The sequence below is a fragment of the Tripterygium wilfordii genome, chromosome 12 (assembly GCF_013401445.1).
Source record: "Tripterygium wilfordii isolate XIE 37 chromosome 12, ASM1340144v1, whole genome shotgun sequence".
In the NCBI taxonomy this organism is placed as follows: Eukaryota; Viridiplantae; Streptophyta; class Magnoliopsida; order Celastrales; family Celastraceae; genus Tripterygium; species Tripterygium wilfordii.
In genome coordinates this window covers 5,525,200-5,635,870 of record NC_052243.1, presented here as the reverse complement: position 1 = coordinate 5,635,870, position 110,671 = coordinate 5,525,200, and the positions used below count along the sequence as shown (strand labels likewise).

Sequence of the window (110,671 nt, the reverse complement as noted above, 5' to 3'; positions counted from 1 at the left end):
GCCTAGATGGGTGGCCCAACCTAGGTGGCCGAATGGGCAACCATGTAGCAATATGCAAGAAAAATGTGCAAGTACTAAAAAATAAAATAGTCTTCATTAATTAAATAAATAAAGTGCAAAAGTTGGCTCAAGCGCCCGCTTGGTTGTAACAATGAACTACTTGTTTTTGCAGTATTCTCAGGCCTTGTACGAGCTTTATAATAGGGTTAGGGAGGAACAAGACCGACATATGCACGTTCTTAAGGTAAATTACAAGCTTAAACCCAACCATGTTGCTACCAAGGTTGAACTTTCTAACATTGAGACAAAGTCTTTTCTTAAGAGCGCTGAGCTATAGGATTTGAAGGCCCAGAAAATTGAGCAAAGAAAAAAATGTAAGGCCTCGGAAGCTCAGATGATTCAAACTTTGGCAAGCATTATTTCTTGTGAAAAGAAAGTTGTTGAGAGGGCTTTTAACGAGACTTATGATGAGTACTCTCAAATCCTCAAAGTCCAAGGGAACATAGTTTATCTTATACGTCTGGGGACGGCTTGATAGAGATGAACATCCCAAGAGATTATCCTTATTGAAGCTAAGACATCACCAAGTTTTCCTCTTCAGAAGGAGCTAATGCTAGCATATTAAATTATTTTCCTCTTGAGGTCGATCTTACTCCTATCGTTAAGACCTCCCAAGTTGTTGTTGGTATTGTCTCTTCTAGGACAAATCATATTGAAATTTAAGATAACTCAGCAACTGGGGAAAAGAACGGTCTGGATGGTTGATTGATGGTGGCTAATAGCAAAATTCTATTCTTGACCCTTTGACCGTTCAACCTCTAACTGCAGCCGATCATGTTTTTAAAGAGGCCGCTAACCCCATTGTTTAGGATTTCTGTTATTTGTTTTCATTTGAAGAGACTGGACGACCGCTCAATCGACTATCCTGAGAAAGGTGTTGGACAACCCAAGTCAATAGTCCAATGAATGACTAAGAGATTGGACGACCCAGATCAGAAAGGTCGAACGGCCAATCATGAAGCAATGCATGAAAAAGTTCACAAATAAATGCAACTACAAAAAAAAACGGAGATGAGATAGTCCTTATTTATTGACAAAACAATTACAAGAGTTGACACAAAGGCCCCAAACTGACATAAAAACGTGAAAGGAAAAAAAGCGATTGAAAATCCAAGACTACGGGATTGGTGGTTTCATCAGGAGTCTTGATCCACTAAAATTGGAGGCTGAACTGCCAAAGGACGAAGCGGTTGCTAAATGGCACATGAGCAAATGCAAAAGGCAATCCTAGCAAGCCGAATAGAAGACTTCTTTTGCACAGCCCAATTTGGCCAAGGTTGGTCAGATAGACCTTTGAAGGGAAAATGTGGGGTAATAATCCAAGATGGACACGTGACATAAGCTTATTGGGCATGTCAAAAATTGACTAAGTCATATTTAATGGCGCCATGATTTATGTCCATGATAGGCTATCAAATCAAGTAAATGATTAAGTACACCAAACTGGATGGGCAGAGACTCAAGTCATCAACTATATAAAGAAAAGAGGCACTCAAGATAAGGGATAAGCAATATTTTGTGAATAATTTGGTTGGAGACAATCTTGAAGACTTATTTGAGCGTCAAAGTGCCCGCGACCATAATTTTTAAACGAATCGGTTCGACCGTCAAACTCCTGAACTGACGGCCTGCATGGTTTGTTTCTTGTATTTAATCATTTAAGTATTGAACCGAGGCAAACTGTGAATTAAACTGTAAAAATAGCTGAATCATGAATCGCTCAGTTTGATAAAAAAAAACCCCTGGTTTTTGAAAACCCAACCCTTCTCCAGTCTCTCCTCATTCCTCATCTTCTCCTCCATAGTCGCACATGACACTAATGGCTAACCTAAATGAAATCCATGGCGGAAATGGTGGTGATATGATCAGTGACTACCAAGGCACCGATGCTAACAGCCCAAGAGAGAAAGAGACAAGCATTGAAGATGAGAGAGAGTAGACCTATAATAGAAGCGATAATAAAGCACAACAATGTCTATATTTGTCACAATTGATTCTACATTTGACTGTAACAAAAATCGGTGGAAATCAACACTTACAGAACAAAACTTTTGTTGATCCAATGTTAGAGATGGGCTCAATAGGTTGTTCTTCTTCCATTGCTAAGGGAACAAAATTTGCAGCTTTCTTGATGGAATTGATGGAAGCAATAACGAAGCTTGAATCAAGGCAAGACAAAGGGGAGAGAGAAAAACAAAGATGGGAGATCCAAGGAGATTAGATCCCAATTGAATAGAAGGGAAGAGGGAGAGGGAAGAGTGAAGAGAGAGCCAAGGAGATTAGATCCCAGTCAAATAGAAGTGAAGAGGGGAGAGCTAAGGTGTTTATCCTTGTTTGTTAATCGTTGGACGAAATGTACAATTTATATTAAAATAATTTTAGGTGCTGCTGCAATCTACATTGCAGCCCCTCCCCCCAATCCCCTTCAATTGGGCTTCCTTTGTTGGCTTATATTGGGTTCTTACCAGTGGAAGGAGTTCTCATTTTGGTCCTATTTCATTTTTCAACAACAGCCCGCATATATACATATTATTCTAATTGTGTATTGGTAGTATATATATTATATAGTATATACTAATTACTATATAACTAAATATTTATTATTTCAGTAAAAACTTGAGGTTCAATCTTCATTGTAACAATTAAATCTCGAAAACCTTGAACCTTCAGCATTGATGGTTCAATGCACGGTTTGGTTTTAAAAAGTATGATTGCAACCGTCCCACGGCCATCAGGTTCACTGGCCGTCTTTGTTTTCAAAGTTAGGGCAACCAAATCACGGAGAAGCTTTAGGCCTATCTGACCCTTATTGTCTACTAGAGAGTTCGGCCAAGTAGTGTAAAATTTTCGTTCATTATAGGAATTTATTTATCAGAGAGTTGCAAGATTATAATTATCACATCCCCAAGGGTTTTTTGGAAAAGTAACCCCCAACAAAAATAAATTTGGAAATCTAATCCACTTTTTTAAAAACATGAAATCTAACACTTTTTACAAAGGAATTGACACAAATACCCTGAATACATTGAAACGACATCGTTTTATTTCAAAGGCTGGCTTTCCCGTCCCGTGACATATCCTTCACCTTCTTGTTTGTTCTTTCACCTTCTTTTTCGACGATTTCTGATAGTTTCTATTCTCTCAAAGGCTGTTATATATGATTTCTACCTCATTCAACCTGGTACATCATGGGTATGTATTATTTAATGTTGTATTTGTGGTTCGTTTGAGTAAGCAGTACTTAAGGTTATTTTTTCATTTTAGCAGTGTTGGGTGCTTAGGGTTTGAGTTTTTCAGGTTTTAGGGTTTCCATTTTTCATTAGCGTTTAGGGTTTCATTTGGGATGGTTAATTGTTGATTCGTAGGTAATTTATGGGTTTAGGGTTTGAGTAGGTTATTTGTTGATTCAAAGGTTGTTAATGTATTTGGGTATTCTTCGTTGGTGTTCGAGTTTTATTGGTTGGTGTTCAAGTTTTATGGTTTGGTGTTCGAGTAAATAGGTTTGCCTGTTCGAGTATTTGAGTTTGAGTGTTCGAGTATTTGAGTTTGAGTGTTCGAGTAAATATGTTTGCTTGTTCGAGTATTTGATTTTGATTGTTCGAGTAAATATGTTTGATTGTTCAAGAAAATAAGTTTGTCCGTTTGAGTATTATTAATTTCATTGTTCGAGTATTCAATACATTTGCTTCTTAAGTAATTTTGTGTCTCATTTAATTGTCTCATGAAGACTATCTGATAAGTGAGGAGCAACATTTCCCCACCAGGGTAACCACATTTTCAAACATATCAGTTGTTACTACTTCAATTAAATTGAAGTTGAATGAGGAGTAACTGGAGGTTTTTAGGCAATCATGCTTTGGGGTGATGTTGGATGTACATGATATTAGTTATTCTTCACAACCGATACACCAGCTGCTACTATGTCAATTTGTCTCTCCAGATGGTGACTTTGGGAAAATATTGCACTTCAATATTAACAACAAGAACTGCACATTTGGCATTAAAGATTTCGCCATTATAACCAGACTATTATGTACAAAATTTGTTCCCCCTATGTCAAGTCTAGTTGATACCTCTGTTAATAGGCTAAAATCCCTGTGTTTTGAAGGAAAAGATGGAAAGGGCAAGGGTAAGGAGAAGACAACCAATGTAAGCAGAGTTGAGCTAGAGGAGGCATTCGATAAATGTGATAATGCTGAGGATGCTTTGAAGTTAGCATTGGTGTATTTTGTTGAGTTTGTATTGATGCTTAGAGAGAGAAGAAATGCCATTAATCTTCAATGGCTCCAACTTGTGGATGATTTGGATGCCTTCAACAAATATCCATGGGATAGCGTCTGCCATCAATGCACTGCTAGCTCTCTTGCAGCTGCCATCGTTGGACGAGCTGAAAAATACTTGAATAAGGGTAAGGCAAAGGAGACCTATAGCCTCTATGGAATGCCAATAGTACTCTACGTAAAAAAAAACTATCATTCTATTTGTGTTCCCCTTATTATTTATTGTAATAATAGTTGAGCATTCTATTTGATTATTTGCAGATTTGAGCTTATGAAATTGTACCCATTATAGGCTAGAGGTATGCCACCAAATGCGGTGAAACGCAGCCCAGAATACTCAATTACTCAGGGAATCAAACCTTTAATTCAGATGACATTGTGTCAGACGTATTTGAGCTGGTAAAGGTTGGTGAACTGTGGTATGTGAGGGGTATTTCTCTGTGTACTGTGGTATGTGAGGGGTATTTTTGTGTATTGTGATATGTGATAAGGGTATTTGAGTCAAAAAAATATAAAAAAGTGTTACATGTTTTGACAAAAGTAGGCTAGTTTTCAAAAATAGGTTTTCAAAAATGCTACTTTTCCAGAGAAACCCTATCCCCAAGGGTTTCTCAAGGTCCCGTATTTTATATGATTCAATACTATAACCTCTCTGTATTTGGGCTTGAATGCTTGATGTTATTTTTGAACAAATCTAAAAGCACAACTGAATTTGGGGAGTGGTGATGATTTAATGAAGGGAAACGGTATTCTCACCTCTACAAATTAGCAATCTCACCCCCAATAATTGAGTTTTATTTTTTAATATTAATTTATATATGGTTTGATATATTATTATTTGATTTACGTGTGATTTTTCATTAGATTCATATTCTAAAAATTAGTTTTCCCACCCCTAACAATTAATTAAAGTAAACCTATTACATTATATCAATGCAGATTGACAGATACATTTAATGTATGTTGTAAGTTGTTCTCTGTACGAAGTGACCTACTTGTTTGTAGAATCATACATGCATCTCAACATGTGAGGCCAATCCAAAGTTTTATGAGAAATTTGTCAGTTTTATTGTAGTCGGAATCTATTTATATTTCTCCTTTTTTCTTGCTTTGATAAAATATTATATATACACGGAATTAGACCATCGCCACTTGAGAACTGAATGTCAATGCCAGGTATGGGTCACTTGATTGCTTCTAAGTATAATGTGGTGTTACAAATTCTTAGTTATGAATAGTGCGTGACATTTTTGCCTCTGCGCTCTACAACTCCAACTTGACATGAACGTATTATTATCACAATTGGATTTGTGAATGGTAATCACTTCGTTCAATTGGCATTGACAGATGGTTACCCAATACCTCCTATTATGATTCAATAGTTTAGATACAAATGTGATTCTACAAACGAATGGGTCACTCCGTATAGAGAACAACTTGCAGCATACATTAAATGTATCTGTCAATCTACGTTGATATGATATAATAAGTTTGCTTTAATTAATTATTGAGGATGGAAAAACCAATTATGTAGGTGGAAAAACTAATTTTTTGAAATGTGATATATAAATTAATATTAAAATAATATAAATCAATGATTGGGGGATTACTAATTTAGGAAGGTGAGAATACCATTTCTCTTTAATGAACAGTCACAAACGCTAGGGAGAGAGATGTCACTTCTGACTGATTGGAAAGTTTTTTAGGTGTTCTTGTTTTTTCTAATAATAATAAAGTGAAGATAATGATTCAAGTGTTGGCATAACAATAAAGTGAAGATTTTTGTACGCCTCGATAGATATATTCCTTTCTACTATCTCCATTTGTATATATATTTTTCAAAAGGCCAAAAGAAAAGTGGGCATGTATTCAACCTCAAAAAAGCATGACAAGAAAGACTTCCACTTAAAATAGAACACTCGTGCATGGCATCACCTTCTTTTCTAGCTCCACTCATGCCTTTCATCATTATAAAGTATATCCAGAAAAAAGGGATTGAGATGAAAGTTTTGAGACTCAAAACATAATAACAATTTTCCTATTTAAGCTGGTAATTTTCATAACCACTTAGTTGATATTAGAGTTGGTGGTGAATCTCTATGAAATCAAATTGTATGGACTCAAAAGGTAGGGGTCGCCATTTGACCCGCGAGCCTAGGCCCGATCCAAGCCCGCTGGCCAAAACCCGATCCGGCCTTAAATTACATCGATCCTGGGTAGCCCAGCCCGATGCCTTGGGCGAGTCTGGGCTCCATTTCTTGGGCCAAGCCCGGCCCAAAGCCCAACACCTCGGGCCGGCCCAAGGCCCTATCAATGCTCTACATGTATATGTATATATATAATATATGTGTGTGTTTGTGTATATATATATGTTCTACATGTATCTATATATATATATATATATATATGTTCCGCATGTATATATATTATCTGTGTGTGTCTATATGTTCTGTGTGTATATATATATGTTATGCATGTGTATTTATGTTCTCTGTGTGTGTATATATGTTCTATGTGTGTGTATATGTTGTGCATGTATATAGTAACCGCTTTCTGTCCGGTCGAAGAATAATTAATAAAAACAAAAATATACAAAAATACAAAAAATTCAAAATTCAAGAGCCTGTGTCATAGGCCCATATGCTTACACAAAAATTCAAAACCTATTTCATGGACCCACAAACATACACAAATCCTAAGACCCATTTCTTGAACCATAAGCCCATAAAATTAAAACTCAAGCCCAATACAACAAAACCCTAGAAAATATCTAGAGAATAAAAATAAATAAATTAAATGGAAAATTAAAAAGTGGAAAAGATTAAAAAGAATAGCCACCTTGGTTAAAAGGAAAGAAAAAGTAAGGGTAAAAAGGATAAATTGAAAGAATTAGGGTTTTAGGAGAAAAAAAAAAAAAGAAAGAAGAGAGAGCAAAGCCGCACAAGGGAAGGAAGAAAAAAACAAAAAGAGAGAAAGGGGGAGCCACACAACATAGAAGAAGAAGGAGAGTAGCCGAAGAGAAGGGAGGACGTTGGATTCACGTTCGATTTTGGGGTTGATTTTCAAGTTCGTCCATTCACAAGCAAGGTCTTCAACATCTTATTTCCTTAACAAGGTAACTCTGATTGATGAATTTTCTTTGTGAAAAATAACATTCAAGTCATCAAAACTAGTTTGTGTTTGGGTTCAAAGTATATCTTGATATTGCCATTTGAGTTCCTCTGTTAGTTGTTGTTGTTAATGAAGCTGGTTGCTAGCCTGTGTTGTTGATGAAACTAGCTAATTTTTGCAAAAACAAAACAAAGAACTAATATATGGGTTTGCTGAGCCTTCATACATTGAGTTTGTTAATCTGTTTGAGTTTACCTTATAATCGGTTTTCAAGTAACAAATAATCTGGTTTTGATTGGAGCAAGAAAGTGGAGGAACATTATTTTAATAGGCTAAGCTTCTATTTGAAAGATAATGGGAAAATTGGCGAGTCCGACTTGTTACATAATATGAGAAATTGATGAGTCAGATTTGTTACATAATGTGGAAAATCGATGTGTTAGATTTGTTACATAATGTGAAACATTGACTTACATGTGTAAATCTCCTAATGTGAATTTGATTTTAATTTGAATTTGGATTACATTTGAGTATCCATTTTGACCCATTTTTGTGTTTGATGTTGGGTTCGGATCGGGTTTGACCCTACTTTGGCCGAGGGGCAACTTAGAGGACTTGGGCCTAAAGACATACTTAGAAGATTTGGGCCGGATTTGAGCAATGGGTCCCAAGGGCAATATTGGGTTTTTGTACATTTGTATAAATTTCATTTTTTAATTTTATTATTTGTCATGTATTCTTGTAAAATGTAAGTCTCGTAATAGTGTAGCAAAAATAGTGAATGTAAAATAGAAAATGCATACATGATATTCTAGGATGCTAGAAGCATATAGAAATTAGGAATTGATTTTGTGAATGATGATTGCATTAGAATGCATGCTTAGGACTTTGATTTTTCATATTATGCCATGATGCTTAGATGTATGCTAGGATTGGTTGAATGCAATGAAAATAAATGCAACGCATTAGTCATTAGAATTAACCAAGCCGTCTCACCTTAATAAACACACCAAGATTAATTTATGGAACCTTTATGTTTTGTTTAAATACCAAGGAGTCTTCAAGATATTGGGGTTCCATTGGTATTCATCCAAAACATTTGGATTTCGTGGACCCGGAAAGCGAATATGTTTTTAGGGATTAGGAGAATTTATTTAAGGATCCCAAGGGGGGTTTAAAGATATTTGGTCTGTCCGATGGGCCTTAAATGGATTCTTTCTTTTCTCATGAAGAGCATAATTGTGAGTAAGGCTTGAATTGAACATTTCTACTTGATTGTGGGCCCTTTTGGTACATCAACCAAGTCCCCAAAAAGTCCATTTTCCAAAAATATTGAAACCCACTCAAAGTGGATTTTTTCATCCAGACTAAGCAAAACAAATCATCTTTGGCCAAGCTGGGAATGACCCCAATGATCCCGTGCACACTTTTTTCAAATCATACAAATCCACTCCAAGTGGAATTTTTATTCATCTTTGGCCAAGCGGGGAATGACCCCAACGATCTCGTGCACACCTCTTTTCAAATCATCCAAATCCACTCCAAGTGGAATTTTTATTCATCTTTGGCCAAGCCGGGAATGGCCCCAATGATCCCGTGCACCCTCTTTTCAAATCATCCAAATCCACTCCAAGTGGAATTTTTATTCATTTTTAGCCAAGCAGGGAATGGCCGCAGTGATCCCATGCACCTTTTTCTTTAAACCACTCCAAGCGGATTTTTCATTACATTCTAATGGGTTTTTTTAAAAACAAATAGGAAAACCTCCAAAGGTAACCGTTTTCGGGAGTTGTGGGGTGCCTAACACCTTCCCCATGCTCAATAGACCCCCTTGCCCATTTTTCTCGTAGACCAAAATGGATGTCCAATTACATCCTAAAAATCAATTGGTGGCGACTTCATTGTTTTTCATGCCGGTTGCTTCAATGTATATATATGTTCTCCGTGTGTATACATATCTAAAAAAAATTTAAAAAAATGGCCAAGCCCGGTATTGATCATCGGGCTTCGGGCCGGGCTTATTGGGAAAATACAGCCCAGACCAGGCCCAAGCCCATAAAGCTCGGGCCTTCGGGCCGGGCTCGGGCTTGGGCCTTAACTATTTTTTTAAAATGCCAAGGTCGGGCCTGGGCCTGAAAAAGTCGGGCCGGGTCGGCCCGATGTCGAGCCCTATCGGAAGGTGTTGATTTAGTTATTGTTTGGAGCAAGACCTTTGTGGCAATACGTTTAGTTTTGATTCAACTTACCTTATCGTCAGGTGTAAACTTCTGCGCACATAGACCTAACGACTGGAGTTTAGTTCCATGTTAGTTGTACACATGACAACCTTGTCTAGTATCGTTTTGGTTAAAAAATATATATTTTTTCATGTTTGTTAGTTCTTCCTAAAGATGCCCGACCATTTTTATTTTAACAATTTGTCTACCCTGTCTACATCCACTGATCCACATGAACACATCTCCCACAAACAAAATGTTGAACAATAAATCATCCAAGAGAAGAGGGAAAGGTTAGGCATAAGCCCATAATTGGAGATACTAGATAGTCACAAAGGAATATATATATATATATATATATATATATATATATATATATATATATATAGACACACACACACGATGTCCACTCCTTATCACTACTGATGGCAAATAGAAATTGATAGCTTTGTATGTATTGATTGCAGATATTCAAGAAAGGAGATGAGGAGAAGAAGGTAGAAGAAGAAGCAGCAGCATGAAGGAGAAAATGAGCAGGGAGATGAGTAGCGGAAGCTGCTATTGTATTCAAAAGAAGATAACGTGACAATGGCTATCAGCTACTATATATCAGATGTAAAATACAACCAACGGTAATCGGATGTGACAAGCAAATATAATAAACAAAGGAAGTACTTTAAGTCAAAAAAAACTAGTGATACGTGGGCTTAAGAGAGAGATCCAGCCCAAAACTATAAAGACTAACAAGGCCAAACGAAAAGAGCCATGATATTATTAGACCAGCCCTATCACAGGCCCAAAGCCTAGTCTTGTCTTCAAGGTGCAGACACAAACTAGCTAGGGCACAAGAAACTTCAGAAATGTCAAGAGCTGTTGATGAAGACGTAGGTTGTGAACTCAAGATTGCATACAACCGGGTTCGTAATTGTAAGATGAAGATGGGCGAAGGTGACTTCGAGCTTTAGCTTTATTTAAAACTTGAAATCTGGAAAATTCTTGACAAACTCTGCATAATTCTCCCACGTTGCTTCCTCCATGTTGTGATACTTCCATTTAACCAAAATCTGAGTGCCAACTAAAGAGGCAGCCATGTATACCAGGCCCAAGTCCACTCAAGACAACACTAAGGCCCATCACTCAAAGCTCACCTTGAAGCTCAGCAATTCAAACTAGCATTAGTTTATCTTCAATGGTTCTATATTCTGACACTGAAGTGTTAGACTAGGTGTGCTTCTCATAGTTGTTTACGTTAGGCACAATGCTTCTTGTTTACGTTAGACTCAAGCAGGTGTATATATATCCCTATATCAATCTGTCAAAATTAATGAAAATAATATCTTAAATCTCTTTATGCTGTCTCCTCTGGTTGGAAACTGCAGCATCTAGATGTTAATAACGCTTTTCTCAATGGCACTCTCACTGAAACTGCGTATATGAAACAACCCAAATGGTTTGAAGATCCCACACGTCTATCTCATATCTGTAAATTACAAAAGTCTATTTACGGCCTCAAACATGTCCCTAGAATGTGGTATACTGCCTTGAGTAACAGTTTGCTCAAACTTGGCTTTATACACTCTTTGGCTGATCCGAGTCTTTTTATTCTTCAAGAAGGAGTGCACCTCATGTATATTTTCGTGTATGTTGATGATCTCATTTTAACAAGTTCTAATTCTGATCTTATGTGCAGGGTAACAGCCTCCTTAGCTGCTCAATTCAGTCTCAAGGACTTAGGTGATCTCTCTTATTTCCTTGGCATTGAAGTTCTTCCAGCTCCTGGTGGTCTGTTTCTTTCTCAGCAAAAATATCTCAGAGACTTACTTGATAAGGCGGATATGAGTGGTGCAAAGTCCGTACATACTCCCTTGCCTTCGCACTTCTCTGTAGCTTCCAACACCGGGGTCCTCCTCTCTGATCCCTATCCCTATCGTCAATTGATTGGTAGTTTACAATATCTTAGTCTTACAAGGCCAAACATAAGTTTCACAGTAAACAAGCTAGCTCAGTTCATCCGTGCTCCCACTGATGATCACTTGTCTTTACTTAAAAGACTCCTCAGGTACCTTAGAGGCACTTATAACTTCGGTATCACTATCTCACGATCTTCTTCTCTGCATCTTCAAGCCTACTCCGATTCTGATTGGGCCTGAAACAACGATGACAGCTCTTCCACTTCGGCCTATATTCTTTTTCTGGGTAACCGCCCAATTTCTTGGAAGTCTCAAAAGCAACATGTCGTTGCTCGTTCTTCAACTGAGGCTGAGTACCGCTCTCTTGCCTCAACTGCAGCTGAAGTTATTTGGTTGCAGCACCTTCTTCGTGATCTCTGAAAACCTCTCACTCACAAACCTGTTATATATTGCGACAATCAAGGCGCTATTGCCTTAAGTCTTAATCCCATTCGTCACACTCGCATGAAGCATATTTTGGTCAATCTTCATTTTGTCCGCTCTCTAGTTCGTCAAGGCATTCTCAGTATTCAGAAGATCTCTACAACCGATCAAGTTCCTGGCTTGTTAACTAAATCCTTACTGTGCCCCAAATTTGTTCTTCTACGTACCAAGATTGGCATGTCCTCTGGGCCATCCATCTTGAGGGGGTGTAAAGAGTCAGCCATGTATACCAGGCCCAAGTCCACTCAAGACAACACTAAGGCCCATCACTCAAAGCTCACCTTGAAGCTCAGCAATTCAAACTAGTATTAGTTTATCTTCAATGGTACTATATTCTGACACTGAAGTGTCAGACTAGGTCTGCTTCTCATAGTTGTTTACATTAGGCACAATGCTTCTTGTTTACGTTAGACTCAAGCAAGTGTATATATATCCCTGTATCAATCTATCAAAATTAATGAAAATAATATCTTAATCTCTTTACCAACAACCTCCCCTTTGTTATAAATTCTCCTACTTAAACCAGCTTGAGGTACTGGAGCTTGAACTAAGCCATCATCTGTAGTGATTGGTAAACTGACACAAGAAGTCACATCATTGCCAATATGCTTCTTGAGACAACTAACATGAAATATTGGATGTACTTTAGATTCTGGTGGAAGTTGCAGTCGATAAGCCACAGAACCAATTCTCTCCAATACTAGAAAAGGTCCATAAAACCTTGGATGCAACTTATGATAAGAATGAGCTATCAAGGATGGTAACTGATAAGGGGGATGGGGGACAGGAATCCCCTTTACCGAGAATTCCTTAAATTTGATTAATCTAAATCGTTTACTTGATCTAATGGTCACATTAATTGACACTTCATCATATCTGACAGCTATGTGCCACAATCAACTTTTTTGATCTCTTTCTATTTCTCCATACAACAAAAACCCAGGGCAAACATGATTCTCTAGTATAGTTTGACACTCATTTCCACTAAAGATTTCAAATTCATCATTGGATACCTCCATGAACTATTCAGCCATAAAACCCGGAAAGCTTTCACGATTTACGTTCTTGTTCGATTACATTGGGTTTCTTATTTTTCATATAAGCAAGGTAAACAAGTTTTTTTTCACGATTTCTTGGAATTGGGTCCTTGATTAGGAAAACTATTTTTCATAAAACCCAGAAAGTGTTCACGAATTAGAAATTCTATGTTCTCCAGTGTGGTTTGAGAACAAGAGCACGGTTAAATCATTGCGGCAGAGAGATTAATGAAAGAGAGATTAAAAAAGTTACTCCGCTTCTTCGAAGTTTTATGCTATCTGTTTCTCAAGTGTTTGTGCTTTTCAGTGTATGAAGAGAGAAAGAGAGATATCAAAAATCATAATGGTGTTGTGCTATTGGCTTCCAGACTCTCGTGAAACTTGCCTCCTGCTCCTCTTTTGGCTTCATAGAATGGAAGGAAGTTTCAAGCATAACAGGAGAGAAGCAATGGAGAGAGACCAAATAAAATGAAGAAAAAAAGGAAGGATGAGAAGAAGAAATGGATGGTTTTTTCTGCGTAACAATTGAGGAAGAGAGAGAAAAAAAATGAAGGAATGATGTGAACCATTAGATGAAATAAGGGCTGAGATTAATTAAATTTAAGGAATTCCCAGTAAAAGAGGATTCCAGCCCCCTGCCCCCAATCCCCTGATAAAGAGTTAACTTGAGATAAATTAAGTTCCTAATATTAAAATTCCTCTCTGATCTATGCTTGTTGACTTGGTTCCCCATCCTCTCCTAAGCAATCTGTAGATTATGTTTAAGCATAACAAGCATCTTATCTCTGTCAAGTAAAGCTTTCTCAACCATGTCTAGCTTATCAGTATCAGGTTCATAAGAACTGACAGAAAAAGGCACATAACTATAAATCAATTTAGAAGGTGTCATTCTGGCATATGTATGATAAGAAGTATTATAACTCCATTCTGCCCAAGGTAACCACTGCAACCATTGCCTTGGATGATGACTTGCATCACATCTCAGATATGTTTCCACACTCTTGTTGACAATTTTTGTCTGACCATCGCTCTGAGGATGGTATCCAGAAGACATACAGAACTCACAAACACCGGATCCCTGTCACAATGGAAGAGGGTATTCCATGCAGTTTAAATATGTTTTCCATGAACAGCTGAGCAACTCCTACTACAGTAGAAGGATGTGACATAGCAACAAAGTGTCCATACTTGGTTAATCGATCCACGATAACCATGATCACATATTTCCCTTTACATTGAGATAGAGATACCATAAAATCCATACTGATATCTTGCCAAACTCCTTGTGAAATAGGTAGTGGTTGTAACATTCCTGGAGGTGCAATAGTTTCATATTTGTTTTGTTGGTATGTTGAGCATTCTGCCACCACCAATTTGATGTCCCTCTTCATTCCTTGCCAGTACAATCCCTTCCTCAACCTGTGATAAGTTCTTAAAACCCTAGGGTGACCAGCAGAAGGTGATGCATGGAATTCTTCAAATAATTTGGCCTTCCATTTAGACATAGGACTCAAAACTATTCTTGCTTTATACTTGAGGAACCCATTATCCCAAACCCAATCTAGAAACGTATCTCCCTTTTCTTTAATCTCTTGAGACTTTGCAATTATCCAATCATCCTTCTCTGAATTTCTTCTCAATTCATCTATCCCCTAAGTATGGATATGAAATGGCAGCACATTCCTTCTCTTGCATGATTGATAAACCTAGCACTCTGAAGAGAGCATCCGCCACAACATTATCCTTCCCAAATTTATACTAGATTTCATAGTCAAATCCCAGTAATTTGGATACCCACTTCTGTTGAAAAGGTGAATTGGCCCTCTGACTTACAAAATACTTGAGGCTTTGATGGTCTGTCTTTATGATAAAACAATTGCCTTGAATATACTTCTGCCATTTTTCACAGCATGCACTATTGCAATGAGCTCCTTTTTATAAGTTGATAGAGCTAAATTTCTTGGTCCAAAGGCTTGGCTAGTAAAAACCACTAGTCTTCCTTTCTGCTAAAGCACTGCACCTATTCCATTACCTGAAGCGTCACATTCAATCTCAAATGATTATTGGAAATCAGGCAAAGCAAGAACTTGGGGAGAAACCATAGTACTCTTAATTTGATCAAAAGCTGTTGTAGATTTTGCATTCCACAGAAAGGCATCCTTTTTTGTCAACTAGTATAAAGCATGACATATCTTGCCATATTTAGGAACAAATTTTCTGTAATAACCAATAAGTCTCAAGAATCCCCTCAATTCTTTTACATTAGTAGCTAAGGGTCATTCAATAATAGCCTGAATTTTTGTAGGATCTACAGTAACTCCTTCCCTTGATACTATGTGTCCCAAGTATTCAATTTTCTGCTGTCAAAAAGCACATTTTGCCTTTTAACCCAAAGTTAATGTTGTTTCAATATACTGAAAGCCCTTTTCAAATTCAACAAATGACTTTCCCAACTTGGACTATAAACAAGTTTGTCATCAAAGAAAACCAAAATAGACTTCCTAAGAAATTCTTTAAAAATTGCATTCATAAGTCCTTGGAATGTTGTAGGAGCATTTGTTAACCCAAAGGACATGACCAAGAACTCATAATGGCCTTCATGTGTTCTAAAGGCTGTCTTTCCAATATCATCTTCACTAATCCTTATTTGATGGTAACCAGACCTCAAATCTAGTTTAGAGAAACACATTGCTCTATACAATTCATCCAACAGATCATCTATCAAAGGTATGGGATACTTATCCTTAATTGTCAATTGATTCAGCTCTCTATAATCCATACACATCCTCCATGTCCCTTATTTCTTTTTAACTAACAATACAGGAGAGGAAAATGGACTATGGCTGGCTCTAATGAAACCAGCTTGTAACAGCTCACTCACAACTTTCTCTATTTTAGACTTTTGTAAAGGTCCATAGTGGTATGGTCTTTTATTGGTAGGTTTAGCTCCCTCTATTAAAGGTATTCTATGATCATGTTCCCTTTGTGGAGGCAATGCAGTAGGAACTTGAAAAATTGATTCAAACTCATCCAACAAAAGTTGTAACTCCTTAGTCTGATGAATAGTAATAATACTCTCCTTTCCAATAGCCACCATTTCTTAGGAATAAAAAAATAATCCCAAACCAGTACCTTGTAACTGCTTCTCCATATGATGTAATGAATATGCTTGAATTAATGGAAGATTGTTTAATTCTCCCTTTTAACATATGTTTCTTCTCACCAGTAGTGAACTACATCGTTAAATTCTGAAAATCCCACGACACATGACTCACCATTGAGAACCACTGAATACCTAAGAGCAAGTCCAACCCAGTTACTCATTTTGAGTAACACAGTTTCCCCTATTTTAAGTAAAATGCATTTTAGGTTACCAGTTTTCTAACATCCTTCCAACCACATACCCAATTTTAACATCACATCAAATATTTTAATATTTTCTAACATAATACTTTTAACTACCTTCAACTTTAACTTATCATAACAAATGCAACTAAAAATAACTTAATATCCATTCTCTAATGAAACCCACTGTTCATATATATTAATTTAGAACTTAAATAGTTAAACAGAGAACTAAAAATAACTATGTTCAGCGTTCAATCAAGGCCTTGTCTAGCTAATATTTCTTCCTTGCGACGCTCGTAATATGTTGTTAAACCTGGAGGCATGCTAGTGGTGTCCATAAGCATGATTCTTTCCTCTTCCATTGCTTCTTTGAGACGATATTTTTTCTCCTCAATATCTATCAATTCTTATTGTTGTGAGAATGCTCGATCATATCGGGTTTCTCTTTTTGTACATTCTTCATCAAATTTTAGTAGCATTGTTGCTAAAGAAGTTGTAGAACCAAAAGTTGGTTCCCCATTGACCCCTCCTACCATTGGAAGGGGTATTGGTGCTTCGAGGGATAGTGGGGCTATCCTCATTAGGTTCACCATACTTATCCTCCAAAAATGTTTCATCGATGCTTGATCCTCCACTTAAAAGACTTGTGTAATAAGAATTATTTTGTGAATCCATCTACAAAGAATAATCCAAGACAAAGAAAGATGAATCAAAGGGAAAAAAATCCAAAGATGGTTAGAACATTGTTCAGGTTATCAAGAGTCAAAATAAGTTGGTATCATAAGAATAAAGCTACAAATTCATTGTCCATTGTAATATAGAGTCGGGAAGAATTGTTCACTTTAAAGTGTACAATTTTTGAAAGTGAATTTTCCCTAACTAATTTACCATTTAAAGAAGAAAAGCCCTCAAATTCACAATTCCCATTAATTACTTGCATATCTAAGAATGAACAAAGCAATAATCAGTAAGAAAGTCAGTGGCGTCCCCATTTCAATTTCTTTGAAATTGAAGTACAATTCTCTGAAGACCTAACAATCTCTCACCCAATAATCCAATAAAGCAGGAGATAATGAAGAGAAAATAGGGTGAACTCAAATAAAAACATCAAACAAAACATGGGTATATGACTTTACAGATTCAAAGCGATTGTTGGAAGACTCACAAACAATACCCACACAAAAGTGAAATACCCAAAACAACGACTTCTATAAATATCATGAGGAGAGGTAAAAGACAGACTTGTAAGAAAGATCATCGACAGAGTTGTAGATCGTACCTATGAAAGAGAGATCAGCGAGTTGTTTCGTCTTTGGAGAATGTCTTCGGCGATGGATCTTCCTCCACCGAAGCAGATCCGGCGCTAGTCTCCCTCGCGAACGTTGATCTTCGGTTGGTCGCTAGAGCTACAATGGAAATAGATAAGTCTGTCTTCCTTTTGCAGGAGCTGCAACGGAGGGAGGGAGTGAAGAGAGAAAAACAATTGTTAAAAAATTATTTAGGTAAGAAGAGAGGTACCAGAGATTTGGGTTAGCAAAAGTTGAAAATCAGAAATAGTTCCGTTTATTGGTTATCCGTTGGAAGCAACAAAATAAGAAAAGTCTTACTTAAAACTATATTTTAGTTATAATAGGTAGTACGTTGGACTTGCTTTAATACCACATCACAACCACCTATAGGTAATAAAAACTAACTAGTTTTTCCCTCATAAGTATCTATTTGCAATTGGATATCCCTACAGCAACCCATACTTTTAATTTTATCCCCATCAGCAATCATCACTTTAAACTCCCTAGTTTTTTCACACTGCCACCCTAAATGTTTCAATAGTTTAGCATCAACAAAATTGTTAGTACTCCCTGAATCAATCAATATTATAACTGGATGATTCTTACACAGACCTTTGACTTTCATAGTCTTCATGGAATTAGTAGCTGAAATTCCATAGAAAACACAACTACTCATATCTAACAGTTAAATTCTATCTCAGTAGCCTCCCCAAGACATTCATTCTTCTGGTCATCTATATCATCTTCAAAATCAAATTTTACTTCAAGTAATACCAATTGCTTCTTATCACACTTATGGCCCCTTATATATTTGTCATCACAATAGAAGCATAATCCTTTTTGTTTCCTTTCTTGTTCCTCTTCTGGAGTAATACGTTTGGTAGGGATTTCTGGGGGTATAAACTTTTTAGAAGGAAGGTTAATGGATTATTAGCTTGAAATGCAGAAACTGGATTTAAAGGTTTAGTCTGCAATGGTTTGACAACGCTAGGCTTCAAATGGTTTAGCTTAGCATCAAGTTGCATAGCAATAGCAATGGCTTCTTGAGTAGTATTTGGTTTCAACAATTTCACATCATATCTTAACTCGGGTTTTACACCACCAAGAAAGCAACTCTTCAGTAAATCTGGACTCATACCTGTTGTCCTATTAGCCAACCTCCTAAATTCACTAACATAATCAGCCAAGCTTCTTGTTTGTTTCAACTTAAAGAGAGCCTCAGCACTATCTTCAAACTTCGATGGACCAAACTCTTTACACAAAGCAATCATAAAATCCTCCCATTTTGGAGTAGTTTGTAAACAGTCTAGCCATCTAAACCACTATAAAGCCCCCCATTACAAATTAAAAGAGGCTACCACTACTTTTTGGTGTTCAAGAGTATTGTAAAAAGAAAAATATTGTTTAGCCTTGTGAATCCAAGCTAAAGGATCATCACCATTAACATACCTTGGAAAATCTATCTTCTGTCATAGAGCTCGCTAAAAAGATCCTCTGAAATCTTGTCCTTCATTTCTCATTTGGACTCGATGAAGACCTAATTCAGATCGATCATCATCATCCAATGATCCCTGCTCTAGATCTTTTTGCTTCAACAATTATTTATGCAATGTCTCGACTCCAGATGCCAACTTCGTATCAAAATTATTGTCATTAACCATTGATTGAAGCTTCTGAAAAGCTATAGACAATTGCTCCAAATTTGCTTCGATCATCGACATGTGATTACCCATAGTTGCTAGTCTCGTCTGTCTAGACATGCACAAAAAGGAAGAATTATTAACCAGGTAATTGCTTCGATACCAAATTGTTAACCACCTTCTACCTTGACCTAGCAATGATAGAGAGAAAGAAGAACCATGAATCTCACACAAGAAATACAGAGGGAAGTACAGAACAGCAAAGGGAATTCGTTCATTAATTTCGTAACTAACTTCCAAATACAACTAACAAGAGTACTTATGTCAGCTAAACACTGACTTAACTAACAGAGTTAGAACTTTTGTTAGCCAACTCAGCCAAACTTCTAACATCCATTAACATTTGTAATAGACTTAACAACCAACTAATAAAATTATATGAAAATGGGAATATTCAATACTAAGGATCATAACACATCGTTGTAAGATGAAGATGGCCCCAGCCCAGTTGTGTCATGTAGGACAAGTTTCAGAGTCTGTGAAAGTCAACGCCAAAAGTCTAGGAGATTAATGTTTCTTAGAATTAGGACAGCAGTTACTTGTTAGACTTGCAATTAATTGCTTAGTAGGAGTATGTTTAGTTTTCCTATTTCATTAGTAGTCACCGTAGTATTGGGCTAAATTATAGGACTAGTATTCACTATAATTATAGGAGTAGGTTTTGTAGTGTTTGACTATATATAGCCAATTTAGTTGTTTAATATTTTTAATCAATCAATCAAATTAAACAAAAAAGCAAGTTTTGTTCTCAAACCGAGAGTTTTCTCTCAATCCAACCGTATTCTTTATTCTGCTAAGATCAAGATTTTTATCATCTAAGAACAATCTTCAATCAATAATCTTAACAACTACTTGTTCCTTGGGAAACTCCTAACATGTGTAAAAAAGTAATATGATATAACATCAATTCAACCACAAGTAGAGATTTGACCATTTACAATTATTGCGGTTCTAGCTTTTTATAATCATAGGAAACATATTTGTGAAAATTGTAATCGTCTTATGATTTTTATTTTTTCTTCTATTAGCAGTTTAATAATTAAACTAAGAGAAATTAAGACTCTGACAATCAAATACATAAAGTACTCTAAATTGAAACTAAAACTCTGACAATCAATGCAAATTAGTAAAACTAGAAATAGAAAATATTCAACAGTTGCACTCTTATGGTGCGTTTGGTAGAGGGGTAATAGGGTGTAATGGTTACAAGAGTAATTAAATTTTAAGTTTACTTGTGTTTGTTATGTTAGTATAATCTTTACTCCTGTAATAAATTTTAGTAATTGAGCTTATTTTTTATACATAAAGTTTACTGGTGGGGGGACCTGGGTAATAAAAAGTAATAGACAGTTTTACTCTAACCTATTACCCCCTTAATTAAATCCCTAAAAAACTTCTCACACATGGTAATTGAAAATAAGCTCCAACGAGAAGAATTTCACACTAGAAACTTTTATATATATATGTGTGTGTGTGTGTGTCTGCCTCTGTGTGTGTATATATATATGCATATGTATCTATATTTTTTAAATTTTGATACATGATAGTCGTAACAATAAAAAAAAAAAACATGATCTTACTTTTTTCTAGTTTGGTTCATTACAATAATAACAAACAAGGGTAATGGTATTACACTAGTAACGTATAGCCGTAACAAACAAGGGTAATGAATGCTTGGGTAAATTTTACACTTCTTTACCAAACAATGGTAACAATTATTCTCCATAATTATTATTACCCTTATAACATTTACATGGATAACAAATTATACCCCTAAATTCTTACCCCCATACCAAACGCACCCTTAATCTTAAAATCATATGCATATAATGACTCCGTTTAGTGCAACGGAACGGTTCCACTAGCAATGCCGCTGCACCAAACGGTGCACTCCTGCTAGCAAATCCACTGGCAAAATGCCAGTGAATCCGCTCCCACAAAAAAACTTTTTCTAAGCTTTTGAAGCGGTTTTGACATTTTTAAAAAAAAAATTAATTAGACATGGGGACACGAATGATTAAACTCTACAACATGGCCCCACTTTTATCTGCTACTATTCTCTTAATACTTTTCATTTGACATATATAAAATATTTCTATTTTAGTATTTTTAATACTTCTAATTTTATACGTAATGTTTACTTGTGATATGATAAATTAAAAATATACAATAAATGTAATAAGTTTACATTTAACATTTTATATTATTACTAATTCAGTAATAATATGTAAATAATATTTCTAACATTATAAGTTTACAACATATTTTTATTAATTTTTAAGATAATCATTTTAATTTTGAAACAAAAATATTTATAATTTATACTTGAAATTAATTTTAATAATAAATTATGTTTATTAAATAAAATTTAAGATTAAAAATCATATTATAATAGCAAAGTTTATTATAAGAAATCATATAATATAATATTATAAAGTTTAAGATAATATTTTAATTCAACAAATTTTTCACTAGTGTTGGTTTTTAGTTTACCAAACACCTCACAGCATATTATATAGCTTCAAACTCAGTTTTTTTTCATAACTTTTACACTAACATTGAAAATCAATTCAACCGCTCTAACAAATGCACCCAATATGCTACTTCAACAAAAACACATTGTGCATATATTGTGTTTGCAATAACAGAAGTCTGGCCTTTTAGAATCCTAGAATATTAAGTTCAATAGCAAGATGACATTACTAAAGAAGGTTCGTATACAGTGGCGGAGCCAAGAATTCATGGAAGGGAGGTGAAAGTTGAAAGGGGGTTCGGGCAATTTACTAAAAGATGACCAATGACAAGCAAATATCTATGTAGTCATTAAAACATCAAAGATTAAAACATAAAGTATCCAAGACAACAAAAAACAATCACTAAAGTTGTGCTCGACGATCTTTCATTCAATATAAATCATCTATTATCAAGTCCAAACCAAAAGTCTCAGCAATCTCCCTTTCAATAAACCATGCAATTTGCAAGGAAATGAATGCATTGTGTAAGATGATGACTTTTTTAAAAGGTAAATTTTTATTAGTATAGAAAAAGGTTGTTCATGCACTATGGTGGCTTAAAGCTCAATTTTCAAATAGAAAGGATGATGATACTGAAGTCACCAGCCATTCGAAAACTGCCACATGACACCCTCAAACCAAACACTCAAAGATGCACCTCGACAAACCACATTTCGGCATAGCTTTGATGATACATAAAAGATCCCCACAATCAAGTGTATCGCAGTTCCAAGATACATATCTCAATACCAAGGAGCACATTTCGGTAAGCATGGAACATATCAATCTCCGAAAGACAATATGAATTCCTAAGAAGTTGACTTCTAGATCAACTAGAACTTCAAAGGAATAGGTTTTCTAATTCAAACAGAAGATATCGCCGATTCAAAATAGAAGTAGAACTATTTCAGGTCATGTAAAAGATTCAATAACAACTTTCGTGCATTTCTTAAAAGTTTTGATCTGGAGTTCTTACTTTTTCCTCTTCCTACTTTACTAACTTAAGTATTGAAGCGTCATCCCCAACAAAACCACTTTAGGGAGACTCTGTAACTTACGTTTGTTTATCTTTCAATCCAGAATCTTCATCAACAACAATAAAATCCACCTAATTTGGGATCAACTTGAGACGTTTGCCACACAAGCAAGATTTACACGTCATCAAAGGAGATTAGATTTCCTATTGGATTGTAGACTGTCCATTAAGCATGTCGCATTTGCGACCTATTTAGGTACTGTGTGTGCTAAGGAATTGGCATATATGTCCACCTCTTGGGCTGATGACCTACTAACACCTCCCAAGCCATCTTCGATACTTTGCATAATAGCATTGATATATCAACTATATACTAGCTTAGGGTTGTTGATGGCATTAATGGTGATGAGGGAATCCCCTTCCAAGATGATATGAGGAATTCCTTGTAGCATTGCTTTGGTCACCGCTAGTTGAGCGGCAAAGGCCTCTCCAAGTAGAGGATCTAGATTCAAAATACTAGGCTTCGTTTGGTATAGCAGTTAAAGTGATTTTCAATGCTAGTTTAAAAACTGTGGATAAAAACTGTAATAAAAGTTGTGTAATAAGCTATGAGGTTTTTGGTGAACTAAACACTATTACGAGCTTATAAGTTGTTTAATAAATTGTGCAGCGTTTGGTAAATTGTGTAATTTATGTTTGAATAATGCTTGAGACCCTCAAAAGTAACCTCCAAAATACCCTAATTTAATGTGGAGTTTGGATGTGAAATGGACCCTACGGCTCCGTTTGGTAAATTTTTTTGAAAGTAGGAGATATGCTAGTAGAAATGGTGGTAGCAGAAATGCTGGAGCATTTTAGTAGCAGATATGTTGCATGAATGGTTTGTAGTGTTTGGTTGGAGTTTTGCTAGTAACATTTATGTTGTGTGGCATTTTGAGACAAATTACGTGCAGGGGCATACACTGTATATATTAAAACAGAGGCATATAACTGTATATTATAAATTAATTTATGAAATAAATATATTAATTAATAAAGATATTTATTAATAATGGAAATACTTCACTTACTAAAAACTTCACTCGCGATCTGTGTAATAAGGCAAAAGGCTTACTTGAAGGGTAAAAATTGATTAACAATAAATTATTGAGGATAAAATAGGAATGTGCACGAAAATGCTAGTGAAATTGTCCTCATGAGTAGCATTTGAGAAAGGGTCATTTATGCTACAAAAAATATATCGGAATTGCCGTCAGAAAATGGTCGTTTGGCAAGGTTGAAGCATTTATGCTTCTGACAAGCATAAATGCTTCTCAAAAACCTTTACCAAATGGGCCCTACACGTATATTTTTAATCAATTGTAATTTTAATGCACATAGGTTTGTGGTCTTTTGAGAGTCATAAAATGGAGATGTAGCATTGTTCTATTATGTTTTTAGGGTTGTCAAGATTTTTATAATAAATTTTGTTACTAAAATTAATTTTAAGTATAAATTATAAATATTTTTATATTAAAACTAAAATTAAAAGAATTTTCTGAATAGTTAATGATATTATCTTTCATAAATTCTCCTATGTGAATCAAAAATATGAACCAACTTTTTTGTGAACTTACTTTTTAACCATAGATGTGAGGGGTTCCAAAGAAAATTTGTGGTCTCCACTCCTTTTTTGTTTTATTACAACCATTGGATTTGAAATTCACAAACTTGGTTCACATAGAAGAATTTCTAATTATCTTTTATGTTTTTTTTTATTTTACTTATTTTATCATCAATTTTTTATTATATTATCGTGAAAACGTATAGAAACTATAATAAATGTGAGGCCACATTACTTTTTTTTTAAAGAAAGAATTTCACACTTATTGTGGGCTCCACATTAAAAAAATTTTAAAAAAAATTAAGACGATCCCCTTCATAAGCTTCAAGATGCCACCGGAACCGCTGGTATATAGTCAATGGTTCCGCTAGCATACGTGAATCCCGCCAAACACACACTAGATTTATCTTAAGCGAATATTAGTGTATCATCTTCTTTACCTACTACTATCGTTGCTGTGGATGAATGAATGGGTTCTAACAGAAACATCGAAATTGATTTTCACCACAACTCTTGGACCCTCAACCTCTCAACTCCCACGATTTTCTCCCTTAGAGAGCATCAAGACTACTGGGACATTTATTGTGGGCCCCATGTTAATTTTTCTTTAAAAAATAAGGCGGCTAAGCTCCATTTCAGAGCTTATGAAATGTCAATGGTTACGTTGCCATAAATTTTACCATCCATGACCTAACAAGATCCATGGCCCAACAAATTTCTAAATTTTATCATCCATGATTCCATGGACCAACAAATTCCTACCATTGTAAATGCTCTAAGTGGATGGTTTGGTAGAGCCGCACCCAAGCAAGACCGTTCCGCCAAACACGCACTGCATATGTAATATAATAAGTTAATAACAATCTAAATAAGTAAATTATGGTTGTTATGGTAACGGTAAATTATTCATTGGTATACCGCTACCGATAAATTGGTTACCGAAAATGACAGAATAGTGGTATACTGTTACCAATATGTCGGTATTGTAAATTTACCGTTGAATTCGGTATCGGTAACGGTAATCAAAGTTCAAAATTGGTAAATTTACCGATTACTGACTTATATATTAAATATATATAAATATTATTTTTAATTTTTGTTTCATTTAATTATGACCATTAGATTGATCAACTCTAATCTGTACCGTTGATGATTTTTAGGGTTTCATGTTCAGGTATTCTCAACTCTCATCTGCGTAGCTCCCCTCTGGTCTCTCGACTCTGCCTAGCTACACCAAATCATTGTCGTTGCGGCGCTTGTCGTCTCAGAAACTCCGTTAATAATAGCTCACAAGAAGGTTAGTCTTCCCAGCCTCAAATCTGGATCAGAACGTGTTTTTGAATTTTGACTTGTATATGGATTCTGTGTTGAACTTTGAGATCTATGTTATAGACATTGCGTGTCGATTGATAGGATTTGGTGAAGATTTCATGGGGATTGGGTATCCAGGTTAGGCTTCGATTGTTTCTCTGTTTTCTCAGAGATCAATTCAGAAAGGCAAGGATATTTCTTCTATATGGCTGGACCTTCTCTCATCATATTTGGGCTTATTTGTTTGGGCTTCTAATGGATCTTGTTTCTCATATTAGTTTTACTTAGGCCCAGAAGCCCACAAGTCATATTAAAATATATTGTTTTATTGAAACTTATTTTACATTTATGATTGGTAAATTTATCAATTATCGGTTTACCATTATCGATCCATTGGTATACCGACCATCGTTTTACCGATTCTTTCGGTAACGGTAGCATTTTTTGAGTTACAGAAAGTATCGGTATGGTAACGGTATTAAGGGTTTGATAACTGTAACCGTATCAATAATAGTCTTAAAGTAAATAGCCAGAAATCAGACAAAAAAAGAGAGTAAATAGCCAGAAATAATTTAAATGATATAATATAAGGGCCTTAACCCAGTTAAAATCCCTAAAGAGAGCCCAGCCCATCTGTGAGAAGCGAAACCCTAATGCTATATAGAACCAAATGTGATTACTTCTTTCACCCTTCCGAAGAGAGCTGCTGCCGCTGTGCTGTATTCTTGCTTGTGCTCTATTGTAGGGTTTTGGCAGATTCTCTATCAACCATGGCGGACAAGGCAGTCACTCTTCGTACCAGGAAGTTCATGACCAACCGCCTTCTTTCCAGGAAGCAATTCGTAAGCTCTCTCCTTTTCTTCTCTCCATTTCTTTGCTGTTTCTTTCTGCTCTGTCTCGGCGGTTCTATAGTTAATACTGGTTGTATGTTTAGTTTTTCTTACTGGATCACAGATACTGCGTCAGAGCAGATTATGAGGATATTTATAGATTATTGCTTAGGATTACTGGTTAAATAGTGTTTGATCCTTCAATGTAATCAGAAAATAAGGTGTGTTTACGGGACCAATCTTAGATTAACTACTGTTACAGTTTGAGGGATCGTGTAATATAACGGATATCCACAGATGGGAGCTTGATTTCTCCTCCATTTTATTATTTGACAGAACTGGCTCTGATATTTTGAACTGTAATTTGTCTGCCGGTATGCTTGTTGCTTGGGTTTATGTTATCTCCATTTTTATATGATAATAATGAAATCTGTTTGAGTGAAATTTGTTGTTAATGACAAAGGTCTCCTCTTTGACACAGGTCATTGATGTTCTTCATCCAGGCAGACCCAATGTTTCTAAGGTAAAAATTTGTTGACACTGTTCTATTTTTTCACAGTTATTTCTTTATCCTTTATTATTATAAAATCTAGGGTAAGGAAAGGAAAATATTAGAGGCTGTTTGGTTTGAGCATTTTCCAGTATTTTCTATTTTCCTTTTCTGAAAATATAGAAATGATGTTTGGTTTACCATTTTCATTTTCATTTTTTAGAAAATGAGGGTTCATTTTCTAAAAATATAGAAAACGTCATTTAGACACGGAGTGAAAGTCCCCTCTCCGTCTTCGTATCATCTCCGACTCCCCCTTCTCCCAAAAGTTCAAACCAAACATGTTATCTATTCCCTATAAAATGAAAAATGGAAAATGAAAAATAAAAAATAGAAAATGGAAAATAGAAAATAGAAAACAAACCAAATGGATTACTTTACTTGATTATTATGTTTTCAGTTTTGAACAACGTTAGCTATGCCTGAGTTGATCAGCTTGCATGATGAGGTTTTGACCTTATTAGGCCTTGAATATCACTCAAGGAAATGCAATTTCAAAGTTTTTGTTTCCATATGTCGTGAATGAGCGAGTTTTTATCTACATGTTACTAATTAGTTGACTTTTTATAACTGTGCAGGCAGAGCTTAAGGAGAAGCTGGCACAAATGTATGAAGTGAAGAACTCCAATTCAATCTTTGTTTTTAAGTTCCGTACTCATTTTGGAGGTGGGAAGTCCACTGGTTATGGATTAATTTATGATTCTGTGGAGAACGCCAAGAAGTATGAGCCCAAGTACAGGCTGATCAGGGTAAATAAATGATTTATGGTTTCAGCAAATGAGTGTGGTTGAATTGATGCCTGCATACATGCATGGACATGTATTTTATTTGTTTGATTATTGTATTTTTAGGTTGTCTGTCATTCTCATCATGGCTTATTTCAGTAAGATTTAAGGAGGTGTATTATTTAAAATTTTCGAGAGTTACTGAGTTCAGTGAGTTGCAATTGGTCACAATGCTGTGAATATGACAGGGACTATGCCTATTTATTGCTTACCCTATTTCTATGTATGGATTTGCTTGTAAAATGATTCCCTTTTTGTTACACTCCTGAGCTATTCTAAGGCATTAATCACATTGGTTTTCTTCCACAGAATTCTTTTTTTTTTGTTCACATGTTGGTATGTGGTACTTTGTTACACTCTATCTGTATTGTGGTTGAGCTTCCTTTTTATGCTTTGTGTTCCCAATTGGGTATACCAATTAGGTATGTAGGTGGAATGCTGTCGATGCCACTAGAGAAAAAGTTAGAAAAAGGTTCTGTAATATTTTTCTTAATGTCATCAAGCTTCATTTGATTTGGATGAATTGGTATTTTCATTATTTTAGAAGCTTGATCTTTGTCGGTGTAGGCATTGCAAGTTTGCAACGTGACTACCAAAATGATTTTATGAACTCTAGTGAAAGTGTTTGATCTATTTCACTGTGCCTCTGTAATAATTATAACTTTGAGGCTTTGGTAGGTGAAAATGTTTTAAGACGGCCCAGTTTCTGCTTGATACTTGAAAATTTAACTTAGATTTAGCAATTTATGGTTGAAGAAGTCACATTACATTGAGTTGTTAATGCATCTGCTTAATGTGAACTTGTGAAGTTGCCCAGACGAATTATATACAGGGATGATAAAAAGTTTTTGTTTGGGGTTAGGTGCGGAAAGTGCATAACTTGATTTGGTGATAAGTAGTGAAAGTTATGTGTGACATGAACCATGCGCTTTGAACAATTCTTTTCGGCTATGTTGAACCTTGAAAGGAAACCATGATTATGATGTGCTTATTATTTTTCTTTGGCCATTGCAGAACGGTCTTGACACCAAGGTAGAAAAGTCAAGGAAGCAGATGAAAGAGAGGAAGAACAGGGCCAAGAAGATTCGTGGAGTTAAGAAGGTACAGCACTTGATTTTAAGTGATTGCATTTGTCAACTTTCTATTTCTATCTATGCTCATACTAAAACAATGATTTATTATTTTTCTTTTAATGCAGACCAAGGCCAGTGAAGCTGCTAAGGGTGGAAAGAAGAAATGAGCATTTGCACCAAATCTTAAAACCCATATGCTTCATTGCAACCTTTTTAATTTTGATGTGTTGTTTCAGCTAGGTAATTTTGAATTAGAAGATTTTGTTCTGCGTGGATTTGATGTTTACATTTACTTTCTCATTTAACTATTTTGTCAGGTAAGACAAATTTGAAACATTGAGTAGCAAGTGATACATGGTCTTAATATTCCCATTCTGCCGCTGTATTTGTCGTTCTAGTGCTCTGGTTTACTGACCATGGATGTTATTACCTTATTGCTGGCTTTCTATCTGATTGTGATATAGGTCATTTTTCTCCTATGATATTGGGATTACTTAGTTTTAATTGCAGAATGAGAGATGATTAATTATCGATATGTTGCGTATTGGAGTGTAGGAATGTGTAATTTATATGTACTGCATTATTTTGAGGAGGAAGGCCTAACCATCATACTCTGGGAACTTGATGTTTGTACACCCTTTCATGATGCTTTGACTTATGTAAACTAGCTCAACTGATTGTGTTATTACGGGCTTTCTGCGATCTGTTGAACACATTGGCTTTTAGGGATGTACCAATGCAATTTTGAGATGTAGGGGTCAAAACTTGAGTTAACAGCAGCTTCAGTTATGTTTTGAAGTCTTGAGGAATGCAGCTAAAGGTCTAATTTCAGGTAGGTCTTTTGTAATGTAGCTCTCCCCAAATTCGTACAATTTATTTCACTCGATGCTATTAGGAGTGGTATCATCTTTGTGCATTTTTTGCAATGACGACTACTAATAGTTTCATTGTTTTTCATTTGGAATGGCATAATGACGCTACAACTAGTAGCTTCATTGTAAATCGGACCAGTAGTGCTATTGTAAATCGAAAGGAGTATTGCGTAATGACGAATGATGTTACTATTAATAGCGTCATTGTAAATCGAAGAAGGTATTCCTTAATGACCGACGAAGTTATTGCTAATTGCGTCATTGTAAATCGAAAAGGGTATTATTTAAAGATGCTGGTAGAGACCGTAATTAATGATGTTCGTAACATCGTAGTCATTAATAAGATTGTCAAAATCAGGATCTTCATCTTCATAAGATTTATAGAAGGCATACAAGATAGAAGATAGAATTGTAAAATAGTAAGATTTTATAAAATTTTAAAAAATAAATATAAAATAATACAATAAATTATTTCTATACAAATAAGTAACATAATAGAATATTCTACACATAATAAAAAATTAAAATATAATTGTTTATTTATAGACATGTTAATATGGTACCAAATTATAATTTTCTAAGACCTCCTAAAATTTATGAAGACCAAGGTACAAAATCTAAACTACAATAGTTATGTAGCAAGTTGAAATTTATATTTTCTACTTTCAATTATATAGGTTATCAAAAGTCCAAAATAAATGGAAGATAAAAAATCATTTGCATATGTTCCCCACATCCACCTCAATGACACCTTTCACATCAAGAATGTCTTCATTTTGAGCATTATCTTTTCCATTATTTTCATTAGTGTCTTTATTAACATAGTGATTAAAATCAATATCATCAAAAAAATAGTCACTAAAATCCAAATTTTCGAGCTGTAGGATGCTCTCCAATCTCCACCACTACTATCCTTAACACTACCTTTAGTAATTTTATTGTCTTCTCCTCCATATCTCAAAATCACCACCACCAAAATTGAAAATTATATAAAAAAAACATATATCGTAAAATCGATAATGCCGTAAAATCGAATCATATATTCGGATGATAAATCAATACAATCTTATCAAAATGTGAATTTTGAAACGATTCAGATTGTTTTGCATATCTAGGATCGTAAGATCGTATCGATCTAGATAAGGATTTTGACAACCTTGATCATTAGTTCGAGTATCTAATGACGCGTGATATCTGGCATCTTAATTAGCTTAAATACATTTTAAAAAATAGAGCCTCGCCGCCACTCCTCTTCTCCATATATACCAACATAGTGAGGGAGATTTTGTAAGTTCTGGTTTTTGTCATTTGTTATTTTTATTAATTATTTGTGTTTTCATTTTGCTTATAATACTCAAAAAATCGGAAATTAAAGTTTGATTAATATAATTGTTAGAATTATTTATTTCGTTTGATTAATAGTGTGGATTACTTAGGTTATTACTTAAAATTGTTAGAATTATTTAATCATTTGATTAACGTCAGAATTGCTCAATCTTTTGATTAGTTAAAATACTTTGATTATTTTAATAACTATAAAAACAAATGTTAGGACCACATTTTTGTCTTATAACACAAGATGTTGTGTTATGTAGAAGTGGGCAGAGTTAAGGTGATTAGGTAACACTCAAGAAGGTAATGTCAATCTATATTAACATACTATACTACACCATTCGTACACGATACCACAAATTCCAAAAATTGGAAATGTTACTTTAGGAGATGATGCAATAAATCAAGTGTTTGAGAATAAAAAAGAACTACTTCATGTTGTAAAGACGCGGCATATTCAAAACAATCACTAATACAAGCACAACGTTCGAGGATCGACATAGTTTAATTAAATTGTGTGAACGAGTCAAATTACAGAAGTTATCTTTGGGCATTGCAATGAAAAAAGAGAAATTGAATGTGTTTATGATAATTGTCATGAAATATCCGTATATACGCACAAATGCATCATTAAATTAAGGTCACCAACAATTAGATTTATAGTACATTGTAGAATTAAGTGTTATCTATTGTCATAACTGATTTGAAGATTAACATTGAAACTATCAAGTCTTTGCAAGCTCACACTCTATATATTTGTTTTGCCTTCCATGCCTGTTGGACCAATATCCTTGAGTGCACATATCTGCTCCTCCCCCATTGCAGACATGACGGACACAACCAGGTCCTTCCCATCAGCAAAGCCATCCTTAATCTGCAAACCCAAGATATTTGCAAGACAAAATAAGTCAGAATTATTATGAACAGTAGCAATCCCCTTCCTTCCCACCAACAAAGCAGTCACTATTATTTACTCTCACGTAAAACATACAAATATATAGAGTGTGAGGTATAGATCACACCAACAGGCATGGAAGGCAAAACAAAAAGTTATAGAAAATTAACTTATAGAATGGCATGGAAGGCAAAACAAAAAGTTATAGAAAATTACTTGAGACATTTAAAGAATCCTACAACGTACTCCCTTGATATTTTCATGCTTTAATTTGCATGTTTCTAACAATGTCATGAAAGGTGATCGATTTTTGACTGCAACTGCCCTTGTACAATTTTCTACCAAAAAATAACTATTTTGTCAGTCGGAAGATCAAAGTAGAACAATTCAAGCTGCAAGAAAAATAATGGTCACCACAAGTTGTTAGAAATATCTATAGAGAGATCGGGAAGTCAAAGACCCATGATCACCAAAGAAGACTATGATGTGGTATGCCACGAGTTTCCATCTAACAAATTGTTTTAAATCAGAATAAAACAATTATGACCATAGATCCCTTGATTGCAGCCTTTCAGACATCTATGATTTTCATCAACTAACTCCTGGATTCCAGCTTATTTAACACCTGTTTGTAGTGGGATTCGAGTGTTACGAACAATTGAGATTAGACGATGTGTGCAGGAACAAACCTCTTGGAACAAAGTCCCAAAAAGGGGTGCAAACGCGAGAAAGAAATTGGCCTCCAAGGGGTGCAAGTACACGAAGAAGAAACTGTAAAAAAAAAGGCGAATGACTTGAAATGTCACGAAAAGGAAATTACATGCTCTTTTTGAGTCTTTGATTGATCTGTCTTTGTAAAATCTAAAATCTAGGCTTATATACATGTTCTACAAAACTGTTAACAATGATATTTACCATTGGATCCGTTACATTGTTGTTAAGTGTCCCATGTTCTTTCAACTGCGCAGTAGTGCAGAATAACTGATTCTTCCTAGGTTGACACATGTCCCCCATGTCGTGGTGTTGTCACGTCTCTTATGAGCTATATAACTCCCACGTTGTCCACTTTCTCCACACGTTGGGATATTTGGATAAATACCATGTTTAATCTATTTACTTCGTTCAGGCTCCCAACTCGTCCAATTTCTGTTTATCTTGGTCGCTCACTCAGTCAACTAAATGACCTCATTATACCACGTAACATATAGACATTTTTTTTTATATCTAACAACACAAGATTTCCTGCAAAATGAACGTGTTAATTTAAAATTCCTTTACCCTTACCATGTGTCCACTGGTGATTGATTGTTCATTACCAATGGCAGGCCCTACACTGTCACATGTCAGTAGATTACTAGACATCACTTTTGATACAAACAGTATCTCAAAAGTAAATTTTTTTTGTTCAAATATTACACTATTAATGATGTGTTTCACGTTTGTTTTTATATGTTAAAGTTATTCAATATTTGATACAAAAATTATGAGAGCAAAAGGACGGATACTCCTAAGTTTTATCGGTCTTGTCAACTTACCACTCAGTGTTTAAATTTAGTAGTGAAGATCCCCCAACAAGTGAAAATTTCTCTTAAGTCTTATTTGTTGGTTGACTAATGGATTAACAAGTGAGATCACGTTTTCACATTCATTTAGGGGATCTAAGTGTCAAATTAGAAAAACTAAAGTAGTGTCAAAACTTGAACACGTGCATCTCACATGCCTATTTTGTCAGTCAAATGAATGAAGAGACTTGAGAGAAATCTTGATTTGTTTAGCAGATTTGACTGTCAAAGTTCAAAATTAGATAGGTCAATTAGTAATACAGATTATACTCCGGGGTAAAACTAAGCTAAAGTAAGAAATTTAAAAATTCATATATATATATATATTTTAACAGGGACTTGAGGAGAGTGTAAGATTCGAACCCACGACATAATGGATGAATAAACTCATACATGCAATGTGATTATCGTTCAATCAACGACTCATTCGCTAACAAATCATATATATAAAAACATTGGAGACATGTTATGGAAAAATATAAAATTCACTCCGTCTGAAATTAAAAAAAGAAAGAAATTAAAAAAAAATAGATATAGAAAAACGATATTGGATGCATCTCTGTTTGAAAATAAACCAAAAAGAAAAAGAAATTAAAAACAGTTGCATTGCATGCGTAATGATATATAGACTCAAGCTTTTAATAACTATGATTTGAAAGTCCACAACTCTAGTAAGTAGTAGCCCAGGATCAATATACTAGTATTCAATGGGAGAAGATACGAAAGACTTCGGGCACCGTCACATCGATTCATCATCGGGGGTTATGTTTGTAAGTGATATATATATATATATATATATATACTCAAAAAAATTTCGGGGGTGTTGCTCTCGTACTTTTACACCGTCGCATCGATTCATCATCGGAGATTACGTTTGTAAGTAATATATATATATAAACTCAAAAAAATTCAGAGGTGTTGCCCTCGGACTTCTACACTGAGTTCTGCCCCCCTCCCCATGTCAAAGGCTGGTTTAGCCCCTACCACATGATACTAGATACCTCTCCGTCTAAAATTAAGCCAAAAAAAATAGCTATAGAAAAATAGTTGGAGACTTGTTACGACAAAAAAAATGACGGTTTCACATGATACTGAATACCTCTCAGTCTGAAATTAGCCCAAGAAAAGAAAGAAATTAAAAAAATCACATTAAGAGACTTAAAGAAAAATAAAAAATTAATAGTTTCACACGATACTGGATAGCTCTCTGTTTGAAATTAAGCCAAAAAAAGGAAAGAAATTAAAAAATCAAATCTGGAAAAACAGTTGGAGAAATCAGATCTAGAAAAATAGTTGAAGACTTGTGATGCAAAATAACAAAAATAAAGAAATTAAAAAATCAAATCTGGAAAAACAGTTGGAGAAATCAGATCTAGAAAAATAGTTGAAGACTTGTGATGCAAAATAACAAAAATTGACAGTTTCATACGATACTGTATACCTCCTAATTTGAAATTAAGTCAAATAAAGAAAGCAATTTAAAAAATTAGATATAGAAACACAGTCGGAGGCTTTAGGGATGGCAATGGGGCGGGGCGGGGGCGGTTATGCCATCCCCGTCCCCGAACTCAATCCCTGCCCCCATCCCCGGCTCCTTGAGGTTCGGGGATCCCCGAACCCGAACCCGACGGGGATGGGGAACCCTTAAACCCGAATGCTACCTGAATACTATTGTTTCATATGATAGATATGACAACTATTTATGGAATATATTTGTTCATAATGTTACTTGTAAAGACTACTGACATAACATCAAACCAAGATAAAAGACTAAAGACATAACATCAAACCAAGATAAAAAATAAAAGGAGCCAGGAGCCTAATTGCCTAAATCCAAGATATCTTTATCATCAGTTCATAAAAAATAAAATAAAGACATAACATCAAACCAAGATAAAAAACAAAAGGAGCCAGGAGCCTAATTGCCTAAATCACAATTCACACACCAAGAGGTCCAAGATACCTCCATCACCAGTTCATAAAAAATAAAATAAAGACATAACATCAAACCAAGATAAAAAATCAAAAGGAGCCAGGAGCCTAATTGCCTAAATCACAATTCACACACCAAGAGGTCCAAGATACCTCCATCACCAGTTCATAAAAAATAAAAGAAAAACATAACATGAAACCAAGATAAAAAATAAAAGGAGTGAGGAGCCTAATTGCCTAAATCACAATTCACACACCAAGAGGTCCAAGATACCTCCATCACCAGTTCACCACCATTATTGTCTACTGATATTTATAATTACTTAATAAATAATAAACCATCAGTGGTCCATCATCGCTCCTCGCCTCCTCTTGCCCAAGTTGTCTCTTTGTAGGCTTCGTTAGCAACAACACATAGGCTATAGCATGTTGGTCTTTTGATAGTTCCTGCATTGGCAAGATCCTGAAAAAAAAGATAGATAAATAGCCGTTAGCCAATTACACAAATTTGTAAAAAGTATACTACGTGTTCATCAAAAAAGTCTACAAATGGCAAACTACCAGCTAAGTGCAAACTACACACTTCAATTAGCATTCTTCACAATCCACATTTATGTTTGTGGTATCACAAGGCTCCTGCAATATGAATATAATGCAGTAAATAAGAGGTCAATACAATAAGCACCAATAAAAATAAAAAAAATAATATTACCTCCGTGTCAGAATCATCATCAAAATTTTGGGGCTTTGAAGTTGTAGACTCTGGTAAGAAACAAAATAACAAATATTAATAACTAAAAAAACAATCATTATCAAGAATTGAAGACCTAGAAAAGTTTCATTTGAAGAAAAGTTTAATACCTTGACTCCATAACCAATCTCGGACACACATCAAAGCCTCCACAGTTTTTTGATGAAGCCTACTACGGTGAGGACTTAAAATCCTCCCACTAGCACTGAACGTTGATTCTGAAGCAACGGTCGTCACAGGAATGGACAACACATCCTTAGCAATATCATGCAAAGTAGGATACTTGATGCCATGTGTCTTCCACCAACCCAAAATATCAAAGTCATGTGTATTTCTTGGCAAGAGAGATTCTTCTAAATAGTGATCCAACTCCGACTTCACATGTTCATTGGTAGGAGTAGAATCCATGAACATTTCAAATCTTGTAGCATAAGCTCGACGCTTGGGAAGTGGAGGCCTTGAACTTGAAGAAGAAGTATGCAAATCTTGTCCTTGATTAACTCTCTTGGATAGTTTATCTCTCTTTTGGTACTCTTTAACCATGTCATACAACATTTGCCTTATTTTTTCAATCTCCGAAGAAGATGTGTGACCATAAACAAGAGGATAATAAAATTCAATCATCTTCATCTTGTACCTCGGATCTAGAATGCTTCCAATTGCCAACAAATAGTTCATGATATCCCAATATTTATCAAACTTCACCTTCATTTTTTATGCCATAATTTTGACATCAATGTCATCAACTCCAATCCATTCATCAATTGCCAACTTTATTTGGCAAATATGTGAGAAGAAAATATTGATAATAGGATATAAAGTTCCTGAAAACAACTCCGTAGCATCAAAAAAATCACTAATTTTGAACAAATATCCCTAACTTTAGACCACTCTTCTTCGGTGGGGACTCTTTTATACAAAGTCTCGCGTTGTTTCATACGAAGAAACACATCTTCATAAATCAATGCAGTGTTAAGCATTAAGTAGGTAGAGTTCCACCGAGTTTTACAATCAAGTTTCAATTTTTTAGTGCTTGGAACTTTCAATTGACGTGCGGCTTCAACAAACTTTTCATCTCTTTTTGGGGTTGCTGTCCAAAATGACACACTATATCGAATTTTTTCAATGCTATCATTGATCAAATCCAACCCATTCCTCACAACCAAGTTCAAAATATGTGCACAACACCGCATGTGAAATAATTTTCCTTCTAAGATAAGTGAACTAGGAGGAATCTTGTCTAGGATGACTTCAATCATAGCATCATTAGTAGTGCAATTGTCAACAGTCAAAGTAGACAACTTACAGTCCAAATTCCAATCCAACAAGCAATCAACAAAAGCATTTGCAAGCACCTCAGCAGTATGTGGACAAGGAACATATATAAATATACAAAAGAACAATAATAATAATAGTTAATAATAGTATTGGTTTACCAATAATAAATATATGTATAATGATAGTTACCTCACAAGACGACTTTGCAATTTCCATGAAGCATCAATGAAGTGTGAAGTGATGGCCATGAATCCTCTTCTTTGATTACTTGATGTCCACATATCGGTTGTCAATGCAATTCGGCTTCCATTTGATTCCATTAATTTCATTGTCTTATCCCTTTCATACTCAAAAATCATAATGATATCACTCTTGACTGTATTTCGTGGAACCACTCTAAATAATGGTTGTAAAGCATGAGAGTATCTTTTAAAGCCCACATGTTGAACCATAGATAGTGGGTAGTCATGCAAAACAATCATTTTTGCAAGCTCTTCCCTCGCTTGATTTTGGTCGAAAGTGTAAGTACCAAGCTTCATCGACCCATCATTAGATTTTGTAGGATTCAATATAGATTGGTTTATGGTCTTTTGTTTCTTATACAAACATGACTTCATATGGTCAAGCAAATACTTCAATATTTTCCTCAACAGAAGTACTGTTTGAGTTCGATATTACCTCATTTTCAGCTCCTACATTGGGACTTGTTTGGATAGGAGGAGCACTTGCACTTTCACCTACTGTTGGAGCACTTTGGGTTGTTGGAGTAGACCCCACTACTGGACTCTCCTTCTCCATCACAATTCTGCAACATAAATCATGTGAAATAATTAAATGAAAAGCAAAATCAAATAACACCACACAATCTCCATCACAATTCTGGAACATAAATCACGTGAAATAATTAAATGAAAAGCAAGAGCAAATAACACCATCCTGCAAACAGACAATCAAGAAAGAAAGTCTATAAGCTCATTGACACAATAAATATCTCATTATCAGATTCACAGCAATTGTCAATTGAGACTATATTTCAATTTAACACCTTAAGCATTAATTCCAAAAGTCTCTAATTGGTTTATTTGTTCGGTTAATGGATCCACGCTACACATACATGATACATACTGAATTACTTACTCTGTGTAAGATACTAAGAATCTAAGATGTCTAGTTGTCTACATTAAATATCCAATACAGATCAAAAAAACCTCCTAACATGTCAACTTTGACAGCTCCTAATCTATAAGATATTATTATAGCAATACAACAGACTAGCAGAGGAGAGACTAGCAGAGCAGACAGAGTACATAACACGAGATTACGAGAGGGTACACGAATAGCAGATAAAATATCGAACCTGAGTCGACCAGAACTCTAGAACAAGCAACGAACAGGGACACCAATGAAGAGAATACAGAATAGCTCCAGCAGAGACTAGAATAGGAGGCAGCAGAGTGCCAGAGAATAGCAAAGAACGGAGCTGAAATCACCAGCACCTCAGTCGATTTGTCCTCCCCGTCATCCCCGAAGCATTCGGTTGCAGCAACAAGCGAAGAACATACATATGTGAATTTTAGGGTTTCAAGCAATTGAAAGAACGGACGAACGGTGAAGTTGTGTTACTCGTCAGACTGTAGAAGAGGGATGTTTTCAGTTCTAGGCTGTTATGACTTGGACTTGATTACTTGAATGAAAAACTGGGCCAGAAGAAGAAAAATGGGGAAAAAAAGGCCCAGTCGAAATTTGACCTTTTAAGAAGAAAATTAATATACTTGAATATTTATTTTTTCATAAACTTAAAAAGAAATTATACTAATAATCTAATATGGGTTCGGAGAGGTAGAGTCATAGTCGTAGAGAATAGATATGTGGTTACTGGTGTCATAAACCTTAAAAAGAAATTATACTAATAGTCTAATATATACATCGTATTATAAAGTATTGAACTATTTATGCTATATAATGTATAGGGTATTAGGGTTTACTTAGGGTTTATGACTACATAGGGTTTAGAATTTACGGTTTACATATATGATTATAATGTTATAATGATACAAATTGCAACAAAAAAGATATTTTGGTTTTGTTATTTAGTTAGGGTTTAGGGTTTAAGAAGTAGGGTTTAGGGTTTAGGTCCTTAAGAAGTAGGGTTTAGGGTTTAGGATGTAACGTATGATCCGAAATTTCGTATATTTCATTATGAAAAATATAAGAAGATAAGTATACTAAATACAAATTAATATTCCTATATAGTATATATATGTACAATATAGATATATAATATATATGATATATCTATATAAATATATATTTATTTATTGAAATATTAAGGTTTAGGGTTTAGGGTCTTAAACCCTAAACCCTAAATATATTATATAATATATATGATATATCTATATAAATATATGTTTATTTATTAAAGTATTAAGGTTTAGGGTTTAAAGACCCTAAACCTAAACATATTATATGATATATATATATATATATAAAAATATTTATTTATTTATTAAAGTATTAAGTTCGGGTCGGGTTCGGGGTCGGGTTCGGCATTACCATACCCTACCCGTCCCCACAACACTGTTTTCGGGTGAGACCCGAACCCGAAATTTCGGGTCCCTAGACCCGCGGGGAAAATTGGCATCCCTAGGAGGCTTGTTATGAAAAAATAATTAAAAAATGACAATTTCACATGATACTAGATACTTCCCCTACTGAAATTAAGCCAAAAAAAAAAAAATTAAACAAATTAGATATAGAAAAATAGTCAAAGACTTGTTATGGAAAAAAAATGACGGTTTCACACGATACTGAATACCTCCCTGTTTTGAAATTAGTTCAAAAAAGAAAGTTATTTAAAAATAAGGATAAGTATGGAGTTGGCCCGTGGCTTATCAAAAAAAAGAAAAGAGTATGGAATTAACCAATGTACTTTGTTTTTTGATTCAAAAAAGCCTTTGAACTTACAAGAATTGTATACATTAGCTCTTCTGTCAAATATCCGTTAAAAATTGTTGATTTGGAAATTAAGTGATTTTTTTTTATTTTTCATGAATGACGTGGCATACTTAAGTGCATAAATGGCTTAATTAAGCCCATGTACTCTTGGAAAAGAGACATTGAAGACCCTTTACTTCCCAATTTAATTAGTAGTTCTAAAATGAATTAGTAGATGGTTCTATTTGTGTTTAAGTGATGTTGAATTAGACATTGTTCAATCTGTTTATGTTGTACTAGACCTATTTGTCTTTGTGTTGGATTTGTTTATGTTGAATTAGACCTATTTGCTTCATTTGAAATAAGTTTAGATATTAGATTGTATGTTACAGTAGTTGTTGAGGCATTTGTCTATGTTTTAGCAGTGTTATACTTAAAAAGTGCTAAATTGAGCTATTTAAGGGAAGTAAAGGGACTTTGCCATGTCATTCATGAAAAAAAAATTTCACTTAACTGTCAAATTAGCAATTTTTAACGGATATTTAATAGAAATGCTAATGTATACTGTTTTTGTAAGTTCAAGTGTTTTTTTTGATCCAAAATAAAGTTTATGGGGTTTTTTTGAACCAAAAAACAAGTAAAGGGTAAATTCCATATTCATCCCCTTGAAAATCACATATAGAAAAACAGTCGGAGACTTATGGAAAAATAAAAAATTGAAAGTTACACAGAATATTGGATAGCTCTTTGTTTGAAATTAAGCCAAAAAAAGAAAGAAATTAAAAAAATCAGATATATAAAACAGTAGGATACTTGTCATGGAAAAAAAAGAAAAAAAAATGGACAGTTTGTCAGTTTCACACGATACCTTCTCTGTCTGTCACCCTCTCTATTCTATTCTTTTTTTCTTTTTGCCTTTTTGGTTGCGTCACCACAGGCTCTGGATCTCTCTCTCTCTTTTTTTTTTTTTTTTTTTCTTTTTAATAATAAAAATATATGGTGAATGAAAGTCGCGGAGTAGAATTTTATATCAACCACTCTCTCACGTCCCTTCTCTCTCTCCTTCTCTATCTAGTCGTTGCACAACTGCAGTTCATCTCTCTGTGAATCCCATTCTCGTCTAAGTATCTTCGATCGCTTCTCTGAGTCATCGTCATGGAGGAAGCTAAGGGTAATTCATTCACACTATGAATTGCATTTATGGATTTTATATTCTCTCTGTTTTTTTTTCCTCGTGTTTGTAATTTTTTATGTTCGGTGTTTTTTGGAAATTTTCATTCATTGAAACTCAGTTCTTTGATTCTGATTCCTTGGACGGCATGATTGTAGTTACCATGCGTGAAATCAGATCTGTAGGCCTATTTGTTCTGTCTCTGAAATTGGTTTCTGATTTTCTTCTCTTTCAATCAGAATAGGTAAATGAAATGAGGCACAAACCATGTTGGGAATATGAATTCTTGTATTTCTTTTAAAGTGTTGGTATATTTTGATGCACATTTGGGTGTAGTATTTTGTAGACAATTAGATCAATGGGGCATATGAGGGTTTTGAGACATCTTAATTTTTGTTATTAAGGAATAGGTCAATGTTATCTTGTGTTCGACTTGCTCAATTATTTATATAATAGTTCAATATCATTTTTTTTTTGATAATTTGGGATCTTCAATCATCAATTAACTGTTCAATATAACGTGTTTAAGGACATTGGACCTAGATGTTGTTTAAGGATAAGAGTCGCAATCTTCTTTACTGATTTTTATGAAGCTTCTAAATCATATTACTCATGCTGTTTATTTCTTTTATGCCTTTCCTTATTCAATAGCGGTGGAAGCGAAAGATGGAACTATTTCAGTAGCTTCTGCTTTTGCTGGTCATCAAGAAGGTAATACTGAGCTGCAACTTTATCTCGTATTTTAATCTTCTTCTGACTAAGTAGCTTAGTTGCTTAATATATTAAAACTCAAGCTCATGTAAGCATTCTTGTCTTGGAAAGCAACATCGGGGTCTCATTTTGACATCTTCAGCGCCAAAAAGTAACATTAAATGAAATTATTACTGCCCATGTGTGCAAATCAATTTGGTCATCAGAGACATGTTTGTTCAAATGGTGATTTTCTTTCTTATTAACTTGGAGATGCTTCTAATTGACTCGCATTAACATCTGCTTGATACATAGGTTTTGTTCTTTTATGTAAAAAAAATGTTTGTTTTTCCACCCTTTTGTGTGAAGGTGGCACCTTTTGTTCAAGGGAAAAAAATTACAATTTCCGAAATCTCATGCTTGTATGCGACAAATTTCCATTTGGTTGTTCTTGAACCAGCGGTACAGAATAGAGACCACAAGTTCTTGTCAAAAGCAGTAGAAGAAGCATATCAAGGGGTTGAAAATGGGGATGGCGGTCCATTTGGTGCAGTTGTTGTTTGTAATGATGAGGTAGTTGCGAGCTGTCACAACATGGTTCTGAAACACACAGACCCAACTGCACATGCGGAGGTTACAGCCATCAGAGAGGTTAGACTTACAAATCAGCATCACTATGTTCTCTGGTTTGTTGATAGCTAACAATATGGAAGAGCCAACTGCTCAAACCGTCTTTACTGCCAAAGGATTTTAGTGTATAGAGAAGATCCTTTTGATAAAATAACATTAAAGTCTTGGAATAACAATGCTACTATTTCAAAATATTAATGGTCATAAGAGAAATCTTTTAATATGCATAAGACTGATTCATAGAATACAATTCAAAGAACAAGAACCACATTACTGGTAAAGATTTTATAGTTGACACTCAGAACCTGTTTTGAAATACATATAGTCCATGAGATGAGAGGGAAGGGATATATTCATTGGAAAAATTACAGTGAATTGCTGCTCAAAAATGTTTGAAGTTTACTAATGGATGTTGAAATTGTCGTGATTTTAGATTATATTGAGCGAATAGTCTCCAATTAGTTTTTTCATTCATAGAAATTCCCCCTTTATGGTCCTCTATATTAAATGGCTACAGTGAGAACAAGAAGAATGATACTTGAGTTCGAGTGGTTTATTTATCATGAGAACTGTTACTATGATTCATCTTGGAAGTTCTGATATGTGATCCTCTGAACATCCATCAGATATGAAGCTTTACTTGCAACCTTACCCACTCTCTAGTGAGACATTTTTGAAATACTTGAAGCTGAAGCTTCTGTAATTACTTGTGGTGTCTTCTTGAATCAATCACCCTTTTTTCCCTGGTCACATACTTTTTTTGTAAAACAATGGTCTTTAGATTTCAAGTATCAAAAGACAAGTCTGAGTTCTTTTTTTACTTAATTTAGACAAGTCTGGCATCTGGTCTGTCATAGTTAATGCTGTATTGTTTTGACTGGTTTATTTCAGGGTCTTAAAGATCCTTGAGAATCAGATTATTCTGTCTCCAGTAGGTAGTTTCATATTTTTTAGCTGTCCAAATTTAAGGTGACTATGTAGCAGTGCCCGGATTGCATGAAATTATTTTTTGTTCAAAATGTTGAGAAGATTTTATGCTGTTATGTATAAAACAGTAAGTTACTATTTGCAATACGCTGTTCTAAGCACACGACCTCCTCTTCCATAAGCTTGTGAAAGGGCATTTGACATATCCTTTAAAGGGAAAGAATATGTTGATATACCTTTGTAACAAGGTCATTATATTGTTGCAATGACGTCATGGCCTAACTCTGTTTAGTATCTTGAGTTTAGTCCTTAATGGTTGACTGTCAATTATTAGATTCCAATTTCAATCTTAAACCTTTGATGCCATAAATAATTTATTTTGAATTGAAAAATGTGTTGTTAGCCATTAGAAGTCTCAATTTCAATAGCATCGCTGATGGTTAGAACCTGACAATGGCAATGGAGTCAATGTCATAATCTACCAGGGAGAGGAAAACAGTAGCTGACTAGCTGTGATTGAATATTGTTATTATGGAATTCAATGTATGACCCCTAATAGATATGTGTTTTCGTGATTTCATCCAAGTAAAAGCAGTGCAGTTTGTAATGTTTCTGGAACATTTTTTTGATAAGTTGTGCTCTTTTATTATTATTGTTATTGGTGTGAGAGGGGACTCAAACTTGAGGCCTTATCATGGTTCAAGTCATAAGGAGTAGACTACTGCTGGGCCAAAAGCTCATTTGTTTGTTTCTGCATAAATATGGACTCATCTCTGCATAATCTGCAAGTATCAGAGTCGTGTTTGTCACAATTCACAATGTTTTTTTTTTTTTTTGGTTATTTTGGACTTGTATTTCATCAAATATTCACTGTTCAATATGTATGCCTATGCCTGTACCTTTAGCTCTAATGCTGATAATGTCTTTTTATAGGCATGTAAGAAGCTCAATCAGATTGAGCTATCCGACTGTGAAATATATGCCTCCTGTGAGCCTTGTCCGATGTGTTTTGGTGCCATCCATCTTTCAAGAATCAAGGTATAATTCCATACCTACATTATGGAATTCTTTTATGTCTGAGTTTCATTTTACCCCGTGCATTACTGATTTCTCGTCTTTGCTATTCCCCAACAGAGGTTGGTCTATGGAGCAAAAGCTGAAGCTGCTATAGCTATTGGGTTCGATGATTTTATTGCGGACGCATTAAGAGGTACCGGGTTTTATCAGAAGTCTCACTTGGAGATCAAAAAAGCTGATGGAACTGGTGCTATTATTGCCGAACAAGTATTTGAGAAAACAAGGGAAAAATTTACCATGTATTAAGTTATTTGTCAAGTTTATTGGATATTAATAATTTTCCATGCCCTTGAATGGATTAACAATACAGGGGAAAAGGGCTTGCAATTTATATATGTTGCACTCTTCTTCATAATTTTCTATTAAAGTCTATTTGAGGCCCTTCACAAAAGGATGGAGAGCTGACATAGGCAATGTGGGGTACTATGCCAACTTATTATTATTTTTATATATGAAATACTTTTTAATATTTTTTTTTATATCATGCATGAATCATTCATTGATATATCACCATCATATTGTATTCAAATAGCGATGGTTGGTTAAGTTAGTTTTCACTGGGATATTACAATACATATGGGATGAATAGGAGTGAAGACAAAAATGAAAAAATAAATAAATGAATACAGAGTTGCAATAGAGGAACAGATGCAAGCTTTTATGACCACTACTAGAATTAACCATTAGGCTGACACTCAAATGATTTAAAAAGAAGAAGAAAAAGGACATGAAATGCATTAGCTTTTTGCAATCCTTGCAGATTGTACCATGCTAATCTGGTAATGTAACAAAAACACAAGATTTCTTTAGATAATAACACAGAGCAATACCAATACCACCAGCTGTTTCTGCACAGAAAACCGATTCAAACTTCAGGAAATAAACTAACATATTTTCAACATTAAAAGAGGTGTATAATCAATGAAAGGATCCAATATTGAGTTGTCATTAACACCAGCGAAATCCTACCCGATTGTGCTGACAATGCATCATCCAGGATCAGGAAGAATAACACTTCATATATAGGAGAAGCATCTCAAATCACAAGTTCATATCTTTCCTCCTTGTATAAAATGCCTCTCTTTCAAGACTCCAGCCTATCTCTGTTCACATCTGCCGTGTTGTATTCATTGATAAACCCCACTGAAAGTACACTAAAAAACATGGCATTTTCATAACGTCAGGGAAAATTGTGACATCTGAACTTGTACGATGTGTAGTAACAAATGCTACATTATTCAGAATGAATCCGACCATAGAAGTTCTAATAGTATATTTCTCATTGCCAACTCTGTAAGAGTAATTATAGAATCCAACAACTGATCCAAAATTTTCATAACTGCATCTGTAATTGAGGTCGTTAACGATGCAAGTGCCAGAACTCTTAACGATGCAAGTGCCAGAACTCTTAACTACAACTAACTACCTTAGAGCAACTACTCGTCTATTGAACTCATACTGTGTATATCTTAAAATCAAGTGACATCCTCCTTGCTTGGAGGTTCACAAGTCACTGTTCTAAGAAAAATGGTACTAAGCTGCTAACAATCAAATGAGAATAAAAAAATGCTACCTTGTGAATGCAATAATCTATAATTTTGGCACATTACCCACAGAAAAACCTCATTAGCTTGCAAACTCTAATGCAGTAGTTACATGCACAAGCTAGAAAAAAGCCACAAGAACTTCTAGTGAAACTGTCAGAATCAATATTCCAGCAGTCCTTTGATTAAAACCATCCCTTTTATCTTACCACAAAAATCCAACTAAGGCAGCAGCAGCCCATGACCTTTATGGCTTTATCCCCAAACATTGCCATTAAAAGCTTAACTTTACCAGACTTTGGTATAAATTCAAAGTCCCATTACAATTTACATTACATATGAATTGATGATATGCAAAAAATTGATGGTTGGCTGAGCAAAGTAGAAAAGGAAGCAAAACAAAGTAAAGCCTTGATAACAAGTGATGTAAAAGTCTCACAGGATTTACAAAGTTAACTTTTCCAATAATATATCATGATATCAACAAAATATTGATACAATATCAAAAGGATATCAGTCACAGCAAAAAAGGTCAGCAAAGAAACTTCTCCTTGGATTGTGGATACCTAGAAAATTTCATTTCCAATTGCCACAAAGCCCTCCAAGATGATTGGGCTCGGATATAATGCAATAAATAGGAGTACAATGTTTACTATATCAGAATTTAACTTAATTCTCTATTTTCATTTGCTTCATTCTATTAAACTTTTGGGCCCAAAACTAAAATTTACAGAGGTCAATTTTTCTATTGAGAAATGGCATTTCTAAATATCAACCTGTCAATAAACAGACTGAAACCCAAACCACACCTTTATGCCCCAAACCCACCATCCCACCTACACACATATTTCACAAACATATGCCAGTAATTAAGATGTCAATTAGAAAGAATAGAAAAATGAAAATTGTCTCTTCAAACAATGCAGAAAAGGCATCTCTCACAATAATGTATCAGATGAGTATCGAAAGTAACTACTACAAAAATTAATAAAAGAATAAAGCTTGTAAAAATTAAGAAGGAAGTAAAAGCGTGTATTTATCTGTCAGCTGCGTCTTTATTAAACAGTCATTTCCTTTATGTATATCAAGCAGTATCTTCACATATCATGAAACCTGAAAAAACTACCAGAGACTAAACAATTCACGTCATTATTCAACGACTGTAAACTCCGATAAATAGGAACCCCAAATAACAAGAATAAACCCAAAATGCAAATACTGCCTCTACCCTATCGTCAACCATAAATTAACTACCAAGTACAAAAAGAAAGGAAAACCTTTATGACTTACAAAATCCCATTGAAATCATCCTCCTGCAGATCTCAACTCGTCAAGAGCTGCCCTAACCTGGTCTTGAACCAACTCCAAGCGCTTTGAATAAACCTCCAACTCCAGCATCTGCTGCTTCCTCCACCTCTCATCAATCACTTCACCTCCAAAACTCACATGCCCACAAAAACTCAATGGCATTGCATTCATAGCCAAAGCCCCGAAACTCCTCCCTGCAGCTACACATGGTCCTCCCGATGGTGACAAACAGCTCTTGACTGGAGTTGGTGACAAGCAGCTCTTGACTGTCTCCTCTGTCAAACTTGATACGTTAGCATTGCTATTATCATTAGTATTGTTCGTATTGTTGCTATTGACATTATTTGACACAAGCTCGTCATTAACACCCCGCCTATCATCAACTTTTGCGCCACCGCTTGATTTTGGCCGTGAGCGCTTTCTCGACTTGGGCGTTGCCTTCCGGTCACCAAAATCCTCGGTTTCCACCTCGACATCAATCGGATTTGCGTTAGGGTTCCCCTCATCGTCATCCAATGCAGTATTATCTTTGCTCCAGATCTTACGCGATATCTCAAAGGTTGCCTGATCGTGAGGACTCTTGAAGGAGAATTCTTTCCCTGAATTGATCTTGTTAAGCACGTTGCGGTACTTCTTCTTCAGACGTCGCAGTTTCTCCACCAGCTGGTTCTTGTTGAAATCAAGCTGGAGCTTCGACTTTATCTGGTCATACAATATCGTCGTATCAGGATGATGCGCGTTCCCTCCACGTTGTACGGCGTACTCCAAGAACCCTTGAAGGAGCTCGATCTCGTCCTCGTCCGTCCACAGCCGTTGAAAAAGGCGTCTGGAATCATCCATTTGCGGCAGCGGCTGCGCTTTCTTGATATCACTCTGGACAATTAACGTTTCACCGACGCGTTGTCACTTTGGATCGGGCTCAGATTGGTTGACCGATGGCGGTCGGGAAATCGTCTCCATCAACAGCAGAACAGGGCATTACGGAGGAGATGGGAACAGCAACGGTCACGGCAAGGTGGAGGAGTTGATCGTTGCGGTCGGAATACTGGAAGCGGCAGCGGCGACGTTGGCGGTGGCTGTGCCGGTGGGGAATGAAGTGGATTGGAAGGAAAGTTAAGGTCGTCGTCTTCTTCTTCTACAACTAAAACGTCGTCGTTGTCGAGGTTCTCGAGATCGTCCTCATCTTGAGACTGGGATCGTCGTCGAGGTCCTCTTCGGGGGAACGGTGTCGTGTTGCTCTGATGCCATGAGAGAGAAGTCACGAGAATATGAGGACTATTTACACTCCTTATCTTCTTATTTACATCCTAAAACTAAAACACCCCATTAAATATATGATCTAGTCTGAATACACCCTATTTTGATGTTTTTTCAAAAAAAATCAAACACTCCTCAAAATGTCAGAAAACTAAGAAATAGAGCATGATAGCCTATGTATTAACCTGACTTAACCAACCAAAATCCAAGAATGAGTAACCAACATACATAAAAGTGAGTTTCATAACTTAGAACTAAGATATACATCTCATAATCAATCTATGAACTCAACAGTAGTCATATTACACATGTTGGTAGAATTGAGCTTCTTGAACCTGTCTATTCTTGAAGAAACCAAGTCCACCCATCTTGCTGCACTGAAATCGTGATGATCAGACCACATTTTGGACATTGGAGGTATTGGACAATTTGGCAGAAGCTCTATCCTTACAAAATGCGATATGTTGATGTAGCCTAATACCAACATACTCTACTTGTCATCCAATGGTGCATATCTCCCCTTAGAGGAAAAAAATGATAGACATTGTTCCTTTGAAATCAATAAAACTACAACATTGTAACATGATGATATAACGTTCCCTATATATGGCATGATCATCCAGTGCTTACTATCCACAAACTCATCATAGTAATCCAAACTCAAAAGCAATTCAGTTGTACTGGAAAATGGTGACAACACTTCATTATAAAGTTCTTCATACTTGTGTAACTCGGATGCAAGATCTTTTCTCACAATCTTCCAACCATCTTTGTCCCAACCATAGAAAGATGCCCACAACTCTGAATCCACAGTGTCCATCCCCCGGTACATCTATAATGTTAGATATGTAAGGATGGAAAAAATCAGAAAATTGTGTAACCCAATTAGCAGTATTTGCCCCCTTGTCCTAGATACTCTTAACTTGGAACTAACTTCTGTTTTTTTCTTTGTTGTGGGGCCAATGGGGTTGATTTTGCATCTCCTACCAATGGAGATGATTTTGCTTCTGCAGCTAGATGAGCTGATTTAGTCTATGTTTCTTGGTCCTGCTTCTCCTTCTGCACACTTTTAGTTGAACATTGTGATGGCTGATTTGGTTGAACATCTTCAAAAACATGTCCATCTAATGTATGCTCAAATGCATAAGGTTCGCTCCTGGTTGATTTATCATCTGCCATGCTACCTTTAAAACTCTTCTGCCCTTTCTTTCTACCTCTCACATTCACCTTCTGTTTTGGCTCCAACATTGATGTGCTACTAGCCTGACCTATGCACTGAAGTTGCCTCTTTATCTCCATTTTCTGAGGTACTGTGGCAGCTACAAATGTGGACCAAACCATGTCCATCTCCATATTAATTGTAACCTCATCTTTCCCACCGTCAGTAAATGGTGTTATGCATAATTTTTTCCAAAAATTGTGCACATCCTTCAATGGAATGTTGCGGCCTTCTTGGTGATATTGTGTGAGCAAGTGAGCACATGGCAACCCAAGACACATTGATGATCTATGTGTACATACATCATGCCAAATACCTAAGCTACCAATAGAAGCAAATTCAGACTCAATCTTCTCTGGAGTAGCAGTAGACACAACATTCACTAAGTCCTTATACATCCATGTCCTAAACCTAAATGGCACCCTAGTGAGACTGTCTTCAAAAGAGGCCTTGATGTCAATAACTTGACCTTGAAGCAACAAATGTATGTGTGTGAAGCTTTGCACAAATCCCCCCACTAATATTAACAAGTACTTCTTCAATTTTGAATGACTACCCTCCACTCTGTTGGTGGTTGTGTTGTCTATGTAGAAAAATTTATCGATATAAGCAGAAACAAAATATGTTTTGTACTTGTTCAGCCATGATTCATTAACATAGCTCAATGCTTTAGGATACCCTTTGAACCTTTCATGCATCTTGGCAACATTCTGCTCATACTCAGCAACTGTATAAGAGTGTATAACACTTACAAATGCAGCTATGAAGTCATCAAAGTCAGATTTCAGACTGAACAAGCCAATGCAGTTCGTGAGCACATTCCTGGAAATGTGAACCCTACATAGAAGGTTCTTTGCAGCTGGGAAGACAGTCTTCAAAGCATTCATTAAAGCAACTTCTTGATCACTAATGAACGCACTTGCCAGCACAGTATCAAACAAGTCCCTGAAGCAACATAAAGCCCACTCATATGTCTCTTCCTTCTCTAAACTCATATAGCAAAATGCAACACAAAAAGTTTTTTGTTGAAGTCACACCAACCACTTCAAGTAAAGGCAGTCTGTACTTGTTTGTCGTGTACGTACAATCAAGCATGAAGACAAATGGAAATGCTCTTGCAAGTTCGATCGACGTTGAGCAACTGAAAAATAAATCCTTAACTACTTCAACGTTTGCCTCAGATCGATGCCTAACCACATACCCTTTCTGAAGAAGCAAGTTGAACAATTGCTGCATGTGACTTGCCAGCAGTCTCCTTGATCCGCATTGCAGTCCTCATATTACATATGGTCTTCATAGTAGTAGCATTTGTTGGATCTTTCAACTTCAGGTTATTCAAAATGTCCCTCGACCTCACTCCTGTCTTACATAATCTTTCAATAGTATCCCTCTGTTCCTTTGTAAGTCTACCCACAAATGAATGCCCTTCAAAGCATTTAACCATAGCATGGTTGTGTTTCCCATTCACCACAGTCAAATGCCATCTTTGAGGAACTGAATTCGACACATTGCCTTTCTTCTTTGTTGAGGACCTCCTCTTCAAAACATTGCCTTTCCCCCTATAACTACCACTTCTCTCACAAGCAAGTATAATCCTAGGTGTTCTCCTTGTAGCATTAGCATCTGATCTCTTAATCACGACAACTACCACATATTTACGTCCACACTTCCTGACATAGTCTATAGCAGTCTCCCTACTCTCAAATTCCTACAAAATCCATACAAGTAATAAACAATCTACCAATGCATGCTAACAAGACAAAACCATACCAAATTTTTCGTTCGAACACATACCATATCAGTTTCGAAATGATGTGTTGTGTCCACTTCAATGTTCACAGGGGTGTGCATCTTAGCCATTTTCTCCAAATCCTACATAATGACAACATGCAGTGGGAATTTCAACTAAACCATCAAGAAACCAGTCGGATCAACAAGAAATCAAAGACAATATGGTATTCAGTGGGTGAGACAGGCTTACCAGTTCTTCTAGGTCTTCTCAGTATTGTACATAGTCGTCGTCGACGATGACCTCATCGTCGGAGATATTCTAGTCGGTGAAGTCATCGAAGTCAGGATCAACGCTGAACTCATCATCGCCCATGGGTTTCTGATGAAACAGAGAGGGTAGGTAAGAGACGAAACAGAGAACGAGAGAGAAGAAAGGAGAGGGAGGGAATGAGTGAGAAGTTCCCGCGCTGGGGTGTTATACAGAATATAATTTTTTGTTTGTTATGGGGTGTGAATGGGAAAATGGGGAGTGCAAATAGTCCCCACCCACGAGAATTGGTTGCGATTGGCTTGTGCGTGTTGGAGTTGGTATTGGTCAAGTTGAAGCTCTTACGCAAGCGCCTTTTAGTACGATTTTCACTTGCAAATTGTCGCGATAACATGCTCCATAATAGACACTCCTAACAAAAATTTCAAATATTCAATTCAATCTATGTTTAGAAATTAATTTTTTTTGGTTTCTAAAAAGGATGGAAACAAAAGGGGCCCATTTTGTTGTGTCCAAGCCCATTGTTGTTGATCAAGCTCATTCTAAAGAGCTCGTTGTTATTGACCAATCTCATTGTAAAAGACCTAGGGCTGGGGACTGGGTCAGTTTTACTGGCCATTATCGACCAACCGACCCATTATCGGTCAGTCGATAATCAACCATCAACCGACCCATATCGAGCTGGTAATATCACCCGACCCATGTATAGATGGGTCGATTGATGGTTTTTAAAATACCTTAAAGTCAGTTGGCCGATAATATCGGCCAATCGACTATTTAAAAGAAAAAAAAAATTTGTACTAAATATTAGTAGTTAATTATTATTATTGAGATAAACTTGTTAGTTTTTATTCTTGTTAATAGTTAAATCTATTAATCTAATATAGTAATACATAATAGTTATTACTTATTTTAGTTATTTACATAAAAGTTGACTTATGGTACTGGACCTACTGGTACACGAGGCTTTCCTTGCCTGGTCTAATCCGTGATTGTATTATCTCCTCTTGTTCTTCCTCCTCGCCTCTTTCAATCTCCAGCAGAAATGATTTTTTTGTCCTCCAGACGACAAACCTTGGCACAGACTACTCCCACCTCCCAGACCCAAGCCCTAAATCGAGTAAGGAAGTCCCTGTTCCACTGTCCAACTTCCACAAACCCAAACGACCACACCCATTTCCATAGTTCGTCCCGCCTCCCAGACCCTAGCCCTAAATCAAGTAAGGAAGACCCTATTCCGCTGTCCAACTTCCACAAGCCCAGACGGCCACACCCCGTTCTGCTGTTCGTCGTGTTTGAAGCGTAAGCAGGATACACGATTCGCATAGGATACACCATACTCGAGGTTGAGAGGCTGAAATAAATTGGGAATTTTTGTTTTAACTCTGATTTGGTACTTGGCGTATATGAAGGTTTGTACAAAGAATTCTTTCTCTATTACTTTGTACAAAAATTTGGTATATTATATGTGAAGATGTGGGAAGGATTATTAGATAATTTAGATCTAAGTGAAAAGTCAGGTATACTTTTTATCGACCCAAAAAGGTCGGTTGCCAACCGACACCCGATCTGTAAAGGTTGGGCCGATAATAGTTTTGACATTTGGGCAACTTCGGTTGGTCGAGTCGGTTGCATTATCAGTCGATAATCAATTGACCCGACCTAGTCCCAGCCCTAAAAAGACTCATTCAAATACATAAATCTAGGTTAAAATGACCCAATTTGGATGGAAGCCGGATCTCTTGCCTCCGAATGGCCATTCTAAACGGTCAAAGCATGGAATGTGTAGTGTTCTAACCGAGCAACCTTTTATGGTGTGGTGGCGATCGCTGATGACTCATTTAGCCAGATTGGGCGTTTGAAGATTCGGTGGTCATGGCCTTGCGAAAGAATTTTTCGGCGACTATAGTCGCTTTTGACGGTTGGGCTTGGTCGAAAATGGATGGTGGAAGTCCAAAACTTCATTTTAGTGGTTCGGTGCCCCATATCAGTGGTCGGACGTTGATGTGGCGTGGGAGAGGTGGTGCTGCACGGGGGAGAGAGAGAGTTGAGGGAGAGATAACAAAGTTCATTTTATTTACAATAATACCACCAATCTTTGACCCAAAATTTTACAAAACTTCATTTTATTGTTTTGGTTTTTTGTTTTTTAAAAACAACAAGTAGTTTTCATCATTTTCAAAACACGTTACTAGAAACATGTGCCAAACAAGTTTTCTCATCATTTTTGTTTTCAATAACAAAAATTATTTTCAAAACTGCAATCAAACACAATCGTTTTTTGCACACTTTCCATAAATTTCCAATTTCTCAAAAATACATCCATACATCACACACTCTAACATAAAATAAAATATTAAATACATTTTATTAATTTAAAGTTAATAATTTTACAACTATTATAACATAAAATATTATTTAATGTTAATACATTTTTCAACAATCATTTTTCTACAATCATTTTTATTAATTTAAAGTTAATACATTTTACGACTATTATAACATAAAATATTACCATATTAAATAATAATCAATTGACATCAATATTAGTAATCATAATAATGTGATAGTTGAATTGTGTGGCTACGAATGTGGTTGTTAAGATACCTGGCCATGAATTGGTTGTTGAGTTGTGTGTATAACATTGTAGTAGAAATTATCTATATAAGCAATGAATTTTTGATCTTTTTAAATTTTCTCAAATCAAATCATCATTTCTCTAGTATACTCTCATATGAATGAATTTCTTTTAAAGGCATAGAAAGAAAAATATCGCAACAAACCCCCTACAGATGACGATGCAGTGGAAACACTAACTATTAAGTTAGGTATGGAGTTTGAAGGATTGTCTTTTAATCGTGATTTTCAACAAAGGCTATGATATATTGATCGCAATACTTTGTCAGACTATGATAGTTTGTTCCACTATTACTTCTCAGAGCATCCAATATACTCTCTTGAAATATTTCAAATGACATTTCATATGAGTTGCACTCTAGTCTTTCGAGTCCAAACTGCAATTGAAGCACATTCGTCATATTTTTAACAAAAGCGTAATGCAATTGGAAAGTTGGGCTTGTTATCTCTTCAGAAGATAACAACGGCACTTCGGATGCTTGCGTATGGAGTATCAGCTTATTTGATCGATGAATGTATAAGAATCGGAGAGACAACAACACTTGAAAGTCTAAAAGGATTTGTCAAGTGTGTAATTTTTGTGTTTGGTAAGGAGTACTTATCATCACTAACTACCGATGATCTCACCAGACTACTTGTAATTGGTGAAGCCCGTGGCTTTCCTGGAATGTTAGGGATCATAGATTGTATGCATTGAAAATGGAAGAACTGTCCAAGCACTTGGAAAGGTATGTACTCTAGACATGTACATGAACCAACTACCATTTTGGAAACGGTTGCATCCTATGACCTTTGGATTTGGCATGCGTTCTTTAGCGTGCCGGGGTCTTATAATGATATTAATGTCTTGGAGCAATCTACTGTGTTTCAAGACCTAGTCATGGGGCATGCTCCAGTAGTCAATTATTTAGTTAATGGGCACAACTACACAATGAAATATTACTTAGTAGGTGAAATCTATCCTACTTGGGCTACGTTCGTGAAAACAATTCTTGCACCACCAACACGCAAATTTAAGCATTTCGTAACATGTCAGGAATCTACAAGAAAGGATGTTGAACATTCATATGGAGTCCTTCAAGCACGATTTGTAATTGTGAGTACTCTTACACGATTTCTTTAGACTTATACACTAGACGACATTATGATGGCATGTATCATATTACATAATATGATTGTCGAAGATGAGAGAGATTCATATCAGCATGTTGATATCTTTACTTACAAACAAGTCAATGGAAGTCCTCATTTTGTAAAAACATCAAAATACACGACTGAATTCATGAACTTCATTGATCGTTACTATCTTATAAGAGAGAGAGAAGTTCACTCTCAACTCCAATGTGAATTTATCGATCATCTTTGGAATCTTCACAATGATGAATGAAACATTTTTATATCAACTAGTCTTTTTCAATAACTATTAGTGTACTTGCTTATTTTATCTATTAAATAATAAAAAAGACATTAAGTTACTGAATTCCAGCATTGAACTTATCGAAACCACAAACTTAAGAAATAAGGTATAGCACTTCATAAGTTATACAATTCATGAACTTGAGAAATAAACAAAAAAAGTAACCCAATCAGTTTTGACATAGAGAAGAGAATGTCGAATTGCAATGATTTCACGTATTCACATTGCATCTCAATCAATGTATTTAAATCAGTCATCATTATCTGGAATTCCTTCTATCTCTTTTACTGCTCCACCTTCTCCAGCTTTGTAAAGGCCCTCTGCCTCTCAGCTTATGCTCTTTGCGCTCAGCTGCTGCTCTATGCATATCTGCCTCAGCTTTGACTTTCTCAACTTGAAGTTTCTCATTTTCAATGGATAAACGGTCTTGCCACTCTATCTCAGCTCTCACCCTTTCAACTTCAGCCAATAGCATTCTCTCTTCGTGCTCCTGCTTCTTATCAATCATCAATTGCCCTATGATCTTCGTAAGGTCTCTATGATCGGCCTTCCCTTTCGTTTGTTGCACTTTTTCAGCTTTTCGACCAATTGGTTTCTCTATGTCAACAAAAAATAATCCTAAAATTTTATCGTCATCCAAGTTTATTGCATCTTGGGTTTTGTTTGAGTTGCAACCAGTTTGTTTTCTTTTTGATGAAGCTTGTCCCATATGCAAGTTCCACTTTAGTTGGTTCCTCAACAAATTCCAGCAATGATCAAATAAGAAATGTCTTTTTCATCTCATGGTACATTTCTTTAGCCATTTGTATCTATAAAGACCACAAAAAATTCAAGATTACTCGACGGCAGACGAAAGTATCTTAAAAAAGTTTCACTTAACATGACAAGCATTGAAACAAATAAAACTATATGCCTTATAAGCATAATAACAATGATCTACGTAGTTCTTTACCTTGTCAATCTTAGTGGTACTGGATGGTCAAGAATCCTCTACTTGTGTTAGGAATCCACAAAACTTGTTAACAACAAGTTGAATGGTTGTCCATCGGCTACTTATGGATCGCTCTATAAGCTCGTTTTGATTAATGCCTTTTGTCGCATTATATGTTGCTGAAATTCTTTGTCAAAATGACTTGACCTTTAGATTTGTACCTTGCACTACGCCTATGCGTATATTTAGCCAAGCTGAGACTACATTTTTATCCTCCTCAATTGAGAAGTTACCACCACGATTCGTGGCAGCTAGCCTCGATTTTGAACATTACTGTAACAGCCCGCGCTTTCAAGTCCAGTAACAATTTGTCTGCTTTGGGCCCAATTGGCCCTCACGGCTTTGTCTTCCCAGGAGGTCACTCATCCTAATATTGCTCTCGTAGAAGCACGTTTAACTACGGAATTTTTATGAGATTTGGTGTCACCACTCCAAAGAAAATCGGTTGTTACTAGTTTGAGAGTTTGACCTATTATATTTTGCACTTCCCCTCAAGCATTGTCCGATGTGGGATAGTAGACATGCCTCTTGTGCCACATGCTATACTCCCCCTCAGGAGCCGTACACATGTGTCGACACACAAAGTCCATAGTGGTACTCATGGTCCTGCGTGGGTGCACTCACGGGGATGTAAGACTCTTAAGAGGGGTCGAATGTGGGCTCTGTGTGTTGGCATATGTGTACAGCTCGTGAGGGGGGTACAACGTGTGGCACAGGAGGCATGTCCACTATCACATATCAAACAATGCTTGAGAGGAAGTGCAGAATATAATAGGTCAAACTCTCAAACTAGCAATAACTGATTTTCCTTGGAGTGGTGACACCGAATCCTATAAAAACTCCATAGTTAAAAATGCTTCTACGTGAGCAATATTGGGATGAGTGACCTCCTCAGAAGACAAAGCCGTGAGGGCCTGTTGGGCCCAAAGCGGACAAAGTGTTACTGGACTTAAGGAGGCGAGCTGTTATAGTTGGTATCGGAGCCGATGGGTTGGGTTGGTGTGGTTGCTCTCGTAGAAGCACATTTAACTACGGAGTTTTTATAGGATTTAGTGTAACCACTCCAAGGAAAACTGGTTGTTACTAGTTTAAGAGTTTGACCTATTATATTCTGCACTTCCTTTCAAGCATTGTCTAATGCATAGTGAACATGGCTCCTGTGCCACACGTTGTACCCCCCTCAAGAGTCGTACATACGTGCTGACACACAGAGCCCACTAGTTCCGCAACCTTAGAATAACCACTGATGTAGAGAGTTGTTATAGAAATAAAGATATGGAACAACTTAAAGATTAATTGACTAATATGAAGACCGAGTTCAATGAGCATATTTTAGGTTTTCAAGCTCAAATCCAAGCATTGATGGTGCAGCTGTAGACATCTAGAAACAATGAGGTAATATGAACAAGACTCGTCATTATCTCCTATTGATAATTAAGCTCTAGTGATAGATATGCATAATTTAAGCTCTGTGTTTACTCATCGATGTATTTGCAAATAGTTGGCTGAATTTGAAGGTATTTATCATGTTTCTTTTGGTTTAAAGCAACATCATTCATATGCCTATAATTTTGACGTTATTGGGATTGTACTTGGAAAAATACTTTTATCAGAAAAACATTGTAACTCTCTCAGATTATTTTTTTCAATATGGTATTGATTATTTTGATCTACTTGAGAGAGCAATAACCCGCAGCGAAGGGCGGGTTGCTTGCTAGTTTAATATGTATTTTGAGAGAGAAAATGTTTTGAAAATTCATTTATGCAAAAAAAATATTGTGATGTCATTAACTTTTCCATGTCACATGCTAACTTTTGTCATATTGATTGCTGAGTAAGCATGCCACATGGACTTGAGAAGTGTTGGGCTGAAAATACTTGAGATATTTATAGGGATGGTTGATGTGAGATTTCAAACCACTAAAATTTTAGCGATTCAAAACTCAGTTTATACTCGCAAGTGCACGAATCAATAGTGGTATATCTTAGCAAATACGAGTGTCGAATCCACGAGGATTGAGTATTAATCTATTATAATTTTAAAATTCACTATAGACATCACCGAATAAAAACAAAAGATTATTTATGAGTGGAAAATTATGAAATTAAAAGAGGAAATTATAAGAAGCATGCAAAAAACAAATAAATGGGTAAGCTAGGGTTTCGATTTCACCATCTTTATTGTACTTAAATCATTTAGTTGTCAATTATCAATAGTTGTCAATTATCAATTCCTTCAAGTATGTCAAAGACCAAGTCCCCTAATTCATGTAGTAGTCATGGCGTCTAACTTACAACGTCTATTCTTAATTTGTAACTATCTATGGCGTCTAGACTAGTTTAACAGACAATAACGCAATTGGATCCGACAACTTATGTAGTGATCACATGAATCCTAGCATATGGCGTCTATGTCTAGGTAGTCATGGTGTTAAATTGCAAGAAGCTATTCCCAATCCGAGCATGGCGTCTACTACAAATTGCATCAGAATAATCAAACCTAGATGGTAGCTTAGCATCACGGTTCAATCATCAATTAAGCACAATAATCAACACTTGGCATAGCAAAAAGAAACTAATAATTAATCAAACCAAATTCATAAAGCACAATCAAAGAGGCTACATCGTCCCCCTTGCAAAAGGTTTAGCTACTTAGGCGACAAAACAAAAGAAAATAAAACTAATAGAATTCATGGAAATCTAAGAAAGAAAACACAAGAATGATGGAACCCAATTGCCAAAATCCCTTCTTCTTCTTTTTTCTGGCATCAACCTCCAAAGATCCCCTTTTTGACTTGTAATGAGGTATTTTATATGTTTGAAACTCTCCCCAACCTCCTAGGGTTTCCTTCAATAATAAAAAACACGTAAACCTCAAAGGAAACTCCTAAACAAGTCAAACTTCTAATTCTCGGATTTTTATTCTGTCGAGCAGCTGTTGAACGCCCGTTAAGCACTAGCTGCTGGCTAATATGATGACATCTATGCTCGAACGTGGGTTGAGCAGCTGATAAGTATAAGGAGCTGAAAGGCACAAAAAATAGAATTTATGCAAAATCCGATCTTATTTCGATAAAAAAAACATCGACTCAACCTAAAAACACAAGCAAAAAGGTGTATAATAATATGCACATCAACGGTTGTATAAAACAGTTTGTCTTTACACGGAATTAGATAATCTGTAAATTGATTTATATTTTAATGATATTAAATTCGTGTTTAATTTCTATTTCTTTCAAAGTCGGTGTCCGAAGGAAGGAGAGAGTTTTGTTCTTTATTTTTCTTCTTTTCTAGTTCTTCTTCTTTTTCCTCTTCTGACTTCCATTGCAGTAACACAATTCAAACAACGGAATCACTACACATCCATAAACTTACATAAACATGTGGCATGCCTATGTAACTTATTTAATAAATTTTGTTTATTTTTTTAATCTATGTAACACGCCTATCTGGCTTGCCACTTAGATTATGTAAGTTTATGGATGAAAAAATTATGGACATATATCAATTTGGTTCAAACAATAGCGCATTTCATGTAAAAACATTAACTAAATAGAAACTTATGGAAATTTTAATTCCAACTACATTCGTATTTGGAAATTTAAAATATGGAATATTATTTTTTTTCAATATTAATGATCTTGTATGTTAAATAAAATACCCAAATCTCCAACCAATATGATTACTTGAAATAATTCTTCTTCTAAAATGCTTATTTTGTTTTATATTTACTGAAAAAAAGGAAAAAGAAAAACTGTGCATGGGCTGACACAAACATTGGGCCCAACACACAAGAGTTTTATCCCCAGCCGAGAGGCCCGAGACTGCCTGTAACCATAAGCCTTCCTCTTACTTCCTCTAGGGTTTTACACACAAACACATACCGACACCCACATCGATGGGAACCGGCATTGAAGGTGCTGGAGTTTTGTTCAGGCCGTTGTCAGAAGAGGCTGTGGCTCCGTTCAGAGAAGGCATAGCTTTGACTCTCTCCAAATGGTCAGCTCTGCAAATGGCCGTAGAGAACGAGTGGGGCGGTCGTGGATCCCGCAGCATATCTGAGCAGCTCAACTCTGATATTTTGTCCTGGTTCACGCAGTCTAGAGGTATTCTCGTACTCTACTCATGGAATTCCTCTGATTTGTTATTCTTTAGTTCTTCAGAGAGAATTATGGGGTTTCCCTGGTTTGTGTACCTTGATTAATTGGTTTTATTGGTTTGGTTCACGAATTTCGAATAAATTGGCTCTTTCTATGGATTGGGTTGGGGTTATTGTCAATAATTTGATGATTCATATTGTTGATTAATCAGTTAGCTTATATGTTAGTTGAAGTGATGAAGTTTGAAGCTTCAAATTGATTTCCTCTATCGCATCATTTTCCATTAACTTCTCTGGTTTTAATTTTTGGGATTTTTATATTATTTCTCTTTTGTTCCTCATCATTCAGATCCGCTTTACATTGATGATTTAGAAAATATTCTTGATGAAGCTATGCTTTCTCTGAATACAATGATTGAGGATGGTAGCGTTGAGGAGGTATGTCTTCTCTGTTTTAGTTTCATAGTGTTCAATTGATTTGCAATGCTATATATTGGCTCTCTTACATATTTATTTATTTACAGTCACATGTTACATGAGTATCTCATTATCTATTATCGCCATGTTTTGTTCTTATTAGTTTTTGGTTTGGCGACTTTTTTATTTTTATAGCGGCATAATGAAAAGAAATAGTGTCCATTAATTGGTGATATACTTAGTTGGCTAATTTATGGAATTTCTTATTATTTCTGAATGGTAGTTTTTATAATTATTATTTATTTGTTAACTGTTCTTTTTGCAAGCTTATCAAAGGACTATACTCATGCTATAATTGTGTTTGCATTGTTCTCTGGATATGATGCTAGTTTTAAACACTAAGGATCTCTTTTCAGCTTTTGATGCTAAACAATTTACATTTTCATAATTGCAGGTGGCAGAAAAATTGATGATTATGCATGAAGAATGTTTGGAAGGCAATTATACTTCTATTGAAAAACTGAGACATGCCATTCCACAAAGAGTAAATCATCAGCATATAAGACAGGTAATTATAGCTTGAAATTTCTGCGAAAAAGTGCAGTCTCCTTAATAAATGTATTTGTTTTAAATGATTAGGTATATGCAGGCAATTTTGTTGAAGTGTGTTGTCATTTTAGACAACTGGTGCTTATTTATCTCAGAGGGTTTTGCTTCTTTTCATTCTGGTGTGCATTTGAGAAAGAAAGCCAATAGGATTGGCCTGAACCCTAGTTCAGTAAGCTACATGCTTTTTATCCACTCTTAGTTCTCCAATGAACGAGAAATCAATACTTTTGCATTATTAGGCCACATCTCTATCCTAATTTTTGGGATAGCATTGAGCAATTAAGTCTGTGATCGATGTTCCGCGTAAAATTGGAAGGGCTGAAGTGCCACTCAACCTGTGGCCGATTTTTTCTGCTGGTTCTGCTTGAGATTTATCAGCTGTTTCTCAACAGCTTCAAATGATTTTTAGGCTAATATTGTATATAACTAACCAGCACCGTAAAGTTTTAAGAGTCAATTTACACTTTTATGGGTTGTCCAGAATTTTTGTGCTTCTCTTGGTCGAGTGTAAGGTATAATGAAATTCTGATAAGGTGGTAGTGCCTTTTAAAGTTATTCATATTCTCTACAATATTGTATCTTATATTCATTTTTAGCATGCAATTTGGGGTATGGGTATACTTTGACCTCTCCATGTTTTTTTGCACTTGTGACTCTGGACATACATTAGATAATGTATTAATTAAGCTACACTGGCTTCTTCCCTTCTACTATCAAGATTTTGAAAGTCCTGGACTCTTTTTTGAATCTTATTCTTCTCTATGTTGTGCACTTGAACTTCTTGTTGCAGTAAAATAAAGCCATAAAAATGACGTTCAGTGGAGATATGGATAGATTCACACTTAAAACGGAAGAACTGTTCGACCCTATGTCTCCTTTTGGTCTAGTAGGCTGTTGAATAAATTCTTATTTCTGCTGTTTGATCATCAGTAGAAGTTTTCTGTGTGAGACTACCTGATGTAGCCTCTTTTAGTGGGTGTGTCAGTAAGCCCTATTGTAAGTAGATTAAGATTGTGAGCAGCAGCTGTGATGATGATGAGCATCATTCATGACAGAAACCTTTTCCCACTTATTGCTCTTCATTATGTAAATATATTGGTCTTGCATGCGAGAAAATAGAAGTTGAACTTATGTTCTTATCATATAATCCATCTATGCGAATTGAAATGCGGTACTTACAATTTTTTTTCTTTTTTACTGTGATAGGTGGCAAATGATGAGGATGATGAGGACGATGACGAAGATGACAGAATGGAAGATGATGATGGACCAAACATGATGGTGGATTCAGCAGGATCACAGTCAAGTTCAAGAGTAGAAACGCCAGTTAATGGAGTTAAGTCCAAGGAGACAACTCAAGCAGAAGATGGATGGGAGGTAGTTTCATCTAGACGGAATAGGGGGAAAAGAAATTAGGTTGATCATTGCATTAGTTCTTAAATTAATATATATGAGGAACACACTTCCTTTTGAATTCGTTTTTTACTTGTGTTTAGGCTGTGCTGCCACTGTTGATGGACCTATTATTACTGAAATCACCTACTCTTCTGAACTCATGCATATTTGAACGGGTGTTTTGCTTGAGCTAGAATGCCTCTTGATACTGTCAAATGTCAAGGTTTATGAAACATGATTAGTGAAACATGTTTTGGTGTCAGTTGATATTGTATACATGAATCAATATAAATTAGATTTGTTTGGTGTTGCAACCCTTTCGAGCATAAGGCCACATCGCTCGAGGGAACAAGCGTTCTTTTGTGCTCACATTAGTATGGATTGGTGCAGGCGTGTATGAGGTTACAGGGTATCAGAGGACTTGCTATTGCCATCTAAAAGCAGAGGACTATTCTGCTTTGAACATTTTCAGCTGTGATAATGTGTTTGTGATGAGGTCACTTGCTGACTGACATTCTTAATGGAGTTCCACCATCGCCAGAGGGAGCAAGCCTTTTTCTGAGCTCAAACTAGTATCGTCTGGTGTTGACCTGTATGATGTTACATGGATATCATTACTTGCTATTTCCATCAAAAAACAGTACTTGCCATTATGATCCAATTTTGATGTACAATTCAGTGAAGCAATACTATCATTTTATTCCTGCAAAGTTTTGATCCATGTATTAATGATGTGAACCTATAGACTTGCTTATTCAATTCAAATACTAATCCCATTTCCAGATATATAGCAAATATCTAGACTTGCAGAGTAAATGAGCACCATTTCTGCTTAAAATCAACATGTTTTGGTGTCATATTTCTTGAGCCTACACTACAAATCTATCAAGTAGACCCCCCTTCAATCCTACATATTCTCTCTCACACACCATCTATTTCAAAAATTAGTTAATATTTAGTTTTATTTATGGAACAACTTCCACTTCCTCTATAACTCACCAAATTCAAACTCCAACTATCCCTCTCCCACCAAATTAATCCTTCTATTCCTAACCAAACCAAAACCCAATATGAACACAGCTCTTCTACTTCCACTACTACTCTCATTCTTCTTCCCTCTTCACTCTCCTGCAACATCCCAATACACCATTCGTGCGCAAGGCGAATGGCGTCTTTTGCACGAAAGCGTTGGCATTTCTGCTATGCATATGCAACTTCTACATAACAACAAAGTCATAATGTTTGATCGTACTGATTTTGGCTCCTCCAACCTCTCTCTCCCCAACGGCGGTTGTCGTGTAGACCCTTCAGACACAGTACTTCAAACGGATTGTAGCGCGCACTCCATCCTCTACGACGTTGCAACCAACGGTTATCGCCCTCTCACTGTCCAAACAGACACTTGGTGCTCCTCCGGGGCCGTCCTACCAAATGGAAATCTAGTCCAAACTGGCGGATACAATGACGGTGAACGTGTCGTTCGATTATTCGCTCCGTGTGACAATGAAAAGTGTGATTGGATTGAGTATCCACAGTATCTAATCGAGCGGAGATGGTATGCAACAAATCAAATCTTACCGGATGGTCGTATTATTATTGTTGGTGGTAGAAGACAATTTAACTTTGAATTCTATCCTCGTAATATTAATCTTGGAGACCCTTCTACATTAACTACATTTAGGCTTAATTTCTTGAGAGATACAAGAGATGGTCATGATGAGAACAATTTGTACCCTTTTCTGCATCTACTACCAGATGGGAACTTGTTCATTTTCGCCAACACTAGATCAATACTCTTGGACTACAACCGAAATCAAATTCTCAAGGAGTTTCCTAGCATTCCCGGTGACGATCCTCGAAACTATCCGAGCTCCGGCTCCTCGGTTTTGCTTCCATTGGATGAAAACCTAGGCAACAACATTCAAGTTGACATCTTGGTTTGTGGTGGTGCACCGAGGGGCTCGTTCGCTCGAGCTGCGCAACGGGACTTTTTGCGCTCGAGCTCAAGTTGTGGAAGGTTGAGAGTTAGTGACCGAAACCCTAACTGGATCATGCAAGAAATGCCAATCCCCCGTGTAATGGGAGATATGCTATTGTTACCAACCGGCGACGTGATTATAATCAACGGCGCTGAGTTGGGAACAGCCGGTTGGGAGGATGCGCGGGCACCGGTCACCCGGCCAGTCATATATCGTCCTTCTGAACACCAATCAAATTGGAGATTCGCGGTCATGGCACCATCACCTAGACCAAGAATGTACCATTCATCGGCTATTTTGCTAGCCGATGGGCGCGTACTAGTTGGGGGTAGCAACCCACACATGTACTACAACTTCTCGGGTGTTGCATATCCAACTGATCTGAGCTTGGAGTCCTTTTCGCCCCCGTATTTGTCAATCGAGTACGACACCATTAGGCCCAAAATACTGTCACGAACTGAGACAATTGGGTATGGAAAACCATTCATGTTGAGGTTTGTGGTGAAGGAGTATCTCACAATGAGTCTTGTCTCACTGAGAATTCTTGCACCTTCATTCACTACCCATTCATTTGCCATGAACCAGAGGATGGTGGTGCTGAAGGTGACTGGGATTTCGTACGAGTCGTCGGATACGTTTCTGATGAATGCTGTTGGACCATCGAAGGCGGAGATTGCACCACCAGGTCATTATCTGTTGTTTGTGGTGCATTCTGGTATACCTAGCCATGGGGTTTGGGTGAGGATACAATAATAATTGTGTCTTAATTATATGTATGTGTAACTAAATAAATAAATAAATATGGTGTTTTTGTGTTATATATATATATATATAATTAGTTTCGTCCTTTAATTTTATGGTATTTTGTAATTGTGGATTTATTTTGAAGAATCAAATTGCAGCTAGAGCTATAGCTTACCTTATAATTTAGGGGGAAAACATAGATAAGCTTGACTAGTATATATTCGTGGACAACCTCAGGGGCAAAGCTAGAACATAATATGATTGAGGGGCAGAGGAGGGTGTAAGGGCGGACAAATTTTTTTATGTCATTTAGTATTCATAAGCAATTAAAAATTCATATATATAATTATTATAGGCAAGATGAGTTTTATTTTCTTCCCTTAACTTTGTTGTTACTTTGAATCATCTCACTATCATTTAGTATCTCGTTTGTTCCTCATTGTTGGATCTGAGAATCGTGACTTTACGGATACCACTGCTAACATTGTCTGGCTCCATCGCTTACTAGCTAATCTTGGACTTCCTCAGAAGAAACCTTCCACCCTATTTTGTGACAATAAGAGTTCCATTCATACCTCTCTTATAATGATGTGTTCCATGAACGTACTAAACATATTGAGTCTTGACTGTCATCTGGTTCGCCATCATTATAAGAAAGGCACCATCACCCTCCCCTATATCGCCACTGACAATATGTTGGCTGATCCTCTCACTAAAGCTCATCCATTTCCCCACTTTGCTACTTTGAGCTCTAAACTTCAGTCACTGCCGATTCCCTCACCTAAAGTTTTGGGGGTGTTAGCAATATTGTGTTCCTGATATCTCCTTGAATTTATGTCCTTAATATTTCCTTGATTTCGGTTGTGTACATATATATACATATAGGTTGATTATAATTAGGTTTCTAGTTTATTCCTTTCCTCTTTTACTTGTATATGTATGGTAACCACCTTTGTGTGTATATATATATATATATATATATATATATATATATATTATCATGTACACATATATGAGAAATCAATTTCTCCAATTTCTGTCATATATTTTCATTAAGTACCTACCATCTCTAGTGAGATGTAAAACCATCGCGCTTGATTTGAGAATATTTTAAGTGCAAGACATTAACTAATTTTCCAAATTAGGATGTTTCGTTAATTCAATATGTTTTTCTCATTAGAGCGTAATGAATAAAGTTTAAGGAAGTAATCGTGAATCCGTGCAATTTAAGAGATTATGTAACATATTATTGTTGTCAATTCTTTTTATCTGACAATAGCACCACACACATGCAACCCACATACACTCAAATAATTCACACAAATGCACACACAAATAATGCTATCCACAAAGATTGAACCCTTGACCACCGAGTAGAAATACAAGAATGGGAACTAGCTAGGTTGGCACCCGACCTGTATATTATTGTTGTCAATTATTATTATAAAGTGGCTACTACATCACTCTACTTGCTCTCTTCTGCGCTAAACTGAAGATCAGTTGCTTCTGAGACTTAGAGTTCCAGTGAGTGTGACAAAAATTTTGGAGATCTTCTGCACTGGACAGGAGATTCGTCAATCATGGATTCTGGGGATGATGATGATGATGTGTGCATTAAGGTGTGACAAGACTTGTTGTAAGTACAAATATTTTGATATGGGATTGCACCAAATCTGACCTGCCACCAAACGAGCTGTGTGCAGTATGAAAACACAAAATTGATGGTTCCGATGTTGCCTTCCTAAAAAAAGGACGTAGAATTTAATTTGTATCAAATAAGAAAATTAGAAAATAGAAGTCTAACATCGGAATGAGAGCACTTCTATTAACAAAATGGAAAATAACACCATTGGAATGCATTAGGATTTTCATTGGGAATACATCTTGAAATGTATATAAGAACATACTTTACAAGCTAAAACAAACATAACCATGGAGGCTACCGCCACGGAGGATTGAAAGTAAATAAATGGGATAAAGATAATTGACTAGAATCATGCTAAAAAAGCAATAAAAGTTTGTAGAAGCAGAGTCTATGTTTGACGAGGAGTCATTTCCCTCCTGATGATCTCATTTTGGGGAAGAAGTATTTTAACAAAAATTTAATGAAATATTTTCACCAATTCCCTTAAAATCACCCCTCTTGATTTTTTCTAAACTATCCAAATAAGAAAATTGGAAGAAAACTCTATTTCCCTTCCCTTCCCTTCCCCTCCCCTCCCCTCCCCTCCCCTCCCCTCCCCTCAAATTCTTCAATCCAAACACACTCTAAAACTAACTATTAAATGCAAGTTTTGAAAAATTAATTAGCATCCCAGCAATTAATTCTACAAGAGAATGAAATCATGGATTAAATTCCATGAATATTGCAGTGTAAATATATATATATATATATAGGAATTCTCACATAAGGGTGTAAAATAAGGGTCCCACTTGTTATCTCACTCATTCACACTATTAAAAACTAACCCTTATTTTACACCCTTAGTTTAGACCCTTATATGAAAATTCCTCATATAAATATATATATTTAATAGTGTTAGTTTTTAATAGTGTATATATATGTATATATAGACATGAATTCTCACATAAGGGTATAAACTAAGGGTGTAAAATAAGGGTTTATGTTTACACCATTGATTTGAAATATGTGGAATCCAAAACAGTGGACCCCACTTGTCATCTCACTCATCCACACCATTAAACATAAACTCTTATTTTATACCCTTACTTTAGACTCTTATGTGAGAATTCCTCTATATATATATATATATATTATATGTGAGTAGTGACAGTGAATTCTCATGTCACCACAAAAAATAATTTTAATTTGTAAAAAAATCAATTATACAAGGAAACAAAAAATATATTGCATAATTTCTCATGATGTAATAAGTAGTTACTATACCTAGATCCTCGTTTGTGTGTGTATATATGTGCATATTCTCTGTGGAAATATATGCAAGCAAAGTTCTATCTGAATACTGATATGGATTTAATTGCAAGCGCACAAATCGCACAAGTAATAAAGAGGTGAGTAAATTATCGTTTCCACTAGGGATGTGTTGGCAATAGAAATCAATGTCAAACTAGTAACAACTATGCAAATTGGGGAACGGTTTTGCGGTTTGTTTTGATTTTTAACTAAACTAATTAAAAAGAACAAAGACAAATCAAACACAAGTGTGAAATCAAAGATGGAAAGCACTAGGGTACTTAACGTCACCTCACCTATCCAATTCAATTCCCTTAGTCCCTTAATCCCTAATTCCTCTCTCTATAATGACAATCGATTTCCCAACCTATTCAATGTTCTATTCCTAGATACATCAAACGTATTTTCAACATAAATCCCTGTTATTCCTAACAATCGGATTAATATATCAAAAACCCATTAAGAACTATGGAAATCATTTAGCGATTGCATAAGCCACAAACCTATATTCCTATGGTTCATGCACCCTATGTCATCTATGGCTTGAGCCAAACCCTAGATATCTCCTTCCGGTCTCAATCTAGGCAGCAAATCAATTGAATGATGGCCAAACATTCAAAAGCATTAATCACACCCATAGACAATCAATAGAGAGATAAATCAAGAAATAAGGAAACCAAGTTTATTGAATCTTCAAGGTTTGGTTACATTAAGACCCTAGTAAGAAATCTAGCCACTCATGGAAGCAAAATACATCATTAAACAAAGGAAATCAACCATAGAAACTAGGATAGAAAAGGAGAGAGAAAACCCCCTTGTAGACCCTCTTCTTCTCCAAGCTCCAATGGTGGCTCCAAGCTCTCCAATGGTGGTAAAATGAAAAACCCTCCCCAAGAACTCCCAAAACCCTATTTTTTTGCCCTTTTATACTTCCCCAAACTCTTATGTCGTTTCCAAAACAAGTTGGGGTCGTTTTGGCTTAGAAACACGTGAATTCGGGTCTTTTCCGCGAAACTGCGCAGTGCTGTGAATAGTACTCCGATCGATCGGGAATAGTCCGATCGATCGGAAATACAATCTGTCTCGATGATATTTTTAGGTGTTTTGGCAGGTCCGATCGATCGGGAATGGCTCCGATCGATCGGAAATCGGTTCTGGAGTAAAAATCTTCATTTTGCACTCTTTTCCTTCCTTTCTTGCCTTGACACCTACAATATGCAAATATAACTTTCTTAGGCAATATCAACTCTTAATCAACTCAAAATGGGATGAACTTATGTGTAAAGGATGTGCAAATGTATGTATATATTTGGCACATCAAATACCTAATAAAAAGACTGAAGATATGGCAAAACTCTTTAGCTTTATGCTTTTGATTGCCATACTAATTCTTACATCTGCAGGTATGTACCAAATTCTCACTAATTGATTTCTCTTATCAATTCAAGTGGGAGTAATGATAGTGATCCCAACAGTTGTATCATAATTATCCCAACTACTAAGTTGTATGCATAAGATTTAATGCGCATCATATAGGAATCATGTGGAGCCGATGAATTCAGCAGTTGGGATACCGACTATTGAAATCTTTATCATTTTCGATTCATGTGATCGTCGGCCCAATAAACAGTTTGAGACAAGACTCGAATGATGATGATATTGTTTAATTATCCAGATGGAACAGGGATTTTGATGGTAGGAGCGAAGGAATGTAAGAAAAGTTGGGACTGCGAATATCTGGTGAAGTGTGAATTGGACTGCAAAAGGCGACACAATGGAAGTGGAAAGTGTGTTGAGTTTCCTCCTCCACATATTCCTCACCAATGCGTTTGTTCATTCCAGTGTGCAAATTAATCTCAGTATTATTATTATTATCTTCATTTAGATGTTATTTAACGCATGCATGTACGAATTCGAGGCTTTAAATAAAACAGAAAAATAATCTCGAATTCTCAATATTATGTGGCTTGAATATATATATATATCTTTTTAGTGATTAGTTTTTTATGGAATTAGTGTTTAATTGTTGTGTTGGTTACACCCTTTTTGTTTGTTTTTTCTTCTAAACGATAAGACCAATCTAGGAGCCTACGAATCCTGAGAAACAACAACGAACACACACATGTATATATCTGTATATATCAAGGTTTTGAAAATCATATCGATCATTAAACCGAAAAATTTATTGGTTCAAGGTTCAAGATTCAAAGGTTCAATCGAGTTCGAATCGGGGTTCAGTATAATATAAATAATATTTAAAAAATTTCATACTATATAGCACCCACTATAAAATAAAATGCTTGAATAAATATACTAATTCAAGTTTTACCGTTGGTCATTGGAGGAAAGTCGTATATGGTATAAAATGTAGTTATAATTCACTAAGCACAAGGTGTTAGAAGAAAGGTATTAATAGAATAATATGTATTTTACAACCAATTTTAATAAATTCAATATATTTCTTCATTTTTGCTTTATACACATTCGATAATTAATTTTTTAATCATTACAAACTAATTTTAATAAATTTAATATTTAAGACACATGTATATAAATACTTAAATATTTATATATATATAGTTTATTATGCACTTCAATATATATCTATATACATATCTACCTTCAGTATGTATAAATATTTTAACTTATCCATTTCAAATTTTTTTTTTAACTTATCAAAAAAAATATCTATTTTATCTACATAATATTGTCTAACAATACATACCATATATGAAATTAATGTCTTCCTTCAAACAGACAAAATCTCATAGCTTGATTGGTTAAGGTGTTAGTTTATGAAATGTTGTTTGTTCAGACCCACTCAGACCAAATTTTAGAAAATTTCCAATTTTTTTAATTGCACTGACATATCCAAATCTATCCATTCAACCAGTTTAATTGAGAACCAGCCAATTCTCTGGCCAATTCCCTCAGAAAAATTCCGATTCTTAATAATCGATTTAAAGAATACAAATTGGACTGAATAGAGGACCGGTCCATGGTTAAACCGGTTAGCCCGACTTGCCAATCCGATTTTCAAAACCGTTGTATATATATTGTTTACATTTTTCCTTCACCTGATCAATTTGATCTAACTGTCTATGTCCACTTTGTTGCTAGGTTTCAATATATCAAGAATCAAGAGTACAAAACACCCAATCACCCTCCCTACAAGAGATAGCCACACACACACACTCTCTCTCTCTCTTTTTCTCTCACTATTTTGGAAGAACAAAAAATAACTTAATATCAACCCTATAAACATCACTTATTTTTATATCGGGTCAGCATCTCCTGACACCTATCTGGACAGCATCACCTCTATCTGGGTTTGCACCATTCCTTCCGAATAGCCAATGCTCTTATTTGGATAACTACCCAGTCGATCAATTGACTACCTGAGTTGCTCGATCAACTATGCTTCTGCCAGACTCCGCACTTCACAGCTCCATAGCTATCTAGACAGCACTTTCTCTAGTCAAGATAGCAGCTCTAGAATGGCAGCATCAGACGTGAAATTTACCTCAACACTCAACAATCATCCACTTGGAGCTAATTCCTCAAACAGTCAGAACTTCATGATCACAGTAAATGCCCATCAATAACGTCTATCTCATTTTCAGTCTCAGAGACCAATTGAAGCTTTTCACAACTTCAACTTATCAACAGTCATAACCTTGATGAACATATCAGTTGGATTCTCACTCCCAACAATCTTATGTAGCTTCAACGCTCCATCTTACAACAGTTAAGGTACGAAATGATATCTCAGTTGAATATGCTTCGTCCTCGAATTAATTGCAAGGTCCCTAGCCAAGTGAATAGCACTCAAACTGTCACTATACAAAATACCAGCAACTTGCTTCTTGCCAAGTTCTTCCAAGAAACTACTCAACCATATCATCTCCTCGGCCTCTATAAGAGCCATATACTCTGCCTCTGTTGTTAAAAGAGCAACTACCTTTTGCAACTTAGAAGCCCAACTAATATCATTACCACCTATAGTATGCACATAACCTATAGTACTTTTGTCGTCATCTCTATCACCTCCCAAGTTTGCATCCACAAAACTTTATAATTTCATTTTTTTCAAACACAAAGCATAGGGTCATACTAGTAGTAACATGAAGATACCTCAAAAATTCACTTCACTACCTCCTAATGTTTCTTTTCAGGATTACTCATGTATCGACTTACTACTCCCACTATGAGTAATGTCAGATCCAGTATACACCATTGGCGTTTATAATACTCTCAATGGCTTAAGCATAAGACACCTTCCTCATGTATTCATTCTCCTCCTCGATCTTAGGCACAAGCATCTTATGTGAAATTTTGATAAAAAAACTAGTGAAATACGTGTAGGAATTCTAGGTAGGGTGCATCTGTCCAGCCGGGTGAGGAAGCTTTCCGGATAGCAGAAGGAAACTGCAGCTATGTACAAAAATATGAAAAAGGCGTCTGAACAATCGAGGGAGGTGTCTGGACTACTCAACTGAAAATCAACTCAGACACAGAGTAAAAGAACTAGGTGTCTGGATCATTCGGGGAGCCGTCCAAATGAGGGGTCAGGGCTACACTATTTTAGTATAAATAGGGGACTTGTTTCTAGGTTTTTAACCCTAATTCCTATTGTAAGTTTCTTTGGGTTTTGAGAGGTGGTTGAGAGAAAGAGAGCAAGGTTGGAGAAAACTTTGTGGTTTATCTCTTGGGTTATCTCTCAGGTTTAATTGGGTTCAAGGCGAGAGAAAATTAAGTTTGTGATTGTAATAATTTTCTACTTAGTGGATTTTATCTTGGTTGTTTTTTGACAACGTCGTGGCTTTTCCTCCTGTCTTGGAGGTTTTCCACGTATATTCTTGTGTTGATTGTTGCTTTTCTCAGTTTCAATTTCTCTATTGTCGTGTTGATTTATCTGTCAAGGAGGAGAGTGGGTCTAATTTAACAACATCTTGGATAGCTTAAAGTGAGGTGCCAAAGGTGTGATAACTGAATCAGCATCTTTCAGGTAGAATCTTTTCAATACCTTATTGACATACTCTTTTTCCATAAGCTTCAAAGTATCACTAACTCTGTCCCTAACAATCCTCATTCCTAGGATTTGTTGGCTTCACCTAGATTCTTCATAGAGAACTTGTTTGACAATAGCTTTTTCAGCTTTTTAATCTCACTACCAACATATCATCCACATAAAGTAGAAGTATAATGTAGGAATTGTCAAACCTTTTGAAAAGATATCAGTGGCCTGCATGGCATCTTGTATAGCCACTCTCGTACATAAACGAGTCAAACTTCTTGTTCCACTGTCTCGGGGCTTGTTTCAAGCCATAAATACTCATATCCAGTTTGCATACCAAATCCTTACCAGTGCTACAAATTCCTGTAACTGCTTCATATCAATGCCCTCCAAATCCCCATGAGAAATGCAGTATTGACGTCTAACTGCACCAAATATAGATTCTCAACTGCCACCATACTCAGCACTAGCCAAAAGCTCTCCTAATGGAACTAAAGGTCCACGATTAATCAAATAAGTGGCAATATTAATTGCATCGGCCCAATCATGTTTGATAAACCTGTATGTATCTGTATACTTCTCGCTCGCTCATTCAGAGTCTTGATCATATGCTCAGCCACTCCATTATATGGTAAGTTCCAAGAATGGTCTTCTCCATTTTGATCCCATTCTTTGCACAAAACTCATAGAATTATTGCTAGTGTACTCGCCTCCATTATCCGACCTCAGACATTTGACCTTTTGGCCTGTCTCATTCTTTACCAAGGCTCTCCACTTCTTCAAGAAATAGACCTACACTTTCCTCTTGTCTTCATCAATAAAGGTCACATAGTACTTGGAACCTCTAGAAGATTGAAACAGTGAAGTTCTCCAGATTTCATTATGAACCAACTCCAACTTGATAGTCATGGTTGCTCTACTTGACTTTGAGAAACTTATAAACCTTATGTTTTTCAAAGATACAGCCTTTGCAAAGTTTGATCTTCACTGACTTTACACCGTGTAACTTGCCCTTGGATTGCAAAACCTTCAACCACTTCTCACTAATATGCCCAAGCCTACTATGTCAAGTGTTAGCATCATCCTTGTCTTCGATAGTATTCACCAAATTCTTTGAACTCAACAAGGTCGTATAGCTCCTGACATTTCACCACGAGCCACAACCAAGACTCTCTTTGCAACCTTCCAACCACAATCATATAATACAGTTTCACAACCTTTTCTATCTAATTGACCCACAAAAATTAAATTTTGTGACAAGCTTGGAATGTGTATGACATCATGCAACTTCCACACATTGTCATTAGGCAACTTAATACGTACCTCACATTTTCCCACAATGTTGAGACCTTCATTATTTGCAATATAAACCCTATCATAATCGTCGAATTTATAATTCTCCATAATACTTTGACTTGAAGTACAGTGAAAGGATGCTCCAGAGTCTATCACCCATGATTCTAGTGGACTATGTGCACTCAAGATAAATTAATCATGATTGACTTCTACAGCTGCATTGGCTTGATTCTTTTCTTCCTTCAAAACTCGACAATCCTTTTTAGAATGTCCCGACTTCCCATAGTGCCAACAACCATTCAATTACTTTCCAGACTTAGACTTGCCTCGTCTCTTTCTTGAATGAGACCTTCCGCAACTACTAAAATTTTTGTCGGATGATCTTTCTCTGTTTTCAATGTTGAGAGTGAATCACTAGTTGACTCTCCAACATTATTCATTCTCGATTCTTCACTAAGAAGTGTTGAGAGTGAATCTCTAGGTTCCTCTTCTCGTTGGAATTCAAATAGAATTCACCGTAGTATCCCAATCGTCAGACATTGATGTCTACAAGATCAAACACTTCAAGTGCTCCTAAATTACTATGAGATTGATTCATATTAGTCACCAAAAGATCGATTTTTCCATAAAGTGAAACATTATCAAATATGTCACCCAATTCTGCTAATTTTTCAAAGTGCTCACTCTGCCAGACTGCCCCCACCAGAGAACCACGTAGGATGAAGTCATTTTTCTGGTAGTTTAAGATAGTGTTTTTATGGGTCTTCCATGTAGTTTGTGCTACATGGTTCACTACTATAATCCCTTCAAGGACAGGATTGAGTCCATGGATTTTTTCGATGTATAACTCAAAAAGTTGTCTAGAAACCATTTTGTTTTGCTTGAATGCGAGCTGCAGATAAATCTATGGTTGCTTCTTTGATTGAGAATACATTAGTTTTGTTGAAGTAACAATGATAAGAGGAAAGAAAACTTCACTATTGATTTGGAAAATTTTACAACGGATTAATATCTTTATTGGTAAATTGACTGCATATACTTTATATATAGATTAGCTTCACCAAACACCTGAACACCGTATGTTCTAGCAAAATAGTGTATATTCTAGCCCATACTATACTCCGTACCAAACGGACCCTAAAAAAAGAGATTATATTACAAACCTACTTGGAAATAGTGAGTTTCTTCAGTTGGTCTTGCATGGTGTTGTCTTGCATTTTCTCTATATCAGCATGGTGTTGCCTTTCAGGGGAGAGGACAACCCTGGTAGGAGTCATTGTCAGAGCAATGCCTCAACAGCTTGTCCCAGTAAGGATCCTGTCACAAGGTGTTTCGATTGTCAGAATTCATAAAATATTTTTCTTAATGATAGATGTCGATGAGTACCAAACAGAAATTCAAACATGTAAGTTCACAAATTCATGTTCAAGATCAAAACCATCTTTAAGAAAGGCAAGGAAAAATGGTATAAGCGGACGCAGAAATATAGGAGGCCAAGGATGTGTGAAGATACCTTACAGACAATATGGGGATTCCCAACAATGATGAGCAAAGATCTGGCACGGGTAATTGCAACATTGAATCGCCTCGGATTGCTTAAAAACCCAAGAGAGTAAGTCTTGTCAAACTCATTGTGTTTGACAGTCGACCTGACTGTAGATACAACAATCACCTCTCTCTCTTGCCCCTGAAATTGTTCAACACTACCAACCTTAACATCTGACATTTCCCGAGCTTCGAGTGCATTTTTTATCTTCAGTACCTGTTGCCGGTATGGAGCTATCACCCCTATATCTGTCTCATTTAGATTCGTACTTGATTTCAACTTGTTAATGACATCAACGACCTTGCTCGCCTCAATACGATTAAACCATGACGGGTTATTGCCTTCTCTTTCATCACAGCCTTGTATGCCAATGAACATAACAGCAAAATTTTTGTCCGGAAGGAGGTCCAGCTTGTATTTTTCCAAGAAAGATTTACTTTCCTTACATGCAAGTAATTCCCCTTTATAGAAAAGCCTCGAAGGGAGGTCTAGAATTGTCGGGTGACATCGATAATTCCTTACCAATTTTGTCACAAAGCCTTCATGTTCATTCCGATAAAATTCACACTCAAAAAGCCTTTCAAGATAAGACTTGCCTAATCCAAAAGCATCCGCGTCCTTTGAATGTATTACCGGACCAAGTTGCTTCGGGTCTCCTGCAAGAACAACAACTGTATCCCTCTGAGAAAGGTTAGCTATAGGAACCATGCTTTCCGGCTCCGAAGCTTGGCCAGCCTCATCTAGGAAAATATGAGAGAAATGACCGCGTTGAACTCCTTCTGCATAGAGTAAAGATGAACTCGTATAAGTTGAAATAACAATCCTATAACGCAACAAGGCCCTCAGCGGGGGACATTTGAAAACTGCCTCCTCAAAATAGCAAAAGCGGATATAATCAGGTTGAACATCCTCGTAAGGTCTGCTTGTAGCATTTAGCCTAAATATCTCATTCTCTTTAATATCTGCAGCCTGGTTAGATACTATCTTTTCCAATACGTGATCTGCTGCGCTGTTTGAAGCAGCACATATAAGAATCCGGGCACTCTTTCTAGTCGCATATATTTGCAATATTGCCTCCACAAGAGTCATCGTTTTGCCTGTACCTGGAGGCCCGTAAATCACATAGGGAGGAGCACCTGTGCAACACAAGATCATCATAACAGAATGCATTTGCTCCTCATTGAGACCAGTCGTAAACAGCATGAATGGATCTTTCTTAATCAACCTCCTTTTGGTTAATTGAGATGGAAATAGAAGATTGTCTTCTAATCTCTCTGCTGCTTCAACAGCTTGGTATAACCTTCTCATGTTCACCCTATTATACGTGAACTGAACATTGTACAAGCTTCCGATCTGGTGACGGGTGTGAAATTCAATTGCGAATCTCAGCAGCACTTCATCAGCCTCAACACGGTGTATATAACCCTAAGAGGAAACCTCATAAATGAGTTCAAGCTCAACATGCTAAAAAGAGCTATTCACAGTGCAACAACATTAACAACAACTACGTCAAATACAATCTTTCTCGAAAAAAATAACAAAAAATACAACTCGTGTCCTTGATTTTCGGTAACTGACATCACCACATAAAAAACCAGCCGTGGGATTATCCAGTTACATGTGCCAACATTTGAAAAGTGACATCTCCTATATCGCTGGTACAAAGTGAGGAAACTCATTTAATAAAACACCAAAAACACATTGCGGACAATTTTTACTACATATTATAGTAGTGCATCATCAAGTGTTGCTATCGGTTGAGTAGTGTGAATTCAATTAAGCAGTAAACAATTATATGACAGCGAGGAGTAACAGGAATCACTTTCACGAGTGATGACTAGGAAAACTCCAAAATCATGAAGCAGAATCTCATTAAGCATGTAAAGTAGTGAATAACTAAGAAAACCTTTCACCTTAATCTTTAATTACAAAGCAGTCAGAAGGATTAGAGAGGTATACATATAACTAGGCATCTATCAAAATTCATTTGATATTTGATTCATATATGCTAAGGTGCTTCAACATTCAGTGGAATATTAAATGCTTATGCAAAAGAAGGGAAGAAACCTTATAGACAGTACTGTCCCCTGCACTTTCAGATGCAAGATTCACAAAGATGGCATCACCATGTACAAGCGATGGCCTCCTCTCAGCCAGCCCAGGGACTTCAAGAGCAAGAAATTGATGCCCTTTTCTTTTCATGGTAACATACTCCATATTAAAACGCCTCATTTCTTCCTGAAACAAAAATAAAATAAAATAAAATAAAGAACCATTTTTAGAGTCAATATAAAAGAAGTGCTACTCAAAACCACTAACTACTCGAGCATCGATAAGTACCTCCAGATGTATCTCCTCTAATATAAGCAATGTGCTGAAGAAGATAGAGTAGTTCATCCTCGTTAATCCTTCTCTAAGAACGTCAGGAACGTCCTTTTTCAACAGCAACTCTCTAACATCCTTCGGAATTAGAAATTTGGGAAGCCTATTTTTAAACTCTTGCCCCTTGGATTTTGCAGGACGAAAGGATCCCACATACTGATCAGTGGAAAAACGTTTTCCCCGTGGAGTTCTTGAGTATGGCCGGTTGGAAGCCATTGACTGGGAGACCTTGTCTTCAGCCAACAGAAAAAGCACGCGTTCAATCCTATCATCATCAACATCAAAATGCACAACAGATGTGTGCAAACCAAGTTCCTTTGGTCTGCAAGATAACCATATGGTTAAAGTGTCATGGGGCTGAAGAACTCTGTCCTCGAGAGAAAATGATTCCATGTAGCCACGACTATTTTTTGCCGCTGAATTGCCTGAAGGAGGTTCCATCAGAGACAAAGTAAAAGAGTCTGTAGGATTTGAGCAATAAATCTTAATTCCCCAAAGTTCCACCGGCTCGCTAGTGGTGTTCTCTAGTGTAATTGAACATGTAGAAGTTTCACCAATAAGTATACATTGAGGCTTTCCCTGTATAAACGGGAACGGAATGGAGATTCTGACTGGCCCCTCCTCATTCGGGTCAAAGGTACAAACAGATTTATCGTTCTCATAGTCCATGAACCCAATTTCGGCCTCATCTCCAATGACTGAGTATTCATCATCATCCCAAATGTTCTTTCTTCTTGCACTCATCATAGTAATAATGACAACAAAAAGTTCCTGAATGGCAAAGCAAATACCAAGAGAAAAGTTAGTTCAAGCAAACATCAAACATATGCTGAACAAAGTTACAAATCTTTTTCAATAGAAACATTGATTTGTTAATTAAGATTGATTTATGGCAATCACATAATTACTCCAGTGCAAGAATATGTAATTAAATTCAGAGACACAGCGAAAAATGTAATCGGTCCAGAGGCCTGAAAGTATTCTGAACCATCGACACCACCTTATAAAACTCGGCTATAACCACTGAAAGACAAATAAAGTGGTAGCTTCAATCATCACTTTCGATGGTGACCCTAATCGTTCGGTTTTCAAAAACTACTAAATTTTGGTGATATGCTAATAAAATGTTTCATCAAGAAGAGAATGCAACACTTAATTTTATTCTAAGAGAGGAATTATTTACAGCCATTTGGGTCATAAACATTTAGGACACACACTTAATCAACAAAGATCAGAATCCCCCATGAAAACAAGGCTTAGCCAAAGTTAGTACAACATATGCAATTGGATATATCAGCATGCGTTAAAGCAATGGTTCATGCACAAGTGAAAAAAAAAACCCCCAGATTGAAAATCAGTGTAGCATTCACACAAAAGTCAAGAATGAATGGAATTATGAACTGAAAAGTTCATGAAACAAAACATATATACAAGAAAAACTAACTAGAGATTGATCAAACACAGATCAATCTGAAAAATTGAGGAAGAAAATAAACACAAAAGCATTTGGTACAAAAAAAAAAACGAGAACTGACAGGTACTCATCTTTTATCAAATTAAGGGTTTCTCTTTTAGATTTTGGGGGGGGGGGGAGATCAAAAGGACCCAGTGGACCCAAATATAATCTCTAAGCACCAAAGAGTATAGTTTAGACTGTTCAGCTTCCACATTAATGCAATAGATGCAATCAGATATATCAACTAGGTCATTTCTCAAGTTTGGTAAGTTGGGCTTAGCCCAATTATTGGATTTGGGAGAAACAAACCCGTCAGGATCGGATGAATGTATCCACGGAAACCAGACCAACCCAAACGGACAATAAGCAAACAGTATAATTGATTGTAGGAGAGTGTGAATTTCAAACAATATCCATGAAAAACTAGCAATATTGATCACAAAAAGATCAATCTCACAACATATGCGAGGGAAAAAAAGAAAAGAAAAAAACAAAAAAGCTTTTTAGCTACCCAAAAAGTAGATGACAAGCGCTTACCTCCGATCAAATTTGGGGTTCTCTTCCAGATTTTGAGAGCAAAAAAATTAAATCAAAAGAACCCAAATGTAATGTAATAAGCACTGGAGACCGGAGAGTAGACTTCACAGAAAGAACACTACTACTCTTATAAGCTGTTCAACTTCCAAAGGTTCGTGCTTTTTTCTTCTTTTTTTTTGTCTGAAAAAGATACCCCAACATCTTAGTAAGGAAGTTGTTGACTGTAATTGCACCTACCAAAAAGTTGTGTGCGCCTTCCGGAATAAGTCATGTAAAATTCTGTGTGAGATGGGGACCTACAAGTCGGTTCGGTTCGGTTCGGTTCTACAGACTACAGTCAGTTGGAGTTGAAACTTGTAACCAAAGAATCATGGGCTCCAATTTACCTAATATTGGATTGGGGGGATCTGGGCCGTCTGGCCCGGCCCGTACTAATAATGAAAAATGGGCACCTCTATCTATTTAGATGATGGAACAAAGATGCAAGAAAGAAGAATCAACAACTTTGTCATGAATCAGCTTCTTCTTGTGCAAATGGATCTGCATTCCCTATGCATTTATGTTTGTTCGCTTTTGCTAAGTTTAAATCACCTATTTAGTCATTTAGAAGTATGGATTGTGTTTTATATATATATATATATATTTGTGTGTGTACTCTCAGGTTATGGATCCACACTTCATTTAAAGTGAGGGATCCATATGACACATCATTCATTCGGTGTAAGTACGATCCCCACACGTGATGGACCTATGTGTGAATTGTGTTAAATAGATCCCACACTTCACCTGAGAAGCCCTCAATCCTCGCTCCCCACCCCCACGGAATTTGAACCCATGACCTCCAAGGTCTCGAGTGAACTGGCCTAACTTGAATCTCAGTCATTGTGTTTTGTTAACATTTGTACCCTATTTCTAATACATTTCCGTAAAATTCTCTTTTGAGGAGATCCAACTATACCCATTTTAAGATTGACATTAGATAGAAAACCCAATTAGTGAATTCAAATCGATCACACTAACGGTTTAGGGAGATTTCACTTGTAGATCCAAGTATCTTAGCCCCTACGGTTTATGGTTTAAGCAAATATTGCATCTGCCATACTATAAAACTGTCAAATGCTTTCTATAAACATTGGACACTTCTCTGAACTTGCTGTAAAACACAACCAACCACTTTTAGAAAACATTAACAGTTTTATAGTAGGGCAGATGCAATATTTGCTTAAACCATGAAACATTTGGGCTTAGATACTTGGATCTATATGTGAAATCTCCCCAAACCGTTCACGCTCCGTTACTTGAATCTGTAAAACACGACCAACTAATTTTAGAATACTAGCATACAAATTCAATTTTGTCCAGAAGCCATAAAAAATAGCATTCAATATATATCGAAGAGGTACTTTGCTAAACAGCAGGAACTTTATAAAAAACAAAACTTTGTTTCTATAAATAGTATTTGCATTTTGAACAGGATATTAAATAATTTGACAATCAAAAATAGCAGAAGGTGGCAAGCTCCCCCATTTGCATCCGTAGTAAAACAACTATCAAAGTTACTGCGTCTGCGTCCCTCCTTTTGTCAAGTACAAGGTCTTCATTCACTCTAAAAGCATGTAGACTAAACCACTGAAATAAACATCTCAAGATTAGCTCTATCAATCCATCTCCTCTACTCGAATCTATTGACAAGGCAATGAAAAGCCAATCTGGTACAAGTGTCAAGGAACTAATCTACAGTCCATATTCTCAGAGGCTATCCACCACCTCTTTTCTGGTTTCTAGGACTGCCAAGGTACACTCTGAAAAATATAATTCACAACCACCTAAGCTTTAGACCGCCTAAACTCAAACCAAATCTCATAATGATTAAAAAGTAAGCTGTCATGTGTATGCTTTCCAATATACTCTAGCCCCAAACTTGTAAGCCTCTTTGTGCATTCGTCTCCTCCCAATCTCGAACAAAACTTTATGTTATGGGATACAAAGATCCGCCCTTCATAAGGTTTCAACTTATTTGCTAACCTCTCCAAACCAAGCCAAACCAGTTTATCAGGCATGTGAAGGAAAACAGCACTTGCATAAATCAGATCATAAACAACTCCTGTGCCAAACTTGGAGAACTCCATGTCCTCACCTTTCACAATTACAGGACGCTTGTGCAAGAGGCCCTGAGAAGGAAGCTCATACCTGAATGCAGCCATGAGAGAGAGTTCATCTCTTTCAAGGCAATGGAAATGTTCAGTACTAAGATAGCGAATAAAATGTAAGCCAACACGGAGTGTGCCACACCCAATTTCAAGAACACGTGAGTCAGGAGTAAGGTGTGTAGACTCCGCTAGGAACTCAAATACATCTCGCCCGCCAGCCCAAGGCTCCCCATAGTTGCTGTGGTGCTCTTCAACAAGCAGTTCACCTGGACATTGAAGGGCAGTATGATTGTTTGATTCAGGTTCTTCATAATGTGAAATACCCTTGAATCTGCAATTTTCGAATTCCAAACTTAATTTCATTTAACAAGTATTTTCAATACACAATTTGTAACCAAGTAGAAAGCTAAGCTGAACGAGCACTCAGCACGCACTAACACCAAAATCAAATATACAACGAACTTCAGGAATAGAGTAGAAGGAATATTCAAATCACAAGGAAATCACGTTAAAGAAAGCAAGCCCATGAAGGGTACAAGCTACGAGTTAGAGCTTTGAACTGTCTGGTTACCATTCCAAAGAAGTAAGGCGTAGTTAGGCGTTGCTTGTGCTTATTGAACCAGTTAAAGAAGCAGCTTATAAGAGTCTATTTCATGAGTGAGTTTGGCATTGTCTACTTTTAGGTGCTTCTCTTTGTTCATGAGGAAAATGGTAAAAAAAAAAAAAGGGAGACAACTCCCGTGCACAATATCCCGTAGTAGGTAGGGTCGGGGAGACACAGGATGTACGCGACCTTACCCCTCATAATATGTGAATAGGTTGTTTCCAAGAACTAAGTATGTGACATCTAGGTTGCATACCACTGTAACTCAACCATTGGGCCACATAGTGGTGGTAAACTTTCTTAAAAGAAGCATATGAAAAAATCTACTTCTCTTTATTGTGCATTTAAAAGCAGCAAAAAATTTGATTCTCAAAGCAAGCTTCTATTTATCGTTTTGTTAAGGTTTGTAACAACCATTCTTAAAATTTGTAGAACAAACATATGTAAGATATATGTAGCAAGAGGATTTTTGATAAGCACAAGCAATGGCAAACTAGGCTTAAGGGGGCAGAGGCTGGAGTATTAACGATTATACAATACACTTTGCCTTTGCTCCGTCAAGTTAAATTCACCGATAGAGTCGAGGGTTTTTCCTTTAATCCCATCCGTTTTATCATGTTTTTTATCCCATATATCCTTCAACACCCAAACTTCTAATATATTATATTTGAATACACCAGTGAATATGTAGAGCACATACGATCACAGATTTTCAGCAGAAGTTTATGTCTTTGAAAAAAAGAAACAGAAATTCTCACAATGATCATCGAAATTTTCTTACTGAATCAACCTAAACGCATCAAAACAGATACAGAAGAACAAACAGAGACCTGAAATCTTCGATGCAAACCAACCAATGCACACAAAAATAAAAATACGCAAATCCCAAATCGATGACTACATAGTACACACATATAGAAGGCGAATGAAAAGGAGAATAAGAAGAAGGTGTGCATACTGAATGAGATCCTGGAGCTGTCGAGCCCTAGTGCGGGGATTGATGCCCTTACGAAGCACATTCGGTTGCATTTGGATACCATTCAGTCGGATCTGATCCCTAATCCACTTTATATCATCCTGCGTCGGCGAAAACCTCTGCGTACTAACCTCCCCGTATTTCCCACCCCTCGATACGGCGGCGGCACCAGTTGAAGCAGTGGCCGCAGAAGGAGGACATGAACAAGTGGAGAGAGTGGACAAGAGGAAGAAGAGGAAAATTGCGGCAGCTGAGACAGAGAGCACCAGTGCTGGTATTGTTATTACTACGCCTTTTTGTGATGTTGATGATGAGAGAGCCATGTTAACCGATCGACGTCCTGGGCTGTTTCCTGTTATGCTCTGCAACTGACCTTTTCTCTTCTCTGTTTCCTTTCAAGCTGTGCCCACACCGTTTCGGGAGCAACATCCAAAGCCAATGGAGGACTCCTTGCCAAGTCCAATTTATCAATTTTTACTTCAATTTCAATATAGATATTTTTTTACTTGAATGGGAGTAATAATCATATAAAATAGATACATAGAATAACATTCTGTTTATTAAAATGTATTATCACATAACAATCACATCATCCAATGAGAAGCATATTTCTTGATGGTATTTTTTTTTAATACAAGTACAAACACAATATATGACACACCACCAGATCAATCCTACATCATCCAATGAGAAGCATATTTCTTGATGGTATTTTTTTTTTAGTACAAGTACAAACACAATATATGACACACCACCAGATCAAGCCTCTGAAAGTACAGGTGTCAACAGGCCACAAGCAGGAGACACAAATCAAGTCCACGTAGGGGCAGACTATCAAGCCACGCAGGAAACACAAATCAAGTCCACGCAGGGGCAGACTATCAAGCCCACGCAGGAGGCACAAATCAAGTCCACGCAGGGGCAGACTATCAAGCCCACGCAGGGGTAGACGAAGCTCACACACCTCCTTGTAAATATTCGGAGGAGGTGAGACTAGAACTCATTACCTCAGTCAGGGACATGCAAAGTCATTGCCACTCAACCAATGGCTCATTTGCATTTCTTGATGGTATTTAAGAAAAAACAAAAACAATCATATCATTCATAAATTTCGAGAATAAGTTGAGATAAACAATAAGAAGATGAAGCAAACCTTAAAGAAGATGGTTGGGGGTAGGTGGAGTGTTGAAAAACACTGGACCCAACTGATGTACTATTTTTGAGCACCAAATTTGTTTTTAAAATTATGAAAAATAACAAAAAAAATATGTATTATTTAGCATGATGAATCAAAAGGTATTTCTTTATTCGAAATAAAAATCAAATTTAACATGAAAAATGCATCACAATCCTTAATCGTATGATATAAACTCAAAACATTCTTTTTTTATCGTGATGAATTTCATATTTATGAAAAACACTGAACCTACCATGGATCAAAAGAAGATTGTGAATTCTACTAAGAAAAATTAGGCAATCAAGCTTAATAATACTTTGTGGCTCTATCGGACAGCTTATAAGACCCCATTTGGAATGAGTTCATATTGTCTTGTGTTTGGAAAGACGTGTCACTTGCCAATGGAACTCGAGAACCATTGGGCAATGAAGAAGTTGAATTTCGACATGGAGACAATTGGCCAAGAAAGGAAGCTATTGCTCAAAGATTTGGAGGAAATATGTAATGAAGCGTATGAGAATGCATGGATTTACAAAGAAGGCACTAAGTATTATCATGACAAATCAATAATTTATTTCAAGTGGTGCTTTAATGAATATATTTTGACAATATAGCATTCGTGGGTATCGACATAGTAAACTCTCAGAAGACACAACTCTTCTAGTAGGGACACCTAAAGGTTTAAAAGTTTGTCGAACATGCTTAGTGCTATCGTGATCGACAAAAAGGAACTTAGATTAATTTCTTATTTTTGGTTTTTATTTTTAATGGTGTTTGTTTCATTTTTGCTCGAGTACTAGCAAAAAATAGGTTTGGGGTATTTGATAACGATATAAGTACACACATTTTGTACATATCTTTGTTATTTTATTGCATTGTTATTGAGTTAAACTTGTGCGTTTTACGTCGTTTTTGTCTACTTTGTAGCATTCGGATCCTAGAGATGCTTTTGATGGTTTTAAGTTCAAAGGGGTTGAATTTGGAGTAGGAATTCCCAAAGAATGATTTTTCGACGAATTTGATGAATTGACACTCGTGCAAATGATGAATCCACAAGTCTAGAGCCAGCAGCCTCCTGCGGAGGAGCTACATGCTTGAGCGAAAAAGGTTATCAAGTGAGCCTAAAGTGAGGATTGGACCGCTCGAGTGACTATGTGCATTCAAGAATCCATATTGTCATTCCTTGAGCAACTGAATGTATCGATCGAGTGCACCTTAAACAAAGAGAGTTTCTGTTTGAGTGAGAATATGACCGCTCAAGCGCAATTGTAACTAGACACTTAAGATCTAAATTTAGTCGCATGAAAATGAAAGGAGAAATAAGAGGGCACCGTGAAAGATATAAAAATGGGAGAAGAGGAGTGACAAAATAATTATAGAGAGACAACTGTGAGTAAATGAAGAAAAAATAATAATAAGGAGAGGAGTCATCTCTAGTAGCTAGGCCGTGAAGAAGAACTCTCTTGATAGCGCTAACATCACATAGAGGATCACAACAAATTATCTTCTAGAATTCCCACTATCCAATTCAATTCTCATTTCTTTTTTGAATAGTTTATTTGTTTCAATTTCATCCATGTTGTGTAACTAAGTTTTTAGTTAGGGTGTCATATAGTTTGGTATGACATATACAAGTTAATCAATTTTACAAGTAAGCAATTTCAATTCATTGGTTCATATTTTTTATTTCTATGCTTATAAGTTTATTATTTATTTGAATGCTTGATCACCATTCAATTAGGCATTAGCACATAAACTCTCTAGTTAAGGCTAAGAAGCACATCAAATTCACATGTCATAGCAAAAATTGAAATTGAAATTGAAAATATTAATTGTTGAAGGTCTAGATCTAGGTTTAAGGGATTACTTGGTTATAATTATTATTTGAATCTTAACTTTTAATTAATAACTACGATCGAACATGATTAATTAGTTATATTCAATCATATCTGTTGACACCGCGATTGATTACTCTAGTTTTCATTAACTCGTTTTATAAATTCTCAGCAAATCAATAAACTTTTGTTACTCATTTTAATTGTTTATCTTTCTTCAATTATATAGGTAAATTTTTAGGTCCATAAGTTAGGTAGTATTGTTAATACTAGACTTGTTTTTGTGGGATTCGACCTCTTATTTGCATTCAGAAGCTATCGTAGAACTTGCAAGAACATCCCTAGCAACTTTGGAGAGCACAGGAAACCTACTCGAGTTAACCTTCCACCATGCAAGTATATCAAATCCCTCAATATCAGCTTTCAAATTCCCAATTAAGTATCAATCTACTTCCGAATTGTTCTCTAATGATTGTGATTCTTTAAATGTCTTCGAAAACTCATCAACCTTGTTGCCCTTGTATCCCCAAATTCAATGGTCCCTACTGGCTGACTTTGTCTCTCCCTTCCTCCAACATTAACAACTCCATCACCTTTTGCATATGCATCATACAAATGATTCAAAATATCTTTAACACTTTTAACCAACACCGACATTAAATAAAATGAAAACTCAATCATCTTTAACTTGTACCGATGATCAAGTACAATTGCAACATACAATAAAGAGTTCACTTTCTCAAAACTCCCCCTATACTTTTGAAACTTCTCTCTCATATTTTCAGCCACTTTTTTTAAGTGTTTTCGTCTCTAAGCTAGTTAGAGTCAATCACGTCCTGAATGTTCACAATAGACTCATCCATGTCTTTCAACCCATCACCAACAATAAGGTTAAGAATATGTGCACAACATCTTAAATGCAAAAATTCATGATTCAAAAGAGTTTCAATTCTATGCTTTGTATTTCTCTTTAGTAATTCGATAAGCAAGTTATTTGAACTAGCATTATCAACCGTAAGAGTCAAAATGCTATCTATCCCCAATTTAAGCAAGCATGTTTCTACCATTTTACTAAGTGTAGCCCCTTTGTAATCTTCAACAATGCAAAAATTAAGAATTCTCTTATACATCTTCCAATCACTATTAATAAAGTGTGCAATAAGACACATGGAATTCTAGTTTTGTACAAAAGTCCATGTGTCAGTGGTAAGGCAAATACATTGTCCTCTAAAGGCATTTTTTAATGTCTTATGCTCTGTAAAATACTGTTCACCACAATCCCTTGCAACTGCTACTCGACATGGTAACTTGGTCTATTTTGGTTGAATTTCATTTACAAATTCCCCGAACCCTTCGCCCTCTACAAATTTAAATGGCAATTCATCTTTTATAGTCATATGAGCTAGAGCATCTCTAGCTTTTTTATGATGAAAGGGTTTTGACAGCAATTGTGTTTCAGCCGACTTTAAAGTGCTAAAATTCAGTGTTGTTTGCCCTTTAGCCAATTCCTCATCTTTCACTCTCATAGGATTATCTTAAAGAACCAGAACCATTCTGCTTTGAATCAACTGCATACGATCTATTACAAAAAATGCATATATCCTTACGAATACCCTTCAAATTTTCAGGTTCAACCACAATGTAATATTCCCAAACTCATGATTTTTTCCTAGAGGATGATTCACTAACCTGCTTTAGATCAAAGGGTTCTTCTCCTGGCATTCCTTTGCCTCTCTCAGTGTCATCAAGTGATGCTTCTTTGTCTATCAATGTTATGTTGATCTACAAGTAATAAAATATAAATAAATAAGTAGAGTCAAGGGATGTTGAGAAGGGAGACAATAGAATCGAGGGACTTACTGACTTAGAGAAGAGAAGTAGAGAATGACCGGATGAGAGACTGGTAGGACAGTCGAAGGAGAGATTAGATTCTAAGCGAGTGAGTGACAATCGAGAAACGATAGATTATTTAGGATTTGTAAAGAGACTTAGAGGTTAGTGGTTACTGGCAGTGGGCTATGGCGGAGTTAGTTACTTTAAGGTAGTAGACTTTGGCCTCCGGGTATAATTACAAGCCATAGCCCAACTGTTAAATATATATGTATATAATTATATACGGTCGGTTATTTTCAGTTAAAATCAATTGTCAAAAAATCTGATCTGTTTATTGACTGTATGTTCGGTTTTTATAATATTTATAATCGATACCGACCAAGATGTAAATTTTTTTTTATTTCTTACCGACCAAAAGGTTCGGGCAGTCAATTTGTGAAGCCCTACCTTAGCGGAATAAGTCTTCCAAATTATAGAGATGGGCATATATGTAATTGGACATTGTGTGTCATTAAACATGTTTGATAATAAATCTCTCAAACAATAGTCAAAGTCAATAAGTTTATGTTTCATTGATATATAATTTTTAAACTTTGTATTATCAAAATAAAATTTTCTTCCTAAAAAAAGTAAAAAAATTATGGAGGTTATATGTTTTTTCTGAAGAGTCAGAACTCTATATTATTAAGAATCATTTGAAAAAAATCTGCCATACAACCTCCTGAAGTCAAAATATGGCTCATGTGAATCAGAGCAATTCAGAGCAAATTTTACAATAGAATGCCCAATTCTAATAGGCATATGTGAAAGAATACAAAACAAATTAGATTTCTTTTCCCCCTAATAGAATCCAATATTGTTCGACATTATTAATATATTAGACAATATTCCCTAAACGACGTCGTTTCGACGTTTTAAGTGAGAGATGAGGATTTCTTATCTATACTATATATAAAAGCAGAGGCTCTAACAACTGTTGATATATTTTTGACAACTGTATCTCTAAAACTCTCAGGTTGTGCCGATGTGGACTGTCCAGTATTTCTCATCTCTATTTCTCTCTACTCACAATTTTTCCAAACAATCTATACTATATATAAAAGCAGAGGCTCTAACAACTGTTGATATATTTTTGACAACTGTATCTCTAAAACTCTCAGGTTGTGCCGACGTGGACTGTCCAGTATTTCTCATCTCTATTTCTCTCTACTCACAATTTTTCCAAGCAAAATTGTGCAAAGGCAAGGAAAAAAAATTAAATAAAAATAACGTACAACGTCACCTTGAACGTTTCATCTTCTTCATATCACAGCGATTTCGGTTTTCTTTAATTCCTATTTTTCCCTTTCAGTTGGATATGGGATGCTTTAATTTCTTGGGTTTCTTTGCTTCTCTCTTGAATCTTGATGGTCTCTCCCAGATTTCGGCGACACATCTTTCTGCATCTTCCATATCCGATAAGTTAGTGGACCAAATCACGATGCCGATGAGCTTTGTACGGTTCGGATTAGCGATTATGGTCCGAGGATCTTTTCAACGGCCACTTTTCGCTCGGTGGCATCGAGGAACCTGATTGGTGCGTGTAGTCGGGAAGCTCATGTTCCCTCTCTGACCCTACTAGGTCCTGGAGCAGTATGGGCCTGTACCAAAAGGAGAAGATGAAGCAGATCGATGGATCTAAAAAAATTATCAAAGCGGATGGTATGTGGGAGGCAGCTCAGAAAAGGAACCAAGTGGATTTGAGTTTCTCAAAGCTTAGTGATCGAGACCCTTTTCTTTGCGTTATTCAATAAGATTTCTCGAAGTTTGCTAAGTTTTATGATAAGGAGTTCCTGAAGCGCAGCACAGCTGGGAAGAGGTGATGTAGAAACCAACACTCTTGAGTTTAGGTACGAAATAATTTGACATTTATTGATAAGTTAAATTTTGTTTGATCAAGTATGCTGTTGAGACAAATTCAAAGGGTTTGCTTCTAATGGGTTTGAACAATTTTGCTGATAAAATTGAGGAGGAATTGAAGGGACTTACTAAAGGTTAGGATATGAAGTTTGCCCAGCGATTCTGGAAATTCGTTACGGAGAAGAAAGGGTGGAAGAACTCTTGCCAGTGGCTGTAATGTTGGCAATCGATTCCTTCGGTGAGTTTTTCGAAGATTATGGTATGTTCCTGTTTCTTTACTTGATGTTTCAACAAAAAACAATTACAGCTTTGTCATTGTACGTTTTGTCATTTTTTAGAGAGCATTGATTTGTTATTGTGAAATATTTTGTCGTCAAAAGCAAATAGTATATTCCACATGTTTCTATAAAAGAACCAAGTTTGGTTTATTAATTTTATCTGGGTGTGGATTTTTGCACGCAGTGTAAGCTCCTTGCCCTTGCAGGCAGTTATAATTTTTAGGGCATATGGAAGATGATGGTTCCTTATTGAAATTTTACAACTCAGTAATGGATTTCACTGGTATACTTGATGCACAAAACAAGATGCCTTAGGTTTGCACAAAGTAAAGTTACCTAAGTGATGGGTCCTTTTATCCGGAAACTGTCCTTTGGCTATTTTGGCGCACTGATTGTATATGTACATGTGTGTTATTCACATTAGTGCATTATCACATACTATTGCATTGTGATGTTAGACATGGTGTATTTGTCTAATAACCATAGTAAGAGTCACAAAGTTCATGTTAATATTTTTGAGGGTTAGATAGTTGTACCATCTGTTATTTTTCGAGATTTTATATAGTTTTCATGTTACAAGTTTGGAGAGGCGATTAAAAAAACAAAAAAAAAAAAAAGTAAAAGTCGTTTCGTGTTCTACGGACCCGTTGTCTGCTTTCTGTCCCCGATTGAATTTGCAAGGTTTGAGAGAAGCTCAATCTCTGATTTCGCTCCACCAAAATTCTCCCTTTAATTTCTGGCCCACTCGCACGTTTGGATCTAAAAGGCGGAATCGCCACTTGACTTGCTTTGTCTAAATGATTTTTCGACATAGACCTAGATTGACTCGACCAAAGACCACAATGTTCTTGTGGCTGAGCATGAGGCATAAGTGAGGAAGAAGGCTTGCAACAGCAGAGCACGCAGCCGGAGAGAGGATGATCTGGTGGAGCTCAGTTAGAACATGCTCAGGAAGCGCCGTGAGGGACTCCTCCACCCGTCCCATCAGCAATTCCTAGATGCCTCACAAAATGCCGCATCCATGGAGAAAAAAAGGTGCCCATTTGATTTTGTGTGCATGCTCTCTCTATATTGGAGTTTTGTTGTGATTAATGGGTTTTCTTGGATTCGTTGCTGGGCATGATCAGAACATTGATTTGCAAAGAAATATTGGTCTTGAGGGCAATCTGGAATCTTGAGTTAATTAGGTACTGTACTAAGTACACTCCATTTGAATGATATGATTTTGATCAATCTGCGCTGGGTAAGCAAGACATGGGAATTTATATCACCAATTACCAATTTTCTAAGGGTATGATTTTGATTCATCTCTCTGTTAGTATTAGCTTACCTTATGAATGGCATTCATCCTTAATTTTATTAAACTAATGTATCATTCGACTTTCTGCTGATTCATCAATCCACACATTTTTTTTGGTCTGATTTTGTAATACTGGCTTATTGTAGTCTGTGTGCTTTGTCTCTGTAGGAACGGGAGCAATTATCATGAAGTCTATTGAACTTGATTATTGTGGATCTTCTTAATGGTATGGATTGTTCCACTTATGGTTTATGATATACAAACATACACTTCTTTCATTATTTTCTACACCGTAATTGAAATATAAGACCTTAAGGTTAAATTGTATAAGATATCTATAGTAATATAACTCAATCTCTTCATGTTTTTGCTAAGATTTGATTAACTGTTTCACTGTGCTCTTAAGCATCAGTTTAGTGGGAGAATAGCTTTGTAATCAATTAAAAAGAGATAAATCAATATTTTATAGGAGATGCCTTCAATAATATTTTAGAGATACATTAAGGTGAAGGTACTTCTTTCTTTGACTGTAGGAATTGCAATAATCTGATAATACTATTGATTCTATACCATGAGCACAATTGAGATGCTTGAAGCAGGGCAAAACTACAAACAATATTAATTCATTGTTAGTGAAGAGGGGGGTTCTTCGATGATCAGCAAATGGCTCTAGCTCCTAAATCCTTTAAATTGTACATTTGTACGAACATAATTTGACATGTTCTCCCAATATTCATGTCGTGCTTATATTTTTCATTGTTAGATAATCAATATTTTCAAGGAAATGACTTCAAAATGATTGTGGAGATGCATTAAAGTGAAAGTACTCCACTCTGACTGTATAAATTGCAATAATCTGATAATACTATTGATTCTGTACCAAGAGCGCAATTGAGATGTTTGAAGCACAGCTGAGAGAAACTACAAGCAATTTGGATTCATCGTCAGCGGAGAAGGGGTTCTTTGGTGATTAATAAATGGCTCTATCTCCTGAATCTCTTAAACTGTAAGAATATAATACGGTATGTTCTCCCAATATTCATGCAATACTTATATATTTTCATTGTTAGATTATTTATGTTTGATGAATGGGCATATACGAATAAAAGGCTAATTTACTGGTGGCTACCTTCATATAGAATTTTTTTTTAAAAAAAAATGAATTTCTGGGGGACAGCAAGAGGTAAGTTACAGATCTATGATACCTTTAATTAAATTTAACGAGGAATGGTGTTATAAACTAATGCTATATGTTTGGGCAGTTTTAGATTATGCTGTTATATTTATTGGTTTTCTAATAATCAACAAATGCCATCGCTTTGGGAGATTATGTTGTTATATCAATGCTCTAACGAGTGTTGATATTATTTTGACAGCTGGCTTGCTAAAACTCTCAGTTGTTCCTACATGGACTCTCCACTCTTTCTTATTTCTATTTCGAACACTCACGTTGTCTCCATTACAACATCTCCAGAGGCAATTAAAAAAGTTTAATGTTCTTCGGACCTGTTGTCTGCTTGCTGTTCCTGACTGAATTTGCAAGGTTTGAGAGAAGCTCAATCTCTTATTTCTATCACCTCTCATCTCTGAATTTGGTGGTGTCAGTTTTTCATTAATTTTATGCTAATTATATATCCAGGCACTAAAATAGATGCATCTTGCTCTTACCATTGCCCATCTCTTATAGCCTGTTAGGAGTTTTGGAGGTTAGTATGGCATGCCCCACTGAAGGAGAGTGGTTACATAATGTTTAAGAGTCTTGATCAAAGATTTAAGAAATAACCACAACATATTTATCTCTAATCATTTTTTTATTGCAAATAGTAATCTTCCTTAGGGAGCCAAGCCATTGTTGTGGGCCTGTGGCTTATCAATTGCGTATAAATTAAGTTCTACTCCAGTATGCAAAAGATTTTCAGTATTTTGATAATTGAAGTCATTAGTATGATTAGATAGTCAAGAGCTATGTAAATGACTTAGCGGAAATGAGCTTTGTGGGGCGTGTGTTCTCCTCCATTCCCCTTTTCTTACCTGTAAAAAGGAACAATAGGAATGTAAGGGTTAACCTATAGTCAATTGGTAAAGTCCTTCACAGCAGTCATGGGATCATAGGTTCAAATCTAGGAAATACATCTTTGCAATGTCTGTATCTTTTAATGAGTTCTATAAATTAGAAGCATCTCTTTTTAAACCATCGTTGTTTTATTATTTAACCATGTGTAGGCTACACTTGGTAATGTTTCAACTTTTATGGCTTATTCTCAATAATAAAATGCTCTTTTCCTCTTGATTGCAGGAGCTATACCACAAGTTGCAGATTGATGACATTGAATACATGCCAATCTATCAAGAATTTATGACAAAATTCTTCAATTCGGTTTTTGGATCACTATCGCTGCCTAATTACCTTCTTGGGACTAACTATATAAGAGCTTTGGAGGCAAATATGAAGGTGTTTTTTCATGTCTATCATGGAATATTTATGGTATGTATATCAAGTGTGTGCCAAAAGTTCATTGTGCTATACAGGTAAGGAAAAATGTTGTTGATTTGTCAAGGCAATTGGCACAAGAGAGGAGAGCATCTAAATAAAATCCCATGTGCATGCTTGGTCGGCTAATGAAAGACGAGGAAAACATTGCTGGCCTTTGAACAACATGAAAAGGAGTTGCAAGTTCATAGCTAAATATGTCTAGCTATGGAAAGTAGCATTTCATGGCACCTCTCCATGATGGATTCACAGCTGCTAATTAATTTTCATTAATTTTATGTTAATTATATATCCAGGCAATAAAATAGATGCATCTTGCTCTTGCCATTGCCTATCTTTTACGGCCTGTTAGGAGTTTTGTAGTTTAGTATGACATGCCCCACTGAAGGAGAGTTGACATGATGTTTAAGAGTCTTGATCAAAGATTTAAGGAATAACCACAACCACATATTTAGATGAACAATGCAAATTTTTTCTAATTATGAAAATTAATATATTGTAAATACATTTTAATTAGTTTGATATAATTTCTCATAAATAATTATTAAATCAATTTGAAAATCAAAATAATATCTCTGCATCACAGTATGTAAAACTTGAACAAGGAAATTGAAACAAATAACATATGAACGCAACAGTTAAAAAAATATCAATTAAACAAAAAAAAACCCGCGCTATGCGCGGGATTTCGACTAGTTTCCTTATTAATTTTGACTTTCCACTTTTATTTTTCTCAGTCCAGATTTCTTCAGAAATCTGTGTATCTCTCTCATGTTAGTGCTCGAGACGTACCAGCACAAGACATCGCTATCGCTAGGGATTTACAATCGACAACTCTCAAAACTCGTTCGTCTCTTCTCCCCGCTTGATTTCTGGTTAGTTATTGAATTCCTCCTGCTTTGGTTTCTTCACGATCAATCTGTAGCTGAGCTTTGTTTCGTTTCAATACAGAAACAGCGGGTTTTTTTTTTTTTTTTTTTTTGTTGATTGTATAGGTTTTTAAAATTGGAATTGTAGACTCAGATTATGCTAGGGTTTTGATTTTGAATCGACATTGAGTTTGTGCTCGAGTTTTAAATCCTAAGTGAATTTTCAATTTTTAGTTGATTGATTGTATTAGATTAAGTTTTGCAGAATTGAATGCTGTGAATTCAAGCTTTTGGAATCTTTATTAGTTGAGTTCGGCAGGAAGAACCAAGGGTGCATTATGTGATTGATAGATGATAGGGCTATATTGGGTGTCTGCACTGTTTTATCTGATTTGTTCGTTTTTTGTTCTGTTTACCATAAATAGGGTGTTACAAATTTGGATTGTTTCCACTATCTGAGTGGGTTGAACGTCACCAGTTTGGAAACTGTAAGTTTAGGTCTGTGGCCATTTTACCTCCTTTGTAGACAAAGTAGAAAAGAAAAAAGCTGCAGAAACTTGTTCTACTAATTTAACAAGCTTGATTTCAGCTCATGAGTATTATTATCGAGACGATGATCAATTGTAATTCCTACATCTCTTGCGGTACTATAGTGTATAGGGATGGGTATAAGGGTTAAACCTGTTTGTTTTGCTCAGTTTCACTGAAACCAACTTTTATTCTGATTCAATTATTTTAATCAGTTCTGCAAATTTAATTCGTGATTGAATTCTTTAATTAGTTATGGAAAATTTTGTGAGTTTTCTAATTGAAGTATATCAAGCATCCTACATTTACTTTTCTAATATATTCTTTTAGACTTCCATTCCAGTGGGGAGGAATGAAGGTTAATTTTTTTGTTTTAACCTGTTCAGATTTGGGACTAAACCTGTCACTCTTATGTGAGCTGCTCAGAGGAATCAGTGCACCTCCTTGTTTTAACTTTGACATTATAGTCACTTGTATTTGCTCTAGGTGTTACTGCAATGCACCGTGTAGGTAGTGCAGGGAATACTGCCAACTCAACTCGCCCTCGTAAAGAAAAGAGACTGACATATGTGTTGAGTGATGCGGATGATACTAAGGTGGAGTGATTTTGTACTTATTCTGATATTTACAGCAGTATTTATTTTACTTTGTGTAGATGGGGTTTAAGGTTAACAGGTTGCACTTGATGGTCATTTTGCCAAACATCTTGAGAAATTCATTCCCATTTCTTTTCATTATGTAATACAAATGAACTCCATTGGAAATAAATGTTAATGTCCAACTCTCTGATAAATATAATATGTGGCATTTTTTGTTTTGTATAACCAAACGAGTTTATTAAGAATGACACTGAGGGAGTGCCTCCTTAAGTACACAGAAAATATTTACGCGAGTGCAATTATGATATTGTTTATAATTTTTTAGAACTATGATAATATTGTTTAAATAATTTACAGCAAATTGGATAAAGCAATCACATAAGTGTGCATATGCTGAGTTTTTGCGGTCATTGTATTCTTTTCATACTTGTATTATTATTTGGCATCTTTGGGGTTATGTTGAGTTGGCACTTGACAATCCACGAGCTCCCTTGAGGACTATGTTTATTCACTAGCAGTCAATGGTTTTTGTGCACAGTGCATGCTTAAATACTTACTTTATATGCTCTTACTGGATCAGTTATAACAATTGTGCTAATGATAACAAGGATAATATTTATGGTTGGGTGAAGAGACTAGGTTCAATGCAAACAGCTTTGACCTTCAGTTGAAAGTGTTTTGCTAATTTATTTCCTTCTTTTGTTCGGTTTCTTTCAATTTGATGGTGTTTAAACTTTAAAGTAGGTACATTCAGCCAAGGCAAACTTTGGAAGGATGAATAGCAGGATTTCTGTATCTTGTATATATTTGCTGTAGTCTCCAATGTGGCACTTATTCCCTAAAAGTTAGTCTTTTGAGTAGGTGGTCGTATTTGTTAATGGAATAGAAGATCCTCATGTTGCTCTATTTTTTTGTTTATTTTGCAGCATTGTGCTGGTGTAAATTGTTTGGCCTTGTTAAAGTCTTCTGCATCTGGAGCATGTGATTATCTCTTCACTGGGAGCCGTGATGGCACCCTAAAGAGATGGGCACTGGGTGAAGATTCTGCCACTTGCTCAGCTACTTTTGAGTCACACGTTGACTGGGTACCTTTTTATGTTTATGGTGGTTTTTTCGCTGCACTACTCTTAATCAGTGTCTGGTTGCTTAATATATTTGTTTCCAAGGATTGTTGGTGATCTATTACATGGTTGGGTTTGAAATGAGCTGATTTTTGCAGAGTTTCTGTTCGTAACCAAGTTCGCTCATGTCCCAACATTGGTTCAATGTTGGGAAGGGGAATAAAAAATCTGTGTTGTGTATTAAGAAGAGAGAATTTTTTTTATCTTTTAGGTTGGGGTGGGGGTGAGGGGGATAGTAGTTGGACGAGTGTATAAATTGGCTCATTTTTCGTCTTATTCCTTAGTATGGTTTTATTGTGTGGTGTTCGTCTCACTGTTCCAATCTGCTTCTGTCACTTATCCCAGCCTCCTTGTAATTCTTAACTTTTAGTCATTCAATAAAAAAGAAGAATTACCGCTAAATACAAACTAGTCATGCAGGTAAATGATGCTGTCATTGCTGGTGAAAACACACTTGTTTCCTGCTCTTCAGACACCACTCTCAAGGTTTGTCAACTGTCGTAGTATGTATAATTTTTTGTTATGTACACAATTATCCCTCTTTTTCTACTCATTCCCTCTTTATTTATTCATTTCTTTCTGAGATACACCAGACATGGAATTGCCTCTCCGATGGAACCTGCTTCAGGACTCTCCGTCAGCATACTGACTACGTCACTTGTCTTGCTGCAGCACAAACAAATGTAATTTTTATGTCAATTTTTTCATGGATCTTATTAACTGCATGTATGAAAGGTTCTTATCAGTGAATTCCTGCTATTTAATTTGTTCATTCAGTTTGGTATTGCAAATTGTGCCTCGAGATATGATACCTGTTAAGTCAAATAATTTTCTGATCCATTTTTAGTGTCGTGCATTTTAGAGCAATGTTGTTGCCTCTGGTGGCCTTGGTGGGGAGGTCTTCATATGGGATGTTGAAGCCGCGGTTACTCTGCATTCAAAGTCAAGTGATGCAATGGAAGATGATTGTTCAAATGGGGTAAGTGGTTCTGGGAATTCGTTACCTATGACGAGTTTACGCACCATTGGCTCAAGCAACAGCATTTCGTCTCACACAACTCAGTCTAATGGATATGTCCCGGTTGCTGCCAAAGGTCATAAGGAGTCTGTTTATGCATTGGCAATGAATGATAGTGGAACCCTTCTTGTATCTGGTGGAACAGAGAAGGTATATCCTGATATTTGCATTCATTTTCATGATTTCTTAGTTATGTTTCTTTGTTACCCTTGAAATTGTAGAGTGTTTAGTTTGAGTGTGCATGTCCTTTGCGCAAATCAAATGCCTATTCATTGACGAGGCTTTGGTTTATAATGTTAAAAGAAAGAGCAGTATAATTGTTTTTAGTCTCATTTCCTTATTTTTGCAGGTTGTGCGTGTTTGGGACCCAAGAACCGGTTCAAAGACCATAAAACTAAGAGGACATACTGATAACATTAGGGCTTTACTTCTAGACCCCACTGGCAGGTAATTCAAATGGATTCTGCACTTACGCTATATTTGTGCACTTAAGCTGTAGTTATTATCATGTTGTGTTTCAAGTTCATTTGACATGTGAGAAGGCTTCCTATTGTCTCATGAACGAATGAGAGTATTCATGTCCGTTTGACTGTGTGTTTCCAACGAATTAAAAAGGTGGGTCCATGTTGGGTTTGTTGTTACAAATAAAAACTAGTAAGAAAGAAGATTCAGGGGAGCGAAAAAGGGAAGTGGGACGAATGAGGATTTGAGTGGAAAGGGAAGCTATTATTGGGCCTACATTTCAATGTCTACTTTTGTTTTTTGAATGGGAAGAAAATTGATTGAAGAACCAAGTAGGTGCAAAGAGAACTACAGGGAGGAAGAGTTAATAACCTTGAGATTGATACACAGTATAGAATATATGTGTAGAAAAATCTAGCCGATGTCTGCTATGGAGAGACATAACATGTTGAATTGTTGATGTTGAGCTGCAGAACCTTCGGGGTATCAGGGTTTACTAGTTCATTGAACTTAACTCAGAGGCTCTTAGTTCCTTATGTTGTCTAGTCAGTTGACAGAAATGTTAATTTTCATTCTTGCAGGTTTTGCTTATCAGGATCTTCTGACTCTATGATCAGGTGGTTATCCACACACTCACTCGCGTGTATATTTGACACCAAATCATTATTATATTTTGTCTTTGTTTGAAGCCAATCTAAGATAAAATTATACTTTGTAATTGCTTATATGCCAATATAGATTATGGGATCTTGGACAGCAGCGTTGTGTGCATTCTTATGCGGTGCATACTGATTCCGTGTGGGCACTTGCCAGCACACCAACGTTCAGTCATGTTTATAGTGGTGGAAGGGACTCTTCTGTAAGTACCTTTGCTTATGAAACCAAACCTATGCAAGTCTTATCTTCCCTTGTTATTTTTCTTGACGTTGTTTAATAGGGATGAGGATTCTATCTTTCTACAATCTACATAAATTTGTATTGATATAATGCTTCTGTGTGCAACCTTTTGATTCATTTTCTCTTTGTACCCTCAGTTATACTTGACAGACTTGGCAACAAGGGAGAGTCTCTTGCTTTTCACAAAGGAGCATCCCATTCTGCAATTGGCACTGCATGATGATAGTATGTGGGTAGCAACAACAGATTCTTCAGTTGACAGATGGCCCTCTGAGGGATGGAGTCCTCAAAAGGTTTTTCAGAAAGGTGGGTCATTTTTGGCCGGAAACTTGTCTTTCTCAAGAGCGAGAGTTTCCCTGGAAGGTTCTACCCCTGTAAGTTTATTCTCTTGTCTACATTATACGTTATTTCGTTTTATGTAACTTCTCTTTTGGGGAGAGAAGTTGTGCAGTTTTACTCTACTTATCCTTTGAACCTTTTCGTTCCTTTTTTTTTGGGTTGGCTACTTATAGTTATTGGGATTACAACCTTTTTCCTCTCTCTCTCTCTCCCGTCCTCCTTTATTGGCAGTATAATCATTCTTTAATTATCTGTCTACTAATGGTTGCCATTTATGCAGATGCCTGTATATAAGGAACCGGCCTTAACCATTCCTGGAACCCCAGGAATAGTGCAGCATGAGATTTTAAATGACAAAAGGCGTGTATTGACTAAGGTAAATATGACAGTTCATGTAACTTATTGTCTTTTTGATGCCACAGTGTCATGATTTTGCTGAGGTTTTCTACACCTGATATCTTATGCATATTCGGTAGGATACTACTGGTTCGGTGAAGCTATGGGAAATTACCAAGGGGGTTGTGGTTGAAGACTATGGAAAGGTTATCTCAGATTTTCCTCATCCATTCACTGTCTTTTGTTGTATAATAGAACACTAATCTGATCATTGATTTTATGGTATTAGGAGGAGGGAGAAGTGGTTGTACTAGTAATCATGTGCAACTACTTTTTATTTCCATTTGTGTGTATCAGCTGTCAATTTTGGACTAATGCAACAGATTTTCATGGTTTTAATTTCAAATTTCCAGGTTTCTTTTGAGGACAAAAGGCAAGAATTATTTGAGATGGTATGAAACTACTTGCTGTTTAGTCTTTTAATGACATACTGATACTGAACCTGGAAAAACCTTAGATTTTTTTTTTCCTTATTGCTATTGATTTTATTACCACTTCAGGTAAGCATTCCTGCATGGTTCACTGTGGATAGCAGGCTTGGAAGTTTGTCCGTTCATTTGGACACACCACAATGCTTTTCTGCAGAGATGTATGCAGCAGATCTTACCATTTCTGGGAAACCTGAGGATGATAAGGTAAACCTATTCTTAGATAATCTGTTTTACTTCCTTTGCAAGGGTTTGATTTGCATTGATTAACATTCAGATGTTTGATTTGCATGGATATATTTATACTCTGTATAAACAATATACTAGTCGTGAATGATCTGAATTCGTTCCACGAATACTCACAGTTACAGTATTTTGTGGGTTGTGGAGCTCCATTCTCAGTCTTGCAAGGATTCTCAAAATCATTAATAATTTACCTGAATGCCTGCGACCTGTGAAATTCACAATTGCAATATGATTCGACTTTTGTCATATGCAATTAATATTTACTTGAATGCTCTGAAATAATATGGCCTCTGAAGCCAGATGCTTGTTTTTCCTCAGTTTCTAGTTTCTACTGTTGACTTATGTCATATGCAGGTTAATCTAGCTTGTGAAACCCTTAAAGGTCTATTGGTTCATTGGTTAGCCAAAAGGAGACAGAGACTTGGATTGCAAGCTTCAGCTAATGGGGATGTTATGTGTGGGAAGGATATTACTGCTAGAAGTCTTGCTCATTCCAGAATTGAGGTAGATGGTAATGCTGAAAATGACTCCATGGTGTATCCTCCTTTCGAATTTTCAACAGTTTCCCCTCCTTCAATTATTACTGAAGGATCTCAAGGAGGACCATGGAGGAAGAAAATAACTGATTTAGATGGAGCTGAAGACGAGAAGGACTTCCCTTGGTGGGTTCTAGATTGTGTTTTAAATAACCGGCTTCCGCTGAGAGAAAATATGAAGTAATATTTCTGACCTTGATGGATTTTCCATCACTCAATTAAATATTTGCCTGAAATTTTTTTGAATCTTTCATATGGCTTAGTGCACTTTTTCTGTTGTATGTTATTCACGTGGATCTTGAAATGACATGGCATGAATATTGTTTTATTTTTGAATGTTCTGTACTTTCTGTCTGATCTGGATTTTCAGAACAATTATAGTTCTCTTTTTTTTAAAGCCAAAGATCTTGCAATGAGTTTATATTTTGGTTCATATAAGTAGTGTTTTTCTTGTGTAAATTTGAATTTCTGCAGGTGCAGCTTTTATCTGCATCCGTGTGAGGGTTCAGCTACCCAGATCCTTACCCAAGGCAAACTAAGTGCACCTCGCATATTGAGAATACATAAAGTAAGCTTGGATGTGCCATCAAAGAGCTTTTCTTTCTTTTTTTGCATGATCTGAGTAGAAGACAAGTTTCGGCAGACATTGTATAACATTGTTTATATATATAAAACGAAATATATAACATTGTAGAATATTTATAACAAAATATGTTGAAACTCATTTGCTTATGAATGAAACAGTATTTTTTTAGTTATGATATTATTATTGTGAGATGCAAATATCTATATATATATATCTTGTAAATAGGCCCTAGCCAGACCCACAGTGGAAAATCCTTCTTCATTTTAGGGCTGGCATTTGTGTGCATGGCTTTAGTCATTATAAATCCTTTGCATTGATGCATAAAAGAAACTTCTAGCTGGCCTTGAAATGATGAAGAGTAATATCTGTTCTCAACTTCTCATCATGATATTTTGTCAAGTTTAGAATGTCAAATGTTGCTCAATGGTAGACAAATGTGAATAACATTCACTCAGATTGATGTGCTTAGTCAAGTGTAAATATTTTTTTCTTAAGACTTGCAAGGATTGAATTTTATTGTGATAGGTCCATTTCGATGTATTAATGCGCTGATTCGGAATATTTGTATGGAATTACCATATGACATGCTGCTTCTATGTTTTTGTAGGTTGTCAATTATGTAATAGAGAAGATGGTCCTTGATAAACCATTGGATAGTGTAAACCCTGATGCAGCGTTTTCCCCTGGACTTGGTGGGGGGCCATTACAACATTCAGCTGTTGGAGATGGATCTTTCAGGTCTGGGTTGAAGCACTGGCAAAAGCTGAGGCCTTATATAGAAATCTTATGCAATAATCAGGTAATTAGGTGAATGTGTTTTTGTTAGTATTTGTTTCTTTTTCTGAATGCCAAAGGAACTTTATTGAAGGTCCCTAATAAAGTGCACAGAGATTACAAAAATTAAGACAACAAAAAAAGAAGAAGGAAAAGGTACTACAAGACCCAAGTATATAACAACTAAAGACTACCCATATTGATCCAGCCCCTGTAATTCCTAGAAAGTCAAAACTGGTTGAGATATTTTTAGTAAATTAGTACTTGATGTTGTAATGCTGGTTGTTTGATGGGACGGGATTCTTCTATGGGATTTTGTTTGGTTAAACGCTTACCTTGCTTGATCCATATTGTGCTTCTTGTCTGATTCTGTTGTGGTTCTGTAACTTCTGTTTACACATAATATGGGCAGACTTCTTGTTGCATGTGCCCTTGTGGCCGAATCTCGGTTGTCTGAATTCTTGAACCTCGTAATTTGTATCATATGTTTTCTACTTTTCTTTCCTGTCATAAGTTTTACGACAAGAATGGAACAATGCCTGTAATGGTTCTTTCTGCACTGTGTCATATATAGTAACTGAACCTAGACACTTCTTTCCGGCTTTATTTTGGAATATAATTTACTTGCTTCTTGCTTATGTTGCATACGTCCCCTCGAGTAAGTGGCATACAATGTTTAAGATAATTCACAAAAATATCCAACTTACTTAAAAGTATTTATTTTTAACTCTTCTGTTAGGAAGTCGTTGACATTGCATTTAATTTGTTAACCTGTCTTGATTGTTTCTTCATTATTCATTTCGTTTATGTCGAATGGTGCTCCTCTGAGCTTATTGTTGTAGATGCTTCATGCCTTTACCTACAATTCAGGGGAATATTGATATCCAGCAAACTCCTTATATTTTCCAGGTCTTGCCACCAGACATGAGCTTAGCCACGGTGAGGGCTTATATATGGAAGAAACAAGAGGATCTGGTCCTCAACTACAGAGTGGTTCAGGGTCGGTGATGGTGTAAGACTTTGCGACGGTGAGTGCTCACTATGTGTTTTTCTTTATTGATTTTCTTCTGTGTGTAACACTTAGTTTAAAACTTAAATTGAAATAAGTTTTGATGAACTTTATGGTGCATATCATTTAGAAATCTTGGAAGACATCATTGATATAGAAACCTTGTTTTGAACTTTTCACTAATATAGTTCCTTTGTCTCAGTAGAGCCATCTTTAGTTGCTCTTGAGAAGTGCTTTGACCATCCTGAACCGCAGGCTTATTTATTCTTCTTTGAGGGAAAAAAACAATTTCCAATTAATTGTTTATGGGATATCATTAGTTTCTTTCTATTTATTTCATCACAGGAAGATTTGGCCAAAGGCGAAGAAGGTAATGTTATATAATTGGGGAAGATGCTGATTCTTCTTGGGTGCGTTTTCTTGATCAGACTTGTCTCTTGGGGCCTTGTAAATTTGGAAAAGCTGGTTGATTTTTGATCCTGCCATGAAGATAATAGAGAAGGTGGTATTACAAGTTTTGAATTCTTCTGGGACGCTGCAAAATCCGTAGGCCAAGCATGCATTTGGCTGTAGCAAGGTATTGCTGATACATCGATCTTCAGAACTTTCATTTCGTGGAGCCAACTAGAATTATAATGGCGAAAGCTTTGTAGATTTTGTATCTTGGGGTACGATACTTAGCTGTAGAAACTGTTTAGAGGTGATTTTTATTTTTTAACTTAAACAGTACGGTATGGAGATTGTGATAAATTATCATTTATATAGTATATTTAATTATTTATTCCTTTGTTTTTTTGGTCCCGGTGGTGTTTTGTGCCTATTTTGCCTCTAAATACAACTTAAACAAGCAATACTCGACTCTATTACGTATTACGGTATTACCCCACAGCTTCTAGCCTCCCATCCATTAATGGCGCCAAGCTTTCCTAAACGTGAGATTCTGGTCACTTCTACTTTGCCTATATATTTGTACTTGCTTACTTCATTGTATTCTACAATTATTTGATATTTTTTGCCCCAATTTGATAGCAATGATTTTTTGTGTGGATTTATCCGTTAAACATTACCGTGTGAGCTCATTTTTTTGTTTAATTTGATTGAATTGAAGGGTTCCCGGGGTCTGCTATAGAAATATTACAGCAGCCCACACTGTAAAATAAATCAAGGGTCAGATTTTGTCTAAAGTAATCCAATCGCTCATATTTTAAAAGTCTAAAAGTAAGATATTTCTTTTTCTCTCTTCCCAATTCTCACACATAGAGTTCTCTCTTTCATCACGGTTCTCTCCCTTTCTCCCTTTCATCATCAACGGACAGAGGAGTAGTCAAAATTTTCTAGCTTCTGATTATTTGGCCATGATATCTTTACATGGAAGTTCTAGTAAGCTAAGAGAAGCAATGGAGCATATTCACAATATTATTTAGATTTTTGATTCTAAAGCAGTGTAAAATATCTGATAAGTTGACAAACTACTCTATTTGGACTGTCGTGCTAACTGCATTGGAATGTTTGCTTGAATTGGAACCTGGGCATACTTGTGCTGGCAATCCATGCATTGAGAATTTTCTGCTTAAAAAGTGACAAAGCTTTAAAAACTGAACCCAATGCAAAGTCTTATCTGGATGCTCGTAAGTTCTGTTTAGCCAGGAAATTATAGTATTCACCAACAAAAGGAAATTCATTGTTAAAATCAATCCTACATACAGTTTAGTATAAATGAAAAATTATCCAAAAATCAAATACAGTTTAACCCCCAATTACTCCATGTTTGCAAACCTAGAAACAAAATCAAAACTCAGAAATCAAATCAATCCTAGAAACAAATTAAACAAAATCAAACCTAGAAATCAAATCAACCCCAGAAACTAAATCAATCCCATAAGAAGATGATGCAGAGGGCCAAGAGATCGAGGGAGACGAAGATGATTTGGAAGGCCACCATCACTCTCATGGCAGTCCCCCACCACTGCACAAAGAGATTGAGGGAGACGAATATGATGTAGAAGATCGCCTTTTCTCCTCGATTTCCTTGTCGATTTCGCTTGGTTTCCTAGGCATGAGTCGTTTCGATGAGGGAGAAGGAGGGATCTTTGACTCTTCCTCTGTCCGTCGATGATGAAAGGGCGAAAGGGAGAGAACCATGATGAAAGAGAGAACTTTGTGTGTGAGAATTGGAAAGAGAGAGAAAAAGAAATATCTTATTTTTAGACTTTTAAAATATGAGCCATTGGATTACTTTAGATAAAATCTAACCCTTGATTTATTTTACAGTGTGGGCTGTTGTAATATTTCCACAACCCAAAATGATATGTGTCCATAATTTTGATGTCCATAAGTGTTCATAATCTAGGTGGCATGAGGAGAAGTATGGGAATCATTTTGTATTAGATGGTCCCTCACACTTCTCCTCGTACCACCTAGATTATGGACACTTATAGACATCAAAATTGTGGACATGTAATGCTTCCGTTCTACAATAGACCCCAGGACCCCTGAATTGAATAACTATTAAATTACCGTTTGATTTATACGTCCTATCATCCGATCTGTTATATAAAGAGGCAACTGCTTCTTTCCATTGTGGATAGCAATGGTACGCCCGATCATTGTGGGTAAAATGGTGGATGCCTGGGACCAAGTGGGTATAATGGGGAGCCCTACTTTTTTTTTTGCCCTTTTCTAGTTGTAGCCTACTGTAGTGAAGCATGAATGGGGGTATCAATGGTTAATTGAAATGAGACGAATGAACAAAGGGTTTTTTTCTTTTTGAATTGTTTTAGTTATGGTTTTTTGGTAGTATTTTTTGGCGAATAGGTTCAGTTAATGGAAGTGCACCCAAACTCATTTTATGGGTTTGTAGAGACTGTTTTGCTTCATTCAGATTGAAGCTTGGAACATTGAGATCATTTTCATAAAAAATGTTTGTATCCAACCTGTCAAAAAAAATTTGACGGGAGAGCGTATCTAGAAATTTGTTTTGGGATTATTTATATGTTGTTTGTTAAAAAAAATATGAATTCAAAATGAAATGTTGTATTATAAATACTATGTTCATAAATTGTTCAATGACTACAATTGTAATCTACAAATTCTCATGTTTTGATAATATTACGTAATAAATTCATCAGAAATTTGATCACACACTTCTTTCTCAAATACGTATCTAGATAATAATTGAGTCATTCATCTCTCATTTGATTTCGCAATCATTTCTTCACAATAATGCGGAAAATAGAGAAATCAAAAACAAAAATCAATCACACAAGAGAAACGATTTAGTTGGTTCAGCCAATCTTGCCTACATTCACTAGCGGTGATGATAAATCTTATTGATAAAGTTATATGTTGGTTCATGAACTCTCTTTGAATGTAAGTACTTGTTCTTTCTATTACCGTTTTCACATTGAGCATATTTATAGTACGAATAAGACCAAATATCTTTAAAAAAATGGGGATGCAACCCGTTGGGGGTCGGATCGTGTGGAACCTCAGTCCTACATCCAAGGTACCTTGTATGTACCTCATAGTCCACTTCATTGCCTGTCAATGTTCCTTCATTGGTGTAACCACATACCTATTCACTATAGTGACTGTCTGTGAAATGTATGGTCGAGTGCACACCATAGCATACATCAAGCTATCAACCGCACTTGAGCCATGAACTCATGCTTTTCATCTGTCGTCAGAGACATACTAACAGAAAGACAAAAATGCACAACCAATGTAGTACTTATCACCTTCGAGTTCTCCATCCCATACCACGAAAGAGCCCTCTCAAGATAATTCTTCTATGATAAACCCAACTAACTTTTTTCCCTTTCTCTTTGTATCTCAATGACATTTTTTTTTGTTGTACCTAGATCCTTTATCTCAAACTCCCTATTAATTTGAGATTTCAACTTATTTATTTTCACTATACTCTTTGCAGCTATGAGCATATCATCAAAACATAACATATGTCCATCATCAAGCTTTCTAAAATAAACACAACTATCATATTCACTTCTAGTGTATTATTAGCCCACCAGAAATGTGTCAAACCACTTGTACCTTTGTCTCTGCGATTGCCTCAACCCGTACAATGACTTCTTCAGTTTGCACACCAAGCTATCATTTTCTACAACCTTAAACCTCTCAGATTGATTCATGAAGATCTCTTCTAAATCACCATGTAGGAACACAAACTTGACGTCGAGTTGCTCTAACTTTAAGTCAAACTGAAGCACTATAGATAGCAAAACCCGAATCAATGTATTCTTCACTATGAGCAAGAACACCTCATTGTAGTCAACACTTTCATTTTGAGCATAGCCCTTGGCTACCAACTGTACCTTGTATCTAGCATCATTATCAGTTGGAGAACCTTCCTTCTTCTTGAAAATCCACTTTCACCCTATAGCATGCTTCCCC

General features: G+C 36.0%; 8 protein-coding genes and 2 long non-coding RNA genes across 22 annotated transcripts; 6 read left to right on the top strand and 4 right to left on the bottom strand.

Moving 5' to 3' along the window:
- Positions 1-15,406: 15,406 nt before the first annotated feature.
- Positions 15,407-17,988, bottom strand: LOC120010371. The gene is made up of 2 exons (XR_005470868.1): positions 17,725-17,988; positions 15,407-17,120 (listed from the first exon to the last, which is right to left on the bottom strand). It is a non-coding gene; the product is annotated as an uncharacterized LOC120010371 (long non-coding RNA).
- An 8,532-nt stretch (positions 17,989-26,520) lies between these two features.
- Positions 26,521-29,554, top strand: LOC120010244 (40S ribosomal protein S24-1). The gene is made up of 5 exons (XM_038860977.1): positions 26,521-26,679; positions 27,149-27,190; positions 27,796-27,966; positions 29,017-29,103; positions 29,201-29,554. The coding sequence occupies exons 1-5, from the start codon at positions 26,608-26,610 to the stop codon at positions 29,240-29,242; spliced, it is 414 nt and encodes a 137-aa protein (XP_038716905.1). The 5' UTR covers positions 26,521-26,607; the 3' UTR covers positions 29,243-29,554.
- A 12,090-nt stretch (positions 29,555-41,644) lies between these two features.
- Positions 41,645-45,453, top strand: LOC120010381 (guanosine deaminase-like). Its single transcript, XM_038861161.1, has 5 exons — positions 41,645-41,802; positions 42,454-42,513; positions 42,953-43,143; positions 44,983-45,087; positions 45,184-45,453. Exons 1-5 carry the CDS (start codon positions 41,787-41,789, stop codon positions 45,370-45,372), a joined length of 561 nt encoding a protein of 186 aa, XP_038717089.1. The 5' UTR covers positions 41,645-41,786; the 3' UTR covers positions 45,373-45,453.
- A 2,228-nt stretch (positions 45,454-47,681) lies between these two features.
- Positions 47,682-49,265, bottom strand: LOC120011363 (probable transcription factor At3g04930). The gene has a single exon (XM_038862463.1). The coding sequence runs from the start codon at positions 48,816-48,818 to the stop codon at positions 47,976-47,978; it is 843 nt and encodes a 280-aa protein (XP_038718391.1). The 5' UTR covers positions 48,819-49,265; the 3' UTR covers positions 47,682-47,975.
- A 7,434-nt stretch (positions 49,266-56,699) lies between these two features.
- LOC120010501 (aldehyde oxidase GLOX-like) lies at positions 56,700-66,750 on the top strand. The gene is made up of 9 exons (XM_038861292.1): positions 56,700-56,816; positions 61,361-61,604; positions 61,947-62,035; positions 62,469-62,582; positions 62,664-62,792; positions 63,830-64,000; positions 64,120-64,194; positions 64,409-64,427; positions 65,099-66,750. The coding sequence occupies exons 1-9, from the start codon at positions 56,700-56,702 to the stop codon at positions 66,748-66,750; spliced, it is 2,610 nt and encodes an 869-aa protein (XP_038717220.1).
- Positions 61,332-64,728, top strand: LOC120010194 (pre-rRNA-processing protein TSR2 homolog). Of its 2 annotated transcripts, XM_038860911.1 has the most exons (5): positions 61,332-61,604; positions 61,947-62,035; positions 62,469-62,582; positions 63,830-64,000; positions 64,409-64,728. In XM_038860911.1, exons 1-5 carry the CDS (start codon positions 61,397-61,399, stop codon positions 64,454-64,456), a joined length of 630 nt encoding a protein of 209 aa, XP_038716839.1. In that variant the 5' UTR covers positions 61,332-61,396; the 3' UTR covers positions 64,457-64,728. The 2 variants fall into 2 exon arrangements, with proteins under 2 accessions (XP_038716839.1, XP_038716840.1); XM_038860912.1 differs by lacking the exon at positions 64,409-64,728 and having other exon boundaries at positions 61,334-61,604; positions 63,830-64,313.
- A 10,196-nt stretch (positions 66,751-76,946) lies between the features above and the next one.
- LOC120010039 (probable RNA helicase SDE3) lies at positions 76,947-82,065 on the bottom strand. 2 transcript variants are annotated; one of them, XM_038860720.1, is made up of 5 exons: positions 81,911-82,065; positions 79,876-80,688; positions 79,603-79,773; positions 77,503-78,960; positions 76,947-77,306 (listed from the first exon to the last, which is right to left on the bottom strand). In XM_038860720.1, exons 2-5 carry the CDS (start codon positions 80,662-80,664, stop codon positions 77,235-77,237), a joined length of 2,490 nt encoding a protein of 829 aa, XP_038716648.1. In that variant the 5' UTR covers positions 80,665-80,688; positions 81,911-82,065; the 3' UTR covers positions 76,947-77,234. The 2 variants fall into 2 exon arrangements, with proteins under 2 accessions (XP_038716648.1, XP_038716649.1); XM_038860721.1 differs by lacking the exon at positions 81,911-82,065 and having other exon boundaries at positions 79,876-81,604.
- A 1,214-nt stretch (positions 82,066-83,279) lies between these two features.
- Positions 83,280-86,107, bottom strand: LOC120010087. The gene is made up of 2 exons (XM_038860781.1): positions 85,623-86,107; positions 83,280-84,391 (listed from the first exon to the last, which is right to left on the bottom strand). The coding sequence occupies exons 1-2, from the start codon at positions 85,961-85,963 to the stop codon at positions 83,737-83,739; spliced, it is 996 nt and encodes a 331-aa protein (XP_038716709.1). The 5' UTR covers positions 85,964-86,107; the 3' UTR covers positions 83,280-83,736.
- Positions 86,108-91,974: 5,867 nt separating this feature from the next.
- Positions 91,975-96,780, top strand: LOC120011427. Of its 5 annotated transcripts, none has more exons than XR_005471023.1 (7): positions 91,975-92,622; positions 93,477-93,697; positions 93,790-93,953; positions 94,131-94,188; positions 94,847-94,984; positions 95,339-95,505; positions 96,259-96,780. It is a non-coding gene; the product is annotated as an uncharacterized LOC120011427 (long non-coding RNA). The 5 variants fall into 5 exon arrangements; XR_005471026.1 differs by lacking the exon at positions 91,975-92,622 and having other exon boundaries at positions 93,025-93,697; positions 96,259-96,414; positions 96,492-96,780; XR_005471025.1 differs by lacking the exon at positions 91,975-92,622 and having other exon boundaries at positions 93,022-93,697; positions 93,790-93,849.
- A 396-nt stretch (positions 96,781-97,176) lies between these two features.
- On the top strand, positions 97,177-107,051 carry LOC120011262 (WD repeat-containing protein 48-like). 7 transcript variants are annotated; one of them, XM_038862334.1, is made up of 20 exons: positions 97,184-97,328; positions 97,748-97,810; positions 98,337-98,446; positions 99,376-99,534; positions 99,991-100,056; positions 100,164-100,253; positions 100,433-100,738; positions 100,938-101,035; positions 101,632-101,667; positions 101,789-101,909; positions 102,085-102,321; positions 102,567-102,662; positions 102,763-102,828; positions 103,036-103,074; positions 103,183-103,317; positions 103,711-104,072; positions 104,367-104,460; positions 105,086-105,277; positions 106,162-106,280; positions 106,607-107,051. In XM_038862334.1, the coding sequence occupies exons 3-19, from the start codon at positions 98,348-98,350 to the stop codon at positions 106,258-106,260; spliced, it is 2,295 nt and encodes a 764-aa protein (XP_038718262.1). In that variant the 5' UTR covers positions 97,184-97,328; positions 97,748-97,810; positions 98,337-98,347; the 3' UTR covers positions 106,261-106,280; positions 106,607-107,051. The 7 variants fall into 7 exon arrangements, with proteins under 7 accessions (XP_038718261.1, XP_038718262.1, XP_038718265.1 ...); XM_038862337.1 differs by having other exon boundaries at positions 98,237-98,446; positions 106,690-107,051; XM_038862331.1 differs by having other exon boundaries at positions 98,237-98,446.
- The last annotated feature ends 3,620 nt before the right edge of the window (positions 107,052-110,671 follow it).

What these genes read in the sequence shown, in the direction of transcription:
- LOC120010244 (XM_038860977.1), top strand. Translation starts at nt 26,608, where the DNA reads ATGGCGGACAAGGCAGTCACTCTTCGTACCAGGAAGTTCATGACCAAC. An exon ending in TTCTTTCCAGGAAGCAATTC is followed by an intron (nt 26,680 to 27,148) that starts GTAAGCTCTCTC and finishes TCTTTGACACAG; the next exon opens with GTCATTGATGTTCTTCATCC. An exon ending in GCAGACCCAATGTTTCTAAG is followed by an intron (nt 27,191 to 27,795) that starts GTAAAAATTTGT and finishes ATAACTGTGCAG; the next exon opens with GCAGAGCTTAAGGAGAAGCT.
- LOC120010381 (XM_038861161.1), top strand. An exon ending in TTTTGCTGGTCATCAAGAAG is followed by an intron (nt 42,514 to 42,952) that starts GTAATACTGAGC and finishes TTCTTGAACCAG; the next exon opens with CGGTACAGAATAGAGACCAC. An exon ending in AGGTTACAGCCATCAGAGAG is followed by an intron (nt 43,144 to 44,982) that starts GTTAGACTTACA and finishes GTCTTTTTATAG; the next exon opens with GCATGTAAGAAGCTCAATCA.
- LOC120011363 (XM_038862463.1), bottom strand. Translation starts at nt 48,818, where the DNA reads ATGGATGATTCCAGACGCCTTTTTCAACGGCTGTGGACGGACGAGGAC.
- LOC120010501 (XM_038861292.1), top strand. Translation starts at nt 56,700, where the DNA reads ATGTCGAATTGCAATGATTTCACGTATTCACATTGCATCTCAATCAAT. An exon ending in CTGGTTCACGCAGTCTAGAG is followed by an intron (nt 61,605 to 61,946) that starts GTATTCTCGTAC and finishes CTCATCATTCAG; the next exon opens with ATCCGCTTTACATTGATGAT. An exon ending in AGGATGGTAGCGTTGAGGAG is followed by an intron (nt 62,036 to 62,468) that starts GTATGTCTTCTC and finishes TCATAATTGCAG; the next exon opens with GTGGCAGAAAAATTGATGAT.
- LOC120010194 (XM_038860911.1), top strand. Translation starts at nt 61,397, where the DNA reads ATGGGAACCGGCATTGAAGGTGCTGGAGTTTTGTTCAGGCCGTTGTCA. An exon ending in AGGATGGTAGCGTTGAGGAG is followed by an intron (nt 62,036 to 62,468) that starts GTATGTCTTCTC and finishes TCATAATTGCAG; the next exon opens with GTGGCAGAAAAATTGATGAT. An exon ending in ATCATCAGCATATAAGACAG is followed by an intron (nt 62,583 to 63,829) that starts GTAATTATAGCT and finishes TTACTGTGATAG; the next exon opens with GTGGCAAATGATGAGGATGA.
- LOC120010039 (XM_038860720.1), bottom strand. Translation starts at nt 80,664, where the DNA reads ATGATGAGTGCAAGAAGAAAGAACATTTGGGATGATGATGAATACTCA. An exon ending in TAGAGGAGATACATCTGGAG is followed by an intron (nt 79,774 to 79,875) that starts GTACTTATCGAT and finishes TTTTTGTTTCAG; the next exon opens with GAAGAAATGAGGCGTTTTAA. An exon ending in ATCCCCATATTGTCTGTAAG is followed by an intron (nt 77,307 to 77,502) that starts GTATCTTCACAC and finishes ACCTTGTGACAG; the next exon opens with GATCCTTACTGGGACAAGCT.
- LOC120010087 (XM_038860781.1), bottom strand. Translation starts at nt 85,963, where the DNA reads ATGGCTCTCTCATCATCAACATCACAAAAAGGCGTAGTAATAACAATA. An exon ending in CAGCTCCAGGATCTCATTCA is followed by an intron (nt 84,392 to 85,622) that starts GTATGCACACCT and finishes CGAAAATTGCAG; the next exon opens with ATTCAAGGGTATTTCACATT.
- LOC120011262 (XM_038862333.1), top strand. Translation starts at nt 98,348, where the DNA reads ATGCACCGTGTAGGTAGTGCAGGGAATACTGCCAACTCAACTCGCCCT. An exon ending in CCCTGGAAGGTTCTACCCCT is followed by an intron (nt 102,322 to 102,566) that starts GTAAGTTTATTC and finishes CCATTTATGCAG; the next exon opens with ATGCCTGTATATAAGGAACC. An exon ending in GCATATTGAGAATACATAAA is followed by an intron (nt 104,461 to 105,085) that starts GTAAGCTTGGAT and finishes ATGTTTTTGTAG; the next exon opens with GTTGTCAATTATGTAATAGA.